General features: G+C 37.5%; 4 protein-coding genes across 4 annotated transcripts; all 4 read left to right on the top strand.

Moving 5' to 3' along the window:
* Positions 1–4,021: 4,021 nt before the first annotated feature.
* LOC131780823 (elongation factor G, mitochondrial) lies at positions 4,022–10,566 on the top strand. Its single transcript, XM_066168300.1, has 11 exons — positions 4,022–4,070; positions 4,683–4,733; positions 4,896–4,974; positions 6,073–6,189; positions 6,397–6,470; positions 7,548–7,624; positions 8,303–8,425; positions 8,538–8,588; positions 9,374–9,444; positions 9,602–9,724; positions 10,205–10,566. Exons 1-11 carry the CDS (start codon positions 4,022–4,024, stop codon positions 10,461–10,463), a joined length of 1,074 nt encoding a protein of 357 aa, XP_066024397.1. The 3' UTR covers positions 10,464–10,566.
* A 10,999-nt stretch (positions 10,567–21,565) lies between these two features.
* LOC131799988 (NLR family CARD domain-containing protein 3-like) lies at positions 21,566–103,807 on the top strand. The gene is given in 13 exon segments (XM_066168006.1): positions 21,566–21,702; positions 21,889–21,954; positions 23,273–23,343; positions 27,295–27,356; positions 94,274–94,430; positions 94,432–94,514; positions 94,516–94,994; positions 95,272–95,547; positions 95,550–95,927; positions 96,996–97,184; positions 98,710–98,820; positions 99,670–99,768; positions 100,802–103,807. Coding segments are annotated over 9 exon segments (4,560 nt in total). The 5' UTR covers positions 21,566–21,702; positions 21,889–21,954; positions 23,273–23,343; positions 27,295–27,356; positions 94,274–94,286; the 3' UTR covers positions 103,603–103,807.
* LOC131787812 (NLR family CARD domain-containing protein 3-like) lies at positions 31,082–41,780 on the top strand. The gene is made up of 4 exons (XM_066168053.1): positions 31,082–31,533; positions 36,008–36,667; positions 37,932–38,042; positions 38,709–41,780. Exons 2-4 carry the CDS (start codon positions 36,031–36,033, stop codon positions 41,570–41,572), a joined length of 3,612 nt encoding a protein of 1,203 aa, XP_066024150.1. The 5' UTR covers positions 31,082–31,533; positions 36,008–36,030; the 3' UTR covers positions 41,573–41,780.
* On the top strand, positions 74,382–81,605 carry LOC136276865 (uncharacterized). Its single transcript, XM_066168299.1, has 5 exons — positions 74,382–74,714; positions 74,921–74,993; positions 78,221–78,280; positions 79,995–80,044; positions 81,536–81,605. Exons 1-5 carry the CDS (start codon positions 74,650–74,652, stop codon positions 81,603–81,605), a joined length of 318 nt encoding a protein of 105 aa, XP_066024396.1. The 5' UTR covers positions 74,382–74,649.
* Positions 103,808–108,249: the final 4,442 nt, after the last annotated feature.

The raw sequence follows: 108,249 nt of genomic DNA, 5'->3' as shown, positions 1-108,249 counted from the left end.
CAACGTCAATATTGTGGTAACAAATATGTCGAAAGTGGTTTGGCGTGGTCAGTCCTCTAATCGACAACGATATTTGTTAGATCTTGTTATCACTTTGCTCAAACTTTGTTGCGAACTCACGAGGCGCAGCCAAGTAAGTCCACAAGATTTTGACCACTGTGATGATGAATATCGTTGTAGATAAGAGTACAGACCAAGAGTGTCGATTTATTAAATTGAATATGGCTGATGAATTTGTTGCGACTCTTGTGGGAATAACTGTTCAATTATATTTCTTGAAATTTCAGGGTCATTGGCTTTTAGTTAAATCCGGTACCATGTATTCTGTGCAGTATATCCACGAGTTCATCATAGTGTTACTTTGATCTATCTTTTGGTGATCTGTATTTACACGTAGGAGACGGAGTCACAAGTAAAACTATTCTTGATTCAAATTATGGTTTTCTGTTTTTTACAATAACCAAATTGAACCGCGCACTCTACGGGTATTGGGCCTGGTTACTCAGCTGTTTTTAAAAATGGCGGCGCGTAAAGTCGTATCTTAAAAGTCGTATCATAGAAGTCGTATGAACGGAGGGTTACTCTTGGGAACGCTAATAAATATAAATTGAAGTTTCTAGTAAAAATTTTAAAATGTACATTTTGATATGGCACGTGGTATGTGTTTGGAGCCGGCTTCCTTTTTTTTCCACAAAACTGGTCAACAGCAGTAGTCATTATCTGGTCATGCGCAAACTCCTTTCACGTGCGCCTGGTAGAAATTACTTTGAAAGATTTCCTGAGATATACGGACTATGATGTTTTAGCTCGAAAAATGGGTTTAGCGACACTGTTGATCCAGCGATCTGGACTTCGTCTTCTTTCTCGTAATGTAAGATTTGCAACCTTGATGTTTAGATCGTAATTTAAGTTTTTGTTAATTTTTACGAAACGAGAATCCTCAGTCACGAAGAAGTGAAAAGCTTACATAATCGTACATCTTTCTCAAACAGTTAGGACTATCGTATCGGTTGTGATTTGTTAAAATCAGAAAGTTATAGAAGTTATAGAACGAGAGAATAAAAAATCAAAACAGTAATATGATTTTAAACTGATTATTTTCGTATTTTGATTAATATGGGAAATAATGAATCCAGATTGATTTCAATATGATATTAGTGAGTACAAGTTGCTCGTATTTGTTTCCTTTGGTTAGTAATTAATCCTGAATCTTACGAACGAATGCTTTTTTTTCGTAGGTGAAGGCTCGGTTTTTTGCCTCTGAAGCAACGGTAAGTGCTCAACTTTCTCAAGGAGGTCGACAGTTTTTGACTACATTTTCACCGGTGTTAAAAATGTATATATTTTATTTATTGTATTACAAGGAACAGTCTTTCAAAACTGTCGGTGAAAATGTTCCTATGAGTTCAACAGTCAGTGGTAACTTTAACAGGCTGTTCATTAACCCTCTGACTCCCAGAAGTGATTAACATGTCACTTCTCCCTTCAACATCCATCCATTCTCCAGCAAACAGTTAATGAGAATACTCAAACTTATCTGGTATCTTGATCAAACACCAAGTTCTTATTACTAAAGTAAAGTAATGTTGATTTTCCCCAAAATTTCTCTTGCAAACCTACTGATTGTTTAGGAATGCCAAGCTACTCCAAAAATTATTGTGGTGTTTTAGAGAACAAATTTTCTAAGCATTTACTTAGATCCTATGAAATCGCTAGGTGAGAAATGTTTTAGAGTTGTTGAAAACCTTGCAATTTTATAGTATGCTTCTGCTCTGATAATTTGTGCTCTGTAGTAAAAAGCCAAAATAATTTTTGGAATTACTTAATTAATATTTCTAAACTAATATTTGATACTCTAAAGAATAATCTTTCAGTAGAAATTCTGTGAAAATATTTGGCTACCTAGCATTTAAACACAGCCTTATCTTTTATTCCCAATGAATGATATTCTCCTGTTACTTTACCCTATTTCCAGCTACTACTAACATTAATTAGCAAAAACTTAAATTTTTTTCCTTAGTGTTCATTCATGAATACAGGCCCTTGAAATTGGGGAATTTTTTATTACTGGATGCCATGCGTAATTTTGAAACATTTCTTTTCTATGATCAGCAGTAATGTTGCAATTTGATCGACCAATTTGCTGTTGTTGATAAGAGCATGAGCAGCGCTGCTTGCATCAACTGGTCATGCAATGCCTTTATCACTGAAAGAATCATTTTGTTTGACATCATTATTGTGGTAAAAAAGGAATTGACAGGGGTTTAGCATGTTCTCTATACAATGATGTCCATCATCACATTGCTCAAAAGTTTTTGCTGATTCACCTGGCTGGGCCGCATGAGTCTGTAGCAAATTTTGACCTCTGTGATAATGAATATCATTGTCAATATAAGAGTACAGATCATGCTAAACCACTTTCAATTTGGGAATTGGGCATGGCTGTGTACATTGGGCATACATGTAACATTGTCTCCTTTTTTTGACAGAAGGATGTGTCAAAAATCAGAAATATTGGTATATCTGCCCATATTGACTCTGGAAAAACCACACTCACAGAGAGACTTTTGTTTTATACTGGAAGAATCAGTCATGCATGAGGTGAGAACAATGGACTTTGATTTGCCTTTAGAAATGCTTTCAACATTACCAATCCTACTTTGCAGGATGCATCTCACATGTGGACCTTGTAACAATTGAGCTCACAGCAAAGTCTCTGTGACTCAGTAGTAGATCATCAAACTGGTGAATCTGAAGGTCTGAGATTCTATTCCTCACAAGGATTCTAAATTTTTTTTTAGTGCCATGCTCATGACTAGAGGAAAAAAAATCTTTCACTAATTGACTTTGATGTTTGTTTTAACAGTTCAAAGTGTAATTTCCATGGGTTTTGCATGATTATACAAATAATGATTTTTGCCCTGTGGTTTCCTGTTGAAATCTTTACTGCCGTTTTTTTTCCTCAGTGTGTTATGGATCACATAGATTTTAAATTTACTTGAAGTTTAAGTGATATCAAACTTCTGTAGGTTGATAGGAGTTCTGACAAGACCAAAAAATTTTTTTTCACTAATGGATTTTGATACACATTGTAACAGTTCAAAGCCAATTTCCCATGGGTTTTGAGTGATTATACAAATAGTGATTTTTGCCCTGTGGTTTCCAGTTAAGATTTTTATTGCAAGTTTTTTTTTCTCAACATGTGTTGTGGATTGAAATTTACTAAAAGTTTAAGAGGTATCAAACTTCCATAGGTTGAAGAGAGTTCTTATAATATCTCTGAAACAAAGACTTTGTTAATATCAAGTTGATGTACAGTTTAAACCACAGCTTCTGCAATCAATTATTTCTAAATAGCAAAGGTTTGAAAACTTGCAGTAATAATATTTGATTGTGTTGTCTGATTGTCCGGGTTAGAGAAGGCCTGGAAAGGACTGCTGTCGGCAGTAAAGACTGATGATTTGACAACCTTGGTGGAAGTCACCACTTGTGTCAAATGATTATGACTTTATGACTTCCACTTGTTATGGATAGTGACTGTAGAAATAAGTATCATTTTCTGCTAAGAATGTTTTGTCATGCTGAGAAGCATTCCATGGAACATAACAGAACATTTCATTAGGTCATGTAGTCATGATGTAATACCTGTCCACTGAAATAGTTGTGTTGTAAGTTTCCGGAATGTTCTAGAATACTTTATAAATGTCTATAAGGACTCAGTCCTGTAGTAGAAGTTGTTGTTGTTGGAAGTGAATGACTGCTTGGAAAGCTATACACAGAGAGAGAGTGCTACTGTGAAGATTGTTTAACTCAAGGATACATAATCTCACATACATAATCTCACTGTAGCTCCAAAGCATTAATACAGTAAATCTCAGGGTTTTTTAATACCTTCTTGATGAGAAACAAATTCTTTGCTCAAGAAAATGCACTGATATATCCATGCATTAGATTTGGTTGTTTGGTATTCATCCTTATTTTCTAACCAGGTACGAGGTAAGGACAATGTAGGAGCCTGACTATGGATTCCATGGATCTGGAACAACAGCGAGGAATAACCATACAGGTTGGTACTAAGTAACAGTACTATGATTTATTTAATAAACTACAGTTCAAATGTATGTCATTCATATAATCACAGTCATATATTGATCACTAAATGGATTTATTACAAACCAACAAAATGACCAACTCCCAGTTGGCTTGTTATAGCCTTGTAGCTCAGTTGATAGAGCATTGCACTGGTATTCCAGAGGTCATGGGTTAAAATGTAAAGGCCTGAATTTTTTACAGGTGTTGTTTTCAGTGCTGCTTTATTATTGTGAATTCAAATATATGATATTCATACACATGTAACCACAGTTGAATTTCAGCCTGGCTAGAGAGATCTTTTTTCAATCTTTTTAGAACTCCCAAGAAAGTAGAATTCAAGGTCATTTAATTTGCTGTAGTAAATAGAGAAACAAAAATCTCAGGAATATACAGTTCGGAGATTATATACATGGTTGCCATAGCAACATTGCTACATCTTTTTTAGTGTGTTCACAAGGCATAGTGAAGATGTTATGTCTTAAATACAGTAGAAATTCTGGTGTTTCAATATTATCTGCATAATGAAATAATATTCTTTGTATACTTCAAGAAGATACAACTGTATATATGTATGTTGTTTTAATCTGCAGCAACATATGTCGATTGGAAGGATACAAACATTAACATTATTGACACACCAGGTGAGTCTATCAACCATTTATTCCCTAACATCAAGATGTATATTCTCCTTACAGTTCTTTATACATTTCTGAAGGTACTTTTCTGAACTTGTCACAGCTTTGTTACAGAGTATCCTACTGTAATCATAAAGGATTTACGGTTTGAATTGTCATCAAAAACAGATGAACATGTAGTTATGATGTTTGTGTGTGCGAAAAGTAAAAGCTCTTGTCAGCAACATACATGTACACCTGTGGTGAGGTGGGAATTTTTATGAGTCCTTCTTCAAAGGTTCAAATGTGTGAGGGATTGCCAGTTAGGGGGAGAGGGGTTTTGAAGCTTGGACTTATGTGATGCTGAAAAACCAAATTATGAGATGAAAGGGAAAATTTCTCATTGATTTTTCAAGGGTTTTTTTTTTATTGTGGCAAAATAACAATACTACATTACCTTGCATTACTATGTTAAAAAAAGGAAAGAAAAAATTAAAAAAAAAAAGGTTAAACAGTTTTTTAGTTTTAACTTAGGACAGCAAGGTGTAAGTAATATATTTAGCACTGTCAGTATCTTAAGGTAGTGTAGTATTTAGATTTTGAATGGAAAAAAGTGCCTCCCCTTCTTTGAGCAGGTTTCCTAAAATTGTTAAGTGTGCAATTGTTGAGTGATCATTTTTGCCTTATGGCACTTATTTCTAATTTGAATTTGTGTTGGAAAAATGAGTACAGTCCAAGCACTGTGCTATTATTAAAAATAGTTTTGGATAATTGATTATCAATGCAAATTTTTACATCAACACCTAAATTCCTTCAGAGAGGAGATCATATCTGGCCAAAATTTGAAAAACAAGTGAAGCCCTTGGGTTTTCTGAAAAAATCCCTGAGAATGATTGAAATGATAAGGTCTACAGAATGGATGATAGGAGGAAAGAATGTGGAAGTTTTTTTGTCGTGAAAAATTTAAAACCCCTGTACTAAAGAAGGAACAAGGTAAAAATTTATATAGATATAAAAAATGAGAAACAGAACAAAATGTTTGCAAAAAATGACCTGAACAGTGTAGCATTAAACATGTCAACTGTGAGGCCACAATTGAATTCCTATGACTATGGATTGGATTGACACTGAGATTTTCAAGAGTTGACACAAACAATGGAAAGATCATCCACTACATTTGAGAAGATGCTTGTTACATTTTCATCTGTTTATTTTTTTTTAACTATTACATTTATATGCTAATTTTTGATATTTGAAAATGACTTGGGGAGGTGAAAAAATTGGTCGTTTCTATTGCTGATTTTTATTCCACAATGCATATCAAAGGAACTTCCTATTAGAAAAAGTGAAAAATTATTTTCCCTAGAGCAAAGTTACAACGCACTGCAGCCTTCACCCAATTGCCAATTGGTTTGGAATCTGAGGTAAAAGGAGTCATTGACCTTGTGCGATGGAAGGCTTATCACTTTGAGGGAAATCATGGGTAAGATTATTCATTCTTGTAACTTCTATTTTTTTTTTATTTAGCTGTTTAGCCAATCACAAGGCTAGAAATTCAATAACCCTGATCCAGCTATTCTTAAGACGCCATAACTTGCGCTAAAAATCTCCCAAAAAATTTAGCTGAAATATGATAATTGGCTCTTTCATTGTGAAACAACTATTGATGATTTAAATTATTAACTAACAGGTTCAAAGGGGTAGAAGGTGTCACCCCAGAAGACATGGTCAATGAGTGTACAACAAGAAGACAGGAGCTGATAGGTACATGTACAATCTGAGTATTTTTTCAACTTATAGCACTTGTTGTGTGAGTCATTACAATGGCCAATCAGAACAAAGGAAAATATCACAGGGAGCCAATGGGAACTCAACATGAAATGAAGTAAAATTAAGCATTGGAAAATGCTATTGATTAAGTCCTGATTATTTCAAGTTTTGAATTGGATTGGATGAGAGCTCGAGAGAAAGGGGAAAATCTTCTGGGCCAATCTCCCAACAAATGTCAATACAACGCTGGGTTGAGATGAGAATAAAGAAAAATATCAGTGAAAGGATTATTAGTTGATCCAATACCAAATTCTTTAATCGTAAGAATTGTCCATCATAAGAATTGTATGGCAAACAGTAACAAGAATTACTTATTATATTTTGGCAGTCAGAGTGTTAAAGTGCTTAACCCTTTAACTCCCAGATCAAAATTGTAATTCTCCTTACTGTCAACCATACAATTCTTATAATGTTAGTTCTAAGAATTTAGTATTGGATCAACTAATTATCCCCAAATTGATATTTTTCTTTATTCTCATCACTATCTGGTTGATATTATATTGATATTGTAAGGAGAAATTCTGTCTTGGTCACTCATGGGAGTGAAAGGGTTAAGTGAAGAATTCTCCAATGATTGAACCCTTTAACTCCCAAGATCTGATTGTTAATTCTCCCCTCCAGCGGTGTAACATTTCCTTGTAAATTTGTTGTGAGAACTTGGTGCTAGATCAAGATAGCAGCTTCTGCCTGATAAGTTTGATTCTTCTCATTACCTGTATGCTGATTAATGTATGGATATTATAGGGAGAAGTTTCATGTTAATCACTTTGGGGAGTCGGAGGGTTAATGAACACCTTGTAAAAGTTACCACTGACTGTTGAACTCAAAGGAACGTTTTCATCAACAGTTTTCAAAAAGCTGTCATTACTATCTTTTTACCTATGTAGTATTAGGTAGCTGTAGCAACACTACAGCCCCCTTTTTACCGGCAGTTCAATAACAAAGAGTTTGCACCATTCTGCATGACGCTATTTTTAACTTCTGTTAAGTGCTGTGGTTTGTAATCATTAGAAACTGTAGCTTATGTGCATGACACTCTTGCGGAGATATTTCTGGAAGAAATACCACCAACGGGGAAACAATTAATTGTATGTGTTTTGAAAATATTAGGGCTGGTGTATGGATTGATGGATTGAGCTGTATTTTCGACAGATTTCCTCTCTCTTTATGTTGCGCTGAATTATACGAGCATTTTGAGTGGTTCATGCTCATGAATATATAGGAGGACAGACGCACAGATTATATCACCGTCAACGACATTTTGCTTTTTTAACAGATAACACAAATAATGTTGATTCTAACAAGACCATTTGTTATTATCAACTGAGTTTATAACGTAAAATTGGCCACCGTTAATAGTTTCAAAGCTGACGTTTCGAGCGTTAGTCCTTCGTCTGAGAAAATGACGAGGGGCGAACGCTCGAAACGTCAGCTTTGAAACTCTCACCGGTGGCCAATTTTACGTTATCAACTTTTGTCAGCTTTGAAACTCTTGACGGTGGCCAATTTGCGCTATCAACTATTATCAACAGTTGATAATACCGAATTACCTTGTTATACTCTCCCACCGACGCAACACCACAGTTTCTTTCGAAACTTACGCTTACTAGCTTACCGGCTGGATAAACAGCTGTGAAAAGAATGAATTTAAGCATAAGCTTTATTTCTTTGAACTTCGTTTTGTAGAATCCGACATAAACGCCTTGATGAAGATGGCTCTGCGTGAGGTGGCTTTCCTTCCTCTCGGAGTCTTGATCGTCTAATGGAGATGGAGAGTTTTCAGCGTTAAGGTCACTGAGGAGAATTACAATACCGCGTGGTGGGAACTGAGGACTAAGTACCAAGGAATGGAACCTGCTGTGGAAAGGACAGAAAATGACTTTGATCCCTGATGCAAATAACACATTCCAGCTAATACACCATACATCAGGTGGGTAATGTACCCAGTGGGAAAGGAGTTGATTCTGATCCCTTTCACAGTCGACTGCCGGGAGAGGGTAGGGAAGGCCGGAAGAGAGTTGGGGTCAGGAGGCCAATCTCCACCAGCAAGTTGTAATAACAAATGAAAACATCTTTGCATGCATATTTACATGCAGTTGTTTGGAAAACGTCAAATAACATATTAGTATAAACCACACCGGTGAATTGTGCTTTTCGCGCGCGCTTATTGACTAGTTTGGAAGTGAATAGTAATTACTATTCACCTCCGAGCTGCTGAGACAAAATTGCGCGTCAAGAGTAAATTTCTGAGCATTTTCCGGTATATTGAAAGAAATAAACTAATTTTCTTGTATCTGTGTGATATATGCTAAAACAAATATCCATCTAAGTGTCGTTAAAAATGATATATATTTTTCTCGCCGCTTCGCGGTTCGGTAAATATCCACCACTTTTCACCTCCACTTCGGCGAATAATTGTTAACTATTTCGCTATGTGCGATCCTGATGAAATGATTTATGAAATGATTTCGAGACCGTATATTTTAGTTTAACTGATTATATTTTCCGCACCAAAATGTGAGTGGAGGAGAGAAGGACTTAAGCCTCTAAGCCTCAGACTGGAACTCAAACCTTTAATAACTCGAACTCCCCTAATTCGAAGGAATTCTCGTTTCCCCTCAGGTTGGTAAGTTTTTAAAAAGAGTTGCTCTTCATAGCTCGAACCATGTCATCACCGGAGCCTTGTTTGCTGCGCGATGGAAATTTTGAGCTCATAATCTGCATGGTTTTTTAATTAGATAAATAAGAGTTTGAGAGAATTGATAAACAACAACGAGGGAAGGATGAACTAAAAGGGAAACAAGGGTGACTGAGAATAAATTGTTTCCCTTTTTCAGTGTTCAATTAGTGAAACGTTGCCTGATAGTAAACGGCGCAGAAGAAGCAGCAGACTGAGAAAAGGAGAGAGGTATGGGTCTGGTGTTACACCAATCTCCTTCATTAAATTATTGCACCTCGTTTTTCTGAAGAGAGGCTCTAGCCCAAGAAACTGTGTTGGGTAGGGTGTTTTTCCAATGGATGTGTCACCAACCAAATTTAATTTTTTTTTAATTTTTATTGCTCAGGTACTTTATGAGCTACGTGCTACAATTCCAGTTCCACAAGGCCGCCTGTGAGGCAGCCGGACATACGGGACCTTTGCATACCTGCTCCATCTACGAGTCGAAAGAAGCGGGAAAGAAGATCGGGTAAATATTGACAAAGATGTGTTACTTTTTGCTGATATGCTTGTTCCTTCAGCTTTTGCTGAACCACTGTTGTACTGATAAGTATGAAAATATTTTCATTTCTTCTGAATGTGATACTTATTTTCTCCTGGATGTGCGAGAGCAATGGAAGTGGACTGAATCCAAATCAAATAAAAATTTTGTGGTCGGCGCGCAGTTTTAGAAAAAATACAATGTACGTCAGTGTACATTGTAAAAAGTGTAAAAAAAAGTAAAAGTGTCGTCAGGATCAGTTCACGAAAATTAACCGCCTTGCTATGTTATTTTTAAAATATTTATAAATTATTGCTTTGATATGTTAATGTTGTTGTTATTATTATTATTATTATTATTGTTATTATTACCATTATTAATAACTATAAATCTGAATTTCATAGCCCGCACATGAAGAAAGCAATTAACGTTTTGTATTGAATGGTGTTTCTCTCCTTTAATCTATAGGGATATGCTGAAGATAGGGAAAAGCAAGCCTTGGCCGGAAGCCCTCAAAAAACTGACCAGAAGTGAAACACTGGATGTTGGCGCTCTGTCGGAATACTTTGAGCCTCTCCGCAAGTGGATGGTGGAACAGAGGAAAGAGCTGGGGTACACTGAACCCGGATGGGACGTAGACGTAGAGGCCGGAGTATCGGCCGTGCTTCCCACACTGTTCAACACTGTCATGGGTTCTTTGATTGTGACAGTTGTGCTCTTTTGTTAGAGATCTTCAAAAGGCCTGGACCTGAGGCCATGATCATTCGTGTGCGTTTTCAGGGTTTTTCCTTTTTTTAATGTAAGTTGCTTTCGTAATAAATCAGCAATTGAAATTGTCAGTAATTGCTTTTCTTTTTAGTTTATCGATAATCGTCTAAGGTTCCTTTACAGTGCAGCTTTCGAACAAAAAGGTCGCCGTCAAACCAAACTTTGCCATACATAATGATAAAAAACGAGGTTTCCTTTTCCTTATGCAAGTACCAGCTTTGATTAAAAACATTAACAATCGCCTCGAATCGTAATTTTGAAAGCTGTCTGTCGATTCATTGTTTGCTCCGTTGCAAATTTTCCGGTTTTTACATTTTTGCCGTAGGTTTTTCCTTTGCCTTTGGCAACTTTGCTCATTTTTGTGTTTTCCTCCTCAACGCTCCACTGAACGATCGAGATAAATGAAAAAGGTGAATAAAGGGGGTAAGTTTCTAAAGAAACTGTGGTGCTGCGTTGGTGGGAGAGTATAGCAGGTAATTTAGTGTTAACAACTGAGTTGAAAACGTAAACTGGCCACCGTAAAGAGTAAAACAGCCGACGTTTCGAGCGTTAACCCTTTCGCCAGAGCGATCGCTGTGTCTGGAATGGGTTATTTTTCCCGGGAAATCTTGATCCATCGTCATTGGCCGAATTTATACTAGAGACGAGTTATCCGTCAGAGACGAATCATCCGTCTCAGACGGATAACTCGTCTAAATATAAATTCGGTACTAAGACGAATTATGGAGCAAAATTTGTCTCAGGCTGATCCGTCTGTCAGCACGTCTTCACTGTAACCTATTTTAACTTGGTTTCTTTAGTTTTGCAAGGTTTCCTGGGATGCCTATTTCAAGATGGCGTCCGGTAAAGTAATCGTGCCCTCGAAAGCAATCACAAAAAAGAAGGAGAAAGCAAACAAGAAGTTGACTTGGACAGATCAAGACACGGACGTCTTCGCAGAAGTTATATATGACTCACAATACAGAGGAAGTGATTACACCGTTGGTGTAATCACTTCCTCTTGTCGTCCTATCTTGAGCAAGATTAGCGAGAGAAAAGGGTAACATGAAGTTCATTAAGCTATTTTCCGGCTCAAACATACGCTTGACAGAGGATATTCTTCTCTGATATACTGCCATATCCAATGCTGTTCTTTTCGATTTCATCAACAAGGCTACGAGAGCCGCCATATTTAAGCTCTCGCCAGGCTTCCACTCGGCTCAACACCGAGACACCCGTCGTGAAACTCGCGAACGATTTATATCTAGACAGATTATTCGTCAAAATTCGTCTTCGGATTTATACTTGGACGGATTATCCGTTTGACGGATGATCCGTCTAGACGGATGATCCGTCTCTAGTATAAATCGGGCCATTGACGCCCGGTCAGGAGGTCCCAGGGCGAGGTTTCCTGGCATGGCGCGAGTTGTTTGCGAACCTCTAGGAACTTAAATCTAGCATTTGATTTTGGGAGGAATACAACCACTCTGAACAAATTTATAGGATATATAGATTTGACCGATTTTTGTAAAATTTCGCCAAAATATTCCAGGAATAATCACAAACGAAAGTGCGTCGGGAATTTTGATATTTGAAATATTTATCGCGTGGTGTCTATTTACGCAACACACCTCGCATATTTTAGCTACTCCAACTTTAAATGCCGATATCTAGACAAACAATCAGAATGTCGAAGAAGCCTGACTAAGATTATGAATAAGACTGTGCAGCCAATTTGCTCGTGTTGCGGCATCCGATACCCGATAAATTCAAAGGAAGAACCTTCGGTCGTTTCACGCCTTACCAACTCCTGACACTTTCTTAAAAGAAAAGTCGCTTAAATTATGTTTTTATCGTAAACTGCAGTTATTTAGCTTTCTTCTGATGTGTCGTTTGCTAGGATTTTAGTAAAAATAATGCGCGTACGAATATTTTCCCGAAGGACATCTGCAAACCTGGGAAGTAGCCTTAAGCGTCTCGGCACGAGCTTTTCTACGCCCACGGGAGAGTATGAGGCCTGAAGCGATACGAGCCGGTGAGAAGTCTGCAAGCGGTTTAGCACTTTTAGTGTCAGACCCCCTCCCAATGGTGGAGAAACGCGCGTCCGGCACCATGAAAAATTAGGGATTCCTCATATAGGCTACTCGATATCAAACCGTTTAGGGAAAATATTTTCAAATGCACAGCTGTTGAAGGCAAGCCAAACAAAGTTAGGTACATTGCCTATATGACGAAGTACGAAATGTTGACTTCTAACCTGAAAAAGACTAACATTATGCAGTTAGATCCATGTCAAAAGTGATTGAATGGTAATACAAATATTAACATCTTGTTTTAATTTATTGAACGCCGTCACGGGATGGATAACCACAAATTTTCCATTGACGTCGTTTGTCATACTCGATTGGAGAACACAAAACAAACAAACGACAGAAGACATGATGAAGAAGACCGCCGCACGGCCTTTTGTTTATTGGATGAGGTTTTTGTGATATCTAGAGTAATCCGAAGGCTGAGGTAGGGGTTATCAGCCGAAACCGAAGGCTGAGGCTGATGTGGCGCTATATCGAAGGCGTTCGTTGAGGGTAACAGTACACGGTAATTTTGGTCAGCGGGGAAATTATGAAACCCGCGAATATTGCGGAAGCCCGCGAAAGGATGACATCTAAAAACTGAAGGCGATTTTCTATTAAGACACTAGAATGCTTAATGATGGCGGCGACTAATCAATCTTCTTTAAATAAATCGAAGATTGACTTCCTTGAGGAGAACCTTGAAATTTTTTTTGTTGAAAACCAGTACTTCTTGGGTTATTTCGATGGGAAAAGAGACGAGTTCGAGGCTATGCTCGAGAGGTTTCTTCTTATTAGTTCAACATGCTTTGTAAAGAAGGCCTTGCACTCAAAGGAGCTAAATCACAAGAGGTTTTCGAAAAATGGTAGGCAGTTTCTTTTATTTTTAACTGATTTTTTTGCCTTTATCAATTCTGTGTGGGCCTTGTAGAGACTTGATCTTTTGACTGCAATTTTTGTGGAGTGTTGAATATTTAAAAGTATTTCATATAAAGGAAAGGCCTTGGAAAACACTCTAAGCGCGTAATCTAGTATACAGAAAGACTTTTTCAAATTATGTATTTGAAACGTCTCCCACTTTTGAACACAATGGCAGTAATGTACCGATCCAATTTTTCAGCAACCGTTTACCATCCTAAGTAATGAAACTCGGCATTGGGTCAACAAAGGTGAGAATTCCTTTTGAAAACAGAGTTTGAAATATAATAAACGTACCAGTAGTACTCGATTTTTTCATAACCCGCGAAACTGTTTCTTTTTTTTAAGTATTTTAGTAGAGGAAGCCATCGAGCTTTTCGCTTACTGAGGAAACAAAATCGGTAAGGTCATTTACATCCATTTTTTTTTAGAATTCCCCGTAAACGAAGGGTGTGTACAATTCCTGAAATTCCCATTCGTTCTTTCACGGATCATTTGACGTTTCAGTGTTGACAAATTTTTCGTATTACGTAAGTAAAAAACATTGAACTTCTCTCAACGGACTCGACGCTGCAAGGAGAATCTGTCTCAGTTATTGGCGCATTGATAACCTAGTAAATAGTTCAAACATACTGAAAACATTTTTATTAGTTTTGGTATATCTTTATCTGTGAGCCACATCATGTGAGTAAACAAAAACAGAGAAGTATAGGTTGATGGCTTGCTTTCATGAATCTAGGATTTCGGGAATCGCTATAAACTACGCGATCACGCATTTGATAATATTTCTTCTTCTCCTAATGATTGATACTGGAAGAAAATAGTAACGGTGTCATGCTATTTTATGTGCCTGTTATAAAAAAAATTTGTATTTGCATTTAGCTTACTGGCAAAAATACCGTGAAAATTGTTCAAAAGAAATATATCTGAGCAGTTATTTTATGAGAACCACGAAATACTTTAACAAAATCATGAAAATGCCGCAGGACCTCAAGGCTCCTTAGTTCATTTTTCAATTTTTTATAAAAATTTTTAAATAAAAACTAATGAGCAGCAGACAGCAACAGATCTTGTCAACTTAGTTTATAATCCGACCGGTTTTGTCTGATCACACAGACTTGACCAGGGATTCAACAAGATGAACAAAATTAAACCACTAATATACTGAACGTTTGCTGCATAAATCACGTTCAAATTGGTATGTGAACAGCAAAAAACGCACAAAAACAGGAAATGATACGCAAATCCAGCGTAACAAATTAAGCAATGTTTATTGTTTGTTTGTTTTGTTTTGTTTTGTTTTGTTTTTTTTTGGGGGGGGGGTCACGATTTAACGTTAAATCGTGAGCCTTAAAAATAAACATTGCTTAAGAGGCGATCTCTGTAAGAGCGGTCCAGGGCATTTCGCATCGGAAAAAAGTTTTCCCTCAAACTTTGTCCAATAAACTATTTTTGGTAACAAGTAAGTAAAACCACATTAGTTTCTGGAAATACCTCAACATAAAATTTTTAGAGCTCTCAAAAGTCAAAGCTACAAAAGGCCCTTTTTTGACCTCTTGCGACATCGAAAATTTCAAAAGTTGAATAGCCCTGTCCTCGTATCACACCGCAGGCAGCAAAAAATATTTTGTATTCTTAAAGCGTGTGATATATAAGGTGTAAAAAATGCATTTCAATTTTGATATTCGTTTATTCAGAGGCTCGTCATAATTTATTTAAAAACACTCGTAAGACAGCTTTCTGAAATTGGTTAAAAGTACTCTTTCTTTCTCGATTGATATTGCTCAAGTCCAGACCAGACCATTAAAATCTCCACTTGATTTCTGCTAATAAGATGTTTGGCTGCAGAAAAATATAAAAACATCTTGCACTTATTGATTTTCTTCGCCGAGGTTACTTCGAACTTTTAGCGATATTGCTAGCGTGACAGCCGATTATGCAAATTAGTTCATTGAGCAAACTCCGACCGTTTTATGTGAGTAGCTCAATAAATCTTAGATTTTAACCATTTTAAGTAGAAAACATAGTAGGACAGAGCTTTAAAACCACACCGATTAGTACTTTAAGAATTTTTAAAGGCCAAAATTTGACAAATTTTATTATCTCGTGACGAAAGACGTCAACAACAACGTATCGAATATTATAATTTGATTAGCGCTCGCAAACCCTTCTTTAAAAATTTGGTTTCTGTTATTTCATATTTGAGTTCTGATGGCTTACGCTATTCAAACCTGTATGAACATTTCAAAATTAAACTACAGGATTCTATTTAGTGTAACCGGCGATAACAGCACACACTGAAATACACCATGACCTGTGACTCTGTCACGTAATTCCATCGTGTAATTGTCCTGCATACTTCTCACGTCTAAATAAAGCAGCGATTTCTCAGATTTCTCGCTGAAAGGGAAAAAATTATATTTGGTCGTCACATCTGTCTGCATAACAGTCTCTGTTCATAAGTTTGAAGAGTTCTTGTAAAAAAAGATATCGCATTCGCATAACGGGTGGACGTCATAACTAGGTTGCATATCAACTGCACTCCGAAATAATTTCCTCCATTTTTGCAAGAGGTGCTGCATTTGTATCTTGCATTTGAATGCGAGCTCAAAATGTTCGCATATGTCTCTTAGCATCTTGACTTTGGGACTAGACAACCTTGCTTCTCTTGCCAACGAGCACACATCATAGATATCAAACATGATTGGATGTTTCAATCTATCTCATCCATTACTGTTTTCCTCGCCTCTCTCAAACACCCTTCGTCTACATCAGACGCAGATGCTTCTATCAAGTGGTCGTCTGCATCACCCGATTCTTGTTGTATTTTAGATCGCTGTTTAAGGCACAATCTCGAGAAGAAACCCCGAATCTGTATGTTGGATAACCACTCTGTTCTATCGAACATTCTCTCTCCATCTATTGTGCAAGCAGTTCGCATATCCTTTGCTACTTCTCTGGGTTTGGTTTCTGCCAGTGTCTCATCCGATATTATTTTTATAATTTCTGTTTCAAGTACTGCCTGACGTTTTGCGAAAGCCGTTCACTTGCACCGCTCTTATGAAGAGCCCATCCCATGGGAAGCTTTGATGTACTTGTCAAGGGTTCTGTGGTCACTGCAACCAGTTCAGTCGAACTTTCACCCTCTAATGACAATGACTGAAAGTGATGAACCCACTACCTCTTCACTTTGTCATAAAGACTTTAAGTCATGCTCGCAGGCACAGGACTTACATGATGAACTAGCTAGTTCGGCCTGGGTCTTAAAATCTTCATCGCAACCAGGTTCAGGGCATTGATAGGAACTACCGTCGTTGCCATCATTGCTTTCTCCTGCTGATGCAGTTCGTCGAGCAGTAGTGGGGAAAAATGGAATCTCCTCCACCAGATCTGTCATTTTTTCTGTGGAAAAATTGCAATTTTAATTTTACCGAATAAACTTTCCAGGCCCAACATTAAACGCTCTCCAAACGCGCAGGCCCTCTTGTGTAAGTTGCTGAAAGTGGCAATCTTGATATTGTGATAGCAACCTAGTTCATCCGATCTTAGAAAGGCCTTTTTTATTCCTGAATTTCGTAACTTTATGGTGACAAAGAGATTTTCTAGGACTGACAGCACTGAAAACCAATCTTTTTTACAGCTGTTAAGAAGGTGTACGTATCAGGTTACTTCCAGGCTTTCCTCCTGTCTTACAACAACGCTACTCACATGCCAATTGATTTCCCTCTTGGGAAACCATTCTGCTTGCTTTTCCCGGAACTTCATCGCTATGAACTTCATTGTCCAGTCAACTATTATATATTATAAATGCTTCATCTCCCTCCTGCAAACCCAAACACAAACTCAAACTCAGAGGCTTCACGAAGCAGAAAAAAATTGTTAGGTTAATATGTAGTTCAGATTGACGCTGGAATAAAATATAATTTGTTAAAAGCTTCTTAATAGACACTCTGGTCTTTTTGCTTTATCGTTATGGAAATGAAATGGGTGTATTGAAGAAAACATTCAAGGAAAGATGACACCTGAGCCATGGGGTAAAAAATGCGGGGTAGAAAAGTTAATTGCTTTTAATAAAGCAAAATGGGACCCACCTACGCCAATTGTTTCGTAGGTTTTATCGAACATCAATTTTTCAGTCAATACAACGGCCCAAAACCTGAACTCTACGGTCGCTACATCAACGACTGTATCAGCGCCACTTCCTCTACCAGGGATGAACTGACTCGAACTGACTTAATAACCGTTATCAATTCATTTCGCCTGGCTCTGAAATATACCTGGGAAATTCCCGACACTTCTTTGGCTTTTCCAGACATCAAAATTTCAATTAAAGCCAGAAACAAGAGCGAATGGAATCAATGAGTTATTAAATTTTTTCACTTTTTGGTAATCCGTTTTAACTCTCAATTTTTCTTCAAATTAAAGCCACCTGAAGTCAATATCATATCTGATCGTCAAAACGGCAAAACTTGAATCACATAAGCAACGGTTAAGTTACGTCCGAAGCTGAATGAAAATTCAACGCAAGCAGTTTATTCAGCTGTACACAAAATACATTAATTGACGATCGAAGAAACGTTTAAGGGTACGACATACAATACTTACTAGACAAGCAATCAGGCGTCTTTGAGTTCCAACTTATAGGCAAGCGAAAAATTTTGTGAACAGGTTGATTTAGTGTTTTGTTTAACTGGAATAGAGTAAAGCTTGCGATCGAGGATAACTTTCGTTTCTATATCCTGACCTCAATTTCACGCTTTGAGTGTACGAGTTAAGAGTTATATTCCCACTGAGACAAACATTTGGTTAAATCAGTAAAACGTTATACCCTAATGTTCAAATGTTTTGCTGCGTGGTAGCGAATGAAGAAACCAGTATTATGGCTGCTTAAACAGACCTGCAATCGAAGTTGAGTTTTTGTAATGAAAGATCCTGTTAAAGCGTAGATATTTCGACACAAATTATGTAATTTCTATAATGGAATTTTTAAGGTAACCAGTTGTTCTTTCTGTTGTGACAACGTTACCTTTTCTTGACCATAAAGCGTTGACCTGAGGCTGCTAGTGCTGTAAGTTAAACTTAAAATTTAAGTCCCAGTTAATCAAGTTACATTAAACTTTTTGACTCTCACTTTTTGTTACCAATATGACGTTGACTAGCATTTGCTTTGGTTAATTTCCAATGTATAAAAAGAAGTAATTGCTTCCAGCCAAAAATAGATTTAGCTGAGCGACACTTAGATAAATCATTTTCATATAACCTAAATTGAGAGAACCAATAAGAACACTAGAAATGGTTAGTGAGCGCGTACGACTTTTATTCTGTTGGGACTCAAACCTACCACCTTCCGTTCATTACTTCAGACACTCTAACACTTACATACAGTAGACTTGTGGCAAGCCAGCTCGATTAACTATGTCCATGGAGGTAAACTTCCTGCATATTGCAAGCATATGATTACTGATATGTGATTCTTACTCGTAATGCTGCATTCATTAGATTTCTTACTCCTTTTACTACTGCTAGGTATTTTTGATCTAACTGAGCTTATCAATGAAATTCGCCAGCTGTACAAGACTCGCAAGGGATGGCTTCCACCGTCTCCATGGTGAGAAGAGTTTCAGTTTTTTCTTGGCAATATTTTTACAAGGCTCAAAGTGGTCAGAAGAAAGAAAACGAGAGGAGAAATCACTGACGTATTTGTTGACATGTCGTCAATACTAGACCCGTATGAAGAGTGTTCAGCTCCGAGAACAGTGTTGATTGAAGGAGAACCTGGTATGAGAAAAACCACCTACTGTAAAAAGTACGCCTACGACTAGGCCACCAAAAGGCAAGCACCTCAGGGCTGCGGCTCCACAGCATTCAAAGCAGTATTGTTGCTTAAATGTCCAGACATCCATTCTGATGTTTGGGAAGTCATTGATGAGCAGCTTCTGCCCCGAGACATCGATGAAGAAGTCAAACAACAATATCATTTTATTGATATTGGATGGATTGGATGGGTTACCATTCAGTAAATTGTCGATTTTTCCGAATTAATTGATGGAAGATTACTCCACAGATGCCACATAGTTGCAACAGCTTGACACGAAGCTGTAAAAGAGGTGAGAAAATGCTGTGACGCGCTGCTTCAAATCTAAGGATTTACTAAACACCATGTGAGAGGATTTGTCACCAAGTACTTTAAGGAAAGGCACGCTTTAGCTCAACTGTACTTGGATATGGTTGAATGTGTCTTGAGAAGATATAGAAAAAAAAAGGGAAGACCGGACAGATCTTTACAAACCGCAATTGAATCGCCTTGGGTTGGTAGCGTTGAATGGTTTACTTAACGACAAATTGGATTTTAATGAAACTCAGTTGGGAAACCATGCAAAAGAGTTGACTGAATTTGGATTTCTTGCGTAAATTTTTTCAAGAATTCTTTGCAGTATTCTTCATTTGTGCTCAGATTCAAAGCAAGGAAATTAGACCTGACGAACTGGTTTCCGATTTAGCCATGAAATGCGATGAACAAGTCGTGGCTCTCGTAAAGAGTTTAGCAAATGAACGAAAATGAAGGCAGTGGTTGAAAAGTTGTATTAGAGGCCATTAACGAATGTAAAAGACACTGAGTGATTTTCACTCACGGTTAGCAAAGTCTTTTGGAACTTGTTTGAATCTGACCAATTTGAATTTGTATTACAATGGTATTGGTGGTGCTGGTGCTACATCTATTGCTGAGGCCATCAAAGTCAACGAGACGCTAAACCAATTTGGATTTGTCTGACAATGGTATGAGTGAAGCCGGCGCTACATCTATTGCTGAGGCAATCAAAGTCAACTAGACGCTAACAAAATTGAATTTGTAGAGGTAATCACATGATTCGAGTTCAATTTGGAATAAATAAGCACCAGACTATCAAAATTTAGTTATGTGAAGAGTTTTAGAGACCAGACACTTTATTTATCACCGGGGGAGGGACGATTCATCTTCCTTCTTTTTTTTTTTTTTTGTTTTGTTTTGAGGGGGGAGGGGGATGGGGGATGGGATTTACATGGTTTTCAATGAACGGAGGCTGATCAGTTGTCGCTATCAGAGTTTTAAGGGGGACTATAGAAAACTGACCGCCAATTGACTGTCAATAAGGAATCATAAGTATATTATGGGGGAGGCAGGTAAATTAAGTCGTGACACAACCAAAATCCTCCAGCCCCCCCATAGGCGATAAATAATGAGCGGCACCTTACCACATGAAGCTAGTCTTTCTGAGTGTTTGACTCAGGGTTCAATTCAGATTTTATCTTCACTATTTGAGCTTGCACAGATAAATTGCAAGTTATAGGAATAAGGTCAATAATTCTTTAGTAGAGCTTTATGAAGTATTTATTTTGAAAACTTTATACTTTTCCTTTGTAGGCGTCAGCTTAAAAATATATTTGAGAGCATTTATCCTGTAGTTTAAAATCAGTCGCAGAGTTCCTTTCTTTAATCTCTGCAGGGCAATCCGACTCTCTGTCCATGTGTTGATTGCGTACGATATTCTGATCAGGTCCATCTAGGTCAGTCCTTCTCGCCTAGCCAGTCTTTGGACGGGTCGATGATGGAGACGTCAAAGGAACAGACTCAAAGGGTTGGTTTACAGTTTAGCTTTTAGCAACTACGAGGGTCGAAGTTAAGAGTTTCTGGCCGTGTTTTTAAAGGGAGGGAGGGAAGGGGCAGATTCCGGCCTTTAAAAATTTTTAAAACATAAGACGACGAACGCATCACTCGTCAGTCGTTTTGGCAATAAAATGCTATTTGAAATCTGCCGTGCGTGTCTTGTTAAGATGCGTGACCTGTAGTGAGAGGTGGTAGGAAGTGAATCACGCGTTGTTGTGTGGAAGCAACTTTAACCAAAACTCGTCTCCAGCTTTAGGAGAAAAAAAGGTTGCTTATTGTTCATGTGAACCTTTAAAGAATACCGTTGCAATTTTTTTTAAACGATGTTTCTTTCTGAGGCCGAGAAATGCATTGCAAAGTTAGTTTCATTGCGTGATAGTGTTACTCGATTTTAGATGTTATGTTTCATTTGCAAACAATGTTATCTGCGCATGTCATGAACAACTCCCTTCTCTGAGATTGTTAGAATATCTAGCTTCTGTGACTTTCTTCGTTCTCTCGACGGAAGATCAGGAAACAAGAAAACAGATCGGTTTAGACTCACATTGCTGTCCATGAGAAGAGTTGACGCGAAGAAAGAGCAGGTAGAGACAAAATAGTAAAGTTATTCACTCCGTAACTTTAAATTTAACTTCAATAACCCGTTGTTGACTTACGGTATTTCACTCGCGTAAATGCGTATGATTACGAAAATTTTAACACTAGCCTTTGGAAATAAGCGTATGGTGAAGATATACTTGATACATAAGCTACTTTTTTTCTCTTTTCAGGACGATTGCGTAGCCTCTTCACGTACCCCGGGTGTAATTATTTCGTTTAAATCACCATTCTGAGAGGTAAGTAGATTCATGAATTATGAATTGATGCGCACTAAAAGGTCACTTTATTTGAATTTCATACTTTAGTAAGGGTCTGTTTTGGACTCAGACCAGCTGTTTTACTTCCAGCAGTCGTTTCTGATCTAGATTAAAGGGACAGGGAAATGCTTTAGTGAAGATTGGAACACGCAACACGTATCAGTCTAGGAGGAAGTTGCTATTTTCGAAGGCGACAGGAAACTGAAAGCGAAAGCCTTTACTCACAGTTCATTTTCCAGTGCTAGAAAACGACTTGCCTTCTCTAATTCAATGAGATGTTTTCCGAGAACTCGAGTTAGGCATTATTTATCGATGATATTTTTCAACAAAATTATTGTGCCTTTCAATTCAATCTGATAAACCATAGGACATTTGACCACAAGTAATGTTTGGGACAAATCATGCAGTCTTTATATGATTAACTTATTTTCCACAAAATGTGACTCTTATTTGATGCATGTAAGCTGATAAATCTAATAGTGCTAAAACATAATATTAACAGAGAGGCTTTCATATACAGAAAACCCAAAAGATAGGGAATATTTCCATAACAAATAACCACTGAGGAGGGTGGGATGGAAAGAAAATGGCGAATGAGGTTCAGTGTGCATTGAAGGGGCTCAGCATATAGCTTTACTTTACTAGTAACAGGAACCACTGAATAGTCTGCAGATGTTAAATTATGTAACAGCCAATTCAAAGCTAAGTTTCCCAAAAACTATTGAAGTTTTCCTTGGCAATTTGTTGAATGACATATTTACATATTAGATTTCCTCAGTTCCCAGTTCAACCTGCTGTGTTCTAAAAACAGCAAACACATGCAGTATCCATGAATTGAATTATCTGAAGGTTTTACCATTGTAGGATTCCTCTTGGCTGCAATTATTTCGAACAACCCCTTTTCAGCATGATCGAGTGAAACAGCCTTATGTCATCTATGTCTTTCAGATTGTCCTAGAGCTTCTTCAGTTCATTACACTTTTCAATAGCAACAATTACTGCCTTAACCCTTTAACTCCCAGATCCAATTTGTTATTCTCCTTACTGTCAGTTATACAACTCTTGTAATGTTAGTTCAGAGAATTTAGTATTGGATCAACTAATTATCCCTGAATTAATATTTTTCTTAATTCTTGTCACTTATTTGGTTGATAATGTATTTATATTGTAAGGAGAAATTTGGTGTTGGTCACTCATGGGAGTTAAAGGAATAAATATAGCACCTTAAATGGAATTTTTGTGACGGTCAACATCTCTCACATTTGATTAATATTTATTTTATGTTTTTCTTTTTCAGAAATTATTACATGTGTATCATTTTCTGACTGCTCATATTGTGATTTTTTGAAGGCAGGAAATCTTAACAGGGTAGGTATATATGTTTTTTTTTCCATTTTTCCCTCTTTAAATATGATACATATATGTAAGGATTTTTTGTCTTATTCTCATGGGAATGAAAATGTTTATGTTGTTATGTGCTATTCTCTTTTTTTCATGAATATCATTTTGCTTTGAATATGAAACATAGTGTTAAAGTAGGAAGATGGGTCACTAATTAAATTTGCGTCAATCTTTACCCAGTGGTTCAATCCTTTGAATTCATGCTTAAGAGTATAAATTGAATGTTGTCATCCTTCACTAGTGTTTGACACCATTTCTTATTATGTTGCACCTGGCAGCTGAAATGCATCTAATGATTAAAAAGTTGCTTTGGTGGTTACAGGTGTAATGACCAATATAGGATGCAACTGCTCGCTCTAATGCAAGGTTCTGTATTTGTGACCCTCCATATGATTTTTGGGAGAAGGGTGATAGCAAGCTCACAACATGCTTCTACTTAAAAATATTTGTGGTTATAATTATCAACTTCCTGATTAGCAAAAACAAAGTTGGAACATGTGGCTGCGAATGAGTTGCATTGGGATTTAAAGCAGACACTTTAATTACTTTTTTCATGTGGAGGTTACTTTTGATGATGTTTGTAGTATGTTGAAGCACAAAATTTTACTCAGTGCTGGAAAAATTGTGACGATTGTGTAAACAATTCAACATGTTCAAGATATTCATAAATTGCCATTACATATAGCTATTAACAGCCAATTTGTTCAGTTTCTGTAAAAGTATATCTCATCAGATGACCAGAGTGACTTGTAGGGGATGATAAAAATAATGAAAACCATCATGGCCCACATCATTTTACAACTGCTTAAATGGTGAAATTTAAAAATTTTCATATCCAGCCCAATCATGGATTTTTGGAATAAGGAGACCCTAAATTGTTTAAAAAATAGTAATCTGAAAGTTGACTTTGTGGGAAATGGCTAAGAGAGGCTGTTTATTTTCGTCCAATGAAAAGTGTGTGAAAATAGCTGGCACGCTGAAAGATTTAAAATAATTTGAGTAACATGTATTCCTTAAATCTCACCAGAGGAAATTTGAAACTAACAAAACTCAAGACAAAGAAGAACCTGTGGATAAGATTTTTTGCAAAATGGATGTACTTCGTAAATGAGAGCTAGTAACATTATTTTGTTATGTCCATAACAAAAAGTCTTTTTTTTTGTTTTCTCTGAAATTAAAAATCAGTTTTTTTGTCGGCTTGGCTCCTTTTTTTACTTTTTAGGGGCCTAAACTTGAGTGTTGTAAATTACCAAAACCGTGGAAAACACAAGAAAAAAAAAGCGTACTTTATGTTACAGACATGACATTACAGACATTACATTATGGACATTATATTATGGACATTATGACTGCATGACTTTTATTATGGTAATTCTTTTGGGAGAAATAAATGCTACATGCATACCAATTTTGTTCAAATTTATCACATCCAAATTTTCAGTGCTTTTAACTAAACACTAATATCAATAACCATAACAACAACTGTACATTAGCAGTAACAGTGCAATGCTGACATGAGGAGTATAAATTTTCAAAAAGTTTGAGTCTAAGTGTGAATTAAGTTTACTGGGAGACATATTATATTTAGAGTCTGAGTACCCTCTTTTATAATATCTGAAGATAACAAATTAAAATATAACATGCAATGTTTCAGAAATGTAGCTTACAACAAGCGATACTTCAACTTTCAAAGGCCATTGCACTGATAAAACTATAGAGAAAGTTGTCAATTCATACAGTTCAGTGCAGTGTAACTTTCCAAAATAGTATCAACTGGCTTACTAACAGTCAATGAATAGTACTCTTACAAAAAGTTCAGAATAATCCAAGTTTCGTAATTAAAGCAGTGTTTAACTACTGCAATCTGCATTTAGTTTGATCATCTATTTGCAAACATTTTCTTTTCAAAGATATTTAAAAAGCCTCTCAATATGTGGAGCTACAGTAGACTCTTCTCTTGTGGACAATATCAATATTGCTCCTCAGAGGCCAGTTAAATGTTTTCAAAACTTGGTGAAGAAATTTGATTTCAACCTCATTATTAGTAACCCTAAGTGCTCTTCCAATGTAAAACTTGGTGTCACTCTAGAAAACTGTACTGTATCTCAAAAAGCAAGAACCAAAAGACAGCAGAAACATTAGTTAGAGCATGCTCAATAAAATGGAATTGTAAGGAGCATGCTCCATATGGGATACTCCACATACCACAGTTACATGTACACTTAAGTGTGATATTAATGCTTTGGTTATCAGCAAAACTAGAAAAGAGAATTAACCTTTAACTCCCAAGATCTAATTGTTAATACTCCCCTCTAGCTGCTACACATTTCCTTGTAAATTAGTTGTGAGAACTTGGTGCTATATCAAGATAGCAGCTTCTACCTGATAAGTTTGAATATTCTCATCACCTGTTTCCTGAATAATGTATGAATGTGTAGGGAGAAGTTTTATGTTAATCACTTCTGGGATTTAAAGGATTAACTTGTTATTGGACCTGATTAAGATAAATATATCGGTTCTGACAAAGTCAATTATAAAAAGTTCCTAAATAAACAAAAAATATTTCCTTATTTTTACCTATGTAAAAAAGAGTTCCACAGTGTGTTGTCTGTAACAAAAATTGTGTAATGTCCACAACAGGAAGTTTTTAGCTCAAGCTCAAATCTAACTACAGAATAAGGGATACAACTAGATTTTAAAAAAGCTATGAAGCAGCCTTGTTCTTATTATTTTAAATGATCTATGTCTGAATAGTCAATTCACTGGGAAAAAAGTGTCAAGTGAACACAAAAAATTTTAGGTTGATTTTTTTGTAATGTCTGTAACAGAGTTTAACACAAAAATTTTGGAAGCCTTTGTTATAGAAAGAAAGGTTTCTTTTCTGCTGACGGTCAAGTACCCTGTGAGGAATGTTTGTACAAATTATAAATTGAAAACTGTGCAAAATAAGTTTGTTAAGGAAATTAGTTTCCAAAAAATTAGTTTATGAATGTAATGTCTGTAACATGGAATTGCACTCAGGATTCTTGGAATCATGAGGGCACATTTCATTTCGAAGAATGGTATTGAATATGGTTGATGTAGAACCAACATGTTTATTGAGTAAGCTGTAGAAGGAGATGAATATGTAACAAAAGGTTTCAAAACTGAATGCTTATCCAGCTTGTAACACAAGTATGAATGGGTGACTCTTTCTAACAATAGCATAAACAATAACTTTCTATTAAGCTATTGTTTCTTAACTCCGCCTGAACAATTAATGAGCTAGAGTGATATTCCCTGAGGAGGAAAGCCTGCATAATCTATGACCAATCAAAGCTCTCCAGAGTACAGTTCACTGCTATCATAACAGATCAGTATATTTTTTGCTACTGTTAGTAAATGTCGTGAGAACAATTGGCATTCTGCATGATGTGTTAGTGTGTGGTGTGCGTGTTATCACCTTTGTCCCTGAAATCATATGGAGGGTCACATTTGGTCAGCCTTTGTGAATCGTGGTGGTTTTTGTTGTTGTTGTTTTTTTTTTTAATTCTAGTTGACTTTTGATAATTATAAATGCATAAAGGGGGTATAAAGTTTCTAAAGAAACTGTGAGGCTGCCTCAAAGGGAGAGTGTACCAGGATAATTTGGTTTTATCAATTAAGTTGATAAGGTTTAAAAAGATGACATTTTGAGTGTTAGCCCTTTGTCAGCACAATTGGGCTGAGAAACGAATTGTCAGCTTTTAAACTCATCACAGTGGCAAGTTTACATTATCAACTCAGTTGATAATATGAAATTACTTTGATATAATTATATAATGTTGCCGTTAATACCACTTATAACCTCGGGGCACCTGTTAGTGCCCTTATTTGTGACTGTCATTGTCTTTCATAACTGATATATAGTAACTGTTGTTCTGCTGCTTCCATTTTCAGACTTTCTGACTTTACCCCTACTCCAAGGGTTATTTTCTTGAACGGAGGAAACTCTATACAAGGTAAGAGGACTTGCTCCTCTTTTTTTCTCCCATTTTTGAAACTTGCCTTCATTTTGTCAATCTGTAAATAACCCTTTCACTCCCATGAGTGACCAAGACAGAATTTCTCCTTACAATATCAACACAAAATCAACCAGGTACATGTAAGTGATGAGAGTGAAGAAAAATATAAATTTGGGGATAATTAGTTGATCCCATACCAAATTCTCTGAACTAACATAACAAGAATTGTACGGTTGGGAGAAAGGAGAATTACAAATTTGATGTGGGAATTAAAGAGTTAATAATTTATTTGCTGGGATTAATTGTGTCCTGTTTGCATATGTTTAAAATTCTACATGCTCTCATTTCTTTTATATCCATGCGAGTATTAATTATTTTGCCTGGTAAAGTTATGTCAAGAACTATGCTTTATATTAATTACCTATCTAATTATGTTGTGATTGATGGTTGTGATTATGTTTGGCTACAAACAAGTGGAAATACTCTTAGAAAATGTTGCTGAAATTCTGGTGGTCCTTCTGATATACGGCTGGTTTAATTACTGAGTACACCTGGGTTTGTAGAGTGCTTCAACTGTACGTTGACTTATGAATATTAACATTTAAGAGACTCAATTTTGGGTCACTGTCAAATCAAAGTTTAAGCGCCCCTCCTAAAACAGGAATATGGAAGATCTTTAATGCAGAGATCTGGTTCCATCCTTGACAAAGTACATATGGATTAGCAATTATCACCCCATGCTTGCATGTCTTGGGAAATTAGTACATTCATGCAAAGTGTCTATCATAGGTTTTGCCAAGTTAAACCTAACTTAAGTCCTTTAAGGTACCCTTTGGCATTTAGCGGCTACCATGGTGATTTTGCATAAATTATTTTTTTCATGTGGAGAGGTTACTTTTGATAGTAGTACGGATATTGAAGCACAAAGTCTAACCCAGTGCTGGATGAATCACGAAGATCATGTAAACAATCCAAAATGTTCAAGATATTCATAAATTGCCATTACATATAGCCATTGACAGCCAAAACATTTGTGTAAAAGTATATTTCATCGGATTGCAATTTTAACGAGATGGTAAAAATAACCAAAACCATCATGACCTATTCTATTTTACAACTGTCTAAATAGTGAAATTTAAAATATTTCATATCCAGCCCAATCATGAATTTTAAGGATAAGTAGACCCTAAATTGTTTAAAAAATAGTAATCTGAAAGTTGACTTTGCGGGAAATGGCCAAGAGAGCTGTTTATTTTTGTCTAATGAAAAGTGTATGAAAATAGCTGGCATGCTGAAAGGTTTGAAGTGATTTAAGTAAGACACATGTATTCCTTAATCTCACCAGAGGAACAAAATTAACAGAACTCAACACAAAGAAGAACTTACAGATGAGATTTTTTCCAAAATGGGTGTACTTTGTAAATGAGAGCAAGTAACATTATTTTGTTATGGACATTACATAATGTCTGTAACAAAAATTACCAAAATCCTGGAAAAAGGCAAGAAAAAATAAAGCCCACTTTATGTTATGGACATTATATTACAGACATTACATTATGGACATCACATTATAGACATTATGGACATTATGACTGTATGACTTTAATTATGGTAATTCTTTTGGGAGAAATAAATGTTACATGCATACCAATTTTGTTCAAATTTATCACATCTAAGTTTTCAGTGTTTTTGACTAAACACTAATGACAATAACCATAACAACAACTGTACATTAGCAGTAGCAACACCACACTGACATGAGGAGTATGAATTTTCAAAAAGTTTGAGTCCAAGTGTGAATTAAGTTTACTGAAAGACATATCGTATTTAGAGTCAGTACCTTTTATAATATCTGAAGATAACAAATTAAAATGTAGCATGCAATGTTTCAGAAATGTAGCTTACAACAAGCAATACTTCAACTTTCAAAGGCCATTGCACTGATAATACTATAGAGAAAGTTGTCAATTCATACAGCTCAGTGCAGTGTAACTTTCCAAAATGGTATCAACTGGCTTATTAAGAGTCAATGAATAGTACGCTCACAAAAAGTTCAGAACAATCTAAGTTTAGTAATTAAAGCAGTGTTTAAATACTGCAATCTGCAGTTATAAATTTGATCATTTATTTGCAAACATCTTCTCTTTGAAGATATTTAAAAAGCCTCTTGATAAATGAAAGACTTGGAACATTGAAATGTCCAATGCCTTTCAGCTCTTTGGAGCCACAGTAGACTCTTCTCTTGTGGACAATATCAATATTGCTCCTTAGAGGCTAGTTAAATGTTTTCACAACTTGATGAAGAAATTTGAATTCAACATCATTATCAGTAACCCTAAGGGCTCTTCCAATGTAAAATTGAGTGTCACATTAGAAACCTGTACTGTGAGCGTTTATTATTTTGCCTGGTATTTATGTTATATCAAGAACTGTACATGATATTAATTACCCATTTAATTATGTTGGGATTGATGGCTGTGATTATGTTTGGCTACAAACATGTGGAAATACCAGAAATAGTTATCTTAATATAAAAATGGTAATGGCATTGGTACAATTTTGGGTCTGTTCATGGAACTGCAGGTGTTGTATGATGATCAAACAGTAAAGTATGCACTAATTTTTACTGGTTTTGATCAATATTCTACCAAAATGAAGTTGCTGTGATGCACATTACATAGATTATCTACTTTTGAGAGTGGAGGTGTATGATATTCTTTGGAAGCTCTGCAGTTAAGTGTTTGTCTGGTTGCTGTCATTATTGTAGGGCGCTGCAGTGGCTAAGAGAAGTTTCATGCAAGTGTATATATTGACCATTCTTGCATGTGAGTCCTGGTGATTGCATGTATGGAGCTTTTCAGTTTTATTAATTGAAGTAGTTGCCTCAGGGCAGCTAGCAGAGAGTTTTTTCTCTCAGATATAACTGACTTGTGGGCTGTGTTCTGCAGATTTGTATGGTGCCTAGTGTTTTGGTGAAGTGTTAGGGAAACCTGATTTTATGTTGAGAGATTTTTTCACTTGTGGTTGATCTGACTTATACTTGTATGCATTATGTTAAAGGAGATTGCGCACTGGTTTTTATCAATTATGCAATTGTTGGTCACCCACTTATAGAGCAGTACGTGATGTATTTAAAATCCCCAAATAGGTGTGTTGCATGGTGCTTGTGGATGATGATCATTTTGGTTTATCACCCTCTACAATATTGTTTCAAGATTATTATCAATAGTTTGTCCTTGTGGGAGTGGTGATGGATAATGCCTCAGCAATTGTGCTATAACAACTGTTATTTTGAAATTTCTATGGTCATTCTAGGAGTGGCCAATTGAAGGATGTGTATTACTCAGTCTGATCATGCAATTCTATAGATGTATATCTTTCTTTGTAAAAGGATCTTGGTAACCATATGTTCAAGATTGTCTGGTTGATTATTTAAGGTGCTAGGTGATGAGAGATTTGAACTTCCAAGCACTGCAACCCCAGGTGCTAGCTGTGTTTAGATGTTTGTTTTGCTGTAAATAATTATGGGTCAGAGGCAGCTAGAAAATATGGCTATGGCATTGGTGCCAAATGGATAGTAATGCTGCACTTATCCTTATAATAGTGGCCAGAGCTTCTTTTTACTGTTGGACTTTGTAATTGTTTGAAAGTGGTGGTGTATACCAAGGCTGCAGTTTATATGAACCTAGTAATTAATGGCCTTGCTCACCATAGATCTATAGTTGCTGGTTCTTGCTTAGTGGAGGCTGGAATTGGCTGAAGGTCTAAAATTCAACTTCTCATGGGGATTCTGATTTTCCTCTTTGTCTCATGTACATGACAGGGCATAAAAATATCTTTCTTCTGGTAAAATAATGTTTACCAAACCATTGGAAAATCTCTCAGCAGAATTAAGCTCCATTGTTAAAAATTATATTCCTACTGGCCTCATGAGAGTGCATGGTGATTGGGTGATGCTTGTGCAGGTCTGTTGCATGCTTGTGATCACATTTAGCTGCTTTTTCATTGCAGTTTCAGTTGCAGATGGAGGTTGCATCCCCTTCCTTTTGATGCTGCATGTAGAACAAGGTTGTTTGTTGAGTTTCTTTGCCCTTATTGTATTGGTAACTGCAAGAGGTGGATTTTGCTGTTAGACATACACATTTTTGCCAGTGGACACATTTTTTTCATGAAGGTGATAATATTATGGAGACTTTTAAGTCTGTTGACTTAGATGTTATTGTTTCAGAGTTTAATGAACTGAGAAACCACGTTTTGTACCGGTACATGAGCTACAGTGACTCTGTATTGTATTGGTGACAATTAGAGTTACCTTCATCTGGTAGAGTTAGTACATAGCTTAAAAAGGTGCATTTCATATCAGTGACTGTGCAATCTGTTTTCTAGGGCTGTACTGGTCTAATCATCAATAAGTAGAGAAACCATGAATTGACGGAGTTTTAGAAGTGCTTTTAAGGTCTCCAGGTGCGATAGTGAAATGGTGACTAAGGAGGAAATCTTCAAATTCCTTTTAAGCTGCTCCTCCATCCAGGAATGTGGGTGCTGGGAGGGAGACCTGGTGTCATGTTGGGTGATATACCTGTAAGGAATTACATTTAGTTTTGCACTGAAAGGAATGATTAATACCCGGTATTGCCTAATCCCATGAAAATTGGGATAGTTAGGGTGTGTAGCATGAGTTTTGGCAAGTTGACCCATAGCCAGTCTTTCTAAATGGTGCCTTCTTGCTGTAGGCTGCTATTTAGTGATTGTTCTAAACACCGTGACCTGAAGTAATATAATTTCCGTATTTGTTGTGTTGGTATTTCCTGGTGTAGTCACGGAGTTGGTCTATTAACTGACCTGGTAACAGACTGATTCCCATATTGACGACAATTTTCCCTAGCATAGTGTAGTTTGCTTCTGATTATGTAGTTTTTGTGTCTGCTGCATTTATAATGCATGCAGACACTTAGATAAGCTGTAAAACGCGCGACCAGCTACTTCATATACGACAAGATCTCGGATTTACTCTTGACGTTTCACTGCGGATTCCATTTGGAGACACGATACATGAAGTATGCACGGAGGGGTAATACTTTCGGCCTGTAATACTTTCGGCCTGTAATACTTTCGGGTGCAAACTTCGTTCCTCAGGGGAATAATCTATCCAATCGGATACGAGGAAAGGACAAAGGAAAGAGGTCGTGGCGAACTACCGATTTCCGGGAAGACTCGGAACCAATCAAATCTGAGAAAAGGACAAAGTCAAATCCGTCAAACCATGTGCTTTCGAAAAACGTTTGGGTTGCATCGTATCGTCCTGATTTCGTTCGTCAAGCCAGGGTGTATTATTGCTTGCAAGGTGAGTGATCTTTTCGCTTTTCATATTTGTAATGGATTTCTTAAAAGGTGTTTTCTCATTTTGCCACAGCATTCGCACTGGGTGTCATTCCGGCCGAGTGAAAGGTTTTGAAAGATGCTTTGAATTTGTAAATCGACTGAAGCTTTCTCGGCGCCAACACGATCACCGCCCGGCCATTTTGCAAGTGCTCAGGACGCAAAATAAGCTTTATGAGCCCCATTTGGGGAATGCAAAGTCCCTTCGGGGAACAATTGAGCCCCATTTGGGGAATGAAAAGCCCGTTAAGGGAATTATTAAGTCTCACTTGGGGATTACAAAGCCCAATGCGGGATACAATATGCCCTGTTTACGAAATGGATTTGGCAGAAGATACATGTATTTCACTACACACGTGAAAACATCTATCACTAGACAAACATGTGCGAAAGCTGTGGTGATTTTATACAGAGGAGAGAAACCTAGAACTAGTATTCTTCATGATAATTACTATCTAAGCATCGCTATGAACAGATCTTTGCATACAGTTGTAAGGTATCAATGCTTTCAAAAATTGGAATCCTTCATCAAGATGAATCAAGCGCTCAATTGCTCCTTCACATTTCAACTGTCCAGCATTTGAAGATTTGCTATTTCCTTTGCACTTCCTAAGTGCAACTTGTGATTTTCTTAAGAGAATTTTCATTTGAAGCTTTTTTGTTTTGAAGAATATATTTTCAACACACATAGCAGCTCTCCTATCTGATCGTCTTAGTTCAGATTTACAAATGTCGCTATAATGAACATTAGCTAGTCTATCTTTATTCTCTGGTCGACTTTGACCAAGGAATATACCAGGATATGCTAACTCTTCAGAATATTGATCTCTGAATATACTTAAGGGTTTGTTTCCCTCTCCTGGTGCAACATTTAAAATACGTTGAGGCAGACTGTCTTCAAAATAATGTGTGTTGGTCAACATGGTGTCAGTAACACCAGTAGGTGTTTCTGCTTCATCTTCAGTCCACTGATCATCATTATCATTACTGTCATTTCCATCTTGCTTATTGGAACCACTGCTCTTTTCTATTTCTTGTAATTGTTCACTTTGATTTTCAGTATTAGTATCATCTAATAAACAGTTTGCAGTATACTGCACTCCCCAACCTTCATTTAGTGTTATTCCTTCCTGTCTGTAGAGGCTGCTGTTGTTGATTGATTTATAATGAATAAGTAAACAAATAAAAAATTATAATTCACCTAGGTAAGTTTTTTTTTTTGGCATTTTGTTGTTATAGTTAAATTTGTAGTAGTTGTTGTCGTCTTTTGATGCAGTGCTCCCTATGTTATTAGAAATTTTGAAATACATTATATTGCTATGAAACAAACTCAAAAGGTTCTTTTTCACTTGCAGGCAATGGAAGAACAAAAAGAAGAGATTGTTGGTTTCTTACACAATGTGTCTCCAACTAAAAAAAGTAGCAAGACATCTTACTTTGACATGTCCATACAAACCACCGATGGCTTAGTAAGAGGAGTCTGCTTCTCCGGAAGTAAACAGGAACACTTTGATCATATGAGCAAAAAGAAATCTCCAATAAAACTTCGAAATTTTAGAATTGAAAGAGCAGGAGATGCAACCACAGTACTGATGAATAACAATGTACTGTTAGAGCCTACAAAAGAAATACCTTTTTCAAGAATTGAGTTGCCAAGTGCCAACAATATCCAATCAATTTCAGCTGCAAACACAAATCAAAGTATCACCATCACAAAAAAGCCAAACTTATTCAGATGTCATCAACAAAAAAAGTGAAGACAGAGGATGGTGAAAAAAAAAAGTTGTTTGCCTATCTTGTGGACCCACATGGAGCCATTAAGGTGACACTTTGGGAACAATTCTGTGGATCTCATTAATCCTGCTGATTATTTCTGTTGCGTTACATTTCTGATACATTTCATTTCAATTAAAAGACAAACACTTCAAAATACTTTTAAAAGTATATTCACCTATTAGTTACTTGAACACAACAATGTAAATATACTAACTTTGTTTTACCTATGTTTTGTTCCAAATTGATTGCATATTACCATTAAATGAAAAACATAATGATTTCCTAGGAATTATTACAACCAGAGACTTTTTCTTGCTTTGCAAAACTGCTACTGCGTTTGCATTACAGTTGTCTTGTGTTACAAAGACTTCAGATACTATTCAATTTTGTTAAAAACTATTGGCTGTTGTATTTCAATTCTTTGATTTAAATATTCTGCTACAAAATAAAAGAAACGTTCACTTTAATGTTAGAGTCTTTGCAGTACCATAACACAATAAAAGTTATTTAAACAGTGATGAAGATGTAATCACAATCATGATATTGATGATTGATATTGATGATCTCTTACCTCCAACTGGAGCATTGGACATTCACCACTTCAGTTCCCCATCTTTGTGATGCCTTGAGCATTCCATAGCACTGCCTTTCGGGAGATGTTTCTAGCCAGTTTAACAGTATTCAAAAAAATAGGCGCCTACAGCAGATTCCATTCCACCGTAGCAGACACAAGTACCCATTGGGTACCTATTTTTGTCCTTGTTGGAATGGTGATGGATGATGCTATTGCAATCATTCTTCAAGTGACCAAGTTGTAGCAGTGATCTTTGCAGGGTGGTAAATGGAGGTTGTGCAGTCTTGCTTTGATGTTTCACTGTAATTTATATATTTGTGTCTGCTTGTGGGTCGTTTTAGAGCTATGAAGGTTTTAAGGTTTAGGTATAATGGTTACGCTGGCAATGATTGCTTTTATTATTAGATACTTCTTAAGCGAAATAGGGTATTATTATTATTCTCCTGAATTTTTAACATTGTTCCTCTTTTTAGATTAGCTTTTTATCTTAGCAGTATAGTATATATCATTTAATTATTTTAGTGATTTGTAGGTCCACATCAGCCTTCCTGGCTGCCAATTTGTAACCTGCATTACCAAATAAAATGATGATGATGATGATGATTAAGAATCAAACGTCAACCAGCCAGAACTGACCGGGTTTAAGGCCCTAGAGAGGAAATACAAACTAATTTCCCCTTAACCTTTCAAATCGCTTCTCATTTCTGCTGTTTATGTCCCTGGTTGTTACTTTGTAAACTGAAAAACAAAACTCTTTCTTAATCTAAAAACTGGGTTGAAATGAAAAATCTCAGATTAAATCTCTTATTAGGTTCTTTCGTTGGTGTTCCTTGCTCAAGAGGTCTCAATTGGCTATCGGGAGTTTTTTTTTCGAATGGGTTTGATTAACATTACTTAATGTCAATTCTCTGTTTGACAGGTCGTCCTGGAAAAGTTAGAATTATGGCTACAGCTATTTCGCCATTCGCGTCTACGAAAGAGACTACCAACTATGCAAGGCTATGCCGCCTCCTGGTGGATGTTGGATCTCAGGTGCTTCGGTCCACTTTTGACAAAATACATCCACCAGCGACTCTACATACAGTTTTGGGAAGAACCTCAGTGCATTACGCCACATTGCAATCACTGTACAAAGGGAGGAAGAAAGTGCTGAATCCTACGCAGTGGGGAAAGTTGTACCCTACTCACAAAGCCGTGTCTTCTAAAGACTTCGACATCACACTCCTAACAGTGCTGCTTAGAAATATCTGTAGTCTGCGCACTCCTACCAAGGGATGGGATGAGCTTCCCCTAGCTACAGACATACGCACCGAAGATGACATCGCCAGAGTAAAGTATTACAGGAACACGGTATACGGCCATGCTCCTCAAGCCTCTGTGGATGACAGTAGTTTCAGTGCTTACTGGCAGGAAATACGAGAAGCTTTGGTGAGACTGGGAGGAGCTCATTTTAGAGCTAAAATCGACAATCTTGAGCACGACTGCATGGATCCAGTTATCGAGGAGCATTATCGTGAACTGATGAAACAATGGAAGAAAGACGACGACAGCATCAAAGACAAGCTTGAAGAAATTGAAGGTAAGAAAAACATTTTCCACTGCCAATGTGGATGAATTTGAAGGCTACAAAAGTATCTATTTTCAGTTAATACAGCAGTGCAGGCTAGCTCATGAAGTTTTCATTTTGGTTGGAACTAGTCTTATATTTGGAAGGTATTTTTGCGTCATGTGTCAAAAATGAAGAATTAACCACAGTGTTGACACTGTGTGTTCATTTGCAGTATTTTGGTCTGTTCGTGGGTACTCGTTTAAACTGCTGTAGGGCATTTTTGTGATTTCTAAGCGTCCTATTGAGTTTGATCTGTTCGGAATCGACTAGATATTGAATTAGATTTTATTGTTTTATCTGCACCTAAACGTGAAGCAGTGATATAAATTTGCTTATGAAAATGCGCATACCACAAGAAGGTTAGTTGGTAGAAAGAGCTACTCAGAAAAAAAAGTTATGAAGAGCGACACTGTTTTTTTGAGCAAATGACACAGCTCTTGTGCATGATGACGGTAATCGCTGGATGTCGGCCAACGCAGCATAATTTGGTACTTTACTGATATAAAGGCACACCCTGGCCACCACTCACACTGGCTGTACATGAAGATACTCTATAGTGTGTGGGATGCCACGGAATGTGAGATATTCTGCCCTGGCTACCTCTAGGATTTGATGGTGTTTTGACAGCACTCATACATATGTATGATCGTAGTTATCGTCTCTTTTTTTCGTATCACCTTTCTCGTAATGAATCTTACTTCCTAGTAGCGTTAGATGTGACCCACATACTTCTCAATAAAATAACCAAATCCTTCCTGCGCTCATATTCTGGAGTATTCAATTCTACATGGGAAAATAGTTGAATGAGGATCTTCTTGAGTAAAATGGGTTAGAACAAGATGTATGTGGTTATTTTACAATTCCTAAGGAAAAGACTGCAGGCAAAACCTCCCACTCCATTGCAGACGGGTCTCTAGGTTTCCTCTGCGATTTTTTTTTTGCCTGATGAAACACAGGAATGCAGGGTAACTCATGTTTTCATTTTCGTGTGAAAATTAAGAATTAAACCCAAATGTCCACACTGTGTTTTCATCGGCAGTATCTTTGTCTGTTCGTGGGTACTCGTGTACAACTGCTGGAGTGCACTTTTGTGATTTCTAAGCGTCTTATTGAGTTTGATCTGTTCAGAATCGAGTAGATATTGACATAGGTATCATTGTTTATCTGCACGTTTATGTGAATTTGTGATGTAAATGTGCTTATGAAATTGCGCTTATCTTTCTTACTAATGCAGATTCGCTAAGTGACCTCAGAGACACAACTGAGAAGATAGAGATTGAAATGAAGGAGGTTAAAGAGACGCTTTGTAGCCTGACGACCACAGTGGAGAAAAGCACAGATGAAGGTTGGTTGCTAGAAATAGCTTCTCACAGATAAACTGAACTATCAATAGAGATTCCGTTCCGTAAACTTGAGTACACTTTTCAGGTAATGTATTGTTGTAAGAGCACGCCTTGGCTACTAGGTTAAACCTAAATGAAGATACTAGGTAATGTGTGGGATGAATGGGATGGCACGGAATCTGAGGTTACCTCTCAGATTGGATAGCTTTCTGACAGCACTCATACACATTTGGCCGAGAAGGGTTATTGCCTTATTTTAGTTTTACTTTTGTTAAGGACATAATGAATCTAACTTCCTAATTCGTTAGATTTTACCTGCATATTCTTGAACAGACTAATGCAATCCTTCCGAAAAAGCCTTTCTCAGACTACGGCTCCAATGATATGAATATTTACCTCCCGAGTAATTTATTTTACGACAGAGTTTCACTGTCAGACACCCTTAAAGCCGAACAAACAGAGTAGGTTTACCTGAATTCATAATCTAAATGGCTTTTAATCAATAAGCATGAATCATACACTAAAAGCTTTTTGCATTGTCCAAGTAATTTCTTTGGCAACGGTATCGTACTCATTCACTCATTTAAATCCAGTGCCGAATAACAGAGAGGCACCACAATTTTTAATGCTGCATTCTTTAGATTTCTTACTTATTTTGCTATTGCTAGGTATTTTTGATCCGACTGAGCTTATCAATGGAATTCGCCAGCTTTACAAGACTCGCGAGGGATGGCTCTCACCATTTCCATGGTGTGAAGAGTTTCAGTTTTTTCTTGGAAATATTTTTACAAGGCTCAAAGTGGTCAGAAGAAAGAAAACGAGAGGAGAAATCAGTAACGTATTTGTTGACATGTCGTCAATACTAGACCCGTATGAAGAGTGTTCAGCGCCGAGAACAGTGTTGATTGAAGGAGAACCTGGTATGGGAAAAACCACCTATTGTAAAAAGTACGCCTACGACTGGGCCACAAAACAGCAAGAACCTCAGGGCTGCGGCTCAACAGCATTTAAAGTGGTATTGTTACTGAAATGTCGAGATATCCATTCTGACGTTTGGGAAGCTATTGATGATCAGCTTCTGCCCCGAGACATCGATGAAGAAGTCAAACAACAATTCTTTCGTTTTATTCGTGAAAATCAGTCCAGCATTTTATTGATATTGGATGGATTGGATGAGTTACCGTCCAGTAAATTGTCGATGTTTTCCGAATTAATTGAAGGAAGAGTGCTCCCCAAATGCCACATAGTTGCAACAGCAAGACACGAAGCTGGAAAAGAGGTGAGAAAATGTTGTGACGCGCTGCTTCAGATCGAAGGATTTACTGAAGAGCATGTGAAAGGATTTGTCACCAAGTACTTTAAAGAAAGGACGGATTTAGCCACCAAGCTCTTACAACGGATGTCGCGAGATAAAAACCTGAGAGAAATAGCGGCCAATCCTCTAAACACAGCACTTCTTTGCCTTTTATGCGAAGAGTTTGAGGGCACACTCCCCGAAAGCAGAGCTCAACTGTACTTGGATATGGTTGAATGTGTTTTGAGAAGATATAGAAAAAGGAAGGGACTACTAGAAAAGATCGAAGACTTGACAAACCATTACAAACCGCAATTGAATCACCTTGGAAAGGTAGCGTTGAATGGTTTACTTGACGATAAGTTGGATTTTAATGAAAGTGAATTGAGAAACCATGCAAAAGACCTGACTGAATTTGGATTTCTGTCAGTGCAGCCTGGTGGCAGCAAACTGAGACAAACACTGCACTATGCCTTCTTACATAAAAGTTTTCAAGAATTCTTTGCAGCATTCTTCATTTGTTCTCAGATTCAAAGCAAGGAGATGAAACCTGAAGAACTAGTTTCCGATCCAAGGTATTTCGTTGAACTTAAACAAATACTTTTGTTTTCATGTGGAATTTTGGCCATGAAATGCGATGAACAGGTTGTGGCTCTTGTAAAGAGTTTAACAAATGAAGTCAACAAAAATGAAGGCCGTGGTGCAAAAATTGTATTGGAGGCCATCAACGAATGCAAAAGAGAAAAAAGTGATTTTCACTCGCATTTATTGAAGTCGTTTGGAACTGGATTGAATCTGACCAATTTGGATTTGTTAAATAATGGTATTAGTGATGCGGGTGCTACATGTATTGCTGAGGCAATCAAAGTGAACAAGACGCTAACCAATTTGGGTTTGCGTTACAATAGTATTAGTGCTGCGGGTGCTACATGTATTGCTGAGGCAATCAAAGTGAACAAGACGCTAACCAATTTGGATTTGTCTGACAATGGTATTAGTGCTGCGGGTGCTACATGTATTGCTGAGGCAATCAAAGTGAACAAGACGCTAACCAATTTGGATTTGTCTTTTAATGGTATTAGGGATGCGGGTGCTACATGTATTGCTGAGGCAATCAAAGTGAACAAGACGCTAACCAATTTGGATTTGCGAAACATTGGTATTAGTGCTGCGGGTGCTACATGTATTGCTGAGGCAATCAAAGTGAACAAGACGTTAACCAATTTGGATTTGCGAAAGAATGGTATTAGTGCTGCGGGTGCTACATGTATTGCTGAGGCAATCAAAGTGAACAAGACGCTAACCAATTTGGATTTGCGTTACAATAGTATTAGTGCTGCGGGTGCTACATGTATTGCTGAGGCAATCAAAGTGAACAAGACGCTAACCAATTTGTATTTGTCTGACAATGGTATTAGTGCTGCGGGTGCTACATGTATTGCTGAGGCAATCAAAGTGAACAAGACGCTAACCAATTTGGATTTGCGTTTCAATGGTATTAGTGCTGCGGGTGCTACATGTATTGCTGAGGCAATCAAAGTGAACAAGACGCTAACCAATTTGGATTTGTTTTATAATGGTATTTGTGATGCGGGTGCTACATGTATTGCTGAGGCAATCAAAGTGAACAAGACGCTAACCAATTTGGATTTGTCTTTTAATGGTATTAGTGATGCGGGTGCTACATGTATTGCTGAGGCAATCAAAGTGAACAAGACGCTAACCAATTTGTATTTGTGTAACAATCGTATTAGTGATGCGGGTGCTACATGTATTGCTGAGGCAATCAAAGGGAACAAGACGCTAACCAATTTGTATTTGCAAAACAATTATAGTATTAGTGATGCGGGTGCTACATGTATTGCTGAGGCAATCAAAGTGAACAAGACGCTAACCAATTTGGATTTGTCTTTTAATGGTATTAGTGATGCGGGTGCTACATGTATTGCTGAGGCAATCAAAGTGAACAAGACGCTAACCAATTTGTATTTGTGTAACAATCGTATTAGTGATGCGGGTGCTACATGTATTGCTGAGGCAATCAAAGTGAACAAGACGCTAACCAATTTGGATTTGTCTTTTAATGGTATTAGGGATGCGGGTGCTACATGTATTGCTGAGGCAATCAAAGTGAACAAGACGCTAACCAATTTGGATTTGCAAAACAATTATAGTATTAGTGATGCGGGTGCTACATGTATTGCTGAGGCAATCAAAGTGAACAAGACGCTAACTTAAACAACTTTGAAGTAAAAGGGCACTGCCTTTAAAGTAGGCAGGTTCCCTTGAAAATTGAGGGCCGAAGGCCCGAACCCTTAGGGGGGTCCGGGGGCATGCTCCCCCGGGAAATTTTTTAAAAGATAAGTCTCCCAGAAACGCATTTTCCTGCAATCTGGAAAAGAAATCTTGTTGCAATGATGCATACTTAATCTATCATAATAAAAAAGAATGGGACTCTGGGAGAATTTGTTTATTTCACTGTTGTTTTCGGAGCCTCTTTTTATCCTACAGTTACAAGTTAAAGGCCCATTTTCAACCTTGATGCAACGCCTTTCAACCTTGACGCGACCCAATTTCCTGTAACACGGAATTCCCAGATCACTAAAAACCTTCTAAAATCGTCTTTCTCAAGAGCCACCCTGAACACGCTTGGAGCTCTTCGTACGCTATGAAGAGTCGGCGAAAAGGACAATATTCAAATTTTTTTCACTTTTTAGAAGCGCTTGAGGATTCTAAATGAAGACAAAATACTTCCAATAGAAACTGGTATTTTCCAAAGAGAAATATGGAAAAATATCAGACTGCCGGACGTCTAGTTATTTAAAGACCGTGTCCGGTAGTGTCTGGTGAAAATTTCTTTGTGTCACGCTTGGATCTCTTCGCACTCTGTGTACAAGGCCAGCGAAACGGATAACGTTGGCATTTTTTCACTTTTTAGAAGCGCTTGAGGATTGTAAATGAAGGTAGAATATTTTCCAATGAAAAATTAGTATATTTCAAAGAGAAATATGGAGTTATTTGAGGACCGTGTCCAGCCGTATCAAGCGCTTGGATGGCTTCGTACTCTGTGCAAAATGCAGACTACGGACCGCAGACCGGGTACAAAATGCAGACTCTGAATTTGTACTGTTTTTTCGTCTGATACGTGATAACATGGCATCTTACAACTTACCGAGCGTCACGCAAGTGCTTTTCCGCGATCATCTTTCGCGATTATTTGCACTATTGTGGAATATTCCTTGCCTGTCTTGATCACAATCGTTCTTAATTTTTTTCAAGCCTCGTTTAGTATTCTCATTTTCCGCGCGAGTTGGTTGGCGTGATCTCTTTACAGAATTTACCAACTTACTAAAAGTAGATGTGGATGTAAATGGATGCTACTATTGAATATTTAACCTGCGCAATATTCGAGAAATTCATCTTTTTAACTGATATGTGTTCATTTTGCTGACAAAAATGCGAACCAAGACCAGAACTTTTCTTTCGACTTGATATATTTTCAACGTTCAGAAGTGTACACATACTGATTTCCCCTTAGTGTCTTATATTATCATTGGTTTTCATGAGAAACCGGAGAATTTTTATTGGGAAAAGCCAAGCGTTGCCCTCGTGACTGGCCATTTGTTAACTTTTTTGGTGGTTTTATCTCTCGTTGGTTTGGTGACTACGCAAATATTAATATGTGAAAATCAGATTAGATGAAGACTTGAAATTATATTAGGAACGATTGTGGCCGCTTTGTTAAAAATCAAATGCAATGGCCGCTTTGTTTAAAACAAAAGATATCAAGAAACGGGCAAGGAATATTTAATAGATAATTATTGCGGCAGTCAGCGTTATGAGATATATTGCAGCCAACTGAGGGCGTAGTCTGCCTAATGACCTCTGCCCATCCCACCTCCAGCCCACACAAACGTTTTTCCGATCCCCATCACTACGAATGCACAAGTTTTCTTATCACACAACTGCCCAAAAATAAAAGAAAATTTATTCCAAAAGTCTTGAAAGTTCACATAAACCGAATTCATCTGCACCTATATTCAGCAAGTCCAAGAAATCAATTCAAAGCTAAGCCATAACATGAATGAGCTGGCTCCAAGAGCCCTTTGATTTTCATTACTTCAAAGTTTCGAGCGTCTCTCTTTCATTAAAAACCAAGACAAAAAACATTCATAGGCATTGTTTTTTTATTTCTGTTGCGAGCTGCAGAGCCATTCAATGAAATTTGATCACTAAAAGCTTCCTGAACGGGAGGTTTGTGGGGTGGGGGGGGGGGGGAATTGACAATAGGGGGGAGGTGGGGACAGAATAGGGGCGAGGTAAACAAAGTTGTTGTGGATAACTCTAAAATGGTAATGTGTGCCGGCGGATGCCTACTTCCGCAAAGGCCTTGTACTTAATGACGAGTCAGAAGAGACCCAGATATAAAGGGATGATTGTCGATTTCCTACCTGTTTCAAGACCTTGGGGAAATTAGCTGGCTGCAGGAAGATCAGGATTGGCACCAATTATAAATTCTTTCATCGAAAGATTGCTGGATAGAACTTGGTCCAACAGACTGTAAACAACTCTTATAAAAATTTCTTACAAAGGAGCTCTCTTAAATATAGAGCTAATAAAGTGTTTTCACTTATCATGTTTATTCGATTAAACGCCGCGGCGTTTATTAAAATTTTCGTGATTCAAGTGCGATGTTTATTCGAGGGCGGCGTTTATTTAAAATTCAATTTACTTTTTGCAAATAATAGTATGGTAACCGACCATTTTAATTGTAAAAAACAAAAACACGTTCTAGTGCTTGCCCTCAATTTCACAATCTGCGTGTTAATACTACTGCAATACTTAATGTGAAATAAAGTGAACATAGTTCACCCAATTTCAATGTCTCTGTCCTCTTCATGATCCGAATCCAAAAGATATAATGACGGATGTGCTTTCTCAAAATCAGAACCGGTATATTCAAAGGGATTTGTGCCTTGCTTACTCAGAACTTGCAACTGCGATAGAAGCAATAATCGTGCACTGCCACAAGGCTGTCGTTCCTTGGGGCAGTGAATCATGTCGTCCACGGGAAGGTTCAACATGCAGCTCGAGAGAGTTTTTTTTATTACCTCTGTGGGTAGCTCTGCTCAAGAATCAAGAATTCACTCCAAAATGGTACTTTTCGGGGATAATTTCAAATTTCAGCAGCTGTTTCTTCGTGAATTCCCACGGTACCCAGCCAATCATTCCTTTTAAGTGCAAGTGGCCTTGAACGGCTTGTTCCAAGAAACGTCCGGTGCCTGGATAATTCCCCGTACTTGGTGGACCCTTCTGGCACTATTACTTGATCGATTTTTTTTCCGACTGCAATACGTAAGCAATACTATCTTCAGTTTTGCAGTCGAAGAAGTTCCAGGCTAATAGTAATCAACCACCAACCTGTATTTCATTGCCCTAGGGCCTGTTTACATGAATGTGGGGGACCCCAGGTAGGTGAGGTGACCCGCCTAACCGTGGGCTAAAAATAGCCAGCGTTTACATACAATCTTACAACCCCGGGATGCCAGGATGAAGTTTCTCGAGGTTGTTATCACACTTGCAATTAAGGAGTTTAAGATGTCACTAGGACGTGTCGAAAAAACGTTGCAGAAAAAACGTAATTAATTTTCCTCTAAGATTTTGGCCAATAGCTCGATGCGTTAACCGTTTCTGACAGTACAACGTCTTCACTTTGGCATAACGTGTGAATGTAGTGTTGAGTTAAAAGTAAAAACGTGACTAAATCGCTGTCGAGGTTTTATTGCTAAGTGGATGTAAAAATTGATGTTTTAACGTTTTAGCTCTGCATGGGAAGACCAAGAAATGTACAAAGTCTTAACACACTCGTGTTTCACTGTTGTTTTCCTTATTTGATCCTTTTGTAACATGAACGGCGCCCCGCATGGGCGGGTTAACCGACCTTGAGACGTTTACATGGCAATGTTTCCCCCTTGCTGACAGGGTTACCCTACCCAGCAGACTGGGCAACCCGCCTAGACGGGTTGCCCCACCTATCATGTAAACGTGATATCAAGATGAAATAATAGATTATATGGACAGGCGGGTTACCCAGCTAGGCGGGTTACTTCATCTATCTGGGGCTCCCCATCTCCTTGAAAACAGGCCCTCAGTAGTCATCGGTCTGCTTTTTTGAGTCTATTATTCGAATAAGAGTCGCGTAATGATTTGGCATTTATTCGGGGGCGGCGTTTATCAATATTTTTGCTTTAAAATACGGCAGTTACTCGAGGGTGTTTCATCGAATATAACGTAAACCGACATCTCCGAACTCATATAATGCTCATAAAAAATTGATCGATTCTAAAATAGAACAGAACAGTTGTAAATGCATTTTGACCCTCTCGATGAGCAGTTTGGTGTACAGTTAAACATGATTTATTTCTGTTTGATTTGTTGAGGACCGACATCTTTCAGTGTACCAATCTCAATCAGCGAAATAGACCAGTTTGTGCGCACGTATACACTATAGTACATGAAGAAGCCTAGAACTTAAGAGAAGTCAGTAATTTTCAAGAATCCGGCGACACAAGCAAAAATTCAAATTTTTTTATTTGCTCCAAAAGACCCTTTTGGTGAATTGTTTTCAAAAATAATATTCAAAAGTTCCAGCGAGTTTTTATTTTGGCAAAAAATACGAAAGTTCGAAATCGGCCAAAACGTACCTAATTTTCACAACGCTCGTACTAGACAACGAAAAATTATCTTGGATTCATTTTTTTCATCCCTTGGAATAGCTCTCCAACTATATTTCCTCTCCAACTAAACTTTCTTTCGTTTGTAACCACCCGCGTAAAGTACATTATATTTTGTATTCCGTTTGTACGCTGAATTTTGCCATATTTCAGACGACCATAACATCGGGGGTATACGAATGTACATAAAATAAAAGAGCTCTTTTCAACGAGCAATTCTTCATGTTTATCATGTAAAAACTTTATTTTTGACCCGTGAAAAGCGAGCGCGCCAGACCAAAATATACAGCGTGCATTTTCACGGAGTTCGGCTATTTTCTTTGCTGTATTCCTAATGCAAATCACACGCTATTGGGACAAAACTCGAAGTGTTTGGTCTCTACTTCTGTTTTGATTCATTTAAATCTATCAATTTTAACTTAAAAATTACCCTACCTTTATTGTTAAGGGAACAAACCACCGTTTTAGGTAAAGTTTTTCAGTTTACTTTTCTCGAGTGCTAAATAAACAAATCGCTGTTTATAAAGATACCAACTCTGTCGACGTGTTTTTGGCTGAAATTGGCCCGTCGCTTATATTGTTCTTAAATTTATAATCTATCCCACTGGCATACGTTTAGAGCAAATTACAGGTAACTATAAATATTGTTGTAAATACGTGAGTGTGAGCTAAATAAAATCTTCGCACACGTAAAATGTTCGAAACATGTAGCTGTCGCAAGAAAATACTTGCTTGTGCCTGAACCTCGTGTATACATTCGGTGTTTTGCTCGGTTGCTTTTATAGATTTCTACTAATGTCACTGTAATGAAAATAGCATGTTTCTGTAGCCCAGCTGTTTAGATACATTTTCAGGTTGGAATTCTATTTGAAAAGATTGTCGAAGAAATCTGAGAAATAATGTAACATATTCCATCTCAGACACTGATTCATGGATTACCGTAGTAGACCACTTTCTAACCCTGCCGAGAAATTATTCTCATGCAACATATAGAGAAATGCACTTATGTATATGTAGTCCATGTTTTTGAAGTAGATTATATCTGCAGATCTCAGATTTCCCAGCTGAAGGTATCCTGAATCAATTTCCATAACGCAAATACAGTTGGTTGGTGAGGTAACCCGCCTTGGTGGGGTAAGTCACCTGTCCATATAATTTCTTACTTTATTTTGATCACGTTTACAAGATAGGTGGGGTGACCCGCTTAGGTATGAGGTTCTTTTACGGACAAAATATCGAACATGGATACATTAATGTAAAATTAAATAAATCAATTTCATCCGGAATACATCGATTTTGGATGTCATACATCGATGTTGTGCAGCATACATCGCTTTCCTGACTCATTCATGTGTGACCTTATATAACTAAAAGATGTTGAATAAAACTAAAAGATGAGGAAGCGGAAATAGAAATGACCGGAAGTCAGATTAAACAAGAAGCCCCGGAAACTAACACTTTCAAAATGGCTGAAAGAGAGGCAGATGATCAGTGAAGTTTGAGAAGCACTATGCAAGGTGCACGGATTTGGCTGCCCAACATCGAAGGATTTTTTACGTCCTTGAGTAGGCTACTGGAAAGTGCAAAAAAAAATTCAACTTCTTGAAAACAAAGCGAATAGTCCCAAGGGTAATGTATTGTTTGCGCTATTGTTTTCTTCTAACAGAGGACTGTATGCATAATGAAGTATGCGGCTGTGTGGAAACTTTGCCCAGAGATCACCTCATCTTCATTTGGGAAGGCTTCATCTATTCTTAGAGTCAAAGTGACAAGAGTCCTTTCGTTTTCTCGTAAACGGCGACTAAAAAATTCAGCCGAGTCATAGGACGCATGGTTCCTTTGCCCTCCTGAACTTTCCAGTAGCCTGCCCAAAGGAAAAAAAAAAAATCCTTCGATGTTGGGCAGCCAAATCCGTGCACCTTGCATAGTGCTTCTCAAACTTCACTGATTATTTGCCTCTATTTCCGCCAACTTATTTTATTTTAAGACTTGTATTATAACGCATAACAGTAATGTAATTGAACAAAACATTAATGTATGTATTAATGTTTGTCCGTAAAAGAACCTCATAAGTTCTGTCTGTGATACAAGTTTGCCTATTCCCCTATCGGCTTTTGGAATCGACTTAACCCTACCTTTACCATGGCCGGACACTTCTTTTGGCACCCTACATCTGCTAGTGGAACCACGACTCCACCCAACACCGAGATTTGATCTATGAATGGGGCAATTTGTAAAATCATCGATATCTTTTGGCGTCTCGAAGATATCGGCACGCGACAAAATAAGATCAACTTTATTTTCTGTGTCTGAAAACTTGTAACCCCGCATGTGACTTGAAATGTCTTTTTAATAACCACGCAAGGGAACGACTTGAGATATACAACTTCGGTCTTCTCGATAACTAAACCCACAAGTTCCACCAGCGAACGATTTAACTGAACAGCAAATCTCCATGTTAGCATGTAAGATGAGACCCTTATGAAACAGATCAGTTAGCTAAATCAGTATGTAGCTTGTCAAATTGACTATTGTAGTCATTCTTTGATTTCAGCCAGCAAAGGAATCATGAATAGATCTGGACATTCTAGTTTTCTGAATGCAGTAATTCCTGAAAGGTTTTGCTAGATGTCGTGCAAAGAGGGAAAAAAAACCATCTCTTGATATTTCGGAGGTTGACTCATCTTTAAATTTCTGTGTCACGCTTGTCATGCAACTGATATAATAAGATAGAGAATATTTATAAACCGGAACCCCAATTTGGCTAGAATGTGGTTGAGCATAATTAACGTGATCATAGAGACAGCTAATAAAATCATAAATAAACAAGGTAAGAGTGCTATGTTGGATTTTTTTGGAAATTGTAATGATTTATGCCAGTTAACGGCGGCGACAAGAAGGCAGACCATGTATGTTTCATAGTCGCTATCAAGTAAACTTTGCCGGACTTTGAGTTCGTCTCAAGATAGAACAACACAAATACACAGTAATTTCATAACCATCCGTTTGTCTTTTAAAAGCTTGAAGCTCAGAGATTCTGTCATATCGGTCATTGTTAAAACTGTCTTTGTTTGATGCTACTTTTCGACACAGGAAAAGTATGTCGGACAAAAATATTCACCAAAAAATTTTCTTTGCCAGCTTCAATAATGACAGGGGATTAAGTTTAGATGATAAAACAAAGTATTATGTTGACAGAAACACCATAGGTCTAGTATATTCGTTACATGAGGTCACGCAACTCGGGTAACGCTGTTTCTCTGATGCATGCTGACATTAGCTCTTAAAATCTATTCTTTTAAATTTTCCTTTCGCTGAAACGTTCAATATTATAGTGTTTGCAATAAATCGACTACCAGCAAACGACCTTTTGTTCTTTTATGACAGTTATATAAGAAAGACCCCACACCGGCTCAAAGCATCGCAGATAAGACACAGGAATAATAATGACCTTTGGAAAACCGCCACTCACAATCAATCTTGCTGGCCCAGCTGGTCTTTGGACGGGTCGAGGATGGAAACGTCAAAAGAACAGACGTAAAGGCTTATGAGAAGAAAGGAAGTTTTGATTGGGGTTAAGTCACAACTACGAGCGTGGCCGGGTTTTTAAGAGTGGTGGGGGGGGGGGGAAGGGAAGGATTCCGGCCCTTCAGAATTTTGAAAATATAAGAAGACGAACGCATCATTCTTGTCGGAAGATCAGGAAACAGGGAAACGAATTGGTTTAAACTAACATCGCTCTCCATGTGAAGATTTGACCCGAAGAAAGCGCAGGTACATACAGAAAATTAAAGTTATTCAATCTGTAACTTAAACTTCAGTAATCGGTTGTTGACGTACGGTATTTCACACGCTTAAATGTGTATAAATGTGAAAATTTTAATATGAGCCTTTGGAGGTAAGCGTATGTTGAACATATATTTGATACATTAGCTACCTTTTTCTCTTTTCAGGACGGTTGCTTAGCCTCATTACGTGCCCTGAGCGTAATTATTTCGTTTGAAGCACTGTTGTCGAGAAGATCGTGTGAAGGGTAAGTCGATCCATGAAGTATGAATTGATGCGCACTAAAAGGTTACTTTATTTGAATTTCATACTTTGGCAAGGGTCTGTATTCAGACCAACCGTTTTACTTTCAGCAGTCGTTTCTGATCTACATTAAAGGGACAGGGAAATGCTTTAGTTAAGATTGTGTGACAGTCACTAGACATGTAATTTTTCCGAGTAACTACATGTATAGTGGCGCGTAGTTTTTACTATTTCATTTTGTTCTTAGTAATTTTTTTTAATATGATTCATCAAGCTTATGATATCACTTAGGAATGCCTTTACAGCTGCAAGTGTAAGCTCGAATGTGATTTCATGGTGTCCTAGCGGATTTGGACCCCCTTTTAGATTTGGACCCTCGGTCCAGATCCGGTAGCGGATACGGCCTCCCCGGCCCTAAACCGCTAACGAATATGGACCCCCTCTGCGAATTTGGACCCCCAAACAAAACTGAGTGAAAACATCATCCTTAACGTTCTAGTAGAAATAGCTAAAAATTTACGTTCCAGTTTGTGCTACAGTATTTTGTTTAATTCAAAACGTGCGTATCGTCAATGCATGCGAACTGGCTGCTGGAAATGACCTGTCGGATGTTTCTTTTGACCAAGGGAAAATGCGCAAGCATTTAGTTTAATGTTTGGAGAAAGGTCGTTTCGAACCTTTTCCGCGACAGTCGAAAACCGCTACATTCAATAGACTGATTTAGCAAGAGGACGGGAACGTCATTTCAGAACGGGAAAGCGCGCGGATAGTCTGCACATGACTATATTTCGATTTCCAGTGTTGGCGTTGCCGTTCTCCCCAATCGATCGTGTTTATGCTGGATTCCCAAATCCAGCTTAAACACAATCGATAGCAAGCGCCGGATCCAAGATTTCAGGGCTCAGTTCACTTTAAAGCTTTTCTTTGATACATTTCTTGTATAAAAACTCTAAGAATGGGATGCTCTTAATTTTACCGTGAATTAATTCATCAATAAACTTGCTTCATGATAAAGTTTATCAAAATAAAATATAACGAAGCTTACTTTCTGTATTATTCGGTGTTATTTGTTGTCACTGTCATCCTTATAGTGATGAAATAATGTTCGACGAATTGAATCCAGAAATAAAATTTTGGGAATAGCTTGGGTTTGCACTTTCTTATGTCTTAAATTCTTGATCAGCGTTGGTGAAAACTGAGATAAGAAAATCATGCTCTCGCTGCAAAAGAAAGTGACTATAAGTTTGATTTCGGCACGGCTTTTTAAATCTCAGTATTAATTTGATTCAGTCTTAAACGACTTTATTCGTTAAAAGATATATATATATATATAAAATAATAATAATAATAATAAAAAAATTAAACAACAACAACAACAACAAAAACAGGAACGAAGTCTTATTCCTCAGTCTAACCGTTTCGTTGGTGACTAGTTTGACTTCATTTCATTCTCTTAAGGTTAAACAGGAACTCATCGTAAACAATCCATCGTTGGATCGTTTGGTTTCTATATGGTTTCGCCTTAACTGCTGACAGCTCCGTTCAAAATGCATCGCAACTCTAAGAAGGTGGTGCTCAAAAGAGATGTACTGTCATGATGGAGAAGAATATTTAATAAACAAGGGGAAAAACGACGACAATTTCAATTCCAAATTATACTTTTCAAAATTATGAAGAAAAACGAGAAGTGCTGAAATCTAATAACACGAAACAAAATGACGGCGACACAAATCATGGAAAAAATATTCAGTGGGCTTCAAAATTTGATAGATAAATTAGTAGACTCGAGAATTAACTGGAATGGAATAATTTCAAAGCTTAATCCCCATGTGGATTCATATTAACAACTTACTTGCAGTATCTATAACTATCCTCTGTTTGCACTTGTTACATAACTCTCAAAGAGGATAATTTTGTTGTCCTTCAAGTGGTCAATGAAACCGAAAATTCAAAGGTGATGTTGATCTTGAAAGAGCCGAGGTTAGGATATTCAAGAACAAATATAACTTTGACGGTCCGTTGTAACGACTGCTAAGTCCGGCTTCTGAGACACAACGGGGCGACGTTCTCGACCAGTTTCTTTGCGGTATTTTTGCTGCGCGCGAAATTGTCAACTAACGTTCCCGTCCTCTTACTAGACCACTCTAATAAGAGACAAAATTGTAACATCAATTTATTTTGCTATTGTTCCATGCCCGGACGATATGGTACAGTGGGAGTTGTGCGAGGAATGGTTGCAAATGAGCCGCAAGGGATTTACTGCCCGGGAGGGCGGGTGGCTCTGCATTGTCTGAAGACCGCCAGACTCTTGACGTCTTCGTAATTGTTAAGTTATTATTTCGGATCCCTCAACAGTTAATAATCGTTAAAATTAGAAAATGAGATTGAGTTCAATTTAATAGTCTCCACTTTTTTTAAGACCTAGATATTCATGTTGATTTGTATTTGAAAATAAGCTGAGAGTTCCAATAGTTCAGAATAGAAACGTTTTTACTTATCATAGGCTTTACGAACGACTTCTAGTAGGAGTAGTTACTTCGTTCTTGTTCAGAAACTGTTTAATGTTATTTAATTAGAAAATCAGACTGAGTTATTTTTGTGACTTGACGCAATAGTCTCCACTATTTTTATGACGTTTCGTATCAATGTTGATTCGCATCAGAAGAAGCAGAGAATTATTGTAACAATTTCGATAGTTCAAATGCAGTACTTTGTTTGAATTTAGTTCTTGCGTATACTGTGCGACTCGCTATAATGAATGCGGCAGAATTGGAACGAAATGACTGTTTTTCTTTACCTTTTATTAGGGAATGTTGTGTTGTGATTGGAGAAAACATCGACACAAAGCTTTCAGATGGAATTAGTTACCAAATATGGTACAAACAATGCTAATAAGGAAAGTTCGGAAAGGGGGTCCATATCCTCTAGCGGATTTGAACCAGGGGGGTCCAAATCCGCTGTAACAACTGGAGCCCCCGAATGTCCACTGTTCGGTTGTAGTATAGTTGGATTTGTGCTGCCGTGCTGAACTGTTCGCTTGAGAGAAGGCTAAAGAGCTAGAGAACTTCTTCCTGGCAAGGTAGGATTGTTTACGCTGTTTGCTGCATTAAGTACATGTGCTTGACCTTGTTAATTACCGAATTGCTTTTAGTCGCTAAGCTTGTTTTCTAACGCGTAAATCCCGCAAATTCGCTTAGTTATTATTATGTTTCACTGTTTCAAATAATTTCATTCTATTTTGTTTTTAGCCTGCTTTTGAATTTGCTTTTCCGTAGTTAGGGATCAGGGACATTCGCTCTTTTGTTTACTGTCATTTCTCATTTTATTTTTATCTGTTGTTATTGTAATTGGAGACACGCGTTTGTTCCAAAACGTGCTCGCTTCATTCGTTTTTGTATGCACAATTTTATCACAGTTGGTCATAATTTCAATCAGTTTATTGCAAAACAACGTCTGTTTCTCTTACGACTCTTATTGTTGGGCTATATTTTCTTAGTTTTGTTCTCTAGATATGATTTCAATTTCGTTTGCCATTTATAGTCAATATAGTCATTTTTCCTTGCATTTTATAAATAGCTTTTGGTTAAGAGAATATATTATACAGTTTGTGTTCTCACGAGTTTATATTCTCTTGCTTTGGTAGCACGCCATTATCTGATAATCCCGAGAAATCTGCGTATTGACATCTTAAATGTTAATTTGTGGAAAATGAAAATCGCGGGCAAAGAAGAGAAAAACAGGCGAGATTGAATATCAAAACTGTCATGAAAACTGAAGATGTTATGAACAAAACGTCTTACCGCGAAATATGTATAAAAGATTTTCTTCAATTTACGTAACTTACAGGATATCTTCGGTTATTGTAGCATCATACAGCGAAAGAAGGTTGCAAATATATTCCTTTTTAAACATTTGTTAAAGTTTCCGAGACTCTAAAACGAAAAGGATCCAGGCGGCGTGAAACGGAATGGAACGGAAGCTGTAACAACTTATCCCGGACTTCTGCACGAACCCACGAATTGGAAATAAAAGGTTTTCGTGAAAATTTTTGTACCTTTCGGGATATCTACGGTTATTTTCACATTCCCACACTGATATTAACGATCACCCCGACCCATCATGGAAAGAAAAAAGGTTTTCAAACGAACAAATTTAAATGAATTTGTGAAGTTTTCTTGGCTCTGCATCTCCTAAAACAACTACAAAGATCGAGGCCGCGCGAAACAACATGCCCCTTTAGCGACCTGGTACAGGCTCGGCCAATCCCAGGGCTCATTCTGACCCAGTATTAGCAAGGTGGCGTATTGCGCGTAACGTATTCTTAAAGGAGCGCGGTTCCCTGCGTTTCGATGGTTTGTTTATTTAAATTAGTCAGAGCAGATCCTCTTCGGTAAATCATTCGAACGATATTGCAAGTACAAATAAAGTAGTAAAGTCAGTAAATGGCTCTTTAGAAGCAAAACATGCTATAACATTTCCACGATTATTATCGATAACTTAAAATGTTTGCCTCTGCTATTGTTCGAGCAAAAAACGGTTAATAGTCGCACAAAGGTCAAACCCAAGCAATTTGTTTGATTTTTTTTCTCTCGTGCCAATAAGTTGCCCATACTTTTACTTCTCTTGTCAAACCTGCTATAAGAGCCCTACATTCAAGTTAAATAGTTAACCGTTAATTGAAATAACATAGAAGGATAGCTCTTTAAGGCGGTATTAATGGTTTATGGTAAAAGATTATGATAAGCTGGAAGGAAGGACCCCTTAAGCTTTAGAAATACAGAATCCATCTAGCCAGTGATATTCTTTAGAAGAATATCAATCAATTTTTAATCGACTTTATCCTCGGCATCGCCGTCGTGGTTGCTTATTTATAAGCTCCCTAATATTCAGTTCTTGAAACACTATTAGAGTTCGCTGTCAAATTTTGCGGGAAAAGTTGACCTACTGTCGAACAGTCGAATAACCTCTGGGTGAGAGGCGAAATCGATCGCTTTCCAAGTCGTGAGAGCATCGTTGTTTGGTCCCAGACCTCGTTTCTTACTACCCCTATCCCCGCGGTGTTTCTTCTCTACAAAAGGGTTTTCTTTTAGCTTGTGTGTTCAAGTCTTTTTTTTAGTGCATAGATAAACAGTAACACCCCAATAAGTTGTTACGTATGGTTTAAGACCACACACAGAAAAATTACTTCAGTTGTGACAACTTTATTCCATCCGTTATGATTTGATATTAGCCGGCTAAGCGTAGCGGGACACGTCTTCCCTCTAAAAAAAAATCTTTGCATCTTTGCCGATGCACAGTTCTCATCACGCAACACGGCTATGAGAAACAAACCGAAATCATCTAAAAAGATTTTTCCGTTCGTTAGGACTTTCAACCCTGCTAACCAGAATGTCAAAAAGATTCTTATGAAACACTGGCACCTTATTTCAGGCAACAATAACCTGGTGCAAATGTATCCTGATCCCCCAATTGTTACTTGTCAGAAGGTCTTTAAAGTATTCTGTTGTTAGAGCACAACTTCCTTCACTTAAATTACACAACAGCATTTTGGAAGTTATACACGGTAAGGGTTTAATGAAAATATTACAAGACGAGGTAATAATTTCATCCCTTCCATTCTAATTAATCCTACTTCCTCCGGATAACTCCTCCCTCAGATTCCGCGCTCCTATGCAACACGATAATGTATACGAGTGACACCGCTCCCCCAAGATGAGAGTTCAATCCCTTGGGGTGGGGCGTGGGGATTTTTGGTGCGTGAAAGGTGCTAAAAACGGCTCTTATATGATACAGAGCTTAACAGCAAACTCCTTTATCATAAATTGCAGAATTATTTTGTGACAGAAGGAACCTAAAATGATTCTAAGTCGCATGGTTACTGGTCAAAAAAGAAACCTAAAGTCTGCAACTCCGATGTATTTTCGTCTCAGAAATGCTCCTTCTGATCACCAGCGCACATAGTGTTGGCTTAAACTATTTTGCGAAACGAAACGAAACGAAACCAGGTGAGATAGAACAAAACTAAAGGAATAATTCAGATATATTTTCTAATAAGGTAAAGATATCTTTCACAAGAATTTGGATTAATCGTTTATTAACATGAACGATTTTTATTCATTTCGCAAAGTAGTAATTTAAGAAGAGTTACTATTTTCCGAAATGGACTATTTTCACCCTGCGGTGACAACGTTACGTCTTTCGTGTCACAAAAATACATTTAGACATTACAAATTACTATAACACCAAAATTTTGGCCTCTTCTTATTTCTTGAACCGTATTAAAACATATTTCGCAAAATAGTAATTTTAGGGGAGTTACTATTTGCGAAATGGACTATTTTCACCCTGCAATGACAACGTGACCTCTTTCATGTCACAAAAATCTATTTAAACATTACAAATTAGTATATCACCAAAGACTTTGGCCTCCTCTTATCTCTTAAACGGTGTTAAAATATATTTCGCAAAATAGTAAATTTAGGAGAGTTATTATTTTGCGAAATGGACTATTTTCACTCTGCGGTTACAACGTGACCTCTTTCATGTCGCAAAAATCCATTTAAACATTGCAAATAAATATATCACCGAAGACCTCGGCCTCCTTTTATTTCTTAAACCGTGTTAAAACATATTTCGCAAAACAGTTATTACAGGAGAGTTACTATTTTGCGAAATGGACCATTTTCACCTTGCAGTGACCTCTTTCATGTCACAAAAATACATTTAAATATTGCAAATTAGTATATTTTCGAAGATCTCGGTCACCTCCTCTTTAGCTATCCATACAAAATTAATTTCGAAAAGTAGTAATGTCAGAAAAATTACTATTTTGCGAAATGGATTATTTTCACTCAGCACTAATTAGCACTATTCATTAGCAGCACATTTTTTCATGGTAAACTCAAACGAAGGAATTAAAACAGAAGCAAGTATTGATTAAGATATTAATACTTGGGAACCCTGAATGACTGCGATCAGTGGCCGATCGATTTAACATTACAAAATTGATTTTATTTCGCGTTTATCGCAGAATTTGTGGAGCGATTGCTAACAATCTTTCCGGTCAATATATGAATTACCAACTTGTTTAAAATTGAGCACCGCAGGGCAAAATGACTAATTTCGAATCCTTCGCCCAAAGGCACGCGTTGGATCAATGATCTGTCTTTAGATCACGCAGATCAGTGATCCGGTGAATCCTTGTCTAGAGTGGATTTGATAGATCACTGATCTGAAAATGGATTTGCTCGAAAGGAACGTCACAGATCAGAAATCCTGATCCGGATTCTCCCAAAGGAACGCACCCATTGTTATTAAAGAGAGAAAAAATAGTCCATTTCGCAAAATAGTAACTCTCCTACATTTACTATTTTGCGAGATACGGTTTAAAAAATAAGAGCAGGCCAAAATTTTTGGTGATATACTAATTTATAATGTCTAAATGTATTTTTGTGACGTGAAAGAGGTCACGTTGTCACTGAAGGGCAAAAATAGTCCATTTCGCAAAATAGTAACTCTTCTTAAATTACTACTTTGCGAAATGAATAAATATCCTTCTTGTTAACGAACGACTACTCCAAAATTCTTGTGAAAGTTATCTTTACCTTATTAGAAAATATATCTAAATTATTCCTTTAGTTTTGTTCTATCTCACCTGGTTTCGTTTCGTTTCGTTTCGCTTCGCAAAATAGTGTAAGCCCATTGAGTTGCAGGTATGTAAAGCTTCTGTGGATTCCTTTTTATGTCCTTGTAAACAGTGTAGTACTTTTCGTTTTCTACTGAAGCTCGTGCTGTCCTTGTTTTCTGTTCTATAAAACTATCTTAAACGAATGCGTCATTACACTTCAGTTTTATTTATGGCTAAACCACGTTCGCTTCTATGCAAACCCAAACCAAGTCGTCAAATGCAAGGTATTTGCAGTACATCACAGTTATACTGATGAGGTCCGAGGTTAGGGTGGACGAACGAAAATCAAACGAAGGTAGGTTTGATGGCAAGTTTTCTAAATAAAGTTCGGCATCTAGATACTAGTAAATGCTAATGTTTTGTCGTTTAAACAAGGGTAAAACTTATTGTGCCTCTCCTCCCACCTGGCAAGTTCTTCTGTTAGAGGTGCCATTCATACTTCTTATATGAAAAGAAATAGTCTTTTTGAGAAAAGAGAATTATAAATCAGCCAAGTGCAATATCGCATTTGAACTTAAGTGATTGCTGGTAAGTCAAAAAAGGATTCATTTATTGACTGAGGCGGAAAATGGGCGAGATTCCAGACCTGAGTGGCTCATCCCACGCTGGATCAGTACGAGTTATCATACTATGGTGTCGCCAAAGAATTTACGCCAAATTACGGCTCTTAATCAGTTATTATCGGAGTAAGGTCGTGTGTTGTTCGGCAACGTCGCATGACTGTTGCAGGAGCCATTAATGAGTAATGGGCTAAATGTGCACCTCACGGAAACTCGTCCCTAGTCTTCCTCTGTTATCCTTCTAGGCGAAGCCCTGAAGACCATTCAAACAATTGAACAGAAGTCTCCAACATGGTTCAGGTGCGGTTGATCTCTATCTCGAAAGACTTGTTTGACGTTTCTAAGCGGACGATTGTCGCCAAAGTAAAGTCATTCGTTTACAATATACATACTTTTCAACTTGATTCGTGTTATTACTCGAGAAGGACTTGTTTTGACCCTCGTGGCTTAGTACTTCGGTTAGCGGTAAAATTTCCACACAATTGTAAATAAATCTGTTTTCCTAATGGAAATGTATTGTTTTTGACACTGTTTTCTCTAGCCAAGAACTGAATGCATCATGTAGTATGGGGTTGTGCGGAAATTTTACCCTATAATCTGTAGTTTTTAATGCTGACTGACACTTATTTTGTTAATCATTTTGTCGAATTTGGCTGGATTTGCCCGGCGAATAGCTATGAAATATGGGTTTTGTAAACTCGTGGATCGCTCATTATTATTTGATATTGTTTGACCAAGTATCTACTATTTTTCCGAATCTGGTTAATTTACTCGGAAAATGGTAAAATTTCCGCACAGCCCCATACTACATTATGCATTCAGTTCTTGGATAGAGAAAACAACGACATAAACAATACATTGTTTTTGGGAAACAGATTTGTTTAACAATAGTATGGGACTGTGCGGAAATTTTACCCGGAAAATTCTACAGTTACATGCACATATGATATCTCCTCTACCTTTTTTAACTCGTGACGAAAATACATGCTTTGATTGGAATCCCAAAAGTAACAGACTAGTTTTTTTAAGGGCATCAGCTTTTCCTGATGGGTCATCTGACCACGGATGCCTGATGGCATGAAAATTTATTTATTTGAATTAATGTTAGCTAAACATTGAACAGCTTTTTAGTTCCCGTGGGAAGAAAATCGATCAAAAGACCGTAGTGGCCCAATTCATTTGGACTTCTAACCTGGAAATGTGTTTCCAAAGTAGTTGTTTAAAATCAATTTTCTAATAAATACTCCTGGCTTGTTGTGAGTAACATGATGCATTCCTTCATTTTGAGCATACGGAACAACTGATACATGTACCTCTACTCCAGAAAGACTGAAAACTGCCGCTTGTAAGCTCAAAGCTCTGAAGTCTCTCACATTAAGCGCGAGGCTCATAAAAACAAATTTAATATTATGTTCTCAAGCTGAAACTATTGTTTCTTACAGCAAACTGCTGCTTTCATTAAGTAACTATGAAATTAATTATCGTTTTAAATATAATGCACTCCTTGTTCCCTTCAAACATGCTTTAAACTCTTTCCAGTAGTGGAAATGCTTGCTTTGACTAAATTATGCCATGGCAACTTCATTTTTTTTTCTCACAATTTTCAGGGGGAGTATGCCCCCATTCCTAGCCTAAGGATGGTGATGCCTGTGAAACTGACTCAAACTTGGGTACAAACTGACTCAAACTTGGGTATGAACTGACTCAAATTTGGGCACAAATCGACTCAGATTTGGGTACGAATCGACTGCATTTGGGTAGGAAACGATCGGTACCAACTGAGGAAAGCTGCAAAGTTATGGAAACAAGGAATGTATGGCGTGAAAAAGCTAGTGGAAGTAACAACCCAAAGACTGGTCACCTTAGAGAAATCACAAACGCCAAGTCAGAAATTTAATCACAAGAGTAGATTGTGAATTCTTTAAATCCAAACCAACCCCGTAGCGGTGATCAAAATCGTATCTGGGACGCAATGCGTCTTTGCTCCCAAAGATTACAGCAAAGACAACGTAGTCGTACTTGTTCACATGTTAAACCCTGATTTTTTTTATCTCAGACCGATGTTGTCATTTTTTGTTTGAATAAAGCAGTCGTGTTAGTGTTCTTTGGCAAATACTATGAAATGCTTGATTGAGTCTTCGTGTTTTACGGGTTTTATTCTGCCGAGGACTGATACTGCAACATAACTGTCTACTCTTCGAATTTCGTACTTGCAGTGCTCCTGAAAAAAAAGTTGGCAGATGAATCTGCAAAGAAACGAGAAATTAAATCAAGACTTCAGCACCTTCAAAATGATCTTATCAGATGGCTTTAAATTGTCTCAGATTTACTCTCAAGATCTCCTTCCTTATCCCCAGGTTGTTCGTTAGTGTATTGAATTTATTAGCGATGACATGTATAATACTTCTCTACACAAAACGGCAACGTTTGAAAGGTAATCTCACCAACATTTGACTACAGGATGTGACTTTCTAAACTGAAACTGTAGTACTGCGTCAGTAGGAGAGTGTGACAGGGCAGTTAAGTATTATTAACTGAGTTGATATCATAAATTGGCCACCGTAAAACGTTTCAAATCTGAGGTTTCGAGCGTTAGTCCTTCGTCCTGGCGAATGGAGGAATTGTGGGTTGTACATGTGCGTGTGTTTCTACGCAGAAAATGGAGTTACGCTATTGGTGGGAATATAGAGACGAGAAAACAAGAAGTTAATCGAATGAAAAGCGCTCGTTGATACCATGGGGATTAAGAGTGCCAAGTTGAAAAATAAAATTTGTTCTAGAGTTTGCGGCTTTCCGAACTGCCTAGATGTAGGGAAAGGCCGCAAATTGCCATGTATATATGAGATATACCAAAAAAATTATTTATATCCAGAATAATGAGTTGGATAAGGATCTTTTTGAAACTGCAAGAGGCTCACGAAGGGCAACAGGCACTTCTACAAAAGTTGCAGGTGAGTACGTTGTAAAATAACATATAGGTCGCATTAAAAAAGAAGTGATAGTAATCTGTTAACATAACGTAATTCATCGAACCGTAACAGAGATTCGCGTAATGGTGTCAACCCTGAATAACGTGCACTTAAAAGAATGCGGTTTTCGCTCATGGTCTAGAATTGCCATCGTGGCAACTTGCCTTACTTCTTTAGATGACATAGTTTCCAAGACCTGAAAAAAGGATGGAAAAGACAGATTGAGGAAAAAGTGCCTCAAACACTGTTTGTAACTTTTGTAGTCAAGCAGAATTTATTTTATCCCGGTCGGTGTAATCGTAGAGTCCAATTTGTTTTAAACTCCCACAACCACTCTACTGCACCACTCATTATTCTGATATTTGATTCTACTTGTGTCACTGTCTTTTGCTCACATTTGTACAAAATCGATCTATGTTTGGGTTTGAAAAACTGAACTTGAGTTTCTTCGCTTGCAGGAAAAGGTACTGAAGGCACAGACGATTCAAGATACCTGCAAGAAACTAGTAGAGGTGAAAACCATCTAGCGAGTTTTTGAGTTTTAGTTTGACCTGTTTTAGGGATGAAGAACACGCGGAGATGATACTTTTACCTTGAAAACACGCACCCATTTGAAGCAGTGGGATCAAAACAAGGCCAGGATAGCGACAAGTAAACATCTGAATGTGTCGTGATATACCGAAAATGACCTGTGTAGTTTGAATAACGCTCGCTCTTCCAAATACTACTTTCGACTATCAGTGTTCCTTTCCAATCCTCTCTCTATTAAACGCCCTGTACAACACAATCGCCCCCCTTCCTCAGGGAGGCGGTCAGTGGACCCCATAGCCAGGAGCGTTCTCAGCAAGGTATGAAGAGCACACAATCACCAATGTAATCAATTGGTTGACACTCTGGCTCTTGGTCAATTTAATTAGAGGAATGTGAATTGCTCATTTTGTTTCATCTCATATTCAAAATGAGGATTGTACATTTTTAATTTCCCAGGAGCACATCAAAATGGATCAGTTTTCTAAATTCCACGTCAAACTCACTTTCCGTTATGAGGCCCAGTTGTCTCTCTATTTCCTGTTAATATATATTTATATATGTATACGTTCTATTAATTAAATAAGCATGGATTTTTTCCTCTGACTTTTCGGTGGAAAGAAAGCTGTTGAATAATTTGTCTTTCTCTCTTAATCAGGGACGGTTTGAAAGCAGCCGAAGCTAAGCTGAGAAGCCAAGGTTTGTACACTTAAGTTTTCAGTACACGTGCACTTTCAGCGTCAACTGCCAATCTGTCTGCAACCTCGCCATCTTACATCGTTCGGTGATAATCGGCCTCTCTCCACTTTTGAGAACTTGACAGTTTGAGGTTTTAGTCGGATTACGGCTTTAGCTAGAGGTAACGTTTTGGACACCACTTCTAATCCCCTGGATTCGCCGACGAAAAAGTTTTTCTTCATCCGTTGGGATCATTAGTTTTTAAGGTTATAAGAGTTTAAGTGATTAGAGAGGGAACAGAGTTTGGGAGACTGTCGCGAATTTACTTTGGGTGCTGAACCTTTCATGAAACTGCCAGTTAAGGAGGACACGTAGTGGTGACTTACTGCTAATTTGATTTTGTTTCAGGTCACCAGGAGAACAACAAGTGGTTGGTGCAAGTGTTAGTGCGTCACTCTTCGAATCAAACGCATTTTGTTGCTAGTAAAACTGTTTTCTCCAATAGGGAAGTGTTCATTTAACACAAAGCTTTAGCTGAGAAACCCATGTTATAAATGTGGTTTCCAAATGTTTCGGCTGCCCGTTAATTAGTGGAAAAACAAGTTCTTTGCGAGTGGCGTAAAGTTTCAATTGAAAATTTACATTTTTTGGTAAAGAAGAATAGGATGAGATGCACTTATTTCTTTTTCCGAAGGTTTAATTTCATGTTGACGCAGACTAAATGTGGATGTCTTTAAAACATGATAAGAGACTTGCATTGCGCAACAGTCTAATTGAATTGCCTGTTTACAGAACGGACCGATGTGAAATATGGAACGACTGGAACTTTTTAAAAACTGGATAAAGGAAAGGGACGGATTGTTGCTAATGAAAAACAGGCGAAGCACTCAGCTGCATTGTTTTCACGTTTTTGGAAGTGTGGAGACAGACAGACAGACAGACTCACAGACAGGCAGACTCACAGACAGGCTGACAAACAGACTGACAGACAGGTAGGCACACAGACAAAGATAGACAGACAGGCAGACAGACACACTTACAGAGAAAATGAATATCTGGTTTAAAAAAACATAGCGCAGAGATATCATAAACTCAGCTCTAATATGGTTTTCTCAGTATCCTTGCGTTGTCTCTGTAGTTGGCAGGTAACGTCAGAAAATGGGCAAAGAATAAAGCCGAGCTACAGGTAACTATTTTTTTAGGAGCAACAGTATTTGCACATTTTTTCTTTGGCCAAGAATTATTTGGTCCATCAAGTCTTAGTTTTTCCAGTTACCTATCTTGTCGCTTCCCGAGTCGCATATTGTTTAGAAATTACTATAGATAGTATCAGTTTGCTGATGTTTCTTCCAAAATGGAAAGAAGAAGCCAGTGATGATGTGTTGTTTGAGTACCTTTGTGTTTATTTTCGCAGATGAAATTAAACGACAGTCAGGTCACTCAGGGGACGGGATACAAAAACTTGTTCACATCTGTAGATATTCTGGACTGGGTTTGTACTAGTTTCTTTCTTAATTTCTTCAGGTAACTTTTGTACGACTTCAAAGTAAGTGGTTGCAGTAATACGAGAAAAACTTGTGTCTGAACGCTGCCTCAGATTTGTAGCACTGACCGTGATGTTGCTGGTGTCTCACATTCATCCTCTTGAGCCCAGCTGGGACATGAGAGCCCGCTTTCCATCCTGTCCTTTGTTCTGTCTTAACTAAGTGGCAATACACAGAAAATTTGTTTCTTAGAAGATCGGCTCGTTCTGGCGATCGATAAATAACTTCTTGTCATAAACCAGGAGGCAATTACCTCATCCATTTTTTGTTTAGGTAATCTGACTGTTTGGGTAAACAAAACGTATAGGAGTGTATAAAAATAGTTAAAGAATCGCAAATATCATTTGCGTCTGCCATTATTTTCGCTAAATGTGATGGCCTTTTCTGCGTACACGTGCGAGCCAGTTGTTACACAACATTCTTTCGAGTTTCATTGAGTGGTGTCGGGTTTAGGTGTGTAGGTCTGGCTCAAAAGATTTCTGCATGCTGCAAAAGGGCAAGGAACATGGGTTCCTATGTTTTCTCCTTTTTTTCTATTTTTAATTTTATTTTCTCTTACATTATCATATATGTATGTTTTTTTATTACCTCAGCGCATTTCCTTAGATTTGGAAGTAGGATATGAAAAGTTAATATTGACCAGAACTAAAACCCTTTCTGCTGCTGACTGTTTTAAAGATCCCCTGTTACTTAATACTTTATTTCTCAAGCGCAAGTATTTTTATTTGCTATTTATTGCAATTAGAACATGAAAACTTGGTCCCGATAAGTTTTGTGTTTCGTGACCCCCAAAAACTGTTTTCGACACCAGAAAATGATATATCAAAAAGTTTATTACTTTGGAGATTTGCTTAAATTAGCAAATATGTTTTTTGTATGGCACAAAACATTCATTAGCCGCTAAATTGATTGTTTATTATCATTATCGCTCATTTTAAAAGATTTCAATTGAGATTTATGTATCACAACTCTCGGTAGAGCTTGCTGAACTGAGTTAGGTATACATCGCTATCGGACCTTATTTCAAGAGTTTTTCAAAGCTGACTAATTCAAAATTACAAGGGATGTGAGAGATTTGTGAGTGACAACTGAGAGTTTTCACAGTTTTTCTACGTTATAGCTGGCTAACTGGTTACCAGTCTTCAGGACACTTTTAGGATAAAATAAGAGCACTTTAGGACCCGAAAAAACTGAGTTTTGTTTGTTTGAATTTGTCTTCTATTGGAATTGGTTAGAATACATAATAAGCTAAATAAATAATCAAAAAGGAAACACCAAGCTTAAGTTATTCATGTATGAAAAGCTACTCATATATATTAAAATAAAGATCGTGAATTAATAAAAAAGGGAAGGATGGGCCGTCTTACCCTTAAATTATCAAGTTTTCCGTGCGCTCCTCGCGCGTTCCCTCCCCTCTTCCTCATCATGCACCCAAGAGCAATTAATGTGGAGCTGCGTCGGTGGGGGGTGGGTATTACAAGATAATTTGGTTTTATTAACAGAATTGAAAATGTAAATTAACCACCGTGAAAAGTTTCTATAGATGACATTTCAAGCGTTAGCGCTCGAGGGCTAACATTCCAAATGTCAGCTTTAGAAACTCTTTATGGTGGCCAAGTTATATTCTATAAATTTAGTTGATAAAACCAAATAAGTTTGCTTTCAAGTCACTTGCGTGTTCGGGCTTGTGGCGATTTGACTGATCGCTTTGATTGGCAGGCTTCGTTCTTTACTTTTCTCTTATATTCTTCATACGTACCTCTACTAAAGCAAACTTTTATTTAGCCCCCCCTCCCTCCCTGCGTCCCCAAGCTCTGTCGTCCCTATAGAACTGTTACAGTTGAACAGATATTTTTACTTAGACACCCAACATGAGATGAAAACGCAAACGAAAGACAGACATTGTGCAGTCAGAGCGCGGGAACGCAATTTTCAAGTGAGCGTTGAGAGTTATTCGAGGTTTCCTTGGTTTTGCTTTTTGGTTTTAGCCGCTGATTTACCGTGTTTCAAGGTTTTAAAGATATTACTTAGTTTTACCTTCCTTTTTGTCTCGCAATTACCTAGATAGTTATTTCGCTCCTGTTTTACAGCATGAATTTTGGCCGGAATTTTGACGCGCAGTTAAACGTTTTAACTTTCTTGGGCACGGATCTAATTGCAGCATTAATTGCCCGTCATTTTTTGATAATATTGTTTCTTTTGCTGTTTAGCCGTCAATTTATCTGAGTTTTAAGTAAACTTAGTCTTTAAACCTCACCTTGTGTCTGAAGTTAAAGCGCAAATAACTTATTTTTCGTGCTTCAGCTAAACTAATGCTTCTAAAGTTAAACCTCAACCAGTCATTTTGTAGTACGCATGCGCTATTGGAAAGAGATGAAGGGTTAAAGTTCCTACCAATAAAGACATACTTTGAGGTAGCTCCAAGAAGCCCTTGATCTTCGCTTTGTGGGAACTCGCGCCCTTTCTGAGAGTAATATTCAAGACTCGAACAAATCGGGAATTGGACACTCGCGTTTTCCTATGCTTGAAGCTGTTTACGTGTTTTTGCATTGAGCTCTCTTTGGCTGCTCCTGAAATTTTCGCTTCATCTGATTGATTGTTGTGTTTACTTCACGTTTGGTTTAACGACAATCAGTCGAAAAATGCATAAAGCGACACAGTTACTTCTCCAAATCGTTCTTGGCAACGGTCCCAAGTCGCTTACCGGCAAATGACTGGTTCATCCCGCTGCTGTCGCGTTTACCTCGAAAAGTCTTCCGCCCTGAAGGGGCTTTACCAAGTAACCATCTAGAGGGCCTAAAAGACCTTTTCTGACATTCCCTTGAGGACATGTCCTATTGAAATCTGATAGATTCCTTGGTTCCATTGCCGTGATCAAAAACGGTGACCGCAATGCTTGATGGGCGTGGTTTCTCCAACAATTGCTTTCGCTCTATTGTCGGACGTTTTTGATTGGATAAAAATCTTACTATACCCTCCCAGGTCCGATGTCCTGAAATTATTATCTCACTTGCGGAGGCGTTGGTCATGTAAGCTTTTTCCCAACCACGCTTCACCTTTTCCCAGGCCATATTGTCATAACACGATTTGATAATGGTTTGCCAATCCAAACGCATAGATGCTGGCGTAGCACCCACTCATTGGTGTTAGTTTCGAAACGCGTAACAGGTGTACTTTTCTGTTAGGTTTGTTCCGGTTTATCTTTCTTCGTTGGTTAATGATTATTATTAATAAGTTCTATTTCAATCAGTTTCATTTAAGCACATGTACCAGATATTTTATTATATTGCATCGCTATAAGTTGCTGCGACGCCACCAATTTTGTCTGCTATTCATGTGCGATCCGCTATCGGCGATTTACCTATAATCATTAGGAGCTAGACCAAAGTAAGTTTTCGTTATTTCACATTTAAGATATTTCTTTTTTTTTTTTTCTGGATACGTTCATCGATTTATTTCTTCACTTTCCGTTCACTTTATAATCGCTTCATTGTTAATTAGGCTAGTGTTACATTTCTCAAGGATATTTCTTAGTTTAGTTTCTGCTGCATTTTCTTTTAGTTCGAACCACACCGAATTCAGCTACAACGTGACGATCAATCGTAACTACGCTATCTTCAACTTTACTCTTCATCTGTGATTTCCACCGATCCTTATTTCCGTTTGTAATTGTTTACGTATTTCATTTGATTGATTAAACCGTGATTTATATTGTGCGTTCGGATGTCTTCTCCGCTACACTAGTAAACTTTGAAGGTTACAATTGGTGGGTAGTTACTGAATGCAAAACCGAAGAAAATTGCGAAGTCTTTTAACAGAGTTGAAATAAAAATACATGACACCACAAACCAAAAACCAGGGTGATTCGCCCAGTGAAGACAAAGGGTAAAAAATAATAAACGGTTCTTTTAGCCCCATTAGCGCTATTAAACTTGATATTTTCCACATGGATAACGAATTCCAGATAAAATTACAAGAAAAGTTTTGAGTTTCCTGGTAAAACATAAGAAAGCAGTACGTCACGTTGTCTGTAAGGGGGGGGAGGGTAGGCCTGATGGAGTTTTGGGGGATCACATGGTTTTTAAACGGGGAACGGAGGGAATCAAGTCGTCACCAACCCAGTATGAAGGGAGGCGGGGGGGGGGGGACTATGAGAATTGACTGCTAATTACCTGCCAATGAGGAGGGATCGAGAAAATACTACGGAGCCTTATAAAGGAATCAGGTCCATTCATCCGCAACACACCAAACTCCTCAATAACCCGGACCCCAAAAAAAAACGAGAAGGGAACTGACTCCCTCCCCTCCCCAGTGATAAGTTAATGGACAATCACTAAACCAAAGAAAATATTGCGTTTTAATGAACTCTGAGTGACCTCTTTCTTTTGTTGAAATTGGCAAATTCAATAATGAGCAGAGAGTGTTTCGTCTTGTCCCGAGCGGCCGTGGCACAAAGAAAAATTCTGAGTCCCATGAGGAATTGAATGACAATGAACCTCTGACCTTCGGATTTCGGCCCAATGCTCTAACTCACTGAGTCACAGATTACTCCACGACGAGCGATGGTCTGGTTCGAAGGTTCACATGAAAAAAAACTTTCCTCTATCCCTTACCGAAACTCACCCTTTAACCATCTCTCTTATTAAGTTACAAACATGACGATATCGACATTGCTGATCCTAACATTATGTATAACCTCAAAAGGTTACCCAAGTGACTGAGCGGAACCATTCGGAACGCACCACAGTGATCTTATATCACATGAGATGAATTAGCGTTAAGACGTAATTTTGCGGGATGAGAGTAGCGGTATAATGTTGCGGTTGGTTCGAAACCTAAAAAGAGGATACAACACAGAAACAAAACTTAAGGAAAATGCGTTTCGAAATGTCACATATTTTACCTAAACTAAAAATGTAGCGATTGCACCACAAAACTGAATACGAGAACTAATCACAATCTACCATACAAAAGGTAAACAACGTCAAAATGCAAAAGAAATAAAGAGCGACTTTGATCTGGCTCGTAACAGTAGCAAATAGCCTGTAGCGATTATCGAGCAGCGACGATTTAGCAGGCGCGATTAGTAGCGATGACGGAGCTAAAATCTTTACACGTGTACTTACATGGGAATTGATCGGCGATAACAAATATTGTGTAATAATTATTAACAAACGACAAATTATTGATATAAATGAACCGAACAAAAACTATAATAAAGTGTGTCTTAACTAAGCGTTCTCGAAACTAAACCGTCTGCCCGGATGTATCCATATGTTTGCAGATGACACTACTATCTACTATATGGGAAAGAAGTCGAAGAAATTATTGATGCGTTAAACCACATCTTAAACGACTTCAGAGTATGGTGCTGCAACAATCATCTGACTGTTCACCTGGAAAGACTGTGGCTATGCTGATTTCCAATCATTCTTTTGTTGGTCCATTGAGACCTGTTATGTTCGGAAATTCTTACATTCACTTCACTACTAAATCCACTTGCTTAGGGGTTGAAATCGACTATAAACTGAACTGGAAACCCCACGTAAAAGCACTGCACACTAAGTTTGGAGGAAAGCTAAAATTCTTGAAAAATTTTAAAGCCCTTCCCTCAAGTGTTTTAGAGGAAATATATTTTAAAGGGATTGTCCCGAGCATCACTTACTGCATCGCTATTTGGGGATCCTGCTCACCATCTACATTCTATATTTTAGAACATCTGCACCTGAAAGCAGCCAAACTAGTTCACAAACTCCCTACCGAAACTCCTGACACTGACGTTCTCGACCTTGTAGAGTGGAAACCTCTAGTCTATATTTACAAGCGTAGGCTCGCTTCTATAATGTACCAGATCTATCATAATAGCTTACCTGATCAACTCACAGCCCTCTTCGAAACTTGCAACACTAATACTAATTATAATTTAAGGCGCACAAATCACTTCTCGCATGTACGGTACAATAGCAACATTGGCAGAAATAGTGTAAGATATAGAGGACCCATCGTTTGGAATTTAATCCCTAGAGCCATCAAGGACGCTTCCTCCGATCAACTTTTTAAACAAAAACGTAGACAAGCCTCCAAGATACTGGACCAACTCCAATTCGAAAAAGAGGCTTGTCTGATAACATCAAAACGATCAGATTTCTTATATTTTTAGTTTTTAAATTTTAATTAATTAATTAATTTACTTTATTTAAGATTTTATATAAATATAGTTTTTAATTTTTTAATTAAGTTGTCGGAAGGTCCACACCAGCCTTTAGGTTGCCGCAAACCGACCTGCCTTAACAAATAGTATGTGTATGTGTATGTATGTATGTATGTATGTATGTATGTATGTATGTATGTATGTATGTATGTATGTATGTATGTATGTATGTATGTATGTATGTATGTATGTATGTAGTCTTGGTCGAAATCTTGGTTTGATGCACGCGGTTACTCGCAACTTCCATTTGTTCTTAACTACTTGAGTGCGATGTATCACAACTCTCGGTAGAGCTTGCTGAACTGAGTTAGGTATACATTGCTATCGGACATTATTTCAAGAGTTTTTCAAAGCTGACTAATTCAAAATTACAAGGGATGTGAGAGATTTGTGAGTGACAACTGAGAGTTTTCACAGTTTTTCTACGTTATAGCTGGCTAACTGGTTACCAGTCTTCGGACACTTTTAGGATAAAATAAGAGCACTTTAGGACCCGAAAAAACTGAGTTTTTGTTTGTTTGAATTTTTCTTCTATTGGAATTGGTTAGAATACATAATAAGCTAAATAAATAAGCAAAAAGGAAACACCAAGCTTAAGTTATGCATGTCTGAAAAGCTACTCATCTATATTAAAACAAAGATCGTGAATTAATAAAAAAGGGTAGGATGGGCCGTCTTACCCTTAAATTATCAAGTTTTCCGTGCGCTCCTCGCGCGTTCCCTCCCCCCCTTCCTCATCATGCACCCAAGAGCAATTAATGTGGTGCTGCGTCGGGGGGGGGGGGGGGGGGTGGGTATAACAAGATAATTTGGTTTTATTAACAGAATTGAAAATGTAAATTAACCACCGTGAAAAGTTTCTATAGATGACGTTTCAAGCGTTAGCGCTCGAGGGCTAACATTCCAAATGTCAGCTTTAGAAACTCTTTATGGTGGCCAAGTTATATTCTATAAATTTAGTTGATAAAACCAAATAAGTTTGCTTTCAAGTCACTTGCGTGTTCGGGCTTGCGGCGATTTGACTGATCGCTTTGATTGGCAGGCTTCGTTTCTTTACTTTTCTCTTATATTCTTCATACGTACCTCTACTAAAGCAAACTTTTATTTAGCCCCCCCTCCCTCCCCTGCGTCCCCAAGCTCTGTCGTCCCTATAGAACTGTTACAGTTGAACAGATATTTTTACTTAGACACCCAACATGAGATGAAAACGCAAACGAAAGACAGACATTGTGCAGTCAGAGCGCGGGAGCGCAATTTTCAAGTGAGTGTTGAAGGTTATTCGAGGTTTCCTTGGTTTTGCTTTTTGGTTTTAGCCGCTGATTTACCGTGTTTCAAGGTTTTTAAAGATATTACTGAGTTTTACCTTTCTTTTTGTCTCGCAATTACCTAGATTAGTTATTTCGCTCCTGTTTTACAGCATGAATTTTGGCCGGAATTTTGACGCGCAGTTAAACGTTTTAACTTTCTTGGGCACGGATCTAATTGCAGCATTAATTTGCCCGTCATTCTTTGATAATTTTTTCTTTTGCTGTTTAGCCATCAATTTATCTGAGTTTTAAGTAAACTTTGTCTTTAAACCTCACCTTGTGTCTGAAGTTAAAGCGCAAATAACTTATTTTTCGTGCTTCAGCTAAACTAATGCTTCTAAAGTTAAACCTCAACCAGTCATTTTTGTAGTACGCATGCGCTATTGGAAAGAGATGAAGGGTTAAAGTTCCTACCAATTAAGACATACTTTGAGGTACTCCAAGAAGCCCTTGATCTTCGCTTTGTGATTGGTCCAGGGAACTCGCGCCCTTTCTGAGAATAATATTCAAGACTCGAACCAATCGGGAATTGGACACTCGCGTTTTCCTACGCTTGAAGCTGTTTACGTGTTTTTGCATTGAGCTCTCTTTGGCTGCTCCTGAAATTTTCGCTTCATCCGATTGGTTGTTGTGGTTACTTCACGTTTGGTTTAACGACAATCAGTCGAAAAATGCATAAAGCGACACAGTTACTTCTCCAAATCGTTCTCGGCAACGGCTCCCAAGTCGCTTACCGGCAAATGACTGGTTCATCCCCGCTGCTGTTGCGTTTACCTCGAAAAGTCTTCCGCCCTGAAGGGGCTTTACCAAGTAACCATCTAGTGGGCCTAAAAGACCTTCTTCTGACATTTCCCTTGAGACATGTCCTATTGACATCTGATAGATACCGGGCTCCATGATAAGAAACAGAGCTTCATTGGTTCCATTGCCGTGATCAAAAACGGTGACCGCAATGCTTGATGGGCGTGGTTTCTCCAACAATTGCTTTCGCTCTATTGTCGGACGTTTTTGATTGGATAAAAATCTTACTATACCCCTCCGCAGGTCTGATGTCCTGAAATATTATCTCACTTGCGGAGGCGCGTTGGTCATGTAAGCTTTTTCCCAACCACGCTTCACCTTTTCCAGGGCATATTGTCATAACACGATTTGATTATGGTTTGCCAATCCAAACGCATACGATGCTGGCGTAGCCACTCAGGCACCCACTCATTGGTGGGTAGTTTATTGAATGCGAAACCGAAGAAAATTGAGAAGTCTTTTAACAGAGTTGAAATAAAAATACATGACACTACAAACCAAAAAACCAGGGTGATTCGCAGTGAAGACAAAGGTGAAAAAAAAAATAATAAACGTTCCGTTAGCCCATTAGCGCTATTAAACTTGATAGTTCACATGGATAACGAATTCCAGATAAAATAACAAAGAAAAGTTGAGTTCCTGGTAACACATAAGAAAGCAGTCGTCACTTATTGTCTGCAAGGGGGGGGGGGGGAGGGGAGGCCTGATGGATTTTGGGGGATCACATGGTTTTAAAGGGGAACGGAGGGGAATCAGTCGTCACCAACAAAGTATGAAGGGAGGGGGGGGGGGGGGACTATGAGAATTGACTGCTAATTACCTGCCAATGAGGAGGAATCGTGAAAATACTAAGAGCCTTATAAAGGAATCAGGTCATTTCATCGCAACACACCAAAATACTCTGACTCCCTCCCCCCCCAGTGATAAGTAATGACCAATCACTAAACCAAAGTAAATATTTGCGTTTTTACTGAATATGAGTGACCTCTTTCTTTTGTTGAATTGGCAAATTCAATAATGAGAGACGTTTTTTTTTCGTCTTGTCACGAGCGTGGCACAAAGAAAAAATTCTGAGTCCCATGAGGAATTGAATTGAAATTGAACCTCTGACCTTCTGAGCTCCAATGCTCTATCACTGAGCCACAGATACTCCACGACGAGCGAGGTCTAGTGCGAAGTTTCACATGAAAAAAAAACAACTTTCTCTATCACCTTACCGAACTCGAAATTAACCATCTCTCTTATTATATTTACAAACATGACGGGAAAAATTTCCGCACAGCCCCATATAATTATGCATGACATCTTACTGGTGATACACTGAAAAATAAAGCCCCATATATGGATGTATAATGATGTATGGGGCTGTGCGGAAATTTTGCCACATGACGATATCGACATTGCTGATCCTAACATTATGTATAACCTCAAAAGGTTACCTAAGTGACTGAGCGGACAATTCGAACGCACACAGTGATCTTTATTACATTTAGATGATAGCGTTAAGACGTAATTTTGCTTGATGAGAGTAGCGGTTAAGGTTGCGTGTGGTTCGAGCTAAAAGAGGATACAAAGAAAAAAACTAAGAAAAATGCGTTTCGAAATGTAACATATTTACCTAACTAAAAATGTAGCGATTGCACACAAAACTGAATACGAGAACTACACCAATAATACATACAAAAGGAAACAACGTAAATGCAAAAGAAATAAAGACTTACTTTGGTCTAGCTCGTAACAGTAGCAAATAGTCTGTAGCGATTATCGAGCAGCGACGATTTAGCAGCGATGATTTAGTAGCGATGACTGAGATAAAATCTTTGTACGTGTACTTACATGGGACATTGATCGGAGATAACAAACTTATTGTGTAATAATTATTAACTAACGAAACACTTATGATAATAATAAATGAACCAGAACAAAAACTATAATAAAGTGTGTATTAACTAAGCGTCTTGAAACTAACCGTCTGCAGGACGCGTGCCATAAACTATACTCGCTCACTGTGGAGTCTCTGTGGCTCATGGTGAAGCACTGGAGCGCGGAAATCGGAAGGTTTGAGGTTCAATTCCCCGTAGGGGCTCGGAATTTTTACTTTGTCCCACGCTCCTGGCAAGACGAAGAAATAACTCTCTCTATTATCTTACCGAGCGCATAACTTACTATCTCTCTTATTCTATTTCGAGACATTTCATTGTTCTGATGCACTCAGTCATCCGGATGAATGCCTTTGATTATTTTTGATATAAGGTGATTGACGTATTATGATCTTCTGTGTTCGCGTGGTCCTCGAAGCATCCCATCATTGCAAAGCAACACAGAATCGACGGTAGGTTGCGAACTAAATGCTACGTCTTTAAAATTCGTAAAGAGCGACTAACTTATTGACAAGAACAAAATGAGTTTTGGGGCCAGTAGTACGAATACTAGACAGACGATTTGAAAAACTACCTACATCTTGAGCTATTTGATCGAGAATCGAAACCGACAGGTTCTATGTGATTGAGTTGAATTCATATCAATGTTTTCCGGCAGCTGTTGGTCGAATCGATTTCAAGCGTTATGTGACAGATTGTGTTTATATCAGGAGAGAAGCTCAAAGCTAAAGGTAAGAAGAATGCTTTTAAAAAACCATCGTAAAATAACTATGTGGGGATATTTACGAATCGCACATAAAAAGAAACGCACACCGTCAGTAATCCTTGTCACAGCTTCCCAGTTCTCTACACTCAGCAAGCTTATTGGTATTTGTACCTAAATTTTGCTGTATGTAAAATCTGAATTTCGAAGGTAGGTTTTTTTTGTCGGACGCATAACGCAAACGTGCAAGAGTCAAATTTATTTTCGAGAATTGATATTGATGAAAGTGGAAATCCAAAGTGAATTGGTTTCAAATGGAGAAAGTTGGAAAATATTCCTCAAGCTGAGTTATTTTAAAAGTTAATTTCTCCTCTATATTGCAATATTGAAAATGAACGTGATTTTCCTGCACGATTTAACCTGCTAACTCCCACGAGTGACCAGACACAATTTCTCCTTACAATATCTACACAATATCAATCAGATAAGTGATAGAATTAAGAAAAAGATCAATTTCAGATAATTAGTTGATTCTATACGAAATTCTCTGAACTAATATTATAAGAATTGTATAGTTGACTGTAAGGAGAATTACAAATTTGATCTGGGAGTTAAAGTGTTGGGATACAAGCATCTGTCATGATATTCTAGCTTTCAATCAGTTGGATTTTTCATTGGGAATGTAAGACAAAGAATTTGGAATATTTATCTGGAGTCTGGACTGGGAATTAAGTATGGGGGGGGGGGGGAGGGCCAAGAAAGTCAGTTTCACAGCTTATTATTCATGCAGGCTGCAATTATTGCATATAATATTTGTACAGCCAAACAGCATTCAAACTAATTAAAAAAAAAATAATACACATTTGAGAACAGTATAATTTACCTACAGTATAACTGCTTGCTGTAGGTACATGTATTTGTACGTGAAGCCATTAACCATACTGAACACAATATTTACTTCAATAACCAACATGTCTGTTATTAATACATGAACACTGGACATAAGAAATCAAAGATGTAAGGGAAGCTCTGTGCATAAACAGTGTGGGTGGTCTGTGCAAGATAAACTTTGTTACCGTGCATCCCTGGAAACGAAAATAATAACATCATGGCGGACGTGGTTACAGTGTCTTTTTTCAGGAAGTTCTGCGGAAGATATCGAGAAGGCAAAGGCTTTCTGGAAGTGCATAAACCTTCCTCCGGAACAGAAGTCTACATTAGCCGTCAGTATAATAACCACCGTCTAAAAACTGCACCTCAAATTGGAGAAAGTTCGTTAAAACACTGTTTTTAAACATCAGTCTTGGAACTAAACAGCTTACCTCTCGTAAAAGATCGTGTATTACCCACAACTTCAAATTGGCGGCCCTGCCGCTTTCTAGAAGCATGGAAAGTAAACGCTCGCAATCGAGACGGTGGCATTCATCTGCCAAGTTAGTATTTGACGAAAGTGCTGAAGGACAAAGCTTAATCGATTAAACAACTTTTGGAACTGTACAAGTAACCTGCATTTCTAATCTTGTCTGATCTTTTAAGAACTTCTTTCACCTGTGCAACGATTTTTTTTATAGTTATGAGTTCGAATCGTATTCGTGCTTTTCTTAATCGAGAACTAAATATGTATCGTTATGGCAATTTTTTACGCGCATTCACTGGGTTACTTTGAATGCCTTTTGGGATGCTTCTGTTGGGTTTTTTTACTCTTCAACCCCTAAGATGTGATTGTTAATTCTCTCCTGTTCCCTGTAAATTAGTTAAGAGACTTTGGGTGTTGGATCAAGATAACTGCTACCTGATAAGTTTGAGTATTCTCATTACCTGTTTGCTGGATGATGTATGGATATTATAGGGAGAAGTTACATGTTGATCACTTCTTGTAAGTGGGTAAAAACTTTGATCTAATGCTGGGTAATGAAAATTTGAATTGATTCCTTTGCAGGAAAGAGATTAGTTGGTATCTATCAGATGCACACAACTTCCCTTGAAATGGAAAATGATCCAAGTAAGTCAATTTCAGTTAAAACTTGTAACTCTTTTCATCAATTGAAGGTCTAAATTCTTAGGCTTTAATTATAAAAAAAAATTCACTTGAACTTTTTAAGTTCAATAAGCTTCATCATGTCTTTAGAACTTAAAACATATTTGGAGGATGCCCAGAAAAGGAAAGAACAGGAATGAGCTGACTTATAATGTGCAAAAAAAAGTGAGATGATTTTTACACAATAATTTTGTGGTAGTATTTTACAGCTTAGTAGATAGTTTTGTTGACACACACAATGACTTTGACACACAATTTACCTTGAACTGTTAGATGTGTTAGATCTGTGTAGCCTGCCACTTGTTGTGTCTTTCCCCACATTTTTTGTAAAGTTTAATAAGTCATGATAATTAATATCCTTTGCTTTGGGCCCTCACTGCTTTATTTATAGCGGTTTTATATTGGTAATAATGTGATTATGAGTGCAATTTGGTGTTAACTAGCACAAAGACAACCAAATTGCATGAGCTGGTAGGGCAAGTGCAATTTGTAGTCTTTGAAAAATTTACAAGACTGCTTATTACACAAAATGACAAGGGAAAGTATAGTATCACTCACCAATAATGTACATGAAAAAACATCTAAAAACATCACTGAAAGTCAAGACAGACAAAATTTGAAAGCATGCAAGCTCATTTGTAATTTGCACTCACTTGTGTTACATGAGAATGCATTCATTTTCAGCCAATAAAATTACATTTTTCATGTAATAATTTACATGAAAAAATTATGCATGTTTCTCATATAACACAAGTGCAAAGTTATAACACAAGTGCAAATTAAAAATAGCGTATGGGTGCAGCCAAATTTCATCCGTTTTGACTTTCTGTGATGGGTTTTTCATGTAAATTATTAGCAAGTAACAATATGATTTCTTGTGCAATTTGGTTTAAATAAGCACTGGTAAATTTTTCAAAGGCTACAAATAGTACTTGCCCTATATGGATGCGTGCAATTCTATTTTTGAAAAATTAATTCATGTTTAGTAACACCAAACTGCATTCAAAATCATGTTGTTATTTATACAAACAGGCCAGTATGGTCAGCTAAGATCCTTGGGTGTGGCAAAATATCACGATTATAGTTAACCACAGGCTAATCAGGTTGTAATGCAGTCACAAAATTGCTAAATATGTCATATTATGAATGTTAGCCAGTAGCTTTAGCAGGTCATGTCTAAACTGATTTTAATTTTGAAGTGTCTTTGCATCTTGCAGACTTCATTTAGAGAAGAAGCCCAACAAACACTGGCCAAAAGAAAGGTTGAGAGATTAAAGGTGAGGTGACCCTTTTTGCTATTGGATGAGCAAAGCATATAGGAAGGAATAATAAGAAGATGCATTATGCAATGCATTGCATTAGCGCAGCCTTAGGAGTCTGGGGAGAGCATGAGTAATATTATCACCCCTGAATCACACATCAAGACCATAAGAATACAGGAAAAGAAGCTCTTGATTGTTAAACAAATTCTCCTTGACAGCACCTTAAGAAATGTTTAGGGACAGTATGGAGAATGTTCATACTGATGTTAGAGTGTAATGGGTTTAAGATGGAGGACTGATTGATAACCCTTTAACTCCCAAGATCTTGTTAGTAATTCTCCTTACTGTCTGCCATACAGTTCTTGTGATGTTAGTTTGGAGAATTTGGTATTGGATCAACTTATAATCCCCTCATTGGTTTTTTTTTTATTCTCATCACTTGTGTGCTTGATATTGTATTGATATTGGAAGGAGAAATTCTGTCTGGTCACTCATGGGAGTTAAAGGGTTAAATATGGCAGATTACTTGGGGAGGACTTGTGTGGGGATCCCGGCTAAGTTTGTACCAGATGTATTATAGCTCAGTTATCGGAATTGCAACCTTTAGAGGTTGACCTGACAAAAAAAGATAATATTCTGCATAGTACTACCCATGAATTCACTTTAGGTTTACTTAATGATTTGAGGTACTACTTTTTTTGCTTAAGATGAGTTTCCCTTTTATTTCTTCATCAAAGTATTTTTTCATGTACTATAGCATCCTGACACATTGTGGATGAAACTCAAAACTTTTTTAACAATTGTGGAAAAATTGAGGTAATCATGATCGTAAAGAAGTTTAAATCAGCCATCACTTACTTCAATGTCATGATCTCTGCCTTTCTCACCTGAACTCCCTTTAGTGAGAAGGCAAATGAGGGGGGTGGGGTGGGTGCAAGGAAAGAGTAGAGACCCATTCTTAGCTGGAACCAGGCTGAAATTTCCAAATATATATGATCTTGAGCATCAATCATGATTCAAGAAATTAAAGAAGGGAGCTGTTGCGATTCAATGCTATATTACCTGAAATACAGACCTTTGGAAATGGAAATGAAAAGCAACTTTTGAACCTTAATTTAAACTTTTAGCTTTAATTGTGGTAGCAGAGGGTGCAGTGGTGAGAGTGCTTCCCTCCCACCCCTCCCACCACTGTGAACTGGGTTCAAATCTTGGACCTGGCATCACATGTGGATTTAGTTCGTTTTTGGTTCTTGTCCTTGCTCCAAGGGGTTTTCTCTGGGTCTTCCAGTTTCCTCTCTCTCAGCGAAATACCAGCATTCTAAATTCCAATTCGACCTGACAAAAGTGGACAGGAAGAGCCACCCCATGGATTGTCCAATGCTAAAATCCAGTTATTTATTTTTTTGTGTACCGCCATCCATGCAGGCTTTGCCATGTTTGGGACCAGTCACTATATATATTACCTAGGGGGGGGGGGGGGAAGGAGGATTTTTGTTGTATCACACTGAAATTAACCTTGTGCCCCCCCTAAATCATTGTGGTATTTTAATGACCCCCCTCATTGGCAGTCATGTCTTATAGTCCCCCCCCCCTTTGTACTCTGTTAGCAATCACTGTTTTTCTCCCCCCCCTCTGTTCTCCTGAAAACCATGCGATCCCCCTTCATTCTTTCCTTTCCCCCCCATGATAAATAGTGATAGGTGCTTTGGTTTTAATTTCCCCTGAGCAGAGAGCAGTAATTTCACATCGTCAGCCCAAAGAACATGTCTTCAACATCTTGTAAGTGGGAAACTCTCCTTGTTTTTCCATTTTTTTTTTTGGTTCGAATAAGTAAAGATTTGGTAAAACATTTGACAATAAAAATCTGCGATAAAATATTATAAAGCATAACACGACGTTTCGACGTTTCCAGAACGTCATTATCAAGTGAACTAAAATAATAAAATCGAGTATATATAGTGAAGCGGTGAATAAATTACAAAGCGTTAAAAGTTAAACAAAAAGTTTGGCCCTAATGGAATCGCTCTGGGTGTCTAAATTGGGCCTTATTGTTCTTATGTACAACAACATTTCATAAACAAGACAATCCCATTTCGTCCACATTTTTTAAGCATTCTAAACTGGCTCTCATTGGGTAAGTCAATGTTCCCATGGGCATCTCTCAGGTGGCGACCAATGGCAGAGTATCGATGATCAGCAATGCGTTGAAACAAATGGCGCGTCGTATATCCGACGTAATTTGAATCACACAAATCACATTTAAAACAGTAAACAACGCTATGCTGATTTACGATGCCTGGCTTGATTTCTTTAAGCTTTAGGTCCTGCTCAAGTTTCTTACTGGTGTAGACTGGTTTGCACATCAATGCCAATTTTTGAACTGAGATCGCGCATTTGTCTTTTGGCAATGTTCACTGAGACTTGATCTTTGAAAGGAATATTGACTCTTAAAGTTTCATCAGATTTTGTCTTAGTATCTGGTGTAGAGGAATAATCACATTTGTCGATAATACAATTCACCAAAGAACTAGGGTAACCATAATAATAATTATTATTATTATTATTATTATTATTATTGCAATAATAATAGGAACGAGTGGAATTCAATTCAGTCTGCAATCTTATGAGTGATTAATACAATCAGATGACTGTGAAGTGGGAGTCCGATATGTTAATGTTAGCACAAAATCCTGTTACCAATAAATCAATACTATAACAAAATTTGAGAAAGAAACCAGATGTATTGGCTATGCGTTTTTCGTAACAGGGTGTGCACATGACACATGCTGTCCACTCATATAGGCATGACATCAACTGTCCTGTTACACTGTTCAGTAAGAGGCATGACATCAACTGTCCTGTTACACTGTTCAGTAAGAGGCATGACATCAACTGTCCTGTTACACTGTTCAGTAAGAGGCATGACACATACACTGTCCTATTAGTGCTTGAATTGTTAGTGATAACTAATCACATCTGAGTTTTTTGTTATAGTTGCCACTGAAATGCTGTATCACCTTTCAGAAACCCCTGACAAACCACGTCATGCTGGGGAACATTATGAAAAAGCTTTATTCTCAACCTATAGGCTGATAAAAAATTTCTGCAACTACCTAAGCTATACATGCTGAAGATTCAAGCCAAAGAGATTGTTCTTCTTGAGAATTTCTCACAGGCCTTTCTATCTTTCTAAAAGTTTCCCTTGTTTTCTTTGAACACTGGAGACTAATTGAGACCTGTAATAGTAACATCATTGTCATTTATTCATAGATGTCATGCAGTGAATGTGTGTGATGATGCAACATATTTTTCCAGAAAATCAATGAAGACCTTCAAATAGGTGGACTAGATGTTCAAGCAGAAGAAATAATTGACATTATTGATGGATACAAGGGAAAGGGCTATGGCAAATCCACTGAAGAAGAGTTAGGTTGGTGTTTATTCAAATAATTTTGCAGATTTTGGTTTCTTCATAATTAGACTACAAGCAGTCCCTCCTTTTTGGAGATGTCTGTCAGGCAAAAAAAAAAAAAAAAAAATTAAAAAAATTGATGTAAGCTCCCAGCAGCGCACTAACTTTTCTTCACTTTTTTTTTTTCCTTTTTGAGTCACACAACTTTTATAGACTTTGCCCAAAAGGATGGGTTTCTTGTAGCCTTTTACATATATTAATAATAACCTGCTTATTTTGGTACTGAAATGACATGCAGTTGAAAAGAGTTATTTTTCTATCTATTAGTAAATAACCTTTTCAAAACTCGAAAATATGAAAAAAAGTTTGCCCCTCATTTCTTTCTGATCTGTACTAACGCCAAACAGAAAATTTGTTTTCAGAATGCTCTCTGGCTGACAGCATGTTGATTTATTTCAGTGCGAATTAAAAGCTGAAATTTTATGGCTGAAAGTTAAAATGATATGTACTCTGTTAACAAGCGATCAGTGTATCTGTTTTACAATTTAGAAGGAATGATCACTCAATGATGTTTCAGACCTCAAAGTTTACCTGCCCCCACCCCTCCCCCCCTCTTTACCACAGGTTTGTGCAAGACAATAATAATGGATAATTATATCCATAATTATTATAATTTATTGCTTATTTATTCCTTATTTATTCCAAAATGCATTCGAAATTGCTTGATTACCAAATAAAAACATGATTTAAATTTTTCTTAACCATTTGCATTTGAATTTGCACCTTACGAACCCTGAAATCTTTGTATCTGTTAATGAAGAGGACATTGTGGAGATATCCAGAACAACTGGAATTATGGTGGACCCCGTGTACAACGTCAAAGCCATTAGAGGAATGCTACACGAGATGAACACCAACCCAGGGCGATTTAAGGGTCACAGAATACTTTATATTCATACTGGTGAGTACAATTTATCAACATCATCAGTGATAAATACTTCCTTCCCTATGGCTAAGAGCATGCATACCTTGAAAATAATGGTTTCTCAAAGGTAATCTCTTGGAAATGCGATTTCCCTGCAATGATATTCTGCTCATGCGTGGTTGTGCGCTTGTCAGCCTGAAGGAAAAAGGTACATCACCTTAAGTTGTCAACGAGTGATTTTGGTAAATGATGTGGAAAACGAAACTCATTAATCAAATGAAAAAGAGGAAAAAAACGATTACTGAACTTGGCTATCGGCTTTGGTAAATAATTGTACTACCATGATATTTTTCAACCTGGTAGGTAAATTGCAACCTTGAGATCCCATTTTTGATCCCTCGTAGAAGTATCAGTGGTTCGTGACATGTACTGGATTGCATGTGGTATGTACTTTCTTTCGCGTGGAAGCAAAATTATTATACGTTAGACTTACTATGAAGACTCTGATTGGTCGAGAGCATACATTCCATATACAATAGCAGATATTGGTTTCTCATGTCGCGTTTAAATTCTGCCTAGTGTCCAAGCCCTTCGTCCGTGTAGTGTTCTCAAACTCTTGAAAAATCAGAGAGAAGATTCTTCTTTAGCAAATTGTTTCAAAAAATAAATGATAAATCAGGTATTGAATTTGGTTTTAGCATGATATTATAAATTATCAAACCTGGCATCTGTGTTATCTGCCTCGGCTTTCGGCTTCGGCAGATAACTCAGACCCCGGCATTGCTAATTTATGATATTATGCTCAACCTCATCCAATAATTGCTCATTATTTTCAATTGCACCAAGTAGAGTATAATAACGCGCGAATCTAGTAAAAATTTCCTGTGATATTGTACATTTGGTTATTTTGTACTGTAAAAAAAACTTGTTTAATCGGTTGGCTGCGCGTGCTGCACTTCTCTATTTGCGTCGCTTTTCCCACTTTTTGCCCATGAAATAAAGCAGTTGGGTAATAAATAACTTATGAGACGTTTTGGTGTGTAGTATCGCTGGGTATTTTTACTCATAGTTTGTGTTTTGACTCGCCCTGCGTGATCGACAAAATATGTCACAACTCGTAAAAATAGTTACCGATACTACAAACCAAAATTCTGATAAGATATATCTTTTGATGGAAGACTGAATACGACAACATCCACAGGTGATAAACTTTCATATTTTTGCTTAGAGGATGGTGTTACCAATCCTTTGGAAATGGCGAGACCTGATTTGTAACATTGTTATGCGAGTTTCGCACACGTCTGATAGGGTGTGTGTCTGATTTTCCAACAGGAGGTGTGTTCGGTTTGTATGATGGAAGAATGGACCCGTTAGTAACTCGCCCTGCACTGGGTATAAATGATGTTGTCTGCTGGGAAAGTGCGAATGATCCCATGCCATTCTGAGGCTGACTCGTTCTTAGTTGTCTCTCTTATTTTAGATATTTAGGTAGTGCTCGAGAGGTCCGCGTGTAAAAAGATTTTCGTTCGTTTCTCATCGTTCCCTTTGTTAATATAGTGCTAATCTCTCGCGAAACCCTCGGCCGCGCAAGAAAGACTGGGAACTAGCAAATTTTAGGGTGGCAAGCAAGAAAGGTCAGTCAAGACATGCCTACATTCTCTTTTGGCGTCAGCCAGTAAAATTGTTCACAAACGAGGAGGAAATTGCATCGCATGGACTTCTCAAACCATCAGAGGGAAACAGTCTATGACCAAGGTCTCGTGAGCTCACATATCGAAGACGAACACAACAAATTATTGGACCGGAAAAAAATGTTAAAGCCTTTGAAAATATATTCGTGTAAAAGTATAAAGATTTAAAGTTTTTGAATTTCGTGTTAATTTTATACACTTATATCTTTGATTTTACACCAATAAAACAAAAGGTAACGTTGTACCCGCTTTTCAGTATAACAAGTTCTATTTTTGGATCAAGTTTGACATGCAAATTTTGGTGAGTTTTGCAATTGCTTGGGGCAATATTTGGATTCCAAGTTTTGCTTTCAGCCCAACGAGAACTTCGACAAAATTGATGTCTCTGAATCAAAGGGCAATCAGATGGGCATCGGGTACGTTCGAAGAAGAGTTTCCCGTTGATTGGATTCATATTGCTAAATACCTTTTTTACAATTCCGTGGCTCTGTGTCAATTAAATTCCAAACAATTCACCTTATCAACTTTGTCCGCCTCATGTTGGCAGCGTTTGCCGTGTTTTACGTGAACATCGTCAATGTGATGAGGTTAAGGACCGCTTTTAGGTTGGAAGCTGACTACTTCGAATAAATGCGTTTCTTCTACCCTAAGTTTATCATCTTTCGATGACCAGGGAGGATTGTCTAGCCATAATAATGGCCTCGCCAATTTATACCGGTCAGATTCCAACCGATGTAGCAAAAACCATCATTTATTCGTGCCTTCGCAACAATCAGCAAGTCCGCTTTTACACCCATGGATTCTGAACTCTGGCGTTTTAAAAAACAGAATGAAATTTCTCACCCCCCGGAGAACAACTCGCTCGGAGTGATTTACAAAACAAATAGTAGCTTGTTCAAGTTCGCGGAAAAACATCAGCCGTGAATGTTCCAGAAAATTCTTTCGAAATGTTGTGTATCTTTTATCATGGAAATTGCTTATGATGGCATTCATGCGTGACTTGTGAGTGCTACATAAACTAACTCGCGGTACGTTGTTGTCAGAGAGCATTTCCACCTTGCGACTATACTTGGTACACAGTGGCTCTGGTAGATGAAAGGTGAGAAAACTTTTTTTAATATTCGAGCCTTAAATGAAACATTTTATCGTTATTTTACTTGGTTCTGTCATTGTTAAACTTAAGCTGGAGTTCAATACTCTATATAATCATACTGTAAACTTAAAGCTACCGAGTTATTATGCGATTATCAACAAGTGATATTCTGAGATTGAAACAGCCGTGTACGACCATTATAGAGCACGTAGAAAAGGGAAAAATAACATTTGATCTCTTTGATTTGTCTGGAAGAATAACAGATGCTTGCTTTGAAAATGTGTACATGCACATACAGAAAAATATCTTCGTGGCTAACGTTAAATTCGGCCGTTCCTGTCTCGATCTGTTATCGACTGATCAGCAAACGGGAAACAGGTTGGCTCTTAGTTTAGTCATCCCTTTCAAATTGAATTCTTTTGAACGAACTTTCAAAGTTCGTTCACGAAAAGTGTGGACAAGGAATTTGAGAGGCATTCAAGTTCTGATCTTCGACACAACTAGATTAAAGGTTTCCTATTCAACTTTCCGCAAAGTTCTCTATTTTGAGATTGTTGCATATTCAGTAAACGTTTAACTTTGGCCTCAGCTGGGGAACTTGATTGTTTGAAACTCGTAAATTGGAAACACATTACTTTTCTTCTACAGGATTCCTATCAGTTGAGTCATTTTGATGTTTTATCGGATGTCTTTGAATAATTTCGCAACAAGAAAGGTTTTGAAAACTTTTTAAGTCAGTTGGCCATGATACTTTGGTACACTCTGGCTCTGGTAAATAAATTGTAAGGAAACTTGATTTATTAGACGAGCCTTAAATTACACCTTTTATGGCGTTTTACTCAGTTCTGTCATTGTCTAACTAAAACTGGAGTTTTTTCTACGCTGATGATCATACTGTACATTTATTTCGGCTTGTTTACTGTACTATCATCAATTGCAATAGTGATTAATTGAGAGCACTTCGAATTAGCCTCATACGACCATTATAGAGCACTGGTGCGATCGGACTAATGAAAGTAGATTTGTTTTGAAACTGTCTTCATGTACAGAAGAAATTTCCTCGTGGCTGCCATTAATTTGGCAGTTCCTGTCTCGATCTATCGTCAACTGGCCTTGCTCTGAGTCTCTAAGTTTGTCATCATCATTTTCAAGTTGATTGAGCAGTTCATAAAAACTCTTATAGTTCATTTGAAACAAAGCTGGAAGAAAAATGTGAGAGGTATTTGCGTTTTGATCGTGAACACAACTGGATTGAAGATTTTGTATTCAACTTCCCCGCAAAGTTGTTTGTTTTGAGATTATTACATCAGTAAAAGTTCAACTTTGTTTTTAGCAAGTGAAATCGTTTATGTGTTACCTTTAGGGTCAAATAAAACCCCTCTCTTAGCTATGGGACTCTAATCATTTGAGTCTTTTTTATTCGTACTGGATGTCTTCGAATCATGTTGCAACAAGAAAAAGTTTTGGAAAGTTTGTTAGTCAGTCAGCCATGAATGGCTTTGTGGTTATTTGAACTGACTTTTGCGACTGATATTTGATAAAGTCAGGAAGCTTTCACTTAAATGCTGATTTAATGCTTCGATAAAGTTCTTTTTTACTCTGACAGTGGCGAGAAAATGTTCCTAGCTAGCGGTGTCCTCTGATCTACATTAGCGACAGCTACGTGCTAATGCAGGAATCCGTAATAAGTTTTGAGGAGGTTATACAATACGTAAAAACTGAAAGTAAAACTTTGCATTTCTCAATCTTTAACGCAATCTTTGTATATTGCAAAAGAGAGTTGTTTTTCAAGCAAAAGTCTTTTTTTCTAATTCTTGATTTATCGTTAGGTTTCGTAGTCTTCGTCGCTTACTTTTATTGTTTTGCTTTTGGGTACATAACAAACTACGCATTTTGTGGGCAATCAGCCGAATTACATTTAGAAAGCATTGCCACAAATATTAAAAAAAATTTCCGCGCCAACTCATCCTTATCAGAGATGAAAAAATATGAGAGAAAATAATCAACTGAAATGTAGACATGGATTGCAGATGACCACTTAAGGATTCATCTTTGAGTTTGGAATGTGCAAACTCATGTGAAGTTATTTTGCTGTGGTTCTGCTCAGATGATCATGAAAATTGACTTTCAGCAGATAATCATCTTTTAGAATACCAAACAAATTTAACGATAAAAACATCTGGTTTGAAAAAAACTGCTTTTCCGTGTGATCAGTTTTTGCTTTAAGTCATGCGTTTTGTAATGAACTTTAATTTTACTTACAGCAGAGTTACTCGGTAAGATGCAAATCGTTTTTGTTTTATTTATTCTCACTGTTAAGCCCCGATCGTTGAACTATCACGCGATAGAAATCTCGAGCTCCTACTCTAACTGTTTCAAAGAGAGTTACATCTAAGAGTCAAAAAAGGTATTTAGGAAGAACCCAAACGAACAAAGAAGAAAGAAGAATTATAAAGGAGGCATAGAGATCTGACTCGGGTATTTCATCATTAGACATAATTAGGGTTGTCTGTGATGTACGTGCGTTTTCTTTGCTCCGCGTCCAAGGTAGCTTACACCTTTGCGAAGATTTGCAAGAGACATTGTACCTTGGACGAATTTTCGGAAAAAATCAGCCGTGAATGTTCCCGAAATTTTTTTTTGGAGATGTTGTGAATCTATCATTATGGAAATTACTTATAAATGCACGCATGCGTGACTTGTGGGTGCGACACGAACTGATTCACGGTATGTTGCGTAGACTTGGATCATTTCTACGTTGCGATGATACCTTGGTAGACTCTGGCTCTCGTAAAAAAAGTGAGAAAGCTTAACTTATTATCCCAGCCTTAAATTGTACCTTCTATGACTGTTTTACGTCGTTCTGTAATCGTTCGACTTAAAACTGGAGTTTCATTCCCTTATGATCATACTGTGCATTTAATTTAAGCTTGTTTATTGTACGATCATCAATTGCAACCAGAGATTAATTGGGAGCGAAAAACCTCATACGACTATTATAGAGCACTTCCGAGAGTAAAAGTAAATTTTTTTTTTTCTCTGATTCGATCGGACTAATGAGCGTATGTTTGTTCTGATAATGTGTTGACGTACAGAACAAAATTTCCTCGTGGCTGCCATTAATTTGATAGTTCCTGTCTTCATCTGTTGTCAACTGGCCTCGCTCTGAGTTTTTTTGGTTTGTTATCACTTTCAGTTCACTTGACACAAAGCTGGAAGAAAATTCGGGAGGTATTTGCGTTTCGATAGTGAATTCAACTGGATTGAGGTTTTAGTTTTCGATTTTCCCGCAAAGTTGTTTCTTTTGAGATTATTACATCAGCAAAAGTTTAACTTTGTTTTCAGAAAGTCAAATCGTTTATGTTTTACCTTTAAGGTCAAACAAATTTCCTTTCTTAGCTATAGGAATCTAATCATTTGACCCCTTTTTTATTGTTATTGGATGTCTTTGAATCATTTCGCAACAAGGAAAAAAGTTTTTGAAAGTTTTTAAGTCAGTCAGCCATGAATGGCTTTGTGATTATTTAATTAGCTGGTTTACAAGACTGATATTTGATCAATTCAGGAAGCTTTTGCATATATACTGATTGCATGCTTCAAAATATCTCTGTTTTAGTCTTACAGCGGCAAGAAAATTTTTTTAACGGCTGTCCTGTAATCCACATTTAAGTGACTGCACCATGCTTATTAAGTGTGCACTGAAGAGGCTATTGAGCATTTGAACTCTAATCCTAAAGCAATCTATCTTTGTGCTTCAGCATATAGCTTTACTTCACTATTAACAAGAACCACTGAATAGTCTGCAGATGTTAAATTTATGCAACAGCCAATTCGAAGCTAAGTTCCCAAAAACTATCAATATTTTCCTTCGCACTTTGTTGAATGACATATTTACATATTAGATTTCCTCAGTTTCCAGTTTCATTCTGTTGTGTTCTGAAGTTAGCAGACACATGCAGTATACATGAATTGAAATATCTGAAGGTTTTACCATTATAGGATTCCTCTTGAGTTCAATTATTTTCCAACAACCCCTTTTGAGCATGATCAAGTGAAACAGCCTTATGTTGTTTATGTCTTTCAGATTATCCTAAAGCTTTCTTCAGTTCATTACACTTTTCAATAGCAACAATTACTGCCTTAACCCTTTAACTCCCAGATCCAATTTGTAATTCTCCTTACTGTCAGTGGTACAATTCTTAAAATGTTAGTTCATAGAATTAGTATTGGATCAACTACTTATCCCCAAATTGACATTTTTCTTAGATCTTGTTACTTATTTGGTTGATATATTTACATATTTATATTGTAAGGAGAAATTTGGTCTTGGTCACTCATGGGAGTTAAAGGAATAAATATAACACCTGCTTAAATGGAATTTTTGTGACTGTCAATATCTCTCACATTTTATTAATATTTATTTTATGTTTTTCTTTTTCAGAAATTATTACATTTCCATTATTTTCTTACTGCTCATATTGTGATTTCTTGAAGCAGAAATCTGAACAGGGTAGGTATAGATGTTTTTTTTTTTCATTTTTTCCCTCTTTAAATATGATACATGTATGTAAGGATTTTTTGTGTCTTATTCTCATGGGAATGAAAAATGTTTATGAATATCATTTTGCTTTGAATATAAAACATAATGTTAAAGTAGCAAGATAGGTCACTAATTAAATTTGTATCAACCTTTACCCAGTGGTTTTGCTCCTTTGAATTTACGCTCAGGAGTAAATTGAATGTTGTCATCCTTCAATGGTGTTTGACACCATGTCTCATTATGTGGCACCTTGCAGCTGAAATGCATCTAATGATTAAAAAGTTGCTTTGGTTGTTAAAGGTGTAATTACCAATATAGGATGCAACTGCTCACTCTATGAAGGTTCTGTATTTGTGACCATCTATATGATTTTTGGGAGAAAGGTGATAGCAAGCTTAAGCTCACAACATGCTTCTACTTGAAGACATCTGTGTTATAATTATCAACTTCCTTGATTAGCAAAAACAAAGTTGGAACATTTGGCTGTGAATGAGTTGCATTAGGATTTAAAGCAGACACTTCAATTACTTTTTTTTTCACGTGGAGGTTACTTTTGATGATGTTTGTAGCATGTTAAAGCACAAAATCTAACTCATGCGGGACAAATATTGACGATTTTGGAAACAATCCAACATGTTCAAGATATTCATAAATCACCATTACATATAGCTGTCAACAGCCAAAACGTTTGTGTAAAAGTATATTTCATTGGATGGCCAGAGGGATTTTTAGGGGATGGTAAAAATAATGAAAACCATCATGGCCCATACCATTTTACAACTGCTTAAATGATGAAATTTAAAATATTTCATATCTAGCCCAATCATGGATTTTTGGAATAAGGAGACCCTAGATTGTTTGAAATATAGTAATCTGGACGTTGACTTTGTGGAAAATGGCTATAGTAATGAAATATAAGGAAACTTGTAGCACTAAATTACAAAGACACATGAGCCATGCATTTTTTTCGACAGTGCGCATAAAAAAATCCTATCTACGCGTCTGACTACCCTGCGTCTGAGCGTCTGAAATTCGTCTGCGCAGTTAACGTGTGGTCGCGAGCGATACTGTAGTGCTTCGCCAGCACCTTCTGCATGTTTGTTGAAGACATCTCTGTACTTGCCAAACAATTTTAATTTATGTTCTCAAGCTGAAACTATTGTTTCTTATAGCAAACTGCTGCTTTTGTAAACCCTTTAACTCCCAAGATCTGATTGTCAATTCTCTCCTCCAGCTGCTACACATTTCTTTGTAAATAAGTTACAAGAATTTGTTGATAGATCGAGATAACTTAAACCTGATAAATATGAATATTCTCATGACCTGTTTTGCTGGATAATGTTTAGAAATTATAGGGAGAAGTTGCTTGTTTATCACTTTCGGGAGTTTTATTAATTATCCTTTTTAGTATAATTTACTCCTTGTTCCCTTCAAACTTGCTTAAAAGTCTTTCCAGCTGTGGAAATGCTTGGTTATACTAATGTTGCCATAGCAACTTCATACTTGTTTCCACAATTTGGGGGGGGGGGGAGTATGCCCCCATTCCCTCTAAGGATGGTGATGCCTGCTGCATCCCATTGAAGGCTAATATGCAGATGATTGCTACCTTCAGTCTTGAAGGAAGCAAAGGGAGGATGTGTAGTGTGAGTGTTGTGGAATTGTGTGGGTTCCCCCCCACTCCATTTGACTTTTAACCCTTAACACCCTAAGACATTGGTATTCATATTCTCCACACTGTTCTCTTTACATTTCCTATGGAACAGACAAGGAGAATTTGTCAAAGAAGTATATTTGATAGTGAAGTAAATGAAGAGTCAGTTTCGAACATTAACAGCTACAATGCACCACTTAATTTAATTAGTTGTTTTGTAATTGATGAAAATCTTTCTTGGAAAAACCATGTTTAATGTGTTAATCACCAAAATGAGTAGGAACGCTCCAATGATTGCTAAGTTGATATGCGTTATTCACATTTTCTGTTGTCATAAATCTCTGTAAATCCTTATTTTTACCTAATAGATCTATATTAGACTCGCTGCTTGGGGCAAAGTACATCTAAAACATATATTAAGTAACACAAATTGTTGTGTTCTCCAAAAGTGCGTATTGTGTTTAATAGTTGCTCTGCTGATAGAAAAGACATGCTATCCCTTTATTTATAAATGCAAAATTCTACCTATTACCAATCTAATATTATGAAGCTGTACTAAGAATTAATGCTGAATATTGATAACAACAGAGCTTATTAGTGCACTTTGCTAACATCATAAACTTTTTAATTGGGAACATTAACAACAATTATACCCATTTACTACCACTGCTCATCAATGTCACAAGTGTTTCAGGTGCAAAATCTGGAATGAGATGCTAAATATCATAGAAAGTTTTTGTCGAAGAAATCCGTCAAAAAAGAAACAAGAAAGTCTTTTTCTTCTCAATATTCTAGACTGAAGATTCGTATTTCAAGCCTGATGAGGATAATGTGTTATATAATTCAAACACCGCAAAATTGAAACAACTTGTACTTGCCGTTGAAACAATATTTTATAGTGCACTTAGATATCACTACAAGGTTACTTTTTTATCTTTTACAATGAATGTCTTTCATTTTTTCCATTTTCTTTCTTGTGTAATCTTTTAATAATGTTTTTTTAAAATGTATGATTGTCATATTAATTCTTACTGTCAACAAAATCTGCTTCAAAATTTTTTTCACAAATTTTATTTTTAGAGAAATTAGTTTTAACTACTCTTAAATGGTTTATGTCCAAAAAAAATCTTAAAAAGAAGGTGAGATACAGCTGAAAAGGTCATGTTTTAGTATAAGCCCGTATCGAAGAGTGAAAAGGTGTTCCATTATGGGAACATCGGCTGCAGACAGAGTGTTGAATGTTTGTTCTGCAGGCTTTCATCCAGGATCCCACATTGATATGTTTTTTCATCACATCTTGCACTGCACATTCACTGGGATCTCTGGCCCATTTTGCAAAACAGTGAGTAATGATAGCCTAAAGAGTTCACTAATAAGCAGGGAGAGGAAACTCAAGCCAAAGAAATTGAAGTTTAGTTGTTCATTTTTCTAGAGCGTGCTTGGTGACTTTTGGATTAATGTTTAACTCATGTTCCTGTTTCATGAAATGAACTTTCCAGCAAATTTCATTGGAGTTCTTTGTCAGTTAAAGCTTAATTGCCACAGGCTTCCACACGCGTGTCTCATTGTTCATTCATTTGACACTTGCTTTCTTTTCTAAAAGGAGATGGGAAACTATTAATTTCTTTGGTGGCCAAAAACTAGAAGTTTGTTATTATACAAGTGACCTTAGTACATTAAAAAAATAGGACTATGTAGATTGTTTGGGACTTGTTGTGAAAATTGGCTTGTATGTCCATTGGTAAATTATCACACTAAAGTACATGCAGGTTTCCAAAGAAATTCTAAATATGTTCTCTCATAATTCCATTGGAGTTTGAAAACAACAGAAATATTTTCTAATGTCCAACTTCACAATGTATTTTCTCAGGAAACAATAAGAATCTCAAAATTGCCTGACACACTTTGTTAGCCTATTCTCTGCTGAGTGATACTGTACAGTTTGTTTCAAGGTCTGGGGTAACACAGAGGCTGGTAATTCAGTGAAGCAAACAATATCAATGTTGCATTTAATGCTTACATGCACATACCAAACAAAAACTGTGAAAAATGTTATTCCATAATCTGTACTTTATAAGCTTTACTGTGATGTATTTTTTTCTGTTGTAATCTGATCACATCTTTATTGTCAAATAAACAGATATCAATCTTTTGCATTTAAGTTTTCCCTGTACCTTTTCACTTCATCTTTGATTAAACTAGCCATGATCTACTGAAGATCTCTGTTAATAACAGTTTCCTTAATTAGTAGTAGCACAAGTAGGAAGATTTTTCCAGAAGGCAGCCTATTTTGTTGACAGCAATCTTAAGTAAAAATTTGACAAGCCCGGATTTGCATCTGCTATCTGCAAGTTGAAGGAATATTTGTATATTGAATATGAGAAAATAGATAAAGTGTGAGGTGAGAATCAGGAACTTTTTAAATTTTTGATGATCTCCTTTATTCTTGTGACTCATACATTTGATTCAAGGATGATACTGTAAGGAGAAATTAGAAGCCAATCACAGCTCTTAGAGGTTAAAGGGTTAAAATGGAAGATGCAGCAAACTTATTTTATTGATCTGTTGCATGATATTTAACTCATTGTTTGAGTGCTGTAATATTCTGGTGTTGCAAAGTTAGAATAAAGTAATAATTTTGTGTGTGCTCTATAAATGTCGCCTTCCATGTATTAATTACGAGCATTTCTTTACAGAGGACTTGATTTCATGGCTTCTGCCACCCCATCACAACCTTCTACCAAGGAGACCTCTAATTATGCCCAGCTCTGTCGCCTTCTTGTTGAAGTTGGATCACTTATGCTAAGGGAGATCTTTGACCGGGTATGTCCACCAGAAAACCTTCATGCAGTTTCTGACTAATCCCACAAACCATGCCAAACTACAAACATTGCGAAAGAAGAGAGTCCTGAGTACCTTCCAGTGGGGTAAACTGTATCCCTGTCTCCAAAACATCAGTTTCCTCAGGGAACTTTGACACCTCCTTACTGCTATTTCTTCTGAGGAATATCTTTGGTCTGAATTTCCCTGCCTCTGGCCGGAATAACCTTCCTCCAGGATCAGACACCTCTCCAGAAGCTGACATCACTCGCATCAAGTTTTTCAGGGACAGAGTTTTCAGTTATGCTGCTAATGCTTCAGTTGATGATCCAACCTTCAGTTTGTACTGGAACAACATCAAAGACACTTTTCTGCGTATTGGAGGGACCCGCTATGAGGAATTCATAGATGATCCTACACTCCACTGTATGGATGCTGATCTTGAAGAACACTACCAAGAGCTTCTGAGAGAGTGGTTGAAAGATGATGACCATATCACAGACAAAGTGCATGGAGACAAAATTGTAAAAAAGGCCAGGAAGGGAGGGGACATGGAGGATTCCCTTGACATTTCTGAACAAAATTCACGGGAGAGAGGTGTGTGTTATTCTTTTTTCAAACCTGAGTTTTAAATTAACTTAATTTGTTGAGTCAGTAATGAAGTCATACTGGATTGTTAGATGAAATGAATTTCCAGCAGATTTTTTTTAAAAGTCACAATTATGCATTATTGAAGTTGTGAATCTTTATTACCTTAAGCTAAGTCAACTGTTACATCCATAATTTGCTTTTGTCTTCATCTTTTTTATCTTTTGATTTTTATTTCAGTAATTGAAGTAACTTTCACATACAAAAACTACAACCTTCTTTTCAGAGACAGTATTAATGCCAGGGGAAAATACATCACCAGAGAATGGCAATGGCAGCCCACCAGAGCTTAGTGTGAAACTTCCAAAGTTGTGTGATCTTCCAGCAATCTCTTCTTCTTGGGAAACTGTTGAACTTCCTGTTGATATTGTTTTATTAGCAGTGGAGGACTGTGAGTTCTTAAGTTGTTTTGCCTACCTAAAGGAACCCTTTAAGAGTTACCACATCAGCACTGGCCCTGTGTACTTTGGGTGCATGGGTGATGATCAAGGAAAGAAAATGAAATTGCATTGATGAGGTGCTCCAAAGGTCCTGATGTTCCTCAGGGTTCTTTGTCAGTTTCAAAAGATGCCATCTCAGTACTGAGACCCAAGGCTATCTTTTCTGTTGGTGCCTGCAGTGGTTTGAATAGCAAAAAGGTCAAGTTAGGAGATGTGGTTGTTTCAGCAAAGCTGATAACAGCTGTATACAAAACTCCCCCCAGCAGAGATATTGGTAACCTGATCAAACATGTGGCTGATGGGTGGAAGGCACCTTTACAAAATGCTGATGAATATAATGCCAAAGTGCACTGTGATGGAGTGGTTCTGAGTATCTCAGAGGCAAACAGAGATATGATTAGGAAACATCCTGAAGCAATTGCAGTTGAAATAGAAGGTGGAGGTGAGAATCATAATAATTCAAATAATTGATGAGCCAAGCACTTTTGCACATGTAGCAAATGTTTTGAAAAACACTGCTCTGGTATTGTCTTTGCTGGTCCAAGCATACACCATATAACATGCCAAATTTGCAGGAATTGTGTATCTTGTATTTAAAGTGATTTGATGTTTGGCTGGGTGAGAAGATTATTTCACAGGTGAAGGTGACTGAGACTTCTTCTGGATAACTAGATTGAATTTGCTCCATTAGGGTGTCATGAATTATTTTAAATTTGTCACATGAAAAATGTAGAAAGTATGTTGTTAAATAGTTTCAGAGTTGAAGAATAGTATCACAGTCCCTGTTAACCCTGAAACTCCCATGAGTGACCAAGATAGAATTTCTCCTTACAGTTTCAATATGATATTAAGCAGACAAGTAATGGGAAAAGAAAAAAGTGTGAATTAGGGGATTATTGGTTGATCCAAAACTAAATTCTCCTAACTAACATCATAGGAATTTTATGACATACATTAACCCTTTAACTCTTAGAAGTGATTAACATGTAACTTCTCCCTATCCATACGTTATCCAGCAAACAGGTAGTGAGAATACTGAAACTCATCAGATAAAAGATAAAATTACCTTGATAAAACATCCAATTTTTTGTAACCAATTTACAAGGAAATGTGTAGCAGCTAGAAGGGAGAATTAACAATCAGATCTTGGGAGTTAAAGTGTTAAAGAGGATCATTAAAGAGATCTTAGGAGTGAAAGGGTTAACTCTAACTGACAAAACTTTGTCTTTTGAAAAATATTGAAAGTTACTTTATATGAAACAAGATGAAGCCTGAAGAATAGTTTTACAGTCTCAGTGTACAATTTTTTTGATTACTGGTTGAAAAAAATTAGGTTTGTGTTCCAACTAATGTCTTTCTGCAATGTGCATGTTTACAACAGCAAGAGTGCAGCTAGAGTGTGACTCTTTGTGAGCTTTGATTGAACAATTACATGTATTTTAAAGATGCGAAGAAAATAAGCTTAAGATATAGTTAACAGACATTACTGTTTATTTGTTTTGTTTTTTAGGAGTGTATGCAGCAGCCCATGATTTTAAGACAGAATGGGTGGTAGTCAAGGGCATCAAAGACTTTGTAGATGAAACGCACTCTTCAAGTAAGAAATGGAATGAAATTGCCTGTGTTATGGCAGCTTCTGTTGTGGCCAACATTTTGAATGATCCAGTCATATTCCAAGATTGGCCTCATTTTAATGCAGGTATTGCTTCCTGTCTCAATCTTCTCTTTTTACAAGGATAGGTCTGACTTAGATCTAAGTTCCCTCAGCATATTTTTGTATGAATTATAAATCAACATGATTTAATCAGTAATAGTTGACAAAGAGGAAATTAAGTTACCCTTATTTTGAGTTTACATACCAGTAAGTGGCTAAAGGTGATGGGAGAAAAACTTGTGGTTAAATTGAGTGATGTAATGATGAATGACAATTCACTCCATGAGCCACGTGAACTGGCCTGTTTTCTATAGTTAGCTTGGTTTATGTAACACCACCACCAAAATATGGAAAATTCAGAGGCTAATGACATCTGCCAAAGTGATTTGAAGTGATTTGATATATGTTCCTGGGCCAATAAGAAACAAATCAAATTGTTTTAAACTAAAAAAATTGATTAATCCAGTACTACATGTGTGACTGTATTTTGATGGTGAAACTATTGGAATGGAAAGGGAGGTGATAAATACCAGCACATATGTTTATGGTTCTGTTTTTTGTTGTTGTTGTTGTTTTTTTTTTAACCCTTTATGGAACCTGACATGTTAGTAGATTGAGACAAATAAATCAGATTGTAGGTAAATTTCTTAAGAGCTAATGTCAGCATGCATCAAACAAACAGCGGCAAGTCACCCAAATTTGTTTCCCCTCCTTTTGTCCTTTGAATTTCTCTGTCACGCTTGTCACGCACTGATATAATAAGTTAGAGAAGATAAATAAACTGAAACTCAAATCTGACTGGAACGTGGTAGAGCATGATTAACGTGATCATCGAAGCAGCTAATAAAATCATAAATAAACAAGGTAAGAGTGTTATGTTAGACTTTGCACAAATTGTAGTGATTTACGCCAATTAACGGTGGCGACAAGTAGGCGCACCATGTACATTTCATAGTCGCTATCAAGTAAATTTTGCCGGACTTTGAGTTCGTCTCAAGATAGAACAACACAAATACACAAGGAAATTTTTACAGTAACTTTATAACCATCCTTTGGTCTTTTAAAAGCTTGAAGCTCAGTAGATTGTGTCATATCAGTCATTGTTAAAACTGTCTTTGTTTTGATGCTACTTTTCGACATAGGAAAAGTATGTCGGACAAAAATATTCACCAAAAAATAAATATTTCTTTGGCAGCTTCAATAACGATAGGGGATTAAGTCTAGATGATAAAACAAAGGCTTATGTTCACAGAAATACCGTAGGTCTAGTACATTCATTACATGAGGTCACATAAGGTCGAAAAATGAGGTCGCTCACCTCATGTGAAAAATTAAGAATTAAACCCAAATGTCCAGACTGTGTTTTCATCGGCAGTATCTTTGTCTGTTCGTGGGTACTCGTGTACAACTGCTGGAGTGCACTTTTGTGATTTCTAAGCGTCTCATTGAGTTTGATCTGTTCAGAATCGAGTAGATATTGACATAGGTATCATTGTTTATCTGCACGTTTATGTGAATTTGTGATGTAAATGTGCTTATGAAATTGCGCTTATCTTTCTTACTAATGCAGATTCGCTAAGTGACCTCAGAGACACAACTGAGAAGATAGAGATTGAAATGAAGGAGGTTAAAGAGACGCTTTGTAGCCTGACGACCACAGTGGAGAAAAGCACAGATGAAGGTTGGTTGCTAGAAATAGCTACTCACAGATAAACTGAACTATCAATAGGGATTCCGTTCCGTTAACTTGAGTACACTTTTCAGGTAATGTATTGTTGTAAGAGCACGCCTTGGCTACTAGGTTAAACCTAAATGAAGATACTAGGTAATGTGTGGGATGAATGGGATGGCACGGAATCTCAGGTTACCTCTCAGATTGGATAGCTTTCTGACAGCACTCATACAAATTTGGCCGAGAAGGGTTATTGCCTTATTTTAGTTTTACTTTTGTTAAGGACATAATGAATCTAACTTCCTAATTCGTTAGATTTTACCTGCATATTCTTGAACAGACTAATGCAATCCTTCCTCCACTCAAATTTTTGTAGAGTATTCCATTTTACATGGAAAAAATTTCTGAATGAGGGCTGTGTTAGTAAAAAGGGGCAGGAGAAGGCGTATGTGGTTATTTTAATTTTCCCGTGCGAAAAACTGTGAACGAAACTTCACAATGCATTGCAGCCGGACCTCTGGTTTGTTCCAGCGTTTTCCTTTTTCTATGATTAAACGACGTGAAAACGAGGGCGGAAAAGCGTTCTTTGTTTTTTTTTTTAATTAGTTCCTACAATGGTCTTTTTTACCGACAAAAATCTTACTCAGACTATCGACTCTAATGATATCAAAATTTATCTCCCGAGTTTCACTATAAGAAACCGCTATAGCCGAGCCATAAGTTTTTTTCGAATATTGTATAAAATTTAAAAACAACAACAACAACAACAGAGGAAGGGAAAAGGATCTATTTAGTTAACTTTTAATGAATAAAGTGACTCTCACTCGGACTAAAAGTTCCAATGTTATTCCACGAAAGGGTCTGTTGAGAAAATGATAAAGATGGACAGCGAACTGAAAGAAGTGAAGGAAAAGCTGTGTACTTTGACAGCCTCAGTGGGAGAAAGTAAGGATGAAGGTCAGTTGAATTACACAATAAAAGTTATCCTGCTTAACCGCAAATTTCGCCGTAGTCAACATGGCCTGTATGTGAGAGAGGTAGAGATCATCCTATGTTAAAGAGATTCAGTTTTTCAATTTAGACAATCTCTGGAATAATCTCTACGGTGTGCTTTCATTCCCTCCAATTGTTCAAACTTTCACCCATAATTAGCCTGGAAAACTTTATATTTTGATTAGAGTGGAGAACGAAATAAAAAGAAGTACAGTTTTAACGAAAACATTGGCATTAACATTGGCTCGATGTTAGAAATTAACAGAGCAGGTTCCACTGCATTTACAAGCCAAATAGCTTTTGGTCAGTAAATTGACATGAATCATACATTGATACCTTTTTCATCGTCCAAGTAATTTCTTTGGCAGTGGTGTCGTATTCTCGTTCGCTAATTTAAATTCAGTGCCGAATACCTAGTAGCATTAGATGTAATCCGCATATTTCTGAATAAAATAACTAAACCCTTCCTGCGCTCATATTGTGGAGTATTCAATTCTACATGGGAAAATAGTTGAATGAAGATCGTCTTGAGTAAAATAGGTTCCTAAGGAAAAGACTGTAGGAAAAACCTCCCACTTCATCGCAGGCGAGTCCCCGGTTTTCTGCAGCACTTTTGATGAAACCGCGTGACAAAGAAGGCACAAAGGCGTTGTTTGGTTTCCATTTATTTGTTCGTAGTCTCGGTATATCCCGAAAAAGCCTTTCTCAGACTACGGCTCCAATGATATGAATATTTATCTCCCAAGTAATTTATTTTACGACAGAGTTTCACTGTCAGCCGAACAAACAGAGTAGGTTTACCTGAATTCATAATCTAAATGGCTTTTAATCAGTAAGCATGAATCATACACTAAAAGCTTTTTGCATCGTCCAAGTAATTTCTTTGGCAACGGTATCGTACTCATTCACTTATTTAAATCCAGTGCCGAATACCAGAGAGGCACCACAATTTTAATGCTGCATTCATTAGATTTCTTACTTATTTTGCTACTGCTAGGTATTTTTGATCCGACTGAGCTTATCAATGGAATTCGCCAGCTTTACAAGACTCGCGAGGGATGGCTCTCACCATTTCCATGGTGTGAAGAGTTTCAGTTTTTTCTTGGAAATATTTTTACAAGGCTCAAAGTGGTCAGAAGAAAGAAAACGAGAGGAGAAATCAGTAACGTATTTGTTGACATGTCGTCAATACTAGACCCGTATGAAGAGTGTTCAGCGCCGAGAACAGTGTTGATTGAAGGAGAACCTGGTATGGGAAAAACCACCTATTGTAAAAAGTACGCCTACGACTGGGCCACAAAACAGCAAGAACCTCAGGGCTGCGGCTCAACAGCATTTAAAGTGGTATTGTTACTGAAATGTCGAGATATCCATTCTGACGTTTGGGAAGCTATTGATGATCAGCTTCTGCCCCGAGACATCGATGAAGAAGTCAAACAACAATTCTTTCGTTTTATTCGTGAAAATCAGTCCAGCATTTTATTGATATTGGATGGATTGGATGAGTTACCGTCCAGTAAATTGTCGATGTTTTCCGAATTAATTGAAGGAAGAGTGCTCCCCAAATGCCACCTAGTTGCAACAGCAAGACACGAAGCTGGAAAAGAGGTGAGAAAATGTTGTGACGTGCTGCTTCAGATCGAAGGATTTACTGAAGAGCATGTGAAAGGATTTGTCACCAAGTACTTTAAAGAAAGGACGGATTTAGCCACCAAGCTCTCGCAACGGATGTCGCGAGATAAAAACCTGAGAGAAATAGCGGCCAATCCTCTAAACACAGCACTTCTTTGCCTTTTATGCGAAGAGTTTGAGGGCACACTCCCCGAAAGCAGAGCTCAACTGTACTTGGATATGGTTGAATGTGTTTTGAGAAGATATAGAAAAAGGAAGGGACTACTAGAAAAGATCGAAGACTTGACAAACCATTACAAACCACAATTGAATCACCTTGGAAAGGTAGCGTTGAATGGTTTACTTGACGATAAGTTAGATTTTAATGAAAGTGAATTGAGAAACCATGCAAAAGACCTGACTGAATTTGGATTTCTGTCAGTGCAGCCTGGTGGCAGCAAACTGAGACAAACACTGCACTATGCCTTCTTACATAAAAGTTTTCAAGAATTGTTTGCAGCATTCTTCATTTCTTCTCAGATTCAAAGCAAGGAGATGAAACCTGAAGAACTAGTTTCCGATCCAAGGTATTTCGTTGAACTTAAACAAATACTTTTGTTTTCATGTGGAATTTTGGCCATGAAATGCGATGAACAGGTTGTGGCTCTTGTAAAGAGTTTAACAAATAAAGTCAACAAAAATGAAGGCCGTGGTGCAAAAATTGTATTGGAGGCCATCAACGAATGCAAAAGAGAAAAAAGTGATTTTCACTCGCATTTATTGAAGTCGTTTGGAACTGGATTGAATCTGACCAATTTGGATTTGTCTCGGAATCGTATTAGTGATGCGGGTGCTACATGTATTGCTGAGGCAATCAAAGTGAACAAGACGCTAACCAATTTGTATTTGCACAAGAATGGTATTAGTGCTGCGGGTGCTACATGTATTGCTGAGGCAATCAAAGTGAACAAGACGCTAACCAATTTGTATTTGTCTGGGAATCGTATTAGTGATGCGGGTGCTACATGTATTGCTGAGGCAATCAAAGTGAACAAGACGCTAACCAATTTGGATTTGTCTGAGAATGATATTAGTGCTGCGGGTGCTACATGTATTGCTGAGGCAATCAAAGTGAACAAGACGCTAACCAATTTGGATTTGCGAGGTAATGGTATTAGTGATGCGGGTGCTACATGTATTGCTGAGGCAATCAAAGTGAACAAGACGCTAACCAATTTGTATTTGTCTTACAATGGTATTAGTGATGCGGGTGCTACATGTATTGCTGAGGCAATCAAAGTGAACAAGACGCTAACCAATTTGAATTTGTCTCTCAATGATATTAGTGCTGCGGGTGCTACATGTATTGCTGAGGCAATCAAAGTGAACAAGACGCTAACCAATTTGTATTTGTGTTACAATGGTATTAGTGATGCGGGTGCTACATGTATTGCTGAGGCAATCAAAGTGAACAAGACGCTAACCAATTTGGATTTGCGAGGTAATGGTATTAGTGATGCGGGTGCTACATGTATTGCTGAGGCAATCAAAGTGAACAAGACGCTAACCAATTTGTATTTGTCTCTCAATGATATTAGTGCTGCGGGTGCTACATGTATTGCTGAGGCAATCAAAGTGAACAAGACGCTAACCAATTTGGATTTGTCTGAGAATGATATTAGTGCTGCGGGTGCTACATGTATTGCTGAGGCAATCAAAGTGAACAAGACGCTAACCAATTTGTATTTGTCTGGGAATCGTATTAGTGATGCGGGTGCTACATGTATTGCTGAGGCAATCAAAGTGAACAAGACGCTAACCAATTTGTATTTGCACAAGAATGGTATTAGTGATGCGGGTGCTACATGTATTGCTGAGGCAATCAAAGTGAACAAGACGCTAACCAATTTGGATTTGTCTGAGAATGGTATTAGTGCTGCGGGTGCTACATGTATTGCTGAGGCAATCAAAGTGAACAAGACGCTAACCAATTTGGATTTGCGAGGTAATGGTATTAGTGATGCGGGTGCTACATGTATTGCTGAGGCAATCAAAGTGAACAAGACGCTAACCAATTTGTATTTGTCTTACAATGGTATTAGTGATGCGGGTGCTACATGTATTGCTGAGGCAATCAAAGTGAACAAGACGCTAATTTGTATTTGCGATAAAACAACTTTGAAGTAAAAGGGCACTGCCTTTAAAGTAGGCAGGTTCTCTTGAAAATTGAGGGCCGAAGGCCCGAACCTCTAGGGGGGTCCTAACCCTAACCCTAACCTAACCCTAAGGCATGCTCCCCCGGAAATTTTTTAAAAGATAAGTCTCCCAGAAACGCATTTTCCTGCAATCTGGAAAAGAAATCTTTTTGCAATGATGCATACTTAATCTATCATAATAAAAAAGAATGGTACTCTGGGAGAATTTGTTTATTTCACTGTTGTTTTCGGAGCCTCTTTTTATCCTACAGTTACAAGTTAAAGGCCCATTTTCAACCTTTATGCAACGCCTTTCAACCTTGACGCGACCCAATTTCCTGTAACACGGAATTCCCAGATCACTAAAAACCTTCTAAAATCGTCTTTCTCAAGAGCCACCCTGAACACGCTTGGAGCTCTTCGTACTCTATGAAGAGTCGGCGAAAAGGACAATATTCAAATTTTTTCACTTTTTAGAAGCGCTTGAGGATTCTAAATGAAGACAAAATACTTCCAATAGAAACTGGTATTTTTCAAAGAGAAATATGGAAAAATATCAGACTGCCGGACGTCTAGTTATTTAAAGACCGTGTCCGGTAGTGTCTGATGAAAATTTTCTTAGTGTCACGCTTGGATCTCTTCGCACTCTGTGTACAAGGCCAGCGAAACGGACAACGTTGGCATTTTTTCACTTTTTAGAAGCGCTTGAGGATTGTAAATGAAGGTAGAATATTTTCCAATGAATTAGTATATTTCAAAGAGAAATATGGAGTTATTTGAGGACCGTGTCCAGCCGTATCAAGCGCTTGGATGGCTTCGTACTCTGTGCAAAATGCAGACTACGGACCGCAGACCGGGTACAAAATGCAGACTGAGAATTTGTACTGTTTTTTCGTCTGATACGTGATAACATGGCATCTTACAACTTACCGAGCGTCACGCAAGTGCTTTTCCGCGATCATCTTTCGCGATTATTTGCACTATTGTGGAATATTCCTTGCCTGTCTCTTGATCACAATCGTTCTTAATTTTTTTCAAGCCTCGTTTAGTATTCTCATTTTCCGCGCGAGTTGGTTGGCGTGATGTCTTTACAGAATTTACCAACTTACTAAAAGTAGATGTGGATGTAAATGGATGCCACTATTGAATATTTAACCTGCGCAATATTCGAGAAATTCATCTTTTTAACCGATATGTGTTCATTTTGCTGAAAAAATGCGAACCAAGACCAGAACTTTTTCTTTCGACTTGATATATTTTCAACGTTCATAAGTGTACACATACTGATTTCCCCTTAGTGTCTTATATTGTCATTGGTTTTCATGAGAAACCGGAGAATTTTTATAGGGAAAAGCCAAGCGTTGCCCTCGTGACTGGCCATTTGTTAACTTTTTTGGTGGTTTTATCTCTCGTTGGTTTGGTGACTACGCAAATATTAATATGTGAAAATCAGATTAGATGAAGACTTGAAATTATATTAGGAACGATTGTGGCCGCTTTGTTAAAAATCAAATGCAATGGCCGCTTTGTTTAAAACAAAAGATATCAAGAAACGGGCAAGGAATATTTAATAGATAATTATTGCGGCAGTCAGCGTTATGAGATATATTGCAGCCAACTGAGGGCGTAGTCTGCCTAATGACCTCTGCCCACCCCACCTCCAGCCCACACAAACTTTTTTCCGATCCCCATCACTACGAATGCACAAGTTTTCTTATCACACAACTGCCCAAAAATAAAAGAAAATTTATTCCAAAAGTCTTGAAAGTTCGCATAAACCGAATTCATCTGCACCTATATTCAGCAAGTCCAAGAAATCAATTCAAACCTAAGCCATAACATGAATGAGCTGGCTCCAAGAGCCCTTTGATTTTCATTACTTCAAAGTTTCGAGCGTCTCTCTTTCATTAAAAACCAAGACAAAAAACATTCATAGGCATTGTTTTTTTATTTCTGTTGCGAGCTGCAGAGCCATTCAATGAAATTTGATCACTGAAAGCTTCCTGAACGGGAGGTTTGTGGGGTGGTGGGGGGAGTGAATTGACAATAGGGGGGAGGTGGGGACACAATAGGGACGAGGTAGACAAAGTTGTTGTGGGTAACTCTAAAATGGTAATGTGTGCCGGCGGATGCCTACTTCCGCAAAGGCCTAGTACTTAATGACGAGTCAGAAGAGCCCCAGATATGAAGGGATGATTGTCGATTTCCTACCTGTTTCAAGACCTTGGGGAAATTAGCTGGCTGCAGGAAGATCAGGATTGGCACCAATTATAAATTCTTTCATCGAAAGATTGCTGGATAGAACTTGGTCCAACAGAATATAAACAACTCTTATAAAAATTTCTTACAAAGGAGCTCTCTTAAATATAGAGCTAATCATGTTTATCATGTTTATTCGATTAAACGCCGCGGCGTTTATTAAAATTTTCGTGATTCAAGTGCGATGTTTATTCGAGGGCGGCGTTTATTTAAAATTCAATTTTCCTTTTTGCAAACAATAGTATGGTAACTGACCATTTTAATTGTAAAAAACAAAAACACGTTCTAGTGCTTGTCCTCAATTTCACAATCTGCGTGTTAATACTACTGCAACACTTAATGTGAAATAAAGTGAACATAGTTCACCCAATTTCAATGTCTCTGTCCTCTTCATGATCCGAATCCAAAAGATATAATGACGGATGTGCTCTCTCAAAATCAGAACCGGTACATTCAAAGGGATTTGTGCCTTGCTTACTCAGAACTTGCAACTGCGATAGAAGCAATAATCGTGCACTGCCACAAGGCTGTCGTTCCTTGGGGCAGTGAATCATGTCGTCCACGGGAAGGTTCAACATGCAGCTCGAGAGAGTTTTTTTTATTACCTCTGTGGGTAGCTCTGCTCAAGAATCAAGAATTCACTCCAAAATGGTACTTTTCGGGGATAATTTCAAATTTCAGCAGCTGTTTCTTCGTGAATTCCCACGGTACCCAGCCAATCATTCCTTTTAAGTGCAAGTGGCCTTGAACGGCTTGTTCCAAGAAACGTCCGGTGCCTGGATATACTTGGCGGACCCTTCTGGCACTATTACTTGATCGATTTTTTTTTCCGACTGCAATACGTAAGCAATACTATCTTCAGTTTTGCAGTCGAAGAAGTTCCAGGCTAATAGTAATCAACCACCAACCTGTATTTCATTGCCCTAGGGCCTGTTTACATGAATGTGGGGGACCCCAGGTAGGTGAGGTGACCCGCCTAACGGTGGGCTAAAAATAGCCAGCGTTTACATACAATCTTACAACCCCAGGATGCCAGGATGAAGTTTCTCGAGGTTGTTATCACACTTGCAATTAAGGAGTTTGAGATGTCACTAGGACGTGTCGTAAAAACGTTGCAGAAAAAACGTAATTAATTTTCCTCTAAGACTTGGCCAATAGCTCGATGCGTTAACCGTTTCTGACAGTACAACGTCTTCACTTTGGCATAACGTGTGAATGTAGTGTTGAGTTAAAAGTAAAAACGTGACTAAATCGCTGTCGAGGTTTTATTGCTAAGTGGATGTAAAAATTGATGTTTTAACGTTTTAGCTCTGCATGGGAAGACCAAGAAATGTACAAAGTCTTAACACACTCGTGTTTCGCTGTTGTTTTCCTTATTTGATCCTTTTGTAACATGAACGGCGCCCCGCGTGGGCGGGTTAACCGACCTTGAGACGTTTACATGGCAATGTTGCCCCCTTGCTGACAGGGTTACCCTACCCAGTAGACTGGGCAACCCGCCTAGACGGGTCGCCCCACCTATCATGTAAACGTGATCAAGATGAAATAATAGATTATATGGACAGGCGGGTTACCCAGCTAGGCGGGTTACTTCACCTATCTGGGGCTCCCCATCTCCTTGAAAACAGGCCCTCAGTAGTCATTGGTCTGCTTTTTTGAGTCTATTATTCGAATAAGAGTCGCGTAATGATTTGGCATTTATTCGGGGGCGGCGTTTATCAATATTTTTGCTTTAAAATACGGCAGTTACTGGAGGGTGTTTCATCGAATATAACGTAAACCGACATCTCCGAACTCATATAATGTTCATAAAAAATTGATCGATTCTAAAATAGAACAGGACAGTTGTAAATGCATTTTGACCCTCTCGATGAGGAGTTTGGTGTACAGTTAAACATGATTTATTTCTGTGTGATTTGTTGAGGACCGACATCTTCAGTGTACCAATCTCAATCAGCGAAATAGACCAGTTTGTGTCTTCGTATACACTATAGTACATGAAGAAGCCTAGAACTTAAGAGAAGTCAGTAATTTTCAAGAATCCGGCGACACGAGCAAAAATTCAACTTTTTTTTTATTTGCTCCAAAAGACCTTTTTGGTGAATTGTTTTCAAAAATAATATTCAAAAGTTCCAGCGAGTTTTTATTTTGGCAAAAAATACGAAAGTTCGAAATCGGCCAAAACGTACCTAATTTGCATAATTTATATCGGGCTTTCAGTGCATTTTCACAACGCTCGTACTAGACAGCGAAAAATTATCTTGGATTCATTTTTTTCATCCCTTGGAATAGCTCTCCATCTATATTTCCTCTCCAACTAAACTTTCTTTCGTTTGCAACCACCCGCGTAAAGTACATTATATTTTGTATTCCGTTTGTA

This window comes from Pocillopora verrucosa, chromosome 6, assembly GCF_036669915.1.
Source record: "Pocillopora verrucosa isolate sample1 chromosome 6, ASM3666991v2, whole genome shotgun sequence".
Taxonomy (NCBI): Eukaryota; Metazoa; Cnidaria; class Anthozoa; order Scleractinia; family Pocilloporidae; genus Pocillopora; species Pocillopora verrucosa.
The sequence above is the reverse complement of the archived record's forward strand: the minus strand, read 5'-3'. Positions and strand labels throughout refer to the sequence as shown.

Bases quoted from the DNA above. Each gene is read 5' to 3' on its own strand.
- LOC136276865 (XM_066168299.1), top strand. From the start codon at position 74,650: ATGATCTTCTGTGTTCGCGTGGTCCTCGAAGCATCCCATCATTGCAAA. The intron at 74,994-78,220 runs GTAAGAAGAATG...TGCATCTTGCAG, and splicing joins AGAGAAGCTCAAAGCTAAAG to ACTTCATTTAGAGAAGAAGC. The intron at 78,281-79,994 runs GTGAGGTGACCC...TCCCCTGAGCAG, and splicing joins GAAAGGTTGAGAGATTAAAG to AGAGCAGTAATTTCACATCG.
- LOC131787812 (XM_066168053.1), top strand. From the start codon at position 36,031: ATGGCTACAGCTATTTCGCCATTCGCGTCTACGAAAGAGACTACCAAC. The intron at 36,668-37,931 runs GTAAGAAAAACA...TTACTAATGCAG, and splicing joins CAAGCTTGAAGAAATTGAAG to ATTCGCTAAGTGACCTCAGA. The intron at 38,043-38,708 runs GTTGGTTGCTAG...TGCTATTGCTAG, and splicing joins GGAGAAAAGCACAGATGAAG to GTATTTTTGATCCGACTGAG.
- LOC131780823 (XM_066168300.1), top strand. From the start codon at position 4,022: ATGGATTCCATGGATCTGGAACAACAGCGAGGAATAACCATACAGGTT. The intron at 4,734-4,895 runs GTGAGTCTATCA...CATCAAAAACAG, and splicing joins TAACATTATTGACACACCAG to ATGAACATGTAGTTATGATG. The intron at 8,589-9,373 runs GTAATAACAAAT...TCCCTTTTTCAG, and splicing joins CCAATCTCCACCAGCAAGTT to TGTTCAATTAGTGAAACGTT.